At 37.7% G+C, this 114,608-nt stretch overlaps 1 protein-coding gene across 2 annotated transcripts; it reads left to right on the forward strand.

Moving 5' to 3' along the window:
• Window positions 1–11,581: 11,581 nt before the first annotated feature.
• LOC129746367 (protein yellow) lies at window positions 11,582–103,369 on the forward strand. 2 transcript variants are annotated; one of them, XM_055739995.1, is made up of 4 exons: window positions 11,582–12,205; window positions 49,576–50,473; window positions 51,103–51,491; window positions 100,944–103,369. In XM_055739995.1, the coding sequence occupies exons 3-4, from the start codon at window positions 51,215–51,217 to the stop codon at window positions 102,059–102,061; spliced, it is 1,395 nt and encodes a 464-aa protein (XP_055595970.1). In that variant the 5' UTR covers window positions 11,582–12,205; window positions 49,576–50,473; window positions 51,103–51,214; the 3' UTR covers window positions 102,062–103,369. The 2 variants fall into 2 exon arrangements, with proteins under 2 accessions (XP_055595970.1, XP_055595969.1); XM_055739994.1 differs by having other exon boundaries at window positions 51,153–51,491.
• The last annotated feature ends 11,239 nt before the right edge of the window (window positions 103,370–114,608 follow it).

The following is a 114,608-nucleotide window of genomic DNA, read 5'->3' on the forward strand; positions in this document are numbered from 1 at the left end:
TCGATCATGAAGAGTAAATGGAAAAAAATCACCTCGAACAGAAATCTAACGCTAGTCTTTTGATTACCTCTCCGACACCTTACCAATAGGCTAAATCGTCGGATGAAAACTAGTCAAGGTGTGGCGCTATAAATCAATTTTAATTCGCTGCTAGATTCTACGGCAGAAAATGCTCATTATGCCTCGATAATATGGTGCTCTATATGCCCCTAGCCAACAAATTTAAGTAAAAACGTGTTTTAAAATTGATAAAAGTGAAAAATCAAAAATTTTATGATGGTAAAAATTGATAAACAATGTGTACATCATGTTGCAGTGCGTACATTATAGATCAAGGTTATTCTAAGATCATAAGAGCTTATTTCGTGGGGCTCAAAAATTATAATATTTTCGTAACTTGAGAACCAAGCTAGTTTTTTTTAAATATCTCAGTAAAGATGATAAGGAGATTCCTTTTTTGTGAAAAATTAATACTATAGGAAGTACGAAACAAATCCTCATGAAAATTTGTTTAAGAAAATACGTACTTTCGTAGAAAAGCGTAGTGCTCATTATGCCCTGGGTGCTCGTTATGCCCTCATCTCCCCTATATGCTTTCTCACACTTAAAACGATCAAGCAGCCCATATTTTGTTGGAGAGCATTTCAATCACGCAGTCATCCGATCTCATTCTCGCTAGGAGAAATTTGCATTAGCTTCTCAGTAACTGGTTGAGAAATCAACGATCGCAATTCATTTCACTGATCACACGTAGCACTGGTTAAGTGTTTTCAAAGTCTCACACCAACAGTGCTCTGTCAGTAGAAGAGTGATCATTCGTTAGAGAAAAAATTTCTTCTCGCTCTCTCAGCAGCAGAAGATAAATTGCTCATTAAAAATTAACTCAGAATTATTCGGAGAAAAAGTTCCCTGTCTCCTTCTGATCAAGATGAGATAAATGAAGCCTGCCACTGACCAAGGTTGCCGAAAAAAATTCTGTGTTTTTGACAAAAAAAAATCTCGAATTCTGTGATTTGAACCTAAAATTCTGTGACGCTTTTTTATGAAGTTCATAGGGAAATCATATCAAACATCAACAAAATGGAAATTTCCTACAGTTTTAACTGAAAAATATCAATTTACATACCTTGTTTTCATATTTTCATAAATTATAGTCAGAAACAAAAAGCCGAAAATGACAAAAAAATTATAATGTTGGAATTCTGTACCAAATTTAGAAATTCTGTGAATTCTGTGAAAATTTTAAAAATTCTGTGATCTGTGACACAGATTCTGTGACGAAATTTTGCTTAAAATTCTGTGATAATACAGATTTTTCTGTGATTTCGGCAACCTTGCCACTGACCATACTGACTGGACACTCGATTTCGTTTATTGGATAATTTTTCCAACAGTACGCAATATCGATTCCAGAGTGCGCATCGATCGATTTGAAGAAATGCTATCCCAGTTAGAAACTGCCACCCAACTTTCGAAAAAAAAATAAGCAATTCAGACGATAAAATCGGGCTAAACAGGTACATTTTACCTACATTTGTATCGGAAAAATGGTAGGTTTGCCACCTACCGTCGGTATTGCGAACCTGCTAAAATTGACGAAAAAAATTAGCCAGAAAATGATCGAATTTTTGTTCAGTCAGTTCTAGTTGGTTCCATTTTGGTTTAAAAACATTCTCAAATGCTTCATTCACGAAATTATTTAATTCAACAGCAATATTTCTGGCAATATCTACCTTTTCTACGCAGTGTCCGTTTTACCCGACCATTTTGGGAAAGTTTAATTTGCAAGCATGTTTTAGATTGCTTTGGAAACAGTCTTGCTGAAAGAAATTTTCTGATGCCAATGATTAATGCAATAAATAGCAAACAACATAAACTGCTCATCTGCACGAAAAAAGCGATGAAAAAAGCAATATCAGATTTTCTATTGCGATTCTACCTTAGGGTGTCCGTCTTACCCGTCTTTTACCCTAAGAGAGTCCCATTTCCCCTTTCTATTTCTCCATTGGATGGAGGAGTGAGTACTTAGTATTGATATTAATATTTATTCTAATCAAATACCCTTTGATGCCAAATTTGGTTTCATTTGCTCAATCTATTCTCAAGTTATGCTAAAAATTGGCATGGGAGCCCCATTTCCTCATTCATTTCACACAATCATTTCTCGTATTCTGGAAGATGAGAGGTGTCTCAAATAACCATAAAAATATTTCTTGTATTTAAATATCCTTACATGCCAAATTTGATTGCATTTCTCGAGTTATGTAAAAATTGTAAGAGATCCCCTTTCCCCCTTCCTATCCCTCCATTGAAAACTCCCATGCCAAATTTAGTTTGTTTTGCATGATCAGGTTTCGAGTTATGAAGACTTGATACTTTATTTGAGAGACCCCCTCATCTTTTAAAGTGGGAGAGAGGAGTCCCAAACCATTATAGGAACCTTCTCCGACCTCAGAAGCTTCCATCTATCAAGTTTCCCGTAAACCGATTCGTTAGTTTTCATGTCTATAGGGAACAGACAGATAGAAATTCATTCATATATAAGGCTCTCAGAGGCATAAGTGACAAAATGGTCGATTTTGATGCCAAACGATTCTTCACATTTCAAACTAGATTTGATGATTTTTTTTCGGATTTTTAGAATGTTTTTACATTTACATAACATTTGTGGTAGAAAAATACAAATTCTCGAAAAATATACGGATATTTAAAAGCGTGTTTTCTCGAAATAAGCTTTAATGCACTTCTACCCCTTTAGCTCTTTTTTTTTATTAGTTGTTAACCCAGGTGGTACATCCATTTTACGGATTGCATTCCAAGGCACGGCGAGCCACCGCGTCCCCCCAGTTTGCTACTCTGGGTCCATGGGTGCAATTGGACGACTCATGATACAATGCTAAGGAACACTGTACCCCCTACGCCATAAAGTCCATCTGGGGCCACTCACCTTTGTTCCTACCTCGAACTGTTTGTCACACTTTGCTTCAATAGTGGAAGGTCAATTCGCGCTAGTGCGCTCCAAGACAATACTCGTTTCCGAATCCTCTATCAGCAATACCTCATTCTAACACAACTCGATGCGCAACCCCTCCTCTGACGAGTTAGGACACGACATCTCATCGTGTGAATGAGGGCCCCATGTAGCGCAACTACTAGCTTCGTGGAACTAGTCCAGGAAGTCCAGAAACACAAAGCGACTTGTCGACGACACTTTCTCTGTTCGAACACGCGGATCAGGGGAGGGGAGGGGGGGGGTGGGGGTGGGGTTGTTTCTAATCCTCCTAAGCCTCGTGTAGGACTCAGATCCTCCGAACTCGCAAGTAGTGTTGAATTAAGTCACCACTCAGCGCAACTACTCAATCTTCAAGTCGGGTGCTTTACTCCCCGAAGCGCAGATCGAGCTGTAGACCGCCCTCATCAGGTCGCACTCGCGGTTCGGGCGCATCAATTCCCTAAACGCGTGTCGAACCCTGACACCTCCGGCTTAAACTGTGCCTCTCTGACACTGACGTGTAAAACACTTCCCTAAGTGATCGGCCCACCATTGGCCACCACTTTGCGCATCTACTCGTTTTGCTAGTCGGGTCTATACCCACCGAAACGCAAAACGAGTTGGCGATCGCTCTCCCTCCGGTCACGTCCGCATTTCAGGGCCATGACCCCCCAAACGCGTGTTGCACCCTCACCCTCAAACCCGAGTACTGGTACCTAAGTACCCGAGTGCACCACTTCTCCCGCGCGGGTTTGGCGGACCCGTCGACGGCCTCTAGTGGGTTTAGTGATAGTTCTCTTGGCCGTACATCTGCAATACGCCGGACTTGCAGACACATTTCCGCCCTGGACCACGACGAGGTGAAACTACCAGCTCAGTACCGTTCATAATTGTATAGAAATCGGAAGCACGCGCAATGTCACTTCAACTTTGAACTTCCATAACTTTTTACTCTGATGATGTTTTTTGATCAATTTTTTGCGTTAGATAGATCAACTATCACACTATTTTATCACAAAATTTGAGCTTTTTGGAATTTGTGTGGCCTGAGAAACAGTAATTCTACGAAAATCGGACTTTTTGGACTTTTCTCATTCAAATTGCAATTTCTCTGAAACTACGCTACATTTTTTATTGAAACTTTGCAGAGTAAGTTCTACCGATGAGATCAAAAGTTACGCAAGGTGCAATATTTCAGGCATGGATCTAGAAATGCGATTTCTATAGAATTTTGGACGAATGTTTCCATAGGAAAATCATATTCTCTGTTTAACAACCACTAAATCTATTTCAACCAAAAAATCAAAACAATACCGCGAGATTCTGATTTCAAAACACAAATGGATCATTTATTCCATTTCTTCTTTTCTTCATTGGTTTTGCCAGACATTTTTTGTCTGATTGGTGGAGGAAACGATATTATTCTCATGAATCGTCGAAAATTCTATAGAAATCGTATTTGTAGGTTCATGCCTGAAATATTGCACCTCGCGTAACTTTTGATCTCATCGATAGAACTTTTCGAAAACTTCAGACATGCTAGCTTTATATTTCAACAATCACTGTGCAAAATTTCAATAAAAATTGCAACGTAGTTTCAGATATATTGCAGTTTGAGTGAAAAAAGTCGGTTCCCTCAAGGTTGTAACAGGAGATGAGTGAAAGCCATTCGTTTGGTTTTTTGGATTCGCTGCCTCGAATGTATATTGCTTCATGAACGCGGGCAATGTTGAGAGCGTACACACAAAATTTCTGAGGCCGGAATTTAGCAAAATTTTGCTCAAATTTGACCAGCTAGAAACTTAGCAATCAATTTAGCAATTTTTTTTACTAAAATTTCAGCAAACGAGAGAAAAAGTTAGCCGCCGCAATTTTTACTAAAATTTTTAGCAAAAACCGGAGAAAAAGATGGCTGGGACCCGTAATTTCATGTTTTGTTATTTTTTCTCTGGAAAATCAGGGGAATATTTGATTATTGAATAGAATACACAAATTACATTCACTTATAATTTAATTTTCACATTTTTTAAATTTTTTTCACACTTTTCGTTAAACGGAAGGTTCGATCCTGGGAACGCACCTACTGGCGAGCAAAATGCCATGCCATCTTCATCAAAGAAAGCACCGGGGTGTTTTCCGGATGCAGCTCGTTGAAATTCCAGTTGTGGTCCTTCTTCATTGCCGGACTGTTGCGGGTTTCGTGTTGCACTTTCAACCTGGTAGGAAAAAAAACAAACACACAAATTTCAAATTAAAATATTGGAGAATCAAAACACTTTAAGATTGGACCTTACCTGTAAGCATCCGGTGTCGATTTAGCTACCGTTTCTTCGTGAAGTTGCCCACCAACAAGAACCACCAGCAACGAACATCCGGAACCGCACTTAATCGCGACAGCTTTTTAATTTTCTCCCAACTGGCGCGGCGGCTGGAGTCTGTGAACATAGCGGCTGAAAAACCTTCGTTTTACTAAAATCAAGTAAAATGACCTTTTTCATTACTAAAATCAAGTAAATTTAGCTTTTTGCTAACTCAAAAGTAAAAAAATATTTTTGCTAACGGAAAGTAACAGTGAAATTTTGCTAAGTGGAGCCCCGAAAGTTTTGTGTGTATGCATCATCTGTTTTGTCGTTTTCGCTGCCTCAAAGCAACCTTTGCTTCTGAGTAAAGCGTTGAGCGAGAGATGGTTGATCCAAGGGGGGTATATAGAAGGTGATACGATCTCTCAAATTTCAGCATCAGCCATGTTGATTGCTTCGTTGCGTTTGTTTACTTTTAATCCATAGAAAAGTTGAGACCTTAGCTTGCCTTCTCTTTTCAGCACACTGCTAATTTGTAAACAAAGATAACGAGCATCACCCCACTTCACCGCGCACTCTACGCCTACTTACTGTAGAAGTCAGAGAACCTAGTAATGTAATGACCTTGGGTTGATCAACTCATGCTCAGCAAAATTCAATCACTGGGTAAAACGAACACTGTTCAGAAAAGGTACATTTTGCCGCAAAAATTGCTCTAAATGTATATATTTTTGTGAGTTAAGTATAGGAAAAAGTTTTTAAACCAAAATGGAACCAACTGGTTTGAGTCCAGAAGCGAAACAGTGTGGTTTCGGAATTCCTTATTTTATAGGCGTTTTCTTCATCGGAGATCCTGTTTTTACAGTTTTTTGGCCTGTTACAGATGTTGAGTGCCTTTCGACCAGCAATTGCTTTGCCAAGGTCTTCCGAAGGCATATGGAGGATCAAACCGATGAAAAATTTAAAATAGGTACCTGGAGAAACTTATGTGTCCGTTTTACCCGGCCTTGAGGTGTCCGACTTACCCGCCTTAGCAACTTTTTTTTTTTTTCAAAACGTTTGATGTTCAAGCCCTTTGACCGAAACTCGCTGATTTTCCTTCAGATGGTTAAAAAGACGCCTAATAAACACTCTTTCTTTGAAAACGGTTGACATTTTCAAAAATTTTGCGAGTTATGAACTATTTTATGAGCAGAGAAAATTAAATCAAATAATAGATCCTCAAAGTTTTTGTTTGTTCTGTTTACTATTATGGGACCTTGCCTGCTATAAATAAACAAAAGGGTTTCGAAAATGTTGATATAGTAAGGCGAACATATTCCCATCACTAGATTAGTGCCTAACATTGTAATTCTCGAAATATTGAAAGTTTCCGTCTTACCCGACTTTCCCCTACTTAGATTGAAATATCTCGGACTGCGTAACAGTAATTTGAAATCTCTGTTTTGCAGATTAAAGGTGAACAAATTTGTTATCGATCATCTGAACATCTTTTTTGCGCATCATCAACAGTATTGTTGATATTAGTGGCTTTATGAAAGATAAAAAATATAAAAAAATATTATTTTAGAGAAAATTTTTTTCGAGTGAAAGTTTTAGACTTGATGGTAACATTTAAAAAATCTGATATTCTATTGGCCATAAATGTGAATTCAAAACAAAGATTTCAAGTGGTTATTTTTCAAAATCGGTGGAAAATCGAAGAAGTTACGGTTACTTTACCATAACAGTTAACGAGCCTATAGTAAACAAAGAGACGAAATGTTACGATTGGAATTTTTGATTTTCTCTCAGTACCAATTCGATCGAGCAAAACCAAACAGTCTTAAAGGCAACCCTACAGCAGGTTACAAGCTCATTATTTTGAAAGGGATCAGATGGCGCCTCTTTGTTTACTATAGTCTCTTTAATAACAGTAATTTTTGCATTTTTGAATAATTTAACAAACTGCAGTATACTAATCATAGTAGAGGAAAAAATCGGGGCCTGGTCTGTTAATCTCTAAACCAAAATTTTCCATGTGCTTAATATATAAAATAGCTATTTAAGTTATCGTTCAGAAGTTTGGGATCACTCCGTAGTAGGGGAACATGCCCTATTATGCGCCACCTAAGCGAATCGCTGATTTTCTATGTATTCCACTTACAAATTGTGTTGAAAATGGGTGCGATCGTTTAAGAAAAGTGTTTTCTACAAATGCCTATGATATTTTATTACTCAAATTGCTATAGTTGCTTCAAAAACTTGATTTTTAAAAACCATATTCAAAGCCACAGAACAAAACTGTGTTGCAAATACGCGCCGCTGTGTATTCAATATGCGCCTAGCAGCCGAACACACCCGAAAGCAGCCGAAGACCAAAAACACACCAATACTTACCAGGGGTGTCAGGTGTCCTGATTCATCAGGATTTGTCCTGATTTTTGAGAGACCGTCCTGATTTTTCAAAAGCGCTTGAATTGTCCTGATTTTTGAAAAATGACCTTTAAAATGTCCTGATTTGTCCTGATTTCTAAAAAATATCCAAATCATAACTAAATTTATTGTAAAATGATGAGAACATCAAACAAATCTTAAATAAAATAGTTAAACCAGTTGAACCAATGAGATTCTTTGATTCAAATTACATTAAAATGAGGTTTTTCGATATTAACTGCAGGCCAGCCAAGGTCATTCTCGCTTCAGTTGCATAATTCGAGGCGTCTTCAGCACCTATATTTCGCCTTTAGTTAGGCAATCTAAGCAGAACTGCATTTTGTTTTCAGCAATTTGGGGTTGTCCTGAAAAATCCTGAAATTCTTCGCGGTGTCCTGATTTTTGACAAAACGACCTGGCACCTCTGATACTTACAGACACTTTGACTGAAAAGAAAATCAAAGTGGACTATTCAAAATTTTGAAAAAATGAAAAGTAGATTTTTAGGACTGAATTATCGCTCAAAATATGGTTTTAGACTTTTTGTTCATTTTCAATGAAAATTGGCCTTTTTGAAAAATTAATGCTATTTTCAGCCTACTACGATTGGCGCGCTATAACGAGCGCATGGGCCGTGATAGAACATACCCATAAAAAGCATACCTTTGCGCGTTCATTATGATTTTTTAGCATAAAATCATAGTTTAGATTCTCCTCTACCGATGTGTCAGAAAAAATTATCTTATTCGTTTTTCTCTGCTTGATGACACCTTATTGAAAGTGTTTTAAAATTTAGATCAAAATGATGAAAAACCTAAATTGTGAAATTATCACGACACAGGGGCATTTTAAGGAAAAATTCATACTTGCCACGACCAATCACAGCATTTAAAACAAATTGATAATATTTTGCAGGCTTCAAATGTTTCAGATTCTTCAAAACAAAGGTGGCGCGTATTAGCCACATGGTGCTTTATATAAACTTTTCCCCTATGGTGTAACGGCCAAAAGTTTGAGATCAGTCTTCTAAAACATGCATTTTTATTTCACGCGTATGTCTGTTATCAAACAACGTATTGTTTATCTGGTGTGCTGATTTAGAAGCTTATGAGTTGAACTTGCTTTATGGATATTTAGTTGAAATATTTTTGACGTTTTCTTTAAGCTGATCGATCCTTCTGTGTAAATTGCCTTGCTTTGTCAGCTGAGCAGCTTTGATAGAGACCCAAATATCGTTCAACGGCTCGGTAAAGCAGCTCCTAAAACCACTTGATCAACTTTTTCTTATCCTTACTTTTTTAATCGAAATGGCAGCTGGACTGGAGACTTTTATTTTTTGTTGCAGTTTTCATTTGTTGTTTTTTGAACAAAAATGGCAAGCATAAAGCCCGTTATAGGCATTGACATTCCCCCTCTGAGCTCGTGTAGGGCTTATTTGACGTTCTGTCCCACAGGAGGGCTTATTGGCTTGGGGGCCGGACATTCGGCCGAAGGGCGATAGGCCGAAAGATGTTAGGCCGAAGGTCGCTAGGCCGAATGGGTTAAAAGGCCGACGGATGTTCGGCCGAATAGGACAATAGGCCGAATGGGACATTAGGCCGAAGGTTATTTGGCCGAATATTATTTGGCCCGATGGTCATTTGGCCGAATGGTCACTAGGCCGAATGGTCGTTAGGCCGAATGGTCGTAAGGCCGAATAATCGTAAGGCCGAATGGTCATGAGGCCGAATGGTCATTAGGCCGAATGGTCATTTGACCGAATGGTCATTTGGGCGAATGGTCGTAAGGCCGAATGGTCATGAGGCCGAATGGTCATTTGGCCGAATGGTCATTTGGCCGAATGGTCATTTGGCCGAATTGTCGTAAGGCCGAATGGTCATGAGGCCGAATGGTCGTAAGGCCGAATGGTCGTAAGCCGAATGTTCGTAAGGCAGAATGGATTCTAAGCCGAAAGGTCGTTAGGCCTGAAATGAACTAGGCCGAATGGTCGTAACGGCGAATGGATGCTAGGCCGAATTTTACACTTGTCTGCATGCTAGGCCGAATGGTTGTGAGGCCGAATGGTCGTTAGGCCGAATGGCTGTTAGGCCGAATGGACGATAGGCCGAATGTTCATAAGGCCGAATGGTCACAAGGCCGAATGGTTATTAGACTGAATGGTCGCAAAGCCGAATGGACGATAGGCCGTGGTCGCAAAGCCGAATGGTCGAATGCGGCCTTGCATCCATTCGGCCAGATGACTATTCGGCCTATCTACTGATCGGCCTAACATGTAAGAAAGCGATAATATGTCTTATAGGCCTAGCATAAATTCGTCCCAACGACCATTCAGCCTAACAACCGTTCGACCTAGTGGCTATTCGGCCTACCGACCTTCTAGCATCCATTTGGCCTTACGACCATTCGGCCTATCGTCCATTCTGCCTTACGTCCATCCGGCCTAACTACCTTTCGGCCTAGCATCCATTCGGCCTTACGACCATTTGGCCCGACGATTATTCATTCTAATGACTATTCGGACTGACGATCTTTCGGCCCAGCATCCATTCGGCCTAATGACCATTCGGCCTAATGGCCATTCGGCCAAATGACCATTCGGCCTAGTGACTATTCGGCCTAACGACCATTTGGCCTAGTGACCATTCGGCCTAATGACCATTCGGCCTAACGACCATTCGGCCTAATGACCATTCGGCCTAATGGCCATTCGGCCTAATGGCCATTCGGCCTAACATCCATTCGGCCTAGCGACCATTCGGCCGAACATCCTTTCAGCCTTGCGTCCTTTCGGCCTAACAGCATTCGGCTGGATAACCGTTAGCCGAATAACCCATTCGGCATAGTGGCCTGTTCCTCCAGATAGCCCATTCGGCTTAACGGCCATCGGCTGAATGACCTTCGGCCGAATGGCTTTCGGCCTCATGACTTTCGGCCTCATGACTTTCGGCCTCATGACTTTCGGCCTCATGACTTTCGGCCGAATGACCCAGCCTCTATTGGCTTATGATAAAACTGTATACGGCTAATAAGCACTGAAGTGCTATTTTGGTGCCCAAATGCGGCTTATAACAATGCTTAATGGTTAACTGGGTAAAATCTTATGTTTTCGTGGCCAAAATACAGTAGAACCCGGTTATCCGAGGTACTGCTTTATCCAAGCCTCAATTTTCGTACAAAAGACATGTAAATTTGTGTTTTATCATGGCAATATATTGTTATGCTATTTAATCGACGGTTTTCGTCGAGTTTTAAGTCCTACTTACTAAAAAACGTCAACAATTGCATAAAAATTTACCGAGCTATGCGGCTGGATGGTATGCAAACCAGTGTCATTCCCCCGACTACCTCGGATAAGCAGAGTTCTACTGTATGAATTTATTAGCTGCGATACAAAAATTTGTAGATTACCTAGAATTTATAGTGAAGTAGATACCAAGCGATGCTGCAGCAAGAAGGAATGCTCCAAACCTCCAAAATGCAAATTGCAGACGATAATTTGGCTCACGAATTCTTCCATTTTGGCAAACGACTAGAGTGTTTGATCGAACCGGGTTAACAAAAAAAAAATGCAAACAATGGCCGATCGACGCGAAAGTGTGAAACCGCGTGCCACGGAATTATCATGATGTGTGAGGATCGAAACTAACTATTCGGTAGTTGGATGGACGAATGTGGATGATGAGGTGAGGCCACGGGAACGCCAAAGCAAAGCACTGTCGAACAGACTGCCGTGCCAGAAGCCAGGCCAGGCCGCCCAGGGGGTTGTGAAGGTGGGAACAAACATGTCTCTCTCTATACTTGCATACCAAACTATACCACGCAGCATACTTTCCATTCCAGTGACTTCATTTGTCGATGTTCGTTTGTCGCGAGCGGTTCGCCACCTGAAGACCTGCGCGCGATCTGGTCTCGTCGTGAGTGCACATTTTTGCGTATTACTAACATTATTTCATGCATCTGGTTCAGCAGCAGCATCGTGATCAACCGGTTGGGGGGTTGACCTGGCTCCATTCATCTTTACAATTTGCTACAGGTTCCAGTTTGGGCTCTTTTTGTGTTTGTCCCTGTTTGTTGTGAATCGAATGTTACACAAAAGTGAACCACTCACGCAATAAAAGTTAAAAAAGCGTCTCCCCAAATCACGATTCACGTTTCAATAGAAATTTAAAGTTTCAAAGTGTGTGCGACAACGCGTTGGGAGAGAAGAAAAACGTGTTAATTGTTGTAAATATCGTTAAGTGATGGCGTTAAAAGAGTTTCCCATTGAATGACCACCATCGGTAGCATAAAATATGTTTTGGAAGCACGATTTGAGCGCCTAACACAAACAGCACGACATATCAGCATGTTTGAGCAGTTGTTGGACAAAACTGTGTAACCATCCGTAGCCTGCAGCCGTTTTGTTCATGCTCAATTAAAAGCAATTTCACGTGTTCGGTGAAAAGACTTGCGATCGTTTGGTTGGACCATCCGAGTTTTTGAGGTTCGACTGGAAACGGTAAGAAAATGCATGAGCTCATCCAGAATCAGTTGTTTGGTTATATTGGACATTGCAAATTCATAAAAATTCATAAAATGGGAATTTCGAGCACAGATTCAAATTAGTTGACATTTTTTATTTGTTCGTTTAACAGTGAAGTGGAAAATGCAAATTGAAGCCACGCTATTTAATAAGCGATATTGGGGAGCCAATCATCAAATGAGGGAACAGACAATGGCCGGAAAAACGTGTTGCTTTTATGAATCTCTTTTTCGGAGAAAGAGTCAAACTTATCTGAATTTTACCAGCTGGATTCGGATCTGATTTGCTTTCGAAAAAATACAAAACAAAAAAAACCTTCTCTTACGGGGAAAACTACGTTTTACAATCAACTTAAAAAAAATCGTTACAAATGTTTAATTTTATCTACACGTCCTTAACTTCTTCGTGCTCGTGAATCCATTTAATGAAAATCGGCTTGAAATTGTTCGAGGTGTGTCCCATTTTAAGTCGATTTTGTATGGGGCCCCCTTTCATAAAAAGTGAGATTCTTGAAACTGTTATGCAAACCAAGGTGTGTATATATAGGAGATGTTACCGTATATCAAATTCCTCAACGAGCCTATATTAAACAAAGAGACGAAATGTCACGATTGGAATTTTTGATTTTCTGTCAGTGTCATTCCAATCGAGCAGAACCAAGTAGTCTTCAAAGCAATTCTAAAGCTGAATATATTGAAAGGGATCACTCCGACCGTCCGTTTATACGTGATGGTGTCACAAAGACAACGCCTCGATTTTTATATATTAAATTTGTGCATCATAAATCTAGCGTAATTTTGCTACAGCCTGGCTCTGTTTCACTGGATAGTATTATTATTGACATTGATTTTGTTATTTACCTTTAATGCATAGTAAAACCAAATTAATAAAAGGGCTATTGAAACTTTTTTGGTTGACTTAATTGCTATGTGTACGTTAATCAGAAAAAGGTCGCTTTTGTATGCAAATTCATTTGAATGTGTTAATTCCGTACCCTAAGTTGCAATGGGTTAACGGCTGCGGTGTTTGTGAAAATTATAGACCAAACCATCATTTTCCAGACAGTGTCGTTACACACAATCTTGTTAAACATGGGGTCATAATATGGCCTAAATTAGAAGAGGAGCTGGACATCTTTATTTAGTTTAAATTCAGCAGTAGGTTCAAAGATGTCTATTTTTTTCATGATCCATGTTGATAAGATGAATGGGAGTTGAAACACTTGCCCTCCCTTCCGCAGAACAATCGCAACATTAGGTAGTGAAAGTATCACAATTTACCATAATAAAAGTTGATACTTTCAATAGGGCATAAATTGGTTGGTTAGGTAGTTAGTTGGTTTAGTCTTATAGAATTAAAAATAGAGAAAACGGGCTAGAAGTGTTACGATGTTAGGTAAAGGTTATGGTATTCGCCTCCCCAATGCTCTAGTAAGTGTGTATTTGCGGTTTATGAATTTCGTTGGCTTATTCTTAAACCAAGCATTTTACAAGAACTAGAGGCTCATTGGATGGAAATGCTGTTGTTGAAGAATGTTATATTTCATTTGGTTAGACGTTTTTTTTGCTTTTTTATTTAATTATTCACTTTTAGCAGATCTTTACGTTTTTCGGTTAGGTTTGAAATTCATCTATGGCAGTATATAATAGAATGTACGGTTTTGAAGAATAACAATGAGTAGTTAGTCCAAATCACTGATATCGGGCATTTTACAATAGGCACACGGTATATTTTAATAGAACCCCTATGTAGACTTAGTATAGTTTGTCAGAGAGGCTGACCAGACTAAGTTATTAGGTTTTAGAAGAACAGCATTGTGCATTTCCAGTTATTTTGATAAGTAGACGATATCGATCAAGATATTAAAGCTAGATTATTACTGGTTTGAGCTAGGCTTCATATTATATATTGATAGATAAAATGAACTAATATCCTATTTTTCTTTTCTTTTTTTTCTTTTTTGCATTTCTTTTCATGTGACCTTTTGATGATGACGAACGAGCCTTCAAGCCAAATCCTCTCAACATTGGACCCCTAAGATGGTTTCGAATCCCAAGGATTTAATCAACACCTATAACAGAGTTCTATAACATGGTGAGAGCGTTCCATTTTATTTCATTGTTTCAAATTATATATAAATACTGTAGTTAGTTTCGTTGGGATTAATTGAGCGACCTATCTCAAACCGCCAACGTATTTCCTCCAACTGGTATCATGAGGGGTTAGTTCACCATCTTGTTCTGCTTTAAGTTCATATTCATCCGAAGTGGACTTAAGGAAGTGCAAGATGGTATAGCCAACGTCTCAAGATAGCTTACTATTCTAAGCTGCCTACTCTAAACTTTGATTTCCCTGACCCCTCTACCCACATTTCCTTTTCAACGTCAGCTTCTAACAGCTATTTAAACGCCAAAAAAAAAAATCATTTGAATGTGTAAATTCATAAATTTGTTTTGAGACACGAAAGCCACAACCGTGGTAAAATGTCTATAATAAATATAAAAAAAAAAAATAAATAAATTTGTTTTGCCTCAATTAGTATAAAATGGTGTGTTTTCAAGAAAAACTAGCTGACCCGGTGTGCTTTGCTACACCTTCCAAAAATGAATTATTGAAATTCAGTTTTTTTTCTTTTCATTAGCAACATTTCAAATAAAATTTCAACATAATTTATAAGCAAACGCTTTAAAAAGAGATATGTAACTAAAGTTTTGAATTTAAGTACAATGATGATTTAATAAGATTTTCCTCAAATTGATCTCTAAATTCGTTTTTAAAGATCTGAAACTTTTACTTTATAGAGTTTATAATGATGTCAAAATATATGTTTTAATGATATGGAGTTCCAGCCCTTCCCCTTTTCTAATGCAAGAATTGCTCACGAGCTAAAGGGTGATACGGTCAAAATTTGGTCAATATCAACTTGACGTATTTCTTTCAATTTTGCATTTTAAAAACCTGAACACCCCTCATTTTGAAAGTGTGTGTGTGTAGAATGTTGCTCCTATTTTGATTTTGGAATTCACTCTTCAGTTGTCAAAATGCCGTCCAAGGAAGAAGAGCAGCGTATCAAAATTTTGCTCGCGCATCGCGAAAATCCGAGCTACTCGCACGCAAAGCTGGCAAAATCGCTAAAAGTTGCCAAATCAACCGTTTCAAATGTAATTAAAGTGTTTGGGGAACATTTGTCGACAGCCAGGAAGTCTAAATCGGGGGGAAATCGAAAACCGGAAGCCGCTGAGACGACAAAGAGAGTTGCCGTTAGTTTCAAGCGAAACCCTAACCTCTCTCCGAGATGCCGCAAATAAGCTGGATGTATCGTCTACAACCGTGCATCGAGCCAAAAAACGAGCCGGACTATGGACTTACAAGAAGGTAGTGGCTCCTAATCGCGATGATAAACAAAATACGACGGCCAAAGCGCGATCCCGGAGGCTGTACACGACAACGCTGACGAAGTTTGACTGCGTGGTAATGGACGATGAAACCTACGTCACGGCCGACTCAAGCAGCTTCCGGGACAGGAGTTTTATACGGCAAAAGGAAGGGGAAAGGTAGCAGATATTTTCAAGCACATGAAACTGTCAAAGCTCGCGAAGAAATATCTGGTTTGGCAAGCCATCTGCACCTGTGGCTTGAAAAGCAGCATCTTCATAGCTTCCGGGGCTGTCAATCAAGAAATTTACGTGAAAGAGTGTTTAACACTAAACGTACCGGAGGCGGTCAAATGACGGTTTTTGAACTTTGAATGATGATTACACCTTATATAACTTTTTTCTCGCAAATTTAACGACAGGGCTATTTTTATTTTCAAAATGCAAGTATTTTTGCGTTTTTAAAATTTTTCTAAGTGTTGTGGTTTTCGAATAACGCATGTGGTATACCTATTCATACCGCGAGCGGTCAAATGACGGTTTACACTGCTTTCGCTAAAACTTTCTTGTTTCTCAACCGATTTCTTTAAAATTTATAGTTTTGAAAAGCCTATAATGTGACTCAAATATGTTTCTCAGACAATTTTCAGCTACAATCAATTATTTTAAAGTTATGTTAAGTCCAAGAAATTTTTTATGAAAAAACATGCTTCAGGAAAATTGCTATAAATCTGTTCATCAGTGCTCGAAAAAAATTTCACTTAGTGCATGAGAAACCTGAAGTTAGAAGCTATATGTTGCATATACGGATATTTTTATCAAATTTTTTTTTTTAAATCATGGCCACAAAAAAATGTAAAAAAGATGTGTAAAACCCGTACTTTTCAATCAATCAACCGCCAAAGCTGTTCCTGTTACAGTAGAAAAATTTCAAAAAATGAATTGAAAAGTTGACGTAATTTGTCACATTTTAGAATCTTTAGATTTTTTTAAAATACGACATACATAATTTGTGACGAATTTTCAAAGGTACCTGTTTTTCAAACATTTCATCAATCCGGTTTGTTGATACAATTCCTACACCTAAATCCAGCTTTGCACTGGATTTTGAGTATGTTATCGTAAGGTTTAGGCAAAAAAATATATGCAAAAGACAGAAAATTTCATACCGGTTCTAGTGATGTAACTGCATTGGCAGTGCAATGCTTAACAAAAATATGAAAATTTGAAAAGATTAAATTTAATTTGATTTATTAAATAAACGATTTAACCGATTTACACGTGTTTTCCCTTGACCAAATTTTGACCGTATCACCCTTTACTATGAAATCCTTTTTAGTATCTAAATGACGTAACATTTAGCTTTATTGGTCTGATAAGTTTTCAAATTAGACCAAATATAATATGAATAAAGACTTGCATGAAAACACGGACACGAATTGGAACGTTTTAACCCTTGCCCAACAAGGCAAGCTGGCTTAACTTGCAAGAGAAGCGCCTCAAGTTTGAAATTCTGGGACTGAGCGAAGTCCGTTAGCCTAATACTGGAGAACACAAGACACAGTCCGGGCAAGTACTGCTTTACTCTGGCATACGAGGAGAACACGCTAATCGGAAACGAGGAGTTGGTTTCCTGTTAAGCCCGCATGCCCATGCGGCTCTCATTAGATGTGAACCGATAAACGAAAGAATAATCGTAGCCAGATTTAGAAAACGGGTTCTTAAAGAAACTTCACATTGGTCCAGTGTTATGCGCCAACTGACGTAGATGATTTGCATGAGAAAGAGCATATTTACAGTCAATTGAATAGCGTCGTTGAGAAAATTCCGAAGGGTGACATTCAAATCCACTTAGGTGACTTCAACGCAAAAATTGGCTCCGACAATCAGCAGCTTTTTTTAAACGAACACATACACATACAGGAACTTGAGCGCATTATGGGGCGCTATGGTCTAGGACAGATAAGCGAAAATGGAGAGCTGTTTGTAGAATTTTGTGACAACAACAACATGGTGATCGGTGGATCGCTCTTCTCAGACATTGCATCTGACCATCACCTCGTCCTTGGCGAGATACGACTGAGAAGTGCGCGTGTCCAACGGCGAGAGGAGAAATTCGGGTGTCGATCAGGCTTGTAAGTGGTCACCATCGTTTGATTTTTTCGGAGACATCCACAACACATCGTTCGTGACAATCATGGAGAGCACAATCGTTTGATCGGAGAGCAAAAAAATGTCGAATGAAATTTTGATCTTCGTTGTGGTTAGTCGTTTGACTTTCATCGCTCTTCCACATTGTTCGACCAACACATCCAAACATCACCCGGCGCTGCAGAGTGGCGATTTTTTTTGCAACAGGAGGGAGTGAATAGAAAAGATTGCTCTTGCTTATTGAGTTTGTAAGTTCTGCTGCGTGAAAGAGATAGGCGATGTCGTAAACTGTCGGGAATTATGGTCGTTTGACCATCAAATTATCGCTCTCGTGTACCATGACACGAAATTTCGTTCGACAATCACACAAAGAAGAATGAATGTCGTTTCGTTTGATGGTAGTCGACTGTTCGGCAAGTGTTTGGTCGCATTCGTTTGATGGCACGAACAATGAAACTGGTAAAAGCAGGCTGTGCGACTGTCAGAGAAACTGTCGATGGTTTACAAGTCTGGTTTCGATACGACGCACACAGGGGTAAAATATGAAAAAGGCGATCAAAACTATTTTCCGCCGAAACTGTGCGTTTTAGACCTATAGTGTCTTCGAGACAAATGACCAACATTACAAGGGCTAAAAAATAAGTTTTTTGAAAACTTGATTAATCCACCTAGTAGTGAGTTAGAAAAACTAACTTTTTTAATATCCATTTTAGAGCTGTATTGTCTGAGAAAAGTTTTTAGCTTGTACCAATTCTAGCAACTTTGCTAAAGAAGTCATAGCTGTAACATTAATCGTTTCAAAGTTATGACAATTTTTAGAATAATAACACCAATTTTCAGTTTTTTCAACATATCTTTTTTGCGCGTGATTTTTCATATAAAATATGTTCTAGAGAGTTTTGAAGACAGAAAAGTTGTACACTTTTGCTGTATATATTGTATAGAAATTTTGAAGTTTAAAAGAGATATCTTAAAAATACTTAAAAAAAATAGTCATTTTGAACTGGTTTTATCTCCTGAGTTCGGACGAGTTTGGTTACATATTTTACAGTGTTGCAATTAGAAAAGTATCGCCTTTCAAACAATGTACAATTCAAAGTGGCCAATTGTGACCTGCATAGTGTAAATGTCAATAGAAGTGAGCCTAAAGTGAAGTTTTTATACTAATTTGAGCATATACTATTACTATTTGGCTGCAACATGTAGGATTCCTAACAGTAGGCCTACTTGAACCACTTGGACTTGAGATGGTAGATGGGCTCAAATTAGTATAAAAACTTCATTTTTATCTCACTTCTATTGACATTTACACAATGAGGATCAAAATTGGCCACTTTGAATTGTATATTGTTTGAAAGGCGATACTTTTCTGATTGCAAAACTGTAAAATATGTAACCAAACTCGTCCGAACTCAGCAGATATAACCAGTTCAAAATGACTGTTTTTGTTGAGTATTTTTAAGATATCTCGTTTAAACTTCAAAATTTTTATACAGTATATTCAGCAAAAGTGTACAACTTTTTTATCTTAAAAACTCTCTAGAACATATTTTATATGAAAAATCCCGCGCAAAAAAGTTATGTTGAAAAAACTGAAAATTGGTGTTATTTTTCTAAAAATTGTCATAACTTTGAAACGATTAATGTTACAGCTATGACTTCTTTAGCAAAGTTGCTAGAATTGGTACAAGCTAAAAACTTTTCTCAGACAATACAGCTCTAAAATGGATATTAAAAAAGTTAGTTTTTCTAACTCACTACTAGGTGGATTAATCAAGTTTTCAAAAAACTAATTTTTTAGCCCTTGTAATGTTGGTCATTTGTCTCGAAGACACTATAGGTCTAAAACGAACAGTTTCGGCAGAAAATAGTTTTGATCGCCTTTTTCATGTTTTACCCCTGTGTGCGACGTCCGCCGGTTGGAGAATCCAGAGGTGAAAAGGGCATACATTGAACAGCTAGAATCCCGAGCTTTGAAACTGCCGACGGACGGAACAGGCGAAGAACAGTAATGTGGAATCAAGAGTGCCTTTATCACGACGAGCCATGGTTTGTGGAAGAAGAATGTATGGATGTCGGATGAAACTTGGAGAATGGTCGATGATTGGAGAAAGCCGAAAGTCGGAATTGAGCAGGCAAAGGCAGAAAAGGCAGTAAAATGAGCTTGTAGACGAGACAAGAGAGCCTGGACAAAATCCCTAGCCGAAGAGGGAGAAAGAGCCGCTGCCAATGGAGATATCCGATTACTTCATAACACTTATCGCCGCCTTAGTGGCAAAAGGACTAATGCTAGAATGCAGTTAAAAAACCGAGCAGGTCAGTTATTGACCGATCAAACAGATCAGCTCAAACGATGGACTGATCTCTTCGAACAACTCTTCCGAGCCACGAATAGCGATGGCCAACAGAACCCACAGTTCGAAGCGCCAACAGTGAATCACATCAATGGCGTCAACTTGGAAGCGCCCTCGCTGGCTGAAATAAAAGCAGCAATCAAAGACATGACATCCAAAAAAGCACCTGGGATCGATTGCATCCCTGCTGAAATGTTGAAGCCGACCCTGTCTTGTCAGCATAAATGTTACATCTTCTTTCCGCTGACATGTGGGATACTGATCTCTGCAACATCTCTGCGCTCACGTCAGATATCTCTATGAGCAAAAATTCGAATCATTAGCTCAAACGTCAAATCCGTATTGCTTTACGGGTGCGAAACATGGTGCATATATGCGGTAACGACGCGAAAACTGAAAGTATTTGTAAACTGCTGCCTGCGGAATATCATCCGCGCTTGGTGGCCTGGCAACTGGATCTCAAATGAGGAACTTCATCGCCGGAGTCATCAGAGGGCCCTAGAAATTGAGATTCTGGATCGGAAGTGGAGATGGATTGAGCACACGATGCGAAAAGATGAGAGCGAGATTTGCAGAGAGGCGCTTGAATGGAATCCAGAAGGACATTGAAGAAGAAGCAGACCCAGAAATTCGTGGCGGCGAAGCCTAGCCGCTGAAATACGAACTGTCGACGAGAGTCTTGACCGGGACCAAGTGAAGGCGTTTGCTCCGGATCGTCAACAGTGGAGGTCTATGCGCCGGAGAATCGACGCAGGACCATTAAACAAATTATATTAGAATAAAAATTGAAAACGTGCTCTGGTATACAAATCATCTAACCCCGCTGTTGGTGGATGCCCCATTTAACGGGAAAATATAGTTCGAACAAACCCAAAAATAACTGCAATTGATATTTTTATGCATTCTGGCTTTTATGGCATCACAAATTTGTCAAAAACTAAAGATTTTCATATCTTTTCATAATTTTTTTTTCTTTACAAACATGTTTATTGCAAGTTACCTTTTTCTCTGTTTAAAGGTAAAAACAAATATTTTTGGTTCATGAGTATTTCTGAAGAAACTTTTTTCAAATACGTCAATGTGATGTCCCATCTACCTTAAAACTTTTAATGCCGTATGATTATTTTTGGACATAAGTTTTTTAGAAGCAATTGCAGTTGAAAAGTGTTGTATGTTACCCCAGTTGATGGTACTCGAATTGTCAATCCTTATAACTCTGTAGATTGAAATGTTATAATTAACAATTCTAGTTAACCCCCTAAAATTTAAATTTCCAGCGCAACTGATGACAAATTGGAAAAAATACTCTATCGTAAAGGTTGTCTCATTTGTTTCGAGAAATAAGAAATAAGAAGGATCCGAGTCTCAAGAGGCACTTTTTTCAAGGCTACAGATTTTGGCGCGACGCAAAATTCTCCTTTCTATGGGGGTTTCCGCTGATGACGCTTCAAGGCTTTCAATATATTCAAAAGAAGATAAGAAAAAAACTAGCTGAGGTACGTATTAGGTCATGACTTAAGTTTCGTATGAAATAAGGATATAATGTGTATTACAGTTGAACATAAATTTCTAAATGAAAGAGCAATAACGTCACAATCGAGAAACAAACACATGATTTTCTTGAAAACTATGTCAACAGTAGCTACAAATAAATTAAAAACCAATAGAACAACACTTCAACCTACTGTTACGTAATTCGTGACTGCAATTGCTGCGTGCCAAACAGGTTTCACCTCTTAAGCCAGGCAGGCCAAAGTCATTCAATGGCGTGCCCGTCTTGGCGGCTGCTTCGATCGGATCGGGTCGGTCGGCCGATTCAGAGATTGGCCTGGCGGCATTGCTCTCCTTTACGTGCTCGGTTCGACGATGATGATGCTGGAAGGCTGGCGGACGGGGAATTTGTGAAATTATGATCGTATGGAAAATACGCCAAGCCAGTTCCGAAGAAGCGGAGTCAACTTTTGGCACGCTTTATCTGGTGCACGTTTTTCTAGCAGATTAAAAACAAGCATTTGCTCAATTGATGTTTTTGTTATTAGGTACTGACAAATCATTAAACAACATATATTTTTTCACTTAAAAAGAACAAAGAGTTATTGATATGCAACGTTTAATTTTCTTTTAAAAGATATAAAATAACAGTATTGTTGTTTTCTTTTGAGTCATTTTACTCGAGTGAGCCATTTTGGTAGTCGAGTCGAGTCGAACCGAACTTCAGTCGAGTATTTCAACATGATAGCCGCTATTCGGGCTCTCAAATTAATTTGATCAGTTTCACTCGACTACCGTAATCAGTGCTGCAAATTTTCTTAAATCACGAATGATATTGACTGTGATTTTCTATCAGTGTAAAAAGCTTCAACTGAAATGAACGGAATAGAAAAGTCAACAAATATAAAAGCTTCTGATCGGCTCGGTCATCCTCGTGCTTACAGAAAGCTGTGTGAGTATAGGTGTGTTCAACAGAACTCAATCGAAATCAATTGAAATGGATTGACAGTTGATCAGCTGTTTTTCCAATTGACTTCGATCGATTTCTATCAGCCTGCTGAATGAACAGTCAGACACTAATACTGTATTTGTTTATGCCGAGTGTTGCACTGGTGCACCACTAGGTGCTGTCAAACTGTTTGTTTATTCGGACGGTGTTGCACTGGTTTTGACCTGGTGGAGTGCTGCTTAAGGACGGTGGCCCACCGATAATTTTGCCAGTGTTGCGAGACAGCGTGTGAGTGAGCGAGGTAGCAATACACTGGCGACGATTTGTGTTTGTTTTTATCGGGTACGGTGGAACACTCCACTAGTGGAGAAAACAAAAACAGTATAATACTAATGCGCTTAGTTTGTTTCCATTTTTAATTCGGCTGCGCGCTTCAAGCATTTGTCCACAAATTTTGCGGACAACAAACGCTGAGGCTGAGATGCGACGTCGTGATCGCGCAACCGGAATTCATCTAGACGATCGGGAACTTTTCTATGAAAAGAATGACGATGACGATTATGTTCACCTATAGCCAAGCGGCTGAGAAAGCTGCTGAAGGAATGGCAGAAAACTTGGTAGATACCAAGAGGAATACCATCAAGGAATGGGTTTCTATGTTGGGTACACGTACCGAAATCGCTAACCGATTTTAAAGCAAGGGTCAGTTTGTCTACCGCGATAAAGTCCGACGGATGTGAGAACAGAACAAATCGAGTTTTGTTGTTGCCTATTCAGATTTGGTGAACAACCAACATGTTCAGGCCTATTTTTTGCCAGAAACACATTTTCAAAAATTGGAAATTAATGATAAAATTGCCAGGGAAATGGCCTTGAGCATCTATCCCACATACAAACATAATATTAAATGTCATCATGATATTAAGAAATAAAATTCAGGGTATTAATTTAAAATTTATTTAGCATCTTACCATATTTGACAAACACTTTCACCACACTTTTTGATCAGTTGCTGCAGCAAGAAGAAGAAGAAGTTGCAAGCACACCGAGTGATGAGACCAACGCAGAAACACCGACACCGCACCGACGGATGCTCCAGCACCGCACCACCCAAGACGGACCACATCAACACGGACTCCCTGCAGCAACTGATTTTACTGACACCAGACTGCTAGCACTGCACCACCACCCCAGCACAGAACAACTGGCACAACACCACTGACACAGCACCACCGACGCTGCACCGGTTGACTCCACTGTAACTTGCACTGCACGACAGAAATTAAAAACAAATCGAAACAGCTGTTTTTGACAGTAAACAACTGCATGTGTGTTAGTGTAATAGAAATCGATAGAAACGAATCCTGCCTCTGAGCTTGATCGTTTTCGATTGGTTTCGATCGATTTCGATTGACTTCATTGAACGTCAATTGGATTCGTTTCGATCACAACATTGGCTGAGTGAATAACAATTTACCAATCGAAATCGATTGAAACCGATTTCAATTGGCTGTTGAACACGCTTTATGTCAGTCAGTCAGTAGAAAGCTCACTCGTAAACCCGAACTAACTTGTTTCATTCGACTGCCACGAAAGCGTCTTTCGCTTAGGCATTTCTGTCACTCATTGTATTCGATCAGTGACTGCAGCTTAAGCATTCAATCATTGTCGGCGAAAGTTGCTGATAATTTCAGCAAGCATTTGTTTTTGCCATTTTTGCAAATTGTGAATTGGGGTTCGAAAAAAAAACGCGACTTGCAAATCGCTAAGACTATACGATTATTAAATGGGGGGGACAGAAGGATGGATGAATATAAATTTCTTGAGGATCGAATTTATGGTAATTAATAATGACAAAAATATGACAAATGAAGTAAACATATGAGGCCCTCAGAATCAAAGGGGTGTAAGTGACAAAATAGACGATTTTCAGTTAATGATGCCAAACGATTCTTCATATTTCAAACTGTATTCGAATTTTATTCACACACTTTTACGTTCGGATGAAAAATACGAATTTAAGAAAAATATATGGAAAATGGCCAAACACCCTTTGGATCCAAGGACCTCATATGACGAAAGTCTCAAAAACATGACAAATGTGGTATAAAAGTGACAAAATTATGACAAAATGTGGTAAATATGTTGAAAACATGATAAAATTATGACAACAATATAAGCAAAATCTGACAAATATGACTAAAATTTGACAAAAAAATGACAACAATCTAACAATTATGACAAAATTATGCCATAAATATGACAAAAATTGACAATAAAATGACAAAACATAATAAAAATTAGACAAACATCCGACAAATGAGACAAAAATTTGACAAATGTGATAAAAATTTAAAAAAACCAAAAAAAAGCAAAATTTTTACAATACAATGACAAAACATGAAAACAAAACTACAAAATTATGACAAAATCTGATAATTCTGATATAAATTACAATAAATATGGCAATAAAATGACTAAAATTCGACAAACCTCTGTCAAAAATATGACTTATGTGATGTGTGGTATCCTGACGCACGATGTAAACTGCCCAAGTATAAACGATTATGAGAGCAAGCATAATCGAGAGAAGAGCTCAGTCTGGAGAGGACCGGCGAACGGTTCAGATCGGGATTATCACATGATGTAAATAAGACAACATTATGATATAAATCTTATTATTATGACAAAATTATCACAAAAAAATGACAATAAAATGAAAAATGTGGTAAAAAATTATAACAATATGAAATATACCACATTTGCAATATTTAATCACTTTGTCATATTTTTACATAGTTTTACGACATAGTCGGATTTTTATTTTTTTTATTTCAAAATTTTAAATACATAAATATGTCTGATTTTTATCTCAATTTTATGTCATGATTTTGTCAATTTAATGTCATATTTTACCTCGTTTGTCATAGTTTTGTTATATTTGTCATATTTTTGTCAATTGTTTACAACATTTGTCATTTTTTTTGCGATGATTTTGTCTTTTTCGTCATATTTTTGTTAAAATATTGTCATATTTTCGACAGAGTTGTGTTAGTAAATATTTTTCCATTGTATTGTAAATTTCAGTCCTATTTGTCAGATTTTTTTTTTGTCATAATTTTGTCACTGACTTTTACCACATTTGTCATGTTTTGTCATTTTATTGCCAACTTTTTGTCATAATTTTGTCATAGTTTTGTCCCCCACATTCGTCTACACGCTCCCTCGCCAGCGTTCGTCGCGACAACCCGAACAATCATTTCTAAACCTTCCCACTTCTTCACACCATTTGTAAAATACGTATTTTTTATCAGAATTCTTCAAAAATAGCGATCTCAGCAGTAATTATGAAATTTCCGCATGTCTAGCGAGTCGAAAAATCTTTGTCACCATGCAACTAAACTTAATGATAATAGAAGGAAGCTTTTTTCACTTTCAGTAATGTTCGCTTGAAACTGAAAATGAAGATTGGATAACCTCATGAACCTGCAAAGAGCCTGAATGTATACTGAGCACCGATGTTGCCGATTGGTGAATGAGTGTGCAGAGAGCTTTCAGGACTGAGCTTTCTGTTCATTCTCGTATGAATCTAGTTGGAATTAAACTGACCAATACACTGCAATAAAGTCAGCTGATAATTTCTCACTGACACTGAAAATTTGCAGCACTGACCGTAATACGACATTTCGTTCGACTCGACAGTGACTGGAGTCCAGTTGAGTTAATCGACTTGTTTTATGTAATAGGGCCCATAATTTAGAAAAACAAGCACTATTGTTGAAGTAAAACAATCATAACTCCATCATTTTTCAACCGATTATTAATAGCTTGGTCCTTTTGAATGGAAGTTTAAAAAGTCATTCAAGGTCCATAGAAATTAATTTTTTGGAAATGTAAAAATCTAGTACAAATCCTTCAAGAAAATTGGTTTGTTCTGAAAAAATGTGTTTGTTACCAATTTCTACTCTACAACAACTGTTAAATTCACATAAAAGTGGAGTTAAGATAATCGATAGCAAATTTATCGCCAAAAACCCATCAGAACAAATCAAGTTTTTCACTGAACAGACAGGAAAGTGCCTTGGTAAAGGGTGATACGGTCAAAATTTGGTCAATATCAACTTGACGTAAGGGAAAAGTTCATATAACGCCCCATGTGGCTAATACGCGCCACTCTCGTTTTGAAGAGTCTGAAACATTTTAATCCTGCAAAATATTACCAATTTGTTTTAAATGCTGTGATTGGTCATGGCAAGTATGATTTTTTCCTTAAAATGCCCCTGTGTCGTGATAATTTCACAATTTAGGTTTTTCTTCATTTCGATCTAAATTTTAAAACACTTTTAATAAGGTGTCACCAAGCAGAGAAGAACGAATAAGACAATATTTTCTGACACATCGATAGAGGAGAATCTAAATTATGATTTTATGCTAAAAAATCATACTAAACTCGCTGAGGTATGCTTTTCATAGGTATGTTCTATCACGGCCCATGCGCTCTTTATAACGCGCAAATCGTAGTAGGCTGAAAATAGCATTGATTTTTCAAAAAGGCCAATTTTCATTGAAAATGAACAAAAAGTCTAAAATCATATTTTGAGCGTTAATTCAGCCCAAAAAATCTATTTTTCATTTTTTGTTAAATTTCTATTAGTCCATTTTGATTTTCTTTTCAGTCAAAGTGTCTGTAAGTATTGGTGTGTTTTCGGTCTTCGGCTGCTCTCGGGTGTGTTCGGCTGCTAGGCGCGTATTGAATACACAGCGGCGCGTATTCGCAACACAGTTTTGTTCTGTGGCTTTGAATATGGTTTTTAAAAATCAAGCTTTTCAAGAAACTATAGCAATTTGAGTAATGAAAAATCATAGGAATTTGTAGAATACACTTTTCTTCAACGATTAAACCCATTTTTAACACAATTTGTACGTAGAATACATAGAAAATCAGCGATTCGGTTAGGTGGCGCATAATAGGGCATGTTCCCCTATTTCTTTCAATTTTGCATTTGAAAAACCTGAACACCCCTCTTTTTGAAGGTGTGTGTGTGTGTGTAGAATGTTGTTCCTATTTTGATTTTGGAATTCACTCTTCAGTTGTCAAAATGTCGTCCAAGGAAGAAGAGCAGCGTATCAAAATTTTGCTCGCGCATCGCGAATATCCGAGCTACTCGCACGGAAGCTGGCAAAATCACTAAAAGTTGCCAAATCAACCGTTACAGATGTAATTAAAGTGTTTGGGGCCAGGAAGTCTGGATCGGGGGGAAATCGAAAACCGGAAGCCGCTGAGACGACAAAGAGAGTTGCCGGTAGTTTCAAGCGAAACCCTAACCACTATCTCCGAGATGCCGCAAATAAGCTGGGTGTATCGTCTACAACCGTGCATCGAGCCAAAAAACGAGCCGGACTATCGACTTACAAGAAGGTAGCGACTCCAAATCGCGATGATAAACAAAATACGACAGTCAAAGCGCGATCCCGGAGGCTGTACACGACGATGCTGACGAAGTTTGTCTGCGTGGTAATGGACGACCAAACCTACGTCAAAGCCGACTACAAGCAGCTTCCGGGACAGGAGTTTTATACAGCAATCGGAAGGGGAAAGGTAGCAGATATTGTCAAGCACATGAAACTGTCAAAGTTCGCGAAGAAATATCTGGTTTGGCAAGTCATCTGTACCTGTGGCTTGAAAAGCAGCATTTTCATAGCTTCCGGGACTAACCAAGAAATTTACGTGAAAAAGTGTTTGAATAAACGTCTGCTGCCTTTCCTGAAGAAACACGGTTGTTCCGTACTGTTTTGGCCGGATTTGGCATCTTGCCATTACGGTAAAAAGGCCATGGAGTGGTACGCCGCCAACAACGTGCAGGTGGTTCCCAAGGACAAGAATCCTCCCAACACGCCAGAGCTCCGCCCAATTGAGAAATACTGGGCTATTGTCAAGCGGAACCTAAAGAAGAGTAAAAAAAACTGCTAAGGACGAGCAGCAGTTCAAGGCAAACTGGCTTTCTGCGGCGAATAATTTTAAGATGTTCTTACTAAAAAGGACATCACTTTTCACCGATAAGGCCGATAAATAAAGATTTCTATTGCAGCATAAGTTTGAAAGGAAAATTGTAATAAAAGATTATTCTTCAGTCATCCTTCATATATTTCTTGTAAGTCGGTGATGTGTAGAAAATATGCCAGTTTGTGATACGCAAAATTTGCAAATAATCTGAGTATTTACGGAAAATGTATGCTCCAACTTAAGATTGAAGTGTTTGCAATGGAACGAATAAAGAACTCTGCTTCAGACCTGCCGCATAAACGAGACTATCGGCTAAGCAGAAAAAAAACCTCTTAAGAGCAAAAAATCTTACTTGCTACCCTTCTGCTGCGTTGAAGGTGGTTTATCAGAGAGGCCTTAAGAGTTTTAGAGCATAAGGAAAACGAAATCGCACCGCAAATTGCTATTCACCGTTGTCGTCTCCATTTATTCATTCACTCACCCCGATAATCAAATTGTCTTCACTTTCAATGGACCCCAAAACTAACACAGCACTGCACTGGAAGAAATAAAAGTGAAACGTTTTGTCCATTGCTTCGGGAATAGAGCAGCTGCGATCCACATTGTTTGTTACAATTAAAATTAACGAAAATCAATAACAAACTAGGTTGGATAATTAATAAATCATGGTAAATTTTTCTACTGACTTCAAAAGTTCATCGACACTAAATCCCCTCTGTGCTAGATTTCATCCAATGAGATGAATTTTAAATAATCCTAAACCTGTCCCCATCACTGTAAGCTATTTTAAAGATGAAAAAGTGTAAAGTTCCACTCGTTCAGAACATTCAAATTGCGAACGACACGCTTTGCGAACGTGAGCCATTGTTAACTTCGCGCCCTTATCACGCGTGAGAAACTATTTAAACTAAGGAAAACAAAAAATGGAAATAGCAGAGATAGGAATATCATTTTACTATTTCACATCCGGTTGGAATTCTTCTGGCAAATGCTTCTGCAAAAAAAAAGATTTAAAGAATATAAGCGTTGAACAGGAAAAGTTTTAGGCACAAGGCCTAATGAAATCGAAACGACACTATCGAAGTGATTTGTAAATAAAACAGGTTTAATTATTCCTGTTTTGGGGTGCTACTTTTAGCAGTGCCTTTTCTTCGCATAAAGTCCTCTACCTATTTGTGTTTGGTGTTCAACAAACAAAGTGAAGTGATGAAGAGAGATGATGTCATCGTTTGGGATACGCAACTTTAAGGTGACAACAATGGCAACACCTGGTACCTCTAATGAATGAATGCAGATAAATGTTTGAGTTTGTTGATGTCTAGTTATTTAGGGCATGGTTAGGATATTTACCTATAAATACTTCGTTGCTCTTGTGTAATATTTGATGCAGTACACGAGCCTTGGCAAAAATTTTAAATTCAATTCCATTAGATGACGGTCATCGTGACTTATAGCTGACTATTAATCTGTTTGAATAATTAATTTTGCTAAGACATGTTTTTGCGATGGTATAAAAGGGTTCTATTGAGGTTGCCCTACAAAGTTGCTACGTTGTGTCGTTTGGCTGATTTTTTTTTATTATTTATGTAAATCCTGTTAAAGGTTCTTCCTCAGCAGAAAATGTTTATTTTTTTAAACTGTTCATCCTGAACAATAGGGTGGTCCAAAAAAAGCTATGTGTTCCGAAATCAAAACTTTAACACTAGAAGGACCGGCAAATTGAATATACCTATTCGGACCGCGACCAGTCAAAATGACTGGTAAAGGGAAAATTTTTTATATCGTAATATTTTTAACTTTTTTCTTTTGAAATTATTTTGTTATTTATTCGATATCATTTTTATTATAAACTGGACATATTTTTTCACCATGGGTGCACGGAATCACCTCATTTTCGCATAGTTGGCGAATGCGTGTATGTCATAAAATGAATATTTCAAATAATTATCAAAAAATTAAAACACATCATCAATTTAATTATAAAATCATGTTAGATGGATATAGGTATTGACCATGGGTGCACGGTTTCACTTCAATTTTGTTTTAGTAGATATTTTCTAGTATCCACCGCTCTGAAATTTTTCAACACGTTGCCTATAAATTATACCTGATATTGTAGGTTTTGAAGCATACTTTTTCTATAAGTAGAGCAATTCACCATGGGTGCACGGATTCACCGCCATTCATCCAAAATCAATTTTTTTGCATGCTAAAGGTAAAGAATAAAGACTTATAAAGATTCAAATGAAAAATTGTGTTATATACACGGTTATTCACTATGGGTGCACGGATTCACTGCGTTTTAATCAAATATTTGACTTTTTGCAAATTTGTAAAAAGCATTTTTACAAATCTTAACTAAACCAAAGTTGAAACCATGTCTTTCATGTTGAGACATAATGATTTAAATAACGATTTTTATTTTAAGTTCCGTTTTTTCATTCCCGGAAAAAAATATTTCAATTATATCTCGAAATAATAAATTTATTTATTTATTAGTAAAAAACAGGTTTTTGTAATCGTATATTTATCTGATAAGATCTGATAAACATCCAAGAAATTGGAAAACGGTTACCATGGACCGAGTGAATTTTAGGAATTATATGCATCAAGTTATGTCGTGCGACGGAAGCCAGTGAAAATAAAAATGATGAATCAACATTGTCAAATGTACACGTTGATTTGTTTTTCCTTCAAAGTTTTTTGATTGATCAATATTGCATTTCTAATACCTATCATATCTAACTCAAAAATATTTTGTGTTCTGAAGCAAGTTGAAAACTATTTATTTCTATATAATTTTCAACGGCAAATTTACAGCCAATCCGTGCACCCATGTTGAAATATCTTAGCGCCGATGTTTGTTTATAAGATAGGCTGGCGCGAGTCTGGTCTAGGTATGCCAGGCGTACTGGGTTCGATTCCCGGTATCGGCAGGAAAACACTTGGGTTCAAACCCTATAAGTTGCCGACAGGTAAGATGTGTTTCCTCTTATAATGAGAATGTTCAATCAGTTGCCCAGTTGGTCAGGTATATACACGGGTGCCGAAATACCTGTAAGTGAACTTTCATTGGAAGTTTGTCGAACCTAATAATCTAAGAATGCATGTGAATACATACTTGGGCAGAAACTGCGGTGAATCCGTGCACCCATGGTGGATAACCAACAGATAAAACATATTCCGTACACCCATGTTGAAATATCATTTAAATTATTCAGTTTCATAGCATGATGTCTTCAAATCTAAATAAATGAGTACACAATTCATAATTATGAAATGAATTTGCGGCTTTATCGGTGAGGGTTAAAGAGTTGAAATGAAAGACGGATAGAAGATCAGAAGAAAATTCTAAGGTGGTGAAAAGAGCGAAGAGCATTTGAAATAGAAGCTTGACCACATACTAAATTCTTTGTCCCACACCAATTAACTGTATTGAAGAAGTAGTACCCAATAGAGAAGGCACTACGTTTTTCGATACAGTTAATTATGGATGGTTCGACCGCCATGTGAGTGTGCACATGTGCCGAAACGGACAGTTTTCACCACCTTAGAATTTTCTTCTGATCTTCTATCCGTCTTTCATTTCAACTCTTTAACCCTCACCGATAAAGCCGCAAATTCATTTCATAAAACAAATTCACGGTGATTTCTCCTCTTAAACAATTCATAATTATTTTACTCATTCTAGTTTAGTATAAAACATATTTATCACCTAAAACTACTCGATTTCTCGAATGGACATGTATTAAATCTAACATAACTTTTACAAATCTTGATGAAATTTCGCCAAATTTTGACAGAAAGTTTGATTATAGTTGAGCAACAAAAAAAACGGACTAAAAAAATTGGGAATCAAGTGCTTGAAGCGCCACACAGCGGTCGATCCGAGAACTTTTTCTACAAATTTTCATGACTTCGCATCGAAAATCAATAATTTCTTAACGAATGACACACTCCTGCCCACCATAAATCAACTAAGGTTCATTGTCTTGAATGTAGATTGAAATGAAACCAAAAGCAAGCGAAAAAAATTTATCTTGTTTGAGTTATAGGGTTGTGAATTTTACCAGTCATTTTGACTGGTCACGGTCCGAGTGTCCATGGTGAAATTTTTCTCGCTTATTAAAAGAGCTAGTGAAATAAAATATACACAGTTTTGTAGAGATTCAAAATTCATGAAAAGTAGTAATTTTTGCGAATTTTTAGAGCGTAGTGTTTAAAAGATATTCAACAAGCAAAGTGTCCAACCAGTCATTTTGACTGGTGCGGTCTTTCTAGTGTTAAGGACAGTTGCCATTAATACGAATTGGGCGAACACGAAATTATTGCGACACATTCAACAGGGCATAACTTTTTTACCATTGGGTTTAAATCAACCAAATTTTGCATATTGAAATTCACGTTCCATTGAAGAGACAAAACAGAACGAGCAACAATCGACAACCATGGTGGAATCCTGCACTGCGTTATTTGAGGAATCGTGTTCGTAGAGCCCGAAAAGGTTTTCTGAAGCATAAAGATGACACCAGAAAAGAAATTCTTCGCGACTTAGAAGCTGAACACAACGCCATAAATAGCCAGTTATATCAACAGAATTGAAGAACAGGTAAAAAGTGATCCGATAAATTTCTGGAAATTTATGAAAGATCGTAAGAAATCGAATGAGGTTCCCAAACAGGTTCTGTTGGATGGAAAATTTGCAAAGTCTCCCCAAGAATCTGCTTGTTTGCTAATTTTCTCGAAAAAGCTATGGAAACTTGTTCACCTCCCATTAGGATATATTGACAGTTTTACACGAACACCACCTTAGCAGGAGGCCTCAGCCCTAACCTCAAACCATGGGAGAACAGAATCAATTTTTGAGAAGGGCGCACGATAAACGCGATTTTGCGGTACTAATATCGACAAATTCGCCCTGTGGAAAAGCGACACACAGATGCTCTTGTTTTGATTTTTTTGGGTGGTCAGGGCTGCCAAGTGCATTGATATTTGGAAAATGATTATATTTTAAATTGAATTTTTATTGAAAAACGTTTTCATGAGTACTGAGAATTTGCAACTTTCCCCTACACTCAGAAATAATAAAAATATAAAAATGATTTAGTTTTATTTATCCCGCAATTATTAGGCGAATAATTTTTTTGGGTCTTAAAAAATAAGTTTCGCGATATTATTTTTTATGCATTGGAAACATATTTCCTTGAGAAATAATTCTCTGCATAAAATTTAATGACGCGAAATATTTCAATCTGTCAGTTTTTACGGCTCATTTTGTTTACTATTGCATTGTTGTTGTTTTCTGGAATTTTCGCTACCTCACTTCATCGAATCGTCTCCGGTTCACGTGTTCCAGGAGCTGATTATGATCAACTAGTAATAGAAATTCCGGTGATTATTCTTCCGAAACAAACCAGTGAAAATATCACTTCATTCAGCATTGCCTTTGACGGTAGGTAGTACTAATTGATCTTATCTCTTGAGAAATGTGAAAATGTGTTTGCAATGAAGTCAGATACAGTAAAGATTTTATTTAACCTTCTATTTTTCTTTCGTTTAAGCAAAAGGATAAGATCAATCAGCAAACAAAAATCTACCATCCGGTAGAAACCTGCATGCCTACAAGCGTATCCACCTTTGCAACATGGGCCAGCATTGCTCCTATTGGGACAACACAGGAAAATGCCTAGGAGAATAGTGGTTTGTTTCGTTTCGATTGATCCGGAAACGATTCCCTTGTTGGAACGGTATGCGCGTCAAAATTTAAGATTATTTTAGGAAAAAATGTTTTATGAATAAGTGAAATTCCAAATTATATTATAAAATTAAATTAAATATATGTATTAAACAGTAAAGTTAAAAAATCTCAAAAAATTCTAATTTATTTCTCGTTATACCTCCAAAATAAATTCATTAGTTCAACCGTCGCCTTAAATTTCGTTTTGTTTATGACCACCAGATGTCACTGATGTCCATTCCTCAATGCATAAATTTTAATCGCAGAAAATATTTCTCAGTGAGAAATATCCCAGTAATTACTCCATGAGAAATATCCTTGTGCGTAAAGAGGAAGAAACGTGAAAATACCTAAAAAATAATTGTTTGATATTTTATTTATTTCTGAGTGTAGATTTCTATTAGAATATGAAATTAAACGCAACATTTATCTGAACTGAATAACAACTGTCTGTATCGCACACTTAAACGATGTAGCGAATTATGTGAAAATGTTATAAATAATCAGAGCATGCAGGCTATTATTTTCATAGTCAACATCAACGTGGCTTTTATTAATTTACTTTTTTTTTGTAACAGTGAATGATTTTGCATTCGTTTAGAAGTTGGAAACAACTCTTTTTACTTTACCGAGCAGTACATGAAAATATATTGCAGATGTTTTAAATTCACCTTGAAAATTCATTAGCGGAAGATGGCTTATCTTCATCAATTTTATTAGAGACGCCCCGTAATTAATTCAAACGATTAGCTGTTGTTAAAAATTTAATCAATTCAGAAATATTATAATTCGTTTAAAAAAAAAACAAATACTGATTTAGTAACGCGCCTAGCATCACTGGTGAGGCCGTCAGCTCATCAAAGTTTGAGGTTATGGCTGAGGCCAATTTTTCGCCAATACTGGCGCCCGTATATACCCTTATAGACCATGAATATTTGAATAGTTTGCTTGGTTATGAAATATTATTTCTCGGAAAACGAGGTCTACATGAAATTACGTTCCTTCGATGCATCCAAAAGAGCAGGTCCAGATGATATTCCGCCTTCGCTGTTGAAGAACTGTGCAATTTCACTTGTCTTGCCCATCAGCTTGCTTTTCAATCGCTCGTTGAAAGAAAGTTCGTTTCCGTCTCTTTGGAAATCAGCTTGCGTCACACCGATACACAAATCAGGAAACCTTAAAAATGTCGAGAACTTCAGAGGTATATCTATATTGAGTTGTATCCCGAAATTAATGCAAAGTTTGATGTACGAGAGAATCTATCAAAGTGTTCAACATGTTTTGTCACCTGATCAGCATGGTTTTGTAAAAAAAACGATCAACTTAGAGTAACCTGATGTGTTATTCTTTAACGTTGATAAATAAAATAGAGAAACGACAACAGTGCATGAACCTGTCTGTGATGGGTCTTCCTAGTTGGCTCACAAAATGGATAAGTTTGTATTTAGTGAATAGAACAGCTTACGTTAAAATAAGCACCGTTGTGTCCGAAGCTTTTCCAATATCCTCAGGTGTGCCACAAGGAAGTCATCTCGGCCCCTTATTGTTTGTTCTCCTTATAAACGACTTATGCTCTCTTATACACTCATCGAAATTGCTATATCTACGCTTCAGAACGATAACTTGTCCGATAGACCACTGATAAACTGATGTACAAGCTAAGCCTTGAAACGTATGTAAAGTTCCAACGACCGTTTTCAATCAATTTTATGTGTTTTGGTTGAGCCACCAGATGTCTCCAAGGACACCAGAGAGAACTGTCAAGAAGAAAGTGAAATGTAAACAAAACAAAATAACAAACTATTAGTCAGTTATGAATATGTCGAATAACTACACTAGTTTACAAAATTTTAAAAAAATCGTGAACTTGATTAACTGACCAACATTTTTAATGTAAAATCGGGCGCTGAATCCGAAAATGAAATTCAAAAAAATCTCAGTAGAACCATTTTTGAGTTATGCTCCAAATATGAAATTTCGAAAAAATAAAAAAAGTTCTTGTACTTAGATTAAAATATCTCGGACACATTAACAGTAATTGGAAATCCCTCTTTTGCATATTGAAGGTGAATAAGTTTTCTATCAATCATCTGAACACTGTTTTTGCGTTTGATCAACAGTTTTGCTGATATTAGTGACTTTATGAGAAAAAAAATATAAAAAACGCATTTTTTTAGAGAAAATTTTGTTTCAATGAAAGTTTTAGACTCGATGGTAGCATTTAAAAAATCTTATTTTCTTTTGCTCTTAAATGTCAATTTAAAACAAAGATTTCAAGTGGTTATTTATCAAAATCGGTTGAAAATTGAAGAAGTTATGGCTACTTTACCATAACTGAAATTTTTGGAGTTTTTAATAATTTAACGAACCGCAGTACACTTATCATAGTATAGGAAGAATGAAACATGATAAATCTCACTCGCTCCAAGTCAAAATTATTTATTAGCTTACCAGAAGGTCACATGCCAAGTTTCAGGAAGATCTGACCATAGGGAGGGGTTGCTTAAGTCTCAAACGTGAATAAAATTTTGAGGTATTTTGCTCGGAAGGAAGGAAAAATACTGGTTTTTCATCAATAACTTTTTTCATCACTAGCTGATTGTTTTTTATGGTTGATTTTCTTAAAGCCTAAGTTGAGACAAATATTTCACCCGAAGACTGTAACTCGATTGGATTTGAAACAGAAAAGTTATTGTAGTTCAAAGGCCGCAAATTTTGTTCAAAACGCAATGAGTACTTTTTACTCATTGCGTTTTATACGAAAATTTTCGACCAAAACACAATCTTTGAACCACAATAACTTTTCTGTTTCAAACCCAATCGAGTTACAGTCTTCGGGTGAAATATTTGTCTCAACTTAGGCTTCAAGAAAATCAACCATAAAAAACAGTCAGCTAGTGATGAAAAAAGTTATTGATGAAAAACCAGTATTTTTCGTTCCTTCCGGGCAAAATACCTCAAAATTTTATTCACGTTTGAGACTTAAGCAACCCCTACCTATGGTCAGATCTTCCTGAAACTTGGCATGTGACCTTCTGGTAAGCTAATAAATAATTTTGACTTGGAGCGAGTGAGATTTATCATGTTTCATTCTTCCTATACTATGATAAGTGTACTGCGGTTCGTTAAATTATTAAAAACTCCAAAAATTTCAGTTATGGTAAAGTAGCCATAACTTCTTCAATTTTCAACCGATTTTGATAAATAACCACTTGAAATCTTTGTTTTAAATTGACATTTAAGAGCAAAAGAAAATAAGATTTTTTAAATGCTACCATCGTGTCTAAAACTTTCGTTGAAACAAAATTTTCTCTAAAAAAATGCGTTTTTTATAATTTTTTTTTCTCATAAAGTCACTAATATCAGCAATACTGTTGGTCAAACGCAAAAACAGTGTTCAAATGATCGATAGAAAATTTATTCACCTTCAATATGCAAAAGAGGGATTTCCAATTACTGTTAATGCGTCCGAGATATTTTAATCTAAGTACAAGAACTTTTTTTATTTTTTCGAAATTTCATATTTGGAGCATAACTCAAAAACGGTTCTACTGAGATTTTTTTGAATTTCATTTTCGGATTCAGCGCCCGATTTCACATTGGAAATGACCTTCAGTTTACTGAGTTCAAAAATGCTGTAAACTAGTGCTATTAGACGAGTTTTGAGCAAATTGATGTTAAAGATTCGCAACACATTTATGATTTGCGTAATGGAAATTTTTAGCTTTAAGCTGTTTTTCTAATTGCTTCAAACTATATAGCATGAAGCACTAAATAGAAACAGATATGATACGAGAAAATGCTCGCTCAGAAAAGCCTAGAATCGGTATGTTTCATGAAATTGTTAATTTTTTTAACTCAACTGGAAAAAATAATTGGTTCATATGGCTTGTCCGAAGTTCTTATAGTTAGTTTTTTTAGTAAAAAAATGAAGATAAAAAGAAACAGGCAAATTTACCTAGCTGTGAATAAATTGAAGCCGTCCATTCTACTACGATGTTAATTTATCAATTTTTGAGATCATATACGATTGTGCTCTTCCAAGAATGAGATACTTCAATAGTTTATTCGGCTTGTTTAAATGATAGCATTCGAAACTTTGTATGTACTGGTTTCTGGAATATAATAATTCAAGCTTGTACATCTGTTTGTTATTTCGACAGTCTCTGAAGTGAAAAAAAATATGATGATGGTATTTTCCCCAGCTTAAAATTCTTCGTGGTTAATCTAATTGTATATAATAATTCGTCTTATTGTATTAAAATTTATTCATTTTTGAATTCAAATACCATTGCGTCCTTTCGAAAAATTGTTACATTTAAAAGAGCTATCTGGAAACAGTGCCATCTATTGCGCCGTTCAAAAGTTAGAAATCTAGCAATAGATGGCACTGTTTTTCGTCATTTTTTAACGGCTTCTTTTAAATAGAGCACTGAAAATTTTACACAAGTTTCTGAAGATTTTTTGTTCGAGCTTGTACATCTGTTCATCTGTGGTTAGACTCTTACGTACTGCAAAATGATATCGACACTTTGTTGAAATGGTGCAAGTAAATGCAGGAAAATGCAATACTATATCATTTACTAGAGCGCGAAATCCAATCTTATTCCACTATAGAATGGGTCAAACTACGCTTTAACGGAAAAGCGAGATAAAGGATCTAGGAGTCGTTTTTGTCTCTAAGCTGAAGTTCACAACGCACATTGGAGCAATCACAGCAAAGGCGTTTGCTACACTAGGATTGATACGTCGTAATACGAAAGATTTTACGGATATCTATTGTTTGAAAACGCTGTTCAACTTTCTTGTCCGGACCGTGTTTGAATACTGTGAATACCATGACGTCAATGCTAATCGCATCGAGCGAGTCCAGAAATGCTTTTTACGTTACGCACTTCGAACGCTACGTTGGAATGATCCAGTCAACTTACCGCCATACGTGCAGCGGTGCAGGCTTATTGGACTGCCGACTCTCGCTGAAAGAAGAATACTTCTACAACGTTTGTTTATTTATGATTTTCTGATGAGCAACATAGATAGCATAGAGTTGGTCGAAAAATAGCAGATCAGTGCGCCGTCGAGAACATTAAGCAATTACTATTTTCTAAAACTCCCAACTCGTCGTACACAATATGGCTTGAATAACCCTCTGGAAAATTCTTGTCGGCATTTTAATAACGTTTACCACCTTTTCGACTTTCATTTAAGTAAGTGTTCTTTTAGTTTTTTTCTATTAGTTGATCACTCAGGTGGTAAATCCTTTTTACGGATTGCAACCCAAGGCGCGGCGAGCCACCGTGTCCCCCCAGTTTGCTACTCTGGGTCCATGAGTGCAATTGGACGACTCATGATACTATGTACCCCTACTCCATGAAGTCCACCTGGGGCCTCTGGCCATATTTTCCATCCGGACCTGCAACAAAGGCTATACCCGTGATGGAAAGACCACACTCGCGCAAAGCGCTCCACGGCAATACTCGTTTTTAAACGTCCTACACCAGCAATCGTCATCCACTCTTTGTCACGATTCACGACTCCCGGGTCAACTATCCGTTCGCCGCTACTCGTGACTCGAGTCCCACATTTGGTCTCTTACCACAATTCGTGACGTCATAACCCGCCTCTCCTCGTGACTCGAGACCCTCTCACGCTCGTCCTTTGGACACAATTTGAGGCGTCTTTACCCGCCTCTCCTCGTGTCTTGAGGGCCCTCTTACAGTACGTCTCTTGACCCAATTCGAGACGAGAGCAACTCGCCTCTCCTCGGGTCTGGAGATATCCACTCATCCAACCATTTCTACGGCTCGACTCTTCGAGACTCATCCTGAGGCCCATCCACTGGGCGCCACATGTTACGGCACAAGGCCCCTCTGTCCGTCGTGAGTCGATCTTATCCGCTAATCGGGGCCAGGAACCTCCCCAAACGGCAGATCGATCAAAACCCGCTCAAACATTTGGTCGTCGGAGTCGCGACTACCCGATACACGTTACGACCCCTCCCTCTTGCAACTGAGCACTGGTACCAAGGTACCCAGTCGCACCACGTTTGTGCTACACTCGGCACGCAGCTCGTCGGCGGGCTGGCTGCACCAAGTGTGACGTGTAGTTCTCTCGTCCGTACGCCTTCAGGTGACAAGTCTGTAGACACGTTTCCACTCTGCACCACGGCACTGTGGTCCAAAAGGGCTAAAAGTGGAACTTTTTTCGTAGTGCCTCTGTCTTTTATCTTATCTCTTTAGTTTCTCCAAAACATTTGCTTCTTCAAACATGCTTCATAACTTGAAAGCATCAAAAGTTAGTTAAAGTCTACTATACAAAAATTGAAAATTCTAACTTTTTTATTTCAATAGATAGAGCTTTATGTTATACTACAAAGTTGTAGAATACGTAAAAATATGAAACTTTGTTGAATACATCAAAACTGTATCTCTTTTCAGAGCAGAGTTATAAAGGTTTTCTTTTGAAAGTTATTGTAAAGTTAGTTTTTTAAACTTAACTATAGTTAGATGAGAATCTACATGAATTAGATGTTCTGAACATTTGTTGGGGCATTCAAATCACACGTTTTGCACAAGATTTCAACATTCTACGACGTTTCCTAACCAACTTATTGCAATTTTAAGTTTTATTTTTACTCAACTTCACGAGCGTTTATTGCAAAAACGTGCAAGTGAATTTTTAAAACTAATAAACCACATTGAAGCTTGAACTAAGTGCAACAATTTGGTGTTGTTGTTATTTGTCTCCACGCGCTTATATTTGAACACAACAAACATTTATTTGATGTGTTTTAAGTGGCCAACAACCACGCATCTCGGTCGAATTAGCCAAAGATGGACAAATGAATACCTTAAGGACTTTTTGAGCTTGGAACCAAATTAATTTTTTGATCAGCAGTATAAGTACTACAGCTAAGTATTCGCGTTTATTTTATTTTCTTCTGCACCTAAAGTCTTCGTTCTCTCAAGGAACATTTATAAACATTCGTGAGTACATTCTTCACTTGTCTCCTAGGTTTCCGAATTGTCTTTTTTATTTCTAAAAGTAACTTATTTCATGAGTTTTATTTTTTTTCTGAACTATATTTTAAGTGAATAACAATATTTTTAAACTAATGATTGTTGCAAATTATAAAATTGAGGCTAGTTAGAAAATTATACTATAAAGTTTCAAATCATTAGCAAGTTCTTTGAAAAACCAAAATTGACTCCAAAACTTCGTATACAGTTTTGTTCAAATACATTTTTGAGAATATGATTTGTAGATTAGATCAGTTAAATATGCAATAAACCAATGAATTTGCAAATTTATATGTTTATCAGGGAAACAAGTAAGGAATTTATGATGAGTTTGTTGAATACATATATCCCCAACTTTTTTCTTAGAGCCATGAATTTTTGTTTATTTTTTCGTGCAAACAAATGGAAAACTTGCTCTAGTTTCAACTTTTTATATGTCATTATAAACTCAGTTAAATTTTCACCGATAAATTTGTATAGCTAAGCTGTTAAAGTTATGTTTAACACTTCACTTCAATTCAACCAAAAAGTTTGAGATTTGTCAAAAATGACTTTCATGATTTTTTAAATTTTATTTCATTTTACTGTATTTTGAGTTACGGGAAAAATGCTGTTATAATCATCATGATTTTCTTTAAGGTTCATCAGTACATTTGTTTGAAGAAATGATCAAAATTCAAATGGATTATATGGATACAATAGGCGAATCAGTTGAAAAATTGAAAAATTCACGAAGCCATTTATGAAGAAAGATAAATAAAAAATTAAACCCTTTCATTGAAAAAGTTATAGTATCCTTTTAAAATGGTACAAGTGGTACAAGGTAAGATATTAAAAATGTGCAACTTTTTTTTATTATATTTCAATAATGAAAATAGCCTAACTCTATTAATGGGGATGTTGGGGGGTTGGACAGGGCATCGAACGATCCGAAAACTGATATACAATGGATTGTGGGTTCAAGCCAACCGGAGTATCTCGGCAAATTTGGAATCTTGAGTAGGCTACTTTGGTACCTTTTCAAGATTCTTTATTTGTTTCGAACAGTTTGAAGGGAGTGAGATAAGCCAAACCTGTCCCAAGCCAGTGGTAATGGACCCCTTGGTTGTACTGCAATTATTATTGGTGAGTTAAGCATGAACAGTATTTGAATGTGCGTTCGAGACTTCCCGTACCGACTCGGGTCGAAAGACCTATCAGCCACTGGTGGGTTCAACTACATACATACATACATACATACATACATACATCTGTGCGACATAGTCGAACGTGATATAATAAATAAATTAAATTAATTAATGTTAAGCTTATACTTGAATTCTTAGGGTAAAAACTACAGGTTTATTTCTCAATAAATAAAGCTTCAAAATAGATTTGGGACTCAGATTCAAGTTTAAGATTCAAATAAAAATAATTACATTAAAATAATACTGAGATGGTGGAATGATGAAAAGATTGATTAAGAAATCAAAATTCTTGATCATAATTTAAAACGTTGACTAGCTTTGATGCAGGTTCAGATTCACGGATGGGATGATTCAGAGTTTGGTCACGTTGAGTGAACATCTCTTATGATCATTAGTTTTTTTTAAAGATTTGTTAAAGAATCGGTCAGGCTCACGTGTTTAAACGTCGAGATGTACATTTTGAAAACCAATACTCATCACATCCAATCAATTATCTTCGTCAACCAGTCACAAACTGTTCTTATCTATAATTTGTTACCCTAATTGGAAGGTGATCCCCATGCCTTAAAGAACGTTGAGCCGGCTGACAAATGTTCATAATTTTTGAACAATGAATCATCATGTGTCTATTTGAAATATTCCTCATAAGTATTGTCTGATTTACTTTACTACTCTAAAGTTTTTGATTACTCACGTTAACCTCATCAAACTTCGGCAATGAAGAAGCCTTCATTTCACGGTAAGTGCCAAACCATGTTGACATTCACAGCGCGAAGACTTCACCAGTTGGTTGGCTGGCTCGCGGACAAACCCTGCTGAACATTCCTTCACCTGTTTATCTAAATTCTGATCCATGATCCACACTGGCTGACGCTCGAGCCAGCCATCGGGGTGCCATTCTTCAATTCAAGTCAATATTGGGAAGCGTGACTAGTTGAATTTGTACCGTACACTTGTGAATTTCTGAGACTGAGGCATTTCGATTGCCTGCCAGGAATTATTACCACATGTAAGTGGGTCACGAGCAAGACAATCAATGAAGCAAGAAACAACACGTACGTTCTTAGGAGTGTCTTATTCAGGGATGCTTTCCTCCGTGGTGTTTTTACGGAGCCGGAGAATTTCAACACCGCAGTATTATTGTCATTAACTCTCCGGAGAGATTGTTAGTTTTTCACCACTCTCTATCTGCTATCGAAGTACTCGAGTGTCATATACACTAACTTAAACTCGCACCGCCACCAGATCCTCACATTGGAGCATAAATGTTTGCACCGTAGAGCTCCGTAGAGTGGCAAATTTCCTCACCGGCGAGAATCACCTGCGTTTTTTGTGACTTGGCTTTGCCGAACGTAAGGAAAGCAGGAAGTTGAAAGCAATGTTCCATAAGACAGTATCCATTCCTTAGCCATTCTTACGGGGCGTTCGTAAATTAATCGTTTTGAATGATGCATCTGTTGATCGATTTATTTTGGTAGATGTCAAAAAACCATCCAAAGCATTTGATTTACATTCAAAAAATCACTTCGACCAAAAACATCATTTTATTTCTACGAGTAGATAGCAGAATTTACGAACGCCCGGTATAATAAGCTTAAAAAAATTAGAAATATGATGAAATTGAAATCTGTTTAAAAAAAATCCATCGTTGCAACTGGAGACAATTGCCATCAAAGTGGAAAAATGTAATGTAAATATATTAAATTAACAATATTACACTTCAATAATACAAATACTCATTTTTAACATGGATCAACAAAAATCGAAGTTAAAACCCAACTTTTTTTCCATATTCTTTGCATTTTTTTAAATGATTCTTGTCACATAAAATTGAACAATTCAATCAATAAGAAATGTTCCAGATTGCCCGAATTTATCCGGGACAAAACTTGAAAAAAGTTACCGGGAATAATGCAATAAGTTCACTCGGCCCGAACTTTTCAGAAAATTGTAATAATTATAAAAAAGTTTTAACAAAATAAACATTTTTATTTATAGAAATCTTTAATAAGATTTGAAAGCAACAGATTTGGATTAGTAAAACATTTCTTCTTCAGATAAACAAACTGTTTCTTCATTGCTAGTCCTATTGGAACTGCCCCTTCAAGTATACTATCACTCGAAATACCCCTAAATGTAGACAATCACCTGCAATGTTTACGTGTTCAATAACTGGATCGATCGGTTTTCTCGGTGGTGTATGTGGTGAACATAAGAGCTTTCACTCTCACGCTCGTTGGTGTTGAATTCAATATAATCTCTCCGGTGGTGTTAGTTAAACATCTCCGTGGTGAAATGCAGAGAAACTCCGTGGGGAATCGAAAAACCCGCACCGCGGAGATTCTCCATAGAGAAAATGCATCCCTGGTCTTATTTGCAGAACATCATGGAGAAGGAAGGACGGATTCGAACAGTTTTAAAATTTATAATGTTTTAAAACATCTTTGTACATATTTTCATTCCGGAGCTTCTTAATAATGTCGTTTAATAACCCATCAAATCAGTGCAAAGCTGTGGAAAAATGGTAAAACTACACTATAATGCATGTCATGGCTCGTAATGTAGAACTCAAATAAAAAATAAACAGAATCAAAGCAATCGAAAGATTCCCTCTAATTCAACCACGGTACACCGTGGTATGCGAATCTTTCGATTGCTTTGATTTAGTAGAATTATTCAACCAAGTAGGCTCACAACACATAATAGAGTGAAAAAAAAGAATTTAAATTCAAGTTCATACGAAATTCATGTTTTTAGAGATTGTAGCTGTTTTTTTTTAATATGTCTTTATTTGTATCAAACCATCAGTACATTTATATTACATTGATACATTAAATTAGGTGTTCAATATCAATAATGAACTGTTCAGAGCCCTATAGATTACTAATCACTAAAATTTATTTATTCGACTTAAATTTGTTGAGCACTATTAAGTATTTAAATGTAGGAGAACATCCTGTAATGTCAAAAAAGTAGTAATAATAATAAACCCAAACCTAAAAACTATCCTAAAATTAAACTAATTGTAGAGAGAGCGAATCTCTGCGATGGAAGACTGCTTCGATGTTCCTCTGAAGTTAGAGATGATTTTGTTGGCCATCTCTTCGATCGATTCAATGCCCGCAATCCGATGACGATCTTCGGTGCTGTGCCAAGGTGGGAGCCGTAAAATCATTTTCAAAACCTTGTTCTGAATCCTCTGGATGGCTGTTTTCCTCGTCGCGCAGCAGCTAGATCGAATCTTAACTGCATACATTAACGCTTCAATGTGATATTTAAAAGTAAGATTCAGATCAAGTGTGAGTCCCAAGTACTTTACGTGATCAGACCATTCTAATGATTAAAAGTTATGGAATGATTTTCATTAGGTTTGAAAAATTGAACTCTCGGCTTATGGGGAAATAAAATAAATTGAGTTTTAGAAGCGTTAGGAGAAATTTTCCACATTTTCAAGTATTTCAAAAAGGAATTTAAATTTTGTTGCAATCTACTGCGTACCACCCGTAAATTTCGAACTTTGGCTGAAAGCAAAGTATCATCAGCAAATAATCTTCTACCTTTTCCTTCTGGTACATCAGAAAGATCAGAAGTAAAAATATTGTATAAAATTGGCCCAAGTATGCTGCCCTGAGGGACGCCAGCTCTAATTGGTGTCCTTTCAGAGCATGAATTTTGAAAGCTTACTTGCCAAGTTCGGCTAGTCAAGTAATGTTCTAGTGAGATATACAGCAAAAACAAATCGAACTAATTTAGCTACTAAACCTTTGTGAGAAACCCTGTTAAAAGCTTTTTCACTATCTAGAAGAGCAACACCAGTTGAATAACCTTCAGATTTGCCAGCGTTAATCATATAAGTTACACTCAAAATTTGATGTGTAGTAGAATGTCCATGACGAAAACCAAATTGTTCATCAGGGAAAATAGAATTCTGATTAATGTGAAACATCATTCTATTCAAAATAACTCTCTCAAATAGTTTACTTAAAGAAGGGAGCAAACTAATTGGTCGATAGCTTGAAGGCTCTGAAGCACTTTTTCCAGGTTTCAAAATTGGAGTTACTTTGGCATTTTTCCATTTATTGGGAAAATAAGCCAAGTGAAAACATTTATTGAAGATTTTAACTAAAAAAATTTAAAGCGCTTTCAGGCTACTTTTTAATAAGAATATAGAAAATCCCATCTTCTCCCGGGGCTTTCATATTTTTAAAATTTTTTGAAAATCAATTAGAGTTCATCAATATTTGTCTCACATGAACTTTCAAAAACATTTTGCTTAGAAAGAATATCATCAAATTCTAGAAAAATTTACGCATCAATTAGACTTACATCGTTTAAATTAAAATCATGAGCAGACTCAAATTGTTGGGCTAATTTTTGAGCTTTTTCTGCGTTAATTAAAAGAAGTTTATCTCCGTCTTTCAAAGTAAGAGTTGGCTTTTGGGGCTATTTCAGAATTTTAGTTAATTTCCAAAATGGCTTTGAGTAAGGTTTTATGTACTCTACTGCTTTTGCAAAATTTTCATTACGAATGAAATTTAAACGACGTTTGATATTTTTTTGAAGGTCGCAATAAATAAATTTTAAAAAAGGATCCCTAGTTCGTTGAATGTTGCGTCTACGAATGTTTTTCAGTCGTATTAAAAACTGAAGTTCATTATCAATTAAAGGTTGATTAAATTTATGTTTAATTTTGGGTATTCATCTTGGATAGCCAGCAAAGATCTGGCGTTCCAATTCATAATATTTAAACATCTATTTGGATCCATGAGGGAATCGTAAAGTCATGATAGTTTTGTTACCATAATTGAAAGAAGTTTGGAAAGCTTCAAACATTTAATTTGCTTTCAACATAAGTTGCATAAATTCGATTAAATTTTGATGCAAAAAGTTTTAAATTTTCCTCCTTCCTCATTTTTTCTCACCCAAATCAACAATTGTTAGGATCAGAAAATGAAGAAGAAAAAAAGGTATTTGTAACTCGGGGATTTTCCCAAACCTTCGTATGTACGTTGAGACTCGGGTTTTCCTCATAAGTTATATCCTAAACAGGCAACCCATTTTCAACCACCTCTGAGAAAGTTAAACAACGAGTCTGTGGTGCTGAATCAGCACAGGTAACATTAAAATCACTTCGAGCGTGATTCCAATGTAGGTTGAGGCTGACCGCGAACAGGCAGATTGTTTGCCGGCCTGTCGTGTGAAGACGAAAAGGAGGAAGGAGGCGAAGAATCTTTTCTGACAACTTTGGGATTTTTCCTAGAAGAAATAATTTTTGCCCTAACGGGACAGTCTGTGGAATTGGAGGAGTGATAACCTGCACAATTCGCACACTTGAAAAATTCTGATTGTGATTTATCACCACCAAAAAGGCATTAAGATTTTTCATGATCGAATGAACCGCAAAGCATGCATCTGGCATTCATTTTACATTTTTTAGTGCCGTGACAAAAAGCTTGACAACGACGACATTGAGTTATATTTTGAAGAATATTTGTTGAAGATTTTCGAAAAGGTTCAAATTTTACTCGACAACGACACATAAGACGAGCCTTTTCAAGAATTTGCAAATTATTAACCTGATCCTTTTTAAAATGAATCAAATAAAGCTCAGGAGCAAAACCAACACTTCTGGTATTGTTCGTAATGGTTCTTTTCTCCATTTAAATAACTTGAATCGGAGAAAAACCTAACAAAGAATTCAATTCGGTTGTGATTTCATCCGGTGTCTGATCGCCGGTGAGACTACGAAGAACAACTTTGAAGGAACGATCACTTTTGGTGTCATATGTAAAAGATGGGTGTTTTTATTTATTCAAATAATTTTAAATTTTTTGAAAATCATTAAAAGATTCCGCCAATATTCGAACAGTTCCCCTTCGACCGATCTTAAAAGAAATCCTCACATCCTTGACGGAAGTAACGATTTCTTTCCGAAAGGCATTGAAGTCAGAAATCGTCACCGTAATTGGTGGAACCATTTCATTTTTAAGAGTATAAGAAGAAGAAGGTTTATTATTACTCTTATCAGAATTAAATATGGATATTTCCTTATCACCGATGTTATGAAGGACATCGAATGAATTGGAAATTTCAACTTTTTTGGCAGATGGACCTGAATTAGATTCGGCAATCCTTTTTCATCCGACTTTAAAGCCGGCTGATGACTTTCTCATGCAGGCAGGAAAAGAGAAAATAATGAATAAAAGAAAATGAAAATAATTTTAACACTGAAAACAGGTAAGAAAATAAAATAAATAATGTAAAATGTTCCTGCAGGTACAGAGCAAAGATACGATGCTGCGGCGTACGTGTTGACGGTTCAACGGTAGATGGAAGTGAGATTCCAAAGAATGTTATTACTTATTGTTTGGTTGATTCGATTTGATTGTATATGAAAAGTAGATTGTTAAATTATTTTAAAAAAAATACGGGAACTTTGTTGTCACCCTGTACATTCTTTAGAAAACTAATGACCCAAACCAAAACTACTCCAGACAGTTTCGCCTACGGCTCAGAAGCATGTTCTCATTGGAATCTAGTCAAAATTACTATCCTCTTTAAATGGACAGCAACGAATCTCAGCCGGAATAAAATAAAATGTGCATTTCATCGAGTTTTATGTCGTATGAAAAAACCCCTGAAATGCAACAACGATCGTTTCAATGCAATTCTAAAATGTCTGCAGCACTGTAATTGGCTCAGAAAAAGTAATTGTTCTCAATGCCTTTCGGTGTTGCTGGTTATTTTATGTCGAACCAAGCTCAATGGAATGTTCCAAAATTAGATTGCTTGCAGCAAAGTAATGGAAACTGCCAATTAATATAAGTAAAAGAGGGGGAAAAATAAGGAGAATGTTCCATCGATTCCGTGCCTTTTGACCGAACAGCCTTATTAGTAATCAATGTCCAATCTCTAACCCAACCCAAACATCTGATCTGTGACTTTATCGGGCGGCATATCGTTTATATGCGAGTACTCGCATACACTAGTTGTGTGTGCTAGCGTTCAACAACAAAAAAAAGCGGTTAACCTTATACCTACTTTTTGTTCCTTTCTTCCTTTCAATCTTTTTTTTTGCAGCACTAGCGAGCAACACAGTCCAAAAACAACCGTGATCCGCTCTAAGAACCGACCGACCCAGAGAGAGACCTATCCTCCCCGAGGTGCCACGCGCCACCCAGTGTCAGGTTCCTGGCCAGCACTAGTCCACAATTGCTTAGTAACTGGCAGCGGCGGCGGCGTTAGCTCAGCGCAAGGGAAATCCAAGCAACGCTTCGACTCAACCAACGACTCAGACGACACGGCTATGTTGCTGAATTCTATCTAGCCAACGATCTACCCACAATATCTGCGCGGTGAGTCAGTCGGCCATTCAGTCAACCGAAAGCTGCCAATCGATCTGCACCTCGACGCCAAATCACGAGACAAGGCGAGACGCTCGCTTGATCGGTTTACTGCCAAAGGGGCCTCTGATTCAGACCACATTGCCGGCGGGGTGATTCCCTCTAAGTCGACGCCCAGGACGCGTCATCGTAGTTTCGTCCGGCTGCAGGAAGGCGTCGTCTGAATCGAATTGATCGCGCACAGGGTTGCAGTTTGCTCTCGCAAGTTGTCCGGTGCACATCGCCTCAATCTGATCGTCTGCTGTCTGGGTTTATGTTATTTCCCGTGTAGCCCGACGATCTCATTAGAGATCGCACAGATTTGGATACCTGTGTGATCGATCACGATTCTCCGAAACTTCTTCTGTGTCTCGCGATCGCATTGTGGGAACCGTGGAAAAAAGTGCATTTTACGTAAAGGCAATTAGTGAACTCCGATCAGTTTGTGGTCAAGTTGGAATTCGGCATACAGGCTAAGAGGCTGAGGCTGCTAAAGATCGCCAAGCCAGGCCGGCCCGCCGTACCGATCGTTGTAGTTGAGTGTGGTGGATGTTTGAATATTGGTTCTCGGTACATAATATGTGCGGTTTTATGTGGTAAGTGGGCAAAGTGGTGACCTAATGTATGTACATGTGAGCTACGGGTCATTCGTTCGACAGCCCCTCAATCTCCTTACACGACCGAAAGCCTTGTAGAGTTAAGTGTTTAGACTAAGGTTGCCAGAATTTTTTCCGCTCCCATCCGGGCCTAGCAATTCCGGGCATTTTTTCAAAAAAACCTGGCAAAATCCGGGCATAGATTTCAATTTTTCAAATCCAAAAACCGGGCAAAAACCGGGCAAAATTTAGGTGTTATTATATATAAAAGCAAAGAAAAAATGCAAAAAATATGAAATTTATATTTTTTTAATGTAATTGCAGACTTCAAAAAACTTTTTGGAACACTTAAATATTTAATAAGTAAATCAGCGAAATTATTTGAAACAACCGTTGAAAATTTCCATACCGTTCATCGATTTTGCTGAAACTTTCTCAAAAACTTTGATTTTTTTTGGTTTCTTTGTGAAAATTATGAAAAAATCCGGGCAATATCCGGACTTTTTTCAAGATATCCGGGCAGCCGGGCCGGACCGGACTTTCTCGAAATTTTGCATCAAATATCCGGGCAAACCCGGATAAAACCGGGCAATCTGGCAAGCTTAGTTTAGACCCCTTAAAATTGTCAGTAAAAAACGGTGACTAACGTTAAGCATATTCCAATCCATTCGACTGGAAGCCCCTAGCAAAAACCAAAAAAAAAATACAACCCCAAAACGAGTTCCTCAATAGACCGCAAAAATGGATGTGTTAGGCTTCAATCTAGTCGGGCTGCTGCTGACATTGCTGGCAGTTTCGGTGACCGGCAATGACAACCTGCGAGTGGCCTACCAGTGGAACCAGATCGACTTTGAGTTTCCGAGTGAAGCGGACCGGGCCGAGGCCATCCGGTCCGGCAAGTATGTACCTGAAAACGTGATCCCTGTCGGGCTGGAGGTGTACAAGAAGCGCCTGTTCCTGACGCTGCCCCGGTGGAAGACCGGAATTCCGGCTTCGCTGGCGTATATCAATATCAATGGTATGTAGAAGGGGAATTCCTGCACCAGTTGATTTCCAAATCTTTTTATTAAGATAACTATTCTTACACGAAATATCACATGTGTCTGTAACCTACAGGCTGTAAGGACTGAAAAATACTTTCGCTTCCACATCTGTTATGACATTATCATTTCAAAATTTAACCATATGGCAGTTGCCAGAAGCTATTGAATATGTACGGTAGATGCATAAACAGTTAGAGTTTTCAACAAATTTAGCCATTGCCGAAATGTTCTCAAGACAACGTACTTTGTCCAGACCTTTGAACGATTATTTTCTTTTGCAAATCGGGGTCTTAGACATTTTCCCTCAGTTGCTTTTTAATGTTTCAGTTAAATTTCATCTTCGGTAAAATTTAGCACAAATTGTATCGATTTTTTTTTCGCTTCTGATCAAAAAACGATTGGCTCATTTCGTACCTTAACACACCGGGGCATCGGATGCAAACGGATCTCACCATAGTTCAACTTTCACATGTCCTAGAAAAATATGTATATCTTCAAAAATTAGCAATTGTCGTTCGTTGCATCACTAAAAGAGTTTTCAACAAATTCTCGTTAAAAGTGAAAAATTAAAAAAAAATGATAAAAATCAACGGTACTTTTGTGAAAAAATATCTAAGTTTACACTTGTCCCGTTTAAGGGGGAAAGTGCAAACGCAATGCTTTTTCCATACTAATTGACAGATGCATCAGAGTATCGATCCTGAAATGAATTTAATACATGTTCCGGTATGTTTCATTAACTTTTTTTTGAAATTTTTGATGATTTCCTGTATAATTATTACTTTTTGGGACTCCGTGTTTGCTGACTGTTGTTTTCAGCAAAAGACCTTCATTTACCAAGACATCACGGAATTTTGAACTGCTTCAGATACAACACTTTGGATACCCCTTCTGACCATTCTAATATAATGTTGAACCATTTTTGAGATGAATTTTCTGATATGGCTGGATGTTACATGGCTTAAAGGTGCCTTTGCACTTAACCTGGTAGTGTCGTTTGTACTTGCCCCGCAGTGTGGGTTGACAAGAGTGAATATTATTTTCATAACTTTCAGAGTGAAATTATGAAAAAATTTCATAAATTGTCTGCTTTCACTTGAATATCAGTCCCAAACACTCATCTTTCTACGAAAAATCGGATTTGAATGCCCTTTTTGTAGCCAAAGCATGCAATACAAAATAACAAAAACACACTTTACATGTCTATTTGGTGGGGGAACTTTGATCAACATGAAATTTTTGCAGATAATCATCAATAAGGCCGGAGTAAATTTCAAATCCTTCTTTTGTGACTCGGAGTTGGAACACCGCGAAGGGGGGGACAATAAAAAATAATGCGAAAAACAAATAAATTGGAATAAATTGCACGAAATCTTGTATGCAACCAAATTGCATACTATATTATTGCATAAAACCTATAAATCAAGTATTTTTTTATCGAAATGTTTAAAATCAAGAATACAAAATGTGAATTAACTTCCTTCTTCCAAAATTTGGTTCTTGGTCTTGTAATCTCTCAGATATTTGAATTTTTCTTTGAAATTTACTTGAAATAGTTAAAACTTTATTTATTTCCCCCCTTCGGGATTTTGGAAATTTCGAAGGGGGGGGGGGGGGGGGGGGCGACAAAAGAAGAAATTGATATTTGTTCCAGTCTAACTAAGTTAAAAGTAAATATATTGAAAACTGTTTACTACGTTTGCAAGCCCTTAAATTGAGTTACAAATAAGCTAAATTTGGTTTTTATCAGAAGATTTTTGAAATTACTTAAAATGTAATTTTAAAATCCTTAAATATCTGATTTTTCGAAGGCTCATAAACGAACATCTCTCCTGATCAAATGTATGCAGTTAAAGGGTGTTCACGATGAAATTGCCACACTATGTAATTGTTCTAACTTTTTAAACGTTGGATAGAATTTAATGAAAATTTGGGTGGATTTAGTTCATAGTGCATTGTTTACATCCAGCAAGTTTTAAAGTCCTGCGATAAAAACTCGCGGAAATGGAGTCAAAAGAACAGGTCGTGCGTGATAAAATCTAGTGCATTCATCACAAAAACAAGGATCTCTCGCATCGTTCCATCGCTAAAACGTTGAGAATCGCGAATTCCACGGTGTCGCGAGTGATTAAGCGGTTCGAGGAACGATTGACCACCGATCGGAAGCCCAGAAGTGAAGGAAAAAGTATTCCGTACAGCACCAAAAATCACAACCGCATAGTTGGGGCCTTCAACCGAAACCCGAACGCCTGCTTTCGAGATATGGCTAAGAAACTGCACCTAAGCCGAAGTTTTGTTCAGTACAAAAGGGCCCTAATCGCGACGAGCAACAGAACAAGTTTGCCAAAACCCGTGTCAGGAAGTTCTACCTCAACATGCTGACGAAAGTTGAATGCTGCATCATGGACGACAAAACATATGTGAAGGCCGACTTCAAACAGATTCCCGGCTACCTGTTTTTCACGGCCAAGGATAAGTTCAGCGTTCCGGAGCATGTCCGCACTCATAAGATGTCCAAATTTGCGAATAAATTCCTGGTTTGGCAAGCTATCTGCACGTGTGGGAAGCGGAGTGCACCTTTCGTGACCCAGGACACGATGAAAGGACAAACGTACATGAAAGAGTGACTCCAGAAGCGGCTGCTTCCTCTCCTGAAGGCCCACAACGTCCCAACAATCTTCTGGCCGGATTTGGCCTCATGCCACTACTCCTAGGACGTGCTGAAGTGGTATGCGGACAATAAGGTCAATTTTGTGCCGAAAATGTTCAACTCTTCCAACACTCCGAAGCTCCCCATCGAGAAGTACTGGGCGATTTTCAAGCAGCACTTTCTCAAACGACCTAAGGTAGACAGTCGAGGAACTGAAGGAATATGGGTTTGGGGGAACATGCCCTATTATGCACCACCTAAGCGAATCGCTGGATTTCTATGTATTCTACGTACAAATTGTGTCAAAAATGGGTGTAATCGTTGAAGAAAAGTGTTTTCTACAAATGCCAATGATTTTTTATTACTCAAATTGCTAGAATTGCTTCAAAAACTTGATTTTTAAAAACCATATTCCAAGCCACAGAACAAAACTGTGTTGCAAATACGCGCCGCTGTGTATTCAATACGCGCATAGCAGCCGAACACACCCGAGAGCAGCCGAAGACCGAAAACACACCAATACTTACAGACAATTTGACTGAAAAGAAAATCAAAATGGACTAATCAAAATAAAAAAAAGGAAAATATGTTTTTGGGCTGAATTAACGCTTAGAATATGGTTTTAGACTTTTTGTTAATTTTCAATGAAAATTGGCCTTTTTGAAAAATTAGTGCTATTTTCAGCCTACTACGATTGGCGCGTTATAACGAGCGCATGGGCCGTGATAGAACATACCCATAAAAAGCATACCTTAGCGAGTTTAGTATGTTTTTTTAGCATAAAATCATAGTTTAGATTCTCCTCTATCGACGTGTCAGAAAATATTGTCTTATTCGTTTTTCTATGCCTGGTGACACCTTATTGAAAGTGTTTTAAAATTTAGATCGAAATGAAGAAAAACTTAAATTGTGAAATTATCACGACACAGGGCATGTTAAGGAAAAAATCATACTTGCCATGGCCAATCACAGCATTTAAAACAAACTGGTAATATTATGCAGGCTTAATATGTTTCAGATTCCTCAAAACAAGGGTGGCGCGTATTAGCCACATGGGGCGTTATATGAACTTTTCCCCTACATGCAAATAACGGTTGATTCACAGGTTGTGCAGAATCTTAAGGCCGGGATAAAGGCAATGTGCGGGCATTTGCGTAGGGACTGTAAATAAAATATGAGTAAAATGGTAAAATAAAGTTTGATAATTATTTTTTAATCCCTAAAAATTTGATAGCAATCGAATAAAAACTCGAATTTTGCGAATCAATTTTGTGTGTGGCAATTTTTCTTAGAATCATTTTCCAAGAGTAAGCCAGTCTAGGACAAAAGGCTAGAATCCCTATCAGATGGTAAAGTTTGAAAGAAAAAATTAAAGGAAAATAGTGCGAGGGCCTAGAGAATTGAATTTTTGTAGATAAAATATTATAATCAATGTTAAAAATTTAGCCCCTTAATTTATGCAGCATCATAGTCCATCTTTCGATTTTAATTGTTGTTCGGCTTTAACACATAGACTGTCTTAGTTTATCAATTACTAGCATTTGTAAATATTATAAAGGTGTTTTGTATTCTTTGTGATCAAGTAAACTCGTTGAAACCGTCAAAATAGAGACTGATCAATGTAACCCCAAAGCATCAAATTCTAGAAAAAAATTAAATCGATTTTTAAATCAAATTTTATTTTTTAGTCTAATAAATTTCTGCAACCATTTTTAACGTTCATAGGAGCCCAGTACTGGTTTTAAAAACATAAAACATGCCACATTCCTCTTAACAGAAAAAATAATCGAGAAATATCGAAAAAAAAGTTATGAATCTTACCCCGTTTCACGGTACTTCAATTTAATGAACCATTAACCTTAAAACTTTCTTCAGTTGACAGTACCAGAATAATATTGTGTTTCCATCGAAAACTCACATCGTGTTACTAAAAGTAAACCAATAGGTACTTAAGGGTGATACGGTCAAAATTTGGTCAATATCAACTTTCAATCTTTCAATTTAGCATTTAAAAAACCTGAACATCCCTCATTTTGAAGGTGTATGTGTGAGTGTGTGTGTGTGTGTGTGTGTGTGTGTGTGTGTGTGTGTGTGTGTGTGTGTGTGTGTGTGTGTGTGTGTGTGTGTGTGTGTGTGTGTGTGTGTGTGTGTGTGTGTGTGTGTGTGTGTGTGTGTGTGTGTGTGTGTGTGTGTGTGTGTGTGTGTGTGTGTGTGTGTGTGTGTGTGTGTGTGTGTGTGTGTGTGTGTGTGTGTGTGTGTGTGTGTGTGTGTGTGTGTGTGTGTGTGTGTGTGTGTGTGTGTGTGTGTGTGTGTGTGTGTGTGTGTGTGTGTGTGTGTGTGTGTGTGTGTGTGTGTGTGTGTGTGTGTGTGTGTGTGTGTGTGTGTGTGTGTGTGTGTGTGTGTGTGTGTGTGTGTGTGTGTGTGTGTGTGTGTGTGTGTGTGTGTGTGTGTGTGTGTGTGTGTGTGTGGGTGTAGAATGTTGCTCCTCCTTTTATTTTGGAATTCTCTCTCCAGTTGTAAAAATGCCGTGTTTGAAAACGTTTGTCGACAACCAGGAAGTCTTGATCGGGGGGAAATCGAAAACCGGAAGCCGCTGAGACGACAAATAGAGTTGCTGGTAGTTTCAAGCGAAACCCTAACCTCTCTCTCCGAGATGCCGCAAATAAGCTGGGTGTATCGTCTACAACCGTGCATCGAGCCAAAAAACGAACCGGACTATCGACTTACAAGAAGGTAGTGACTCCAAATCGCGATGATGAACCAAATACGACGGCCAATCTCGGAGGCTATACACGACGATGCTGACGAAGTTTGACTGCGTGGTAATGGACGACGAAACCTTCGTCAAAGCCGACTACAAGCAGCTTCCGGGACAGGAGTTTTATACGTCAAAAGGACCCTTCCTTCCTCCTTCCAACCAAGGTAGCAAACATGGTTGTCCATTTCTCCCCGAGCGGCTTGAAAAATGCAACTCAGTGAACTTTTCGTTCTGAAACACTTGCCCTGCTCTGTTAGGACGCCGGGCTTATACCCAATCAAAGAGCAGAGAACGCTTCGCCAGGGTGAGAGCAAGAGAAAAAAATCATCACAATAAGCAGCCCTAAAACAACTCAGTAGGCTTGGTTCTTTCCCAACAAGAAAAGGAAGAAGAAGAATCAATATTGATTCGTGCCTTTTTGCTGCCTTCGTGCCGTTTGCCTACTGTGGTAGGAAGAGAAGGAAAAAAATGCACTTCAGTTGTGTGTTTCGGGATTTCTCCTGCTCACACAGTAGTGTTGCTATTGGGGCACCGGTTTTGCTCGGCTTTTGGCTTCGGCTGTACTCGGAAACGAGTGTAGAGCATTTCGGAATGAAGTGTGGTGCTCTACAAATCGTAGAAGATAACGGTGCGATTTACACAGCGCACTGTTGAATTTGAGAAGTGCGGACCAACCATGGTAGCAGATATTTTCAAGCACATGAAACTGTCAAAGTTGGCGATGAAATATCTGGTTTGGCAAGCCATCTGTACACCCAAAATTCAGCCTCTGTGCCAATGGCGTGTAGTCAATTTCATAGCATCATTGGTACAAGAAGATAACGCGACCGGCACTGATTCGATTTGCGCCCACCGGCATTAACCTCCCAGCGCAACCGAATTGCGTATGTCTGAATGAAACAAAATAAAAACGTTTTCGCGTCCCTCCCCATCGCATCACAAGCCGAAGAAGGATGGAAATAAATACCGGCCAACACCAGGCAGCCAGCGAACCGAGCACTGTACGTGTGAATGTAGCAAAAGCAACAACAAAAACATCCTTCTAATTCAATCGACCGGCAAACACGGCTAAGCTGTGCGTGTGTATGTAGCAAAAGCAACAACAAAAACATTCCTTCAATTCACCGGCAAACAACACCGGCCAAGCTGCCCGGCTTTAGCAGCTGTGTATATGTAGCGTGTGTATGTAATAGCAGGCAGTAAGCAAAGCACAGTTCTCATTCAATGGGTTTCCCGTTCCTTCACTCCCGTTCCCTTTCCCGTTTCCATCTTAAGACAAAGGAATGCATTGAAAGGAGGCCAAACGCCGGGAAGCCGCCGTTGTACGTTTTTTTAGTGATTGATCGGTAACAGAAAGCCTATGACAAATATACCTCGTCCTGCATGAAGCTCGAATAGTACACTGGTTAGAATGTCAGACTGGCAAGACGATACAATTGGTGATTTGAGTTCGATTCTCACTACAGCGCTGTGGTTTTAATTTTTATTTTCTTGTTTCTGTGATGCATTATCCAATAGGAAGGAAATCCCATAAAATGTTTTTCTTGTTTCGCTTGAATGTAGTGGTCATCATTTTAGTTGGGAGCCGAGTCCTTATGCCAGTTAGGGTTTTTCAAACATACCGTCTTCGGCACAGTGCACATTTCAGCGCATTATCGGCACAGAGATTTGCTAAATAGGCATTGGATTTTTGCAACCTCTTCTATGGGTGTACCTGTGGCTTGAAAAGCAGCATTTTCATAGCTTCCGGGACTGCCAACCAAGAAATTTACGTGAAAGAGTGGCATCATGCCGTTACGGTTAAAAGGCCATGGAGTGGTACGCCGCCAACAACATGCAGGTGGTTCCCAAGGACAAGAAACCTCGCAACACGCCAGAGCTCCGCCCAATTGAGAAATACTGGACTATTGTCAAGCGGAACCTAAAGAAGACCAAAAAACCTGCTAAGGACGAGCACCAGTTCAAGGCAAACTGGCTTTCTGCGGCTAAGAAGGTGGAAAAGGTGGCTGTACAAAATCTGATAGCAGGGGTTAAGCGTAAGGCCCGGCAATTCGAATTTAGAAAAGCGGAAGCCTAACTGAATATTTTTCCTGAATTTTATACTAATTAAACTTGAAAAATAAATTTAATTTGATGTTTTAAATAAACGATTTCACCGATTTACACGCGTTTTCCCTTGACCAAATTTTGACCGTATCACCCTTTATACTAAAGACGAAATATTTGATGTTTCGAACCAAAATCGATAGCTTGAAGTCTAAGGAAATCATGGCAGTCAATTTTGTACGCATTTCTATCCAGAATAAGAATTAGGACATGAGAGTTTATTTTTGTTGTTTCCAAATTTTCTCATGGCGCTCAGCTCGGTCTGATCGAAGCCCGGCCAAATATAGTTAAGTTTTGTGCAATTTCTTAGTCCGTTCACTACTCTTTCCCCCCATTCTTTTCTGCAAATCTCACCTTTAATTGCGGTTCCTGTACCTCTAGATTTGAAATCGTTGTTCACACGTTTGTTGATTGGTTCATTTTGTACAAAATTGAAGCCCATACATTTAAGTAAATAACTTAGGATTTGATTAAGCTTGTTCAGTGAAAATTCACTTAGTAGCGCTACAAGCGACCAATTAACGTAACATGTTAAGTTCGTTTCTAACCAGATCAAACCGATCGACCTGCCCTGAACGGTTTCCTTTGAACTACACTGACTTAGGTAATTGCTTTGTGCGCATCACGATGAGATTCCGATAGCAGTTAGTACCTCTAGGTGTATCGCGTGCAATTAATAATAGCCCTTTGTTTGTGATACTGATGAGTTATTGCGTAATCGGAAAACTGCTGCTGTTATCAATCAATCAACCGAAGAAATGTGTTTTATGCTAATGGTATGTAGGTACTCCAAAGCGAAACAGTATTATCTCCTGAAGCATTGTTATTTTCAATAGGATATTGTACCCTAAAGCTGGCACTTAAACTGAAAATAAATGCTCTCCGATTTATACATTTCAAGTGACTTCACAGGATCGGCTTAGTATTCTTCGGTCCTTTTCAGCAAAAGTTCAATCCGCATTCGCTTCAGAGTGCCAATTTGGAACTTTTGAAAGTTTGACCTATTACCACAGAGAACAGACATCGAGCCCCGAACAAAAATGTGTTGAAAACGTGTGTGAGAATACCAACCTAAGTTTCAAACCAAATTCGTAAGTGGACTAACATCCATAAGATGTCGCTACCAGTACAATTATTTTTCCATTTTTTCGACACGCTTAGAAATTAAAATTCATAGCTTATCTCAAATGAGGCCATTGCTATATATGAGAGTAACACAACTTTTTGTGTAATAAATTTTAAGAACATTTTGATTAAAAAAAATGCAAATCATATTTCAATCACATTTTAATCGCTGTCATATGTCCCAGCATATGCCCCATATTGTTCAATCAATAATGACGCTGAATTGAAAGTTGAATTCCAAGTTTTAAAGTATGTCTGTCAGTAAATAGTTTTCTAGAACAGAGAATGTTATGTTAAATGTTATAATTGTTAATTATGGGTCGGTATTCCGGTTGATGTTATCTTGTAACTCATGTGTACCTTAGTTATTATTTATTCATTTCTACTGATTACTAACCCTGAGTTACAAGTCCTCAGTTATCGATCCCAGGTAACATCAACCAGAATATAGAGCCATAATTTACAATTATAACAATTATATTATGTTCACATTTTCTGTTCTAGTAAACTGTTAACTGATAGTAAAATCCCAACACATACTTTAATACTTGGAATTCAACTTTCAATTCAGCGCCAAAATTGTTTGATTGGTACATATGACAGCGTTCAAGTGTGATTGAAATATGATTTGCATTTTTTTTTTAAATCATGATGTTTTAAAATTTATTACACCAAAATTTGTGTTACTGTCATACATTGCACTGGCCTCATTTGAGATAAGCTATGAGTATTAATTTCTAAGCGTGTCGAAAAAATGAAAATAAAAATAGGTGTACCGGTAGCGACATCTTATGGATGTTAGTCCACTTATGAATTGGGTTTGAAACTTAGGTTGGTATTCAAACACACGTGTTGAGCTCCAGCTCGAACTCTGTTCTCTGTGCTATTACCTCAACACCTTTTTTGAGGGGCGAAAACCCTAATGTCATTTTGACACTCTTCGCTAATAAGGCTATGATCATTTAGCATCCGGGCAGTTACAAACGTGTTTATTTTTAAAACTATTCATTTGATCGAAAAGCTTACTATGGAGGAAATGAAGGTGTTAATATGACATTTAATGTAAAAATATAAAAAAAATTATTTATCAATAATTTCAAGAAATACAGTAACTTTTTCATAAAATCTCTTTTTTATCTTTGCACAGTTTTTTCAGTCATGAATAGATTTATTTTTTTTATCTCACAAGTAAAACCTTTTGCAAAATCACGATATTTTACACAAACTCACCTGGAAAAAGCAATTAGAATCTGGTTGGAACCTTTTCATGAGTAGGCATCTCAAAGAATTTGATTTCTTAAATCCGGTTTCAACATAAATTTTGTTGTCCATCAGAACACATCTGTCATATTGCGTAAAAACCGGATGCACAGATTGCAATCTTTGGAACTGATCATTATTAGTTATTTACTTGGTGTCTACTAGTCAGGCAATACTTTTTGGCTGCCGGAAATGGATTTTTTGCATTATTTAAGTCTGCATTCAGTTATTTATCTCCAATAACCATAGACTTTCTACCATATTTAAGATCAAGGGTTGGTTTGAACTTCGTGTGGATTTTAGAGTGACTCCTTATACTTCTTAACCATTTGGTTCGACAAAAAAAAAACAGAAAAAACCAACAGTTCATGAGCTTTCAAGTCAACAATGAAGAATTTTCAAGGCGCAAAATGAGTAAAAGGAGCAAATTTGTGCAAAATTATTTTTACCATGTCTTTTTGCATCGTAAATATCTCAAACACACATTAACTTAAAAATCTATCAAAAATAGGCAAAATAGTCCTTTTTATAACCAACACAACGCTACTAAATTTTTGCATATCCGATCTCTATCAACGTAGCTATCACCGAAATAAAGTGCCCGGATACTAAATGATCATAGCCTTAGAAGTCGCTATATCAAAACCACCTTTTAAAATCGTCTCCATCACTTTTTTTAAATCTAAACTTGACAAAATGGGTCAGTTTACGCCAACTTCTTAATCCACTACATATTCCAAATTTCTCTAGTGCGACTAAAATAACATTTCTGAAGCATGTTTTTTGAATTTTCACTTAGATTTTGAATAACATGCAAAGTATTGAAAAGGAATATTGTTTAAAAAAAATCACATTATAATTATTTACAGGGTTTCGACACTTTAAATTTTTGTTCAGACCGGTTCAGAAACATGAACGATACAACGATTATAGTTAGGAATTTCGAATTGTTCTCCGAGAACTTCTACAGGTAACAAAAATCTGGGAACGATGAAGGTTAAAAACGACGACGATTCATTTCGATGCTGCTTTGTATTGAGATTTAGGACCATTCACTGAACATGTGAGAACTTGAATTAAACCTAAACATTAATTGGAACATGCGAGCTCGTTAATTTTGGAATAGCTCAGATGCAGTTTGAGGTGAATTACCTCAAAACTTTCAAGTTCTGCTGAAGTTCTGTGAATGGTTCCCAACCAAATGTGAACCCAGTATGGGTACAGTTCATTCCGTACTTCACTCGATGGTGTCGACAAACCAGTGGCCTTGATTGACACTTAACCTTTTCTCATTCATCCGAGAACGGTGTGCGGCTGAAAACCGGTTGATTGATTGAGTATTTGTTTTGGGAAAATTACAATCGAATCGATTGAAAGCTACTAGGTATTTGAATGGGATAGAATTTGACTGTGGATGAAACAGGAAGGTATGGTGGGTGAGCGTGGCGGTTGATATCTGATTCCGGAACTAAACGGACAACAATGCTTCCGTAGTGTTTTTATTCTCTCACTCCCCGCTGTATTTCGTTTGAAATGTTGTTGCACTTTATTGCTGCTTGAAGCGCAACAAACGTTAGAACATGGCAGCAAAGTTGAAACAACCGGAACTATGTTCCTACTAAAGGCAGAGTAGCGCACCCTGCTGAATTATGTACTACCTACATATTGCTGAAGAGCGCTTGGAAAAAAAGTTATTAATTTTAATTTTTATCTAGTAACAAAAAGGTACTGAAGTAATACGCATTCTTTGCAAGAACAATGGAAGCGAAAGAGAAACAGTCTTTCGAATTCAATCAACTTTATCAGTAGAACTTGATTTACAGTTTAAAAGGAATAAGGTAAGCTCCATATATTGAAATTCCATTTGCATTGCATGCGAACAAACTCTCGCGTTTTTTAATTTAAAATTTCAAATCAAACCTCCAAGGCAATTTTTCTCGGGGGGCCTGTGATTCCTTTTTTTTCAAATGCTATTCCAGAGAATACAAAACATTTTAAACGTGTAAGAAAACTGGAGATGAGTTCAGTATACTTCCTTCAAATACACCCAAAATTCAGCCTCTGTGCCAATGGCTTGTAGTCAATTACATAGCATCATTGGTACAAGAAGATAACGCGACCGGTGCTGATTCGATTTGCTCCCACCGGCATTAATCTCCCAAGTTAAACGAATTGCGTATGTCTGAAAGAAACAAAATAAAAACGCTTTCACGTCCCTCCCTATCGCATCACAAGACGAAGAAGGATGGAAATAAATACCGGCCAACACCAGGCAGCCAGCGAACCGAGCGCTGTGCGTGTGAATGTAGCAAAAGCAACAACAAAAACATCCTTCTAATTCAATCTCCCCAATCAACCGGCAAACGACCACTACCAAGCTGTGCATGTGTATGCAGTAAAAGCAACAAAAAAAACATGGCTTCAATTCAATCTACCGGCAAACAACCACGGCTAAGTTGTGCGTGTGTATGTAGCAAAAGCAACAACAAAAACATTCCTTCAATTTACCGGCAAACAACCATGGGCCAAGCTGCCCGGCTTTAGCAGCTGTGTATATGTAGCGTGTGTATGTAATAGCAGGCAGTAAGCAAAGCACAGTTCTCATTCAATGGGTTTCCCTTTGCCTTCACTCCCGTTCCTTTTCCCGTTACCATTGCAAGACAAAGGACTACCTTGAAAGACGGCCAAACGCCGGGAGCCACCGTTTGATTTTTTGAGATTGTTCGGTGGCAGAAACCCTATGACAAATATCCCTCATCCTGCATGAAGCTCAAATAGTTCACTGGTTAGGATGACGGACTGGAAAGACGATATAGTCGGCGATTTGAGTTCGACTTCTCCCTACGGGCGCTGTAGTTTATATTTTTATTTTCTTGTTTCTGGGATGAATTATCCAATAGGAAGGAAATCCCATAAAATGTTTTTCTTGTTTCGCTTCAATGTAGTGGTCATGCATCATTTTAGTTGGGAGCCGAGTCCTTATGCCAGTTACGGTTTTTCAAACATATCATCTTCGGCACAGTGCACATTTCAGCGCATTATCGGCACAGAGATTTGCTAAATAGGCATTGGATTTTTGCAACCTCTTCTATGGGTGTAGCCATGTTGTCTGTCTGCGTAAAAGATAGTTTCTGGTATCTTCAAATAAAATTTGTTAATTTATCACGTGCAAACATTGCGGAAAAGTTTAGAAATTTCTCAAAAATGAAAGCTCTAATTTGAGCGGCAAAATTTAATTTTTATTTTTTCAATACCCTCATCACCAACTAAAGTTTTCTAATTTAGGAAAATGTCCGGATAGATATTTTAAATGTTTTTGATTTTATCATTGATCGACTGATTTGTGCTTTATCGAGAAATATTTACCTAATAACAATTGCAGGGTGGCCACTCATTCGGGAAAGCCGGGATTTAAAATCCATTGGGAAAAAGTCGGGAAATCCTCCAAGAGACCGGGAGTTTTTGGCTCCGCTGTTCAGTATGCATATATTTCAGTGCTTTCGATGCTCCTTAGTTACTGAAAAATTATGAAACTAACACTTAAACCATATTATTTAAAAAAAATTAAACTCAAAGCTTCGAGCAACTCAAAAACGATAAATTGTTTACTTCAGTCCAGTCCGACAAAAGACTGGTAGAAATATGCTATTTTTTCGATTGAATTTCTTTGAGGTTTTTAATACGTCAAATCCCGTTTAACTGGCATCCTCTTTTTTCTTTAAGTAAGGGAATGTCTGAAAATTCTGAACATCATCTAATGAAGCATCTAATTGAAACTACAAGTTACATACATGTAATAATAACATTAAAAATTGGAACTCCGGAAGATATCTGCAGACTGCATATGAAGTGAAGTCAGAGATTCGTCGTTTATTTTAGAGAGATTTGTTGAATTGTTGAATCTTTAAATAATAAAACAAAAAAAAAAGTTTGTGAACTAGCTTTCAACAAATGCGTAGTCTAGTTACGAGTTTTAGGGCTTATTTTCTAATGTTTGTTAGAATTTAACATATAGGGTCTTTAGTGAACTTCCTAACGAATATTTGGATAGGCTTGATCAGGCCAAACTAAGCCCCATCATCATGAGAAAATTTTGAAACAAGAAAATTTGAATCTCATTTCCAAAACTGAAAAAGCAACTCACAGAAAAAACATCTGAGCTTTACATTTCATGAAAAATTTAATTTCATGTTAAATTCGGTCAAATGTGAATCGAAGCAAACGAAAGATTCTTTTTAATTCAACCACGGTAAATGAAATGTTCAGATACCGGTATTTCTATAGCAACTTACTATCTTCTTCAGTGAGCGTTTTCGGTCAACTGTGTTGTATATTATAACGCAGCCCTGAAAAAAATCATGCGTTTCCTCATTCGGGTAAATTTGTTGTAGTTTTACTAGACTTTTGTACGAAACGATGTTTGCAATCAAAAACGTTCCAGTCACGCACGTTTGTGTTATTGTTTGCAAATTTTTATTAGTATAAAAAAGTGAAACAATATTCTCAATTTGTGTTGCAAAATTTTAGCGCAATAACGCGTTATTTTGCAATTTATTTTTGGAATAAAGTATAAACCAGGAATGATAACTGTCCGAATGTCATTTGACATTTTCCTGAAGCCTAGAGCGATATTCATCAGTACACCCATAGAAGAGGTTGCAGAAATCCAATGCCTATTTAGCAAATCTCTGTGCCGATAATGCGCTGAAATGTGCACTGTGCCGAAGATGATATGTTTGAAAAACCGTAACTGGCATAAGGACTCGACTTCCAACTAAAATGATGCATGACCACTACATTGAAGCGAAACAAGAAAAACATTTTATGGGATTTCTTTCCTTTTGGATAATTCACCCCAGAAACAAGAAAAAAAATACTGCGCCCGGAGGGAGAGTTGAACTCAAATCACCAATTATATCGTCTTGCCAGTCCGACATCTTAACCAATGTACTATTTGAGCTTCATGCAGGACAATGGATATTTGTCATAGGCTTTCTGACACCGAACAATCACAAAAAAATCGCACAACGGTGGCTTCCCGGCGTTTGGCCGCCTTTCAAGGTAGTCCTTTGTCTTGCGATGGAAACGGCAAAGGGAACGGGAGTGAAGGAACGGGAAACCCATTGAATGAGAACTGTGCTTTGCTTACTGCCTGCTATTACATACACACGCTACATATACACAGCTTCTAAAGCCGGGCAGCTTGGCCGTTGGTTGTTTGCCGGTGAGTTGAAGGAATGTTTTTGTTGTTGCTTTTGCTACATACACACGCACAGCTTAGCCGTGGTTGTTTGCCGGTAGATTGAATTGAAGCAATGTTTTTTTTGTTGCTTTTACTGCATACACACGCACAGCTTGGTCTTGGTAGTTTGCCGGTGGATTGAAGGGATTGAATTAGAAGGATGTTTTTGTTGTTGCTTTTGCTATCCTTCTTCGTCTTGTGATGCGATAGGGAGGGACGTGAAAGCGTTTTTATTTTGTTTCTTTCAGACATACGCAATTCGGTTAACTTGTGAGATTAATGCCGGTGGGAGCAAATCGAATCAGCACCGGTCGCGTTATCTTCTTGTACCGATGATGCTATGTAATTGACTACACGCCATTGGCACAGAGGCTGAATTTTGGGTGTACGAAAACGACTGTCGCAGTCATGTCCTTTATGGATTTTGTGAATGTCATCGGTAAGAAATTCCCTCGAGAAATGGTCAAATAACATTTGGGATGAATGTCACAACTTGCATCGAGATTGTGATCAGAACTGCAAATTATCAGTGTCAGACAGGCAATGTCAGCCGACTTTGATACTGCTTAGTATGTCTATGTCATGCAATACTGCTTTTTGGTCAGCGACATAAGCTTACAATGTCATGACCAAATTGAATGATCGACATCATGCTTGCTGTGACTTTTTTCTTCTTAAAGCCTAAAACTACATTTTTTTAACTGTTGCGCAACTTCTAACGTAAAATCCATCCCAACTCCGTCAGAAAATGAAATAGAAAGTTGATCGTATGTGTGGGTCGAGTGGAGTTCAAAAATGTCATTCAATATTGACATTGCTGCCTGACTGACATTGTAGCTAGGTCATTCAACTGGTAGACGACTTTGATATTCTTTCGATAAAATTGACTACTAGACGTTGGTCAGATGGAACGATATTGACTGATATCTAGCAGTCTTGATTGTGATAGTCATGGAAAAAAAATGTTACGATAAGCTGATGAAAGTCGGTCGTTGCATCGATGACATTCATATTGGCCAGTGTTCGGCATCGCTAATTGAAAAATTAGCGGCGCTAATTAAATCGCTAACTCATTCAAATTTAGCAATCGCTAATTAAAACCGCTAAATGAGCAGAAAAAGTTATCGCTTCAAGCTTAAAGCGCTAATCGCTAACTGTTGGTTGCATCTCAATTCGTTTGCTTAAATACTTTACAAACATAGTGCAGATTGTTTATTGTGTCTTGTCTGTTGAAAAATCTTTAACCAGGTTACACTTTTTTTTTCAAACTTTCAAAATAGTGATGCAAAATTCGCATGATAGGAGCATTGCCAAACGTGTATCTAAAAAACTAAATGAAATAACCTAGAAAGCACATTTCAACAAATCACCGCATGTGGACGACCATGCTAAAGTCATGTAAAATATTGATCAAGTAGGCCGTTTACTGTACTTTTGCAAGAAAAAAAAACAGTATCTAAAAATTGACCTTCTAGCTTTGAATTATATAAATGATGTTTAAAATAGTTTAATACTGTTTAACAATATTTATTGAATTGTTTGTCTGAGAATGTTGAGAAAAGAAGTACTTAAAGAGAAAAAAAAGTTAATCTGTGTGAGGCACTTCTGCTCTAAGACCATTCAAAGTGACCATTTTCACTTGGAGCGCATATTGGTGTAAGAATGATGCCCGATGTCTCGATGATTTACTTGTCAAATGACAAAAAGTCTACTTCTATCAGTAAAAATTTGTGAATTTAAACAAGTAAATGGAAGTTAGCGTTCTTCAGTTAGCGGAACCAAAAAATAGCAGAACTTTTTGATTCGCTAGTTCAATCTAAATTTAGCGACCAAATTAAACCGCTAACAAAAAGTTATCGGACTAACTAGCGATTAGCGGATTAGCGTTTTTGTGCCGAACACTGATATTGGCAAATGTTATGGCGACATTTAACATTTTGAATGTCACAGAATATAATCGTAACATTCACAAGAATCTCAATGAAATGTTATTATAATGAATGTCGCGACAGTCAAAACGGTTCCTTGCTGACTTTGCCATGTGAGCTGGCCAATCTGGCCGGTTCCGGAATCCGAAAAATCAAAATGATCAGATTTCAACTTGCGACACATGAATAGAAAGATTGGCCGTGGCCAGGACCAGATGTCCCCGAACCACTTTTCCTATCAAATCCCATCATGTACTGGCCAGGAGCTTTCTATTCATGTGTCGCATGTTAAAATCTGATCATTTTGATTTTTCGGATTCCGGAACCGGCCAGATTGGCCGTGGCCAATGAATGTCATGACTGTCAAAACCATGACATTTTTTAAATTTTTCCATGATAGTCACGGAATCCAAAATTCAAAAATGTCATTCCGACAGTCAGAGGACCAACAGAATCTTCGACTGTCAAAAATGTTATCGGGATGAATAATTCTATGACATTTTTCTGAGCGACTGTCATTGCAAAACTGAATGTCATTTTCTCCAGTCGTTTAACATTTTTTTTGGATGACCGTCAATGTCATTGAGACATATCCGAATGTCATTGGAAAATGTTATGCGACTGTCACGATTCCGACTGTCTTTTGGATGACATTCTCATTCCTGGTATAAACTTTTTAAAAATATCAGGTTCATAGGTTTTTATTCAAGTGAATCGTTTTGAATTCTTCAATATCCATACAAACAAATGTCAAGTTTCATTACCCCTTCCTCACATTCCATCATTTTGCAAAGGACATTTCAATGTACAACGAACAAATAACAAGTAATATTGTTCAAAAAACATTCTGGATAAACTTAGTGCTACCTACCATATTTGAACGAAATAGAAAATTGTTTTCAAAATCATTCATCCAAAAAGTATTAACGAAACTAAAAAGAATATTATACACCCTGTAGCAAACAAACACCGAAGGCCGACCGAGAAGCAGCAAGTTCGATTTGATGCGCCAAGAAAATGCTGTTTCAAACCTGGAGCTCGTGAATTTCAAGTAAACATAGGGGAGATAAGGGCATAACGAGCACCCAGGGCATAATAAGCACTCCTTTTTTCTACAAAAGTACGTATTTTCTTAAACAAATTTTCATGAGGATTTGTTTCGTACTACCTAAAGTATTAATTTTTCATCAAAAAAGAAATATCCTTTTCATCTTTACAGAAATATTAAATAATAATCAGCTAGGTTCTCAAGTGATGAAAATATTATAATTTTTGAGCACCACCAAATAAGCTTTTATGACCTTTAAATCATCTTGATCTGAAATGTACGCACTGCAACATGATTTACACATTGTTTCTCAATTTTCACCATCATAAAATTTTGATTTTTCACTTTAATCAATTTTAAAACATGTTTTTACTTAAATTTGTTGGCTCGGGGCGTACAGAGCACAATTAATCAGGGCAAGATGAGCGTTTTCTGCCGTAGAATCTAGCAGCGAATTCAACCCGATGAAGTCAACTGAATAATAGAGCTACAGCTTGACTTGTTTCATCTGTCGATTTAGCCTATTGGTAAGGTGTCGGAGAGGTAATCAATAGACTCGACTCAATAGACTTATTTTTACATTATACGGCTAGTAGCATCATCCGTCAAACAAAACACCAGAAACGTAATGTATGAGCATGTGTTAATTCTATGAATTTTTCAAACAGACCTAGATTATATTGTTATTGCTTTGTTTGATGAATCTACGCCTCACCGTTTAGTGAAAAATGTATCGATCATGAATGATAAATTAAAAAAAAATCACAGTTTCTGTCAAATGATGAAGCGTTGCAGTCTTTCTGAGGCAGCATTTTTATACAGAAAATTCAACCATTGGTCTTTAGCTACAATAGAAATCAGACAGGAAACGAACCTGACAATTATTTTCCACTGAAGAAGGCTACAACAAATAGCCGAAACGTTTGGACAGTAGTAAATAACAATCGTTTTGATTACAAAAATCGACTGAAAAGCCGTTAATCTATCAATATTACAAAAAAATCACCTTAACCATGAATCGAACTCGAGTCTACTGATTACCTCTCAGACACCTTACCAATAGGCCAAATCCTCAGATGAAACAAGTCAAGCTGTAGCTCTATTATTCAGTTGATTTCATCGAGTCGAATTCGCTGCTAGATTCTCCGGCAGAAAACGCTCATCTTGCCCCGATTAATGGTGCTTATACTGCCCCAGGGCGTTCTCATTATGCCCCTACAGTGACTGGTTTTCAGATTTCGGCAAAAAAATTTAAAATGCATTTTTAAACGTTTTTATCTACTTTTTCAAGTTTCACCCAACTAGGCATTAGACTATTGGAGTGTCTGAACACGAAACAACGATGTAATTCACATATTATAGCTATGGTTAAATAAGCGATTTCCCTAAGGTGGCCATTATGCCCTTATCTCCCCTACCGTTTGCACAGTGGTCCAAAATGCGAAAAACGTGATCGTTGCTTATAACTTTTTAGGTCACATTTTAGCTTATTGATGTCTTCGGAGAAGTTTGTCAGTAAAATCTGCTCTATAACAAAAATTTATTACTTTTCTGATTAATCCCCCTACAAGTGAGATAAAATTTCGAACTTCTCTGTTATAGGTTTTAGCTCTTTGATGTCTTCGACAAACTTGTTTAAAAACAAACTTTCCACAACTTTGTCTCAGATGTCAAGTTTCGTAAATAATTATTCTCAGAGATATCGGCCAAATAAGAAACTTAGACTCTAAAAATCAGTTTATTAATAATAACTTTTTTCAGTTAATTTTAAGTTTAATAACGTGGTCCACAAAGTTGTTTGTCTTACTAAAATACACCACTTTGTTAAACATTTCAAGTTTTTAAAATGTGATACTGCAGAGCTATGTTAAAAAGATTACTGAAAATAGGGCTTTTTCACGCCTTATTTTACATACACCGGGCAACCTCGGGCAGCCCGCTTTAGATGCAAAATGAAGTCTAAGATTTCGTCTACAAGATGCAGGTACAACCGTCTGTATACACTTGTATCCAAGCGAGATACATCAATTTTACTTTTCCATGTTTGCATTAAAAACAAAGATTTCTATGAAACTATAGCGCATTCTACCACGTGTGTTTTCTTCTAACTTTTCCTTGCGCGATGTCAGAAGCGAAGGTTTGGAAGCGCATTTGTATTATCAGCATCAGGCTATTGTGTGTTCAATTGCAATAGATATCCTCTACAAGCTGGCAGCAGTGTGTAGACTCGCTTCGGAAAGAATCATTCGGCTGATTTTTTCCAAGTTTAACTTGTTGTGTGCAGGTTGATTTTATCTTCGTTCCAATCATGACGTGATTGCACACAAAACGAAGAGAACAGTTCCGAATTGATGTTTTCCATGCCTCGCAGGAATAAAATCACACCAACGAAACAACAGAACGAAGCTAACCTTACACGAATGCTCACGAGCGATCGTTGCCCGACGGACCGAGTTAACATTCCCCGCACCCTTCTCTCGCTCGTTTTCCGTTCCCTTGTATCTATCAATTTTAGCCACGCCCCCATGCGTTGTCCGATTGATGTGTTCCGAACGAAAACGATTTTTTTTCAATTCGCAGAACTGTTCGTTTGCTCCGCTGATGTTTCCCCCGATTGCTGTTTACTCCTGCCGAGTTTACCCGAAGCTTACTTCTTGATGCTTTCCGAGTTGAACTTTAGATAGCATCATTGCAGATTGAGTTTAACGAAATAAAATCGTTCTACAAAGAAGGCAAAGTGCGAGTATGTAGACTCGCGATTTTAACATCTCTGCAAGCTGGAGATGCTAATAATACAAATGCGCTTCCAAACCTTCGCTCTTTAATTCCTTGCACATTGGAAAAATGTTAATTTTGTGGCCTTGTGAAACTTTTCAAAATCCTTTGAAGGCGATGTTGAGCATTTAAAAGAACAAGTATCACAAAATAAAATTGAGGCTAAAATTGGTTTTTTAAAGAATATTTCATATCAGCAATAACATTTGTAATGACATTAACGATATATTTTTCAGAGTCAAAGTGACTATTAACTAAGTAAAGGATACCAGATTTTAGGTTTTTTTGCTTATTAACACCTATCACATGGCTACCAGCTTGTTGATGTGGTAAATAAGTATTTGATGGATGGATTTTGAAGTTAAAATGATTGGTTTAAAATTCTGAACTTGTTTCGTTACACTTCATAAAGAAAATCCATTCTAAAGACGAGTTAGGGGTTTTGAGTGTCTAGATTTGAGTTTAAATACAAAAGGTTTGTGGAAATGTAACTAGGAATCTATAGTGAAAAATTAGTTCTTATTTGGGAATGTCATATAGTTTTGAAGAATGAAATGTCTAAGGCCTAGAGTGATATCGGACATTCTTTTAAGGATTAATTATTTTTTCTTTAATACGGTAAATTTATTTCCTAAAAATTTTACATGGAAAAAAACCTCCATAAAGGGGGGGGGGGGGAGGGGGGTGGGGTTAAACGTCTTAACCTCTCCCCCTCCCATTCGCACGGCCTTGATACTGAACTATAAAAAAAGAATTAATTCTCATTTATAGCCATTTTAACAAAGGAAAAAGAATAGTTTTCCAAAGGTTGTTGCGAATTTTCTTTTCCATCTGAAGCAAGTTTAAATATGCCGCAAATACAATTAAAACATTTAGATACCTACCTTTGAATGTTAAAATCGGACGAAATTTATGGAGCAAGCACAATGACTAATATATGACTAATTATGACAAATACTATCTCTAAAGTTTCAAAGCCGGCCGGCTGAACGCCCCTCTGAACATATCTGTAGCTGATTTTTGTTTTGTTTCCCCAGCCACTCCAAACTCCTCGGGAAGCTTTTGGAGCTGCTTTAATCGTGGGAACAAATTAATTCGATTTGGTTCGCCTGTTAGAGGCACTTTTTCTCAGCAGCCGTTCGAGACTGTTGAAATGTGCAGCTATCCGAAAATATCAACTTTACAGCCCGGTGAATGTTGCCAGAGGTGTTACAGACTTTTTTTTTACTATGATAGAATAATTATTGAAACGAAGGTTACGAAATTAAGTTATTTTACAGCAAGATTACTTCATATAATTGAGACATTTGAGAAGCATATAAAAATTTGATAATTTTTGAGATTATCGTGTTACCCGCCTCTGGAATTCTCAGCAACCGTAAAAAGCGTCACTGAGTGGATTGTTAGTATTGTTACTTCTATGACTACTTACGAGCTAATTCAGATAGATGAAGCAGTCAACTGTCCGCGTAATGTGCATGGTGGTGTCTTGTTTATGGGCAAGCACGGAAGTAACCGGAACAAGTCATTGAACTATGAACTATAAACATTTACTCTCCCGGTGGCCCTTTTGCTGAGATGTTTTCACGAAGTTAGTATAAAGACGTAAAGTTCCATAATAATGCAATCATTTCATAACGTGACATTGTCGAACAGACCCCTTTGTGCTACTGACAACTTCATCAAACATCGCACGGATTGAGGACACCTGAGAGTGTAACTGAGATTGGTATGCATCTTGATAAGCTTCGAAACGTAATCTGCGACATTTAATTTCAATCGTTATTGGCGCTGAAGCCGCAAAGTGAGCATTTATAGACTTTACCTTCAGCAGACATTTGACCAGCAAAGCAAGCAATAATGATTGTGTATTCAGTCGTTTTGGTTTGCGTCGCGAGTCGCGATGTTTCTGATCTAGTCGACACGCATCGCGCCATCATGATTGAATTCTCCCACGTCCCAGGCGCGGAACTCGAAGGTCAAACGCCAGGTTGAAGCCGGCGCGCCGCAAATGTCATCATCTTCTTCGGGAACTATGAAACCTGGTCGTTTTGTGCTGACGTTAGTAGAATAGAAACAACTTGAAGCTATAAGTTGTTCTATGTATTCCATTCATAATTCGCAAAGGACATCCGAAATCAAGTGGGTTGTCTTCAGAGGTTATTTTGCTGGTTAGCTTTTCGTCCACAATCATATTTTTGTTTTTTGTTTGTACATACCTAATAAAAAAAACACCGCTTATCACAAATTCTATCTTTTTAGTTCTTGTGAAGATTAACTTTATAACTGCAAGCTTTTCTATCTTTTCATTGCTTAAAGTTCATCAAAATGACTTTTATTCTTACACAGTAAATTTTGGCCTCAATTTCCAGCAAAAAAAATTGCTGGAAACGTTCAGCAATCCAAAATTTTGCTGGAAACCAGCAATCGGTTTTCCAATTGCTGAATTTTTCAGCATTCGGTTGTAGTCTTGTCATTTTTGCTGAAAAATCAGCTATCGGTTTTCAAATTGCTGGACTTTCCAGCAATTGATCTAGTTTGCTGGAAAATCAGCAATCGAGATGTCAAATTGGAGTCTGTTTGTTTTCGTACGCTGAAGCAAGGTGAGACTCTATTTTAAGAATTTTGGTCGGATTAATATAATTATTTTTATTTTCCTCTATATTCTAGCAACCAGGCATCGAGTCAAGGGTGAGTTTTTATTGGACAGGTAGATATTCCATAAAAGATACTAATCAAAACTTTTTTTTTTAAAGGTGGCAGATGATCAACACTTTAGCACAAAGCTGCCAACCCAGAGCCGATGTTAGAAAATTAAAAAAAATGCTGTTTCTCGATATGAATAAATCCCTTATTGAAAACATGGGAGAAAAAATTTGTTTTATTGCTAAATATATGCACAGCCAATATTTTCAATTTAATTTTGAATTGAAATATAAATTTGATACTAAATACGGCTGGTTGTTTTGAAAGAAAAAGCTGGTTTCCAGCAATCTGGATTGCTGATTTTCCAGCAATTTGAATTGCTGAAAACCAGGATTAACATTTGCTGTGTTTTTCAGCAATTCAAATTGCTGGAAATTTTGCTGGAAAGTCAGCGGGACAAAAGCCAGCAAAATTTTGCTCGTTTCCAGCAAAAAAAAAATGCTGTGTAGGTACGGAAAGATAATTCAAATCTGTGTGGTACCTGTATTTGTTTATGGTTAACTGGTAAACCAGTCTGCGCAGTCTGGTGATAATTATCAGCTTCTCGTTATCTCTCTCATACACACTCATTTTCCAAAAACTTTATTGAAAACGGTCAATTCCAAAATTGGGGCAGAACGCGCGCAAGACCACGTGTTTCACGTTAAATTTTTGCTTGCTGTGAACTTGCTGAAATACTGAACATCTAAACATATTCATAAATTGCATAAATACAACAACGACCTGGTTCTAGTCAAAAAGATGCACCAATTCTTACTAAACATTTACTGCCATATTTGCCGGAATACCAGCCAAATTTTGAATTTCGTTGCCTACGCAGGCCTACGCGGCCCTCATTAGATGGGAACCGATAAACGAAAGAATAATCGCAACCAGATTTAGAACACGGGTTAGAAACCTTACAATGGTCCAGTGTTATGCGCCAACTGACGTTGCCGATTTGCAGGAGAAAGAGCAGTTTTACAGTCAACTGAACAGCGTGGTAGAGAGAATTCCGAAGGGTGACATTCAAATCCATTTGGGCGACTTCAACGCAAAGATTGGCTCCGACAATCAAGACCTTGAGCGCATCATGGGGCGCCATGGCCTAGGACAGATGAGCGAAAACGGAGAGCTGTTTGTAGAATTTTGTGGCAACAATAACATGGTGATCGGTGGATCGCTCTTCCCCCATCGACCAGCACATAAGGTCACTTGGGTATCCCGAGATGGCCGAACAGAAAATCAAATTGACCACATCTGCATCAGCCGAAAATGGAGAAGGAGCCTTCTTGATGTCCGCAACAAACGAAGCGCAGACATTGCATCTGACCATCACCTCGTCCTTGGCGAGATACGACTGAGAGTTGCGCGTGTCCAACGGCGCGAGGAGAAAGTCGGGTGTCGATACGACGTCCGCCGGTTGGAGAATCCAGAGGTGAAAAGGGCATACGTTGAACAGCTAGAATCCCGAGCCTCGGAGCTGCCGACAGACGGAACAGTCGAAGAACAGTGGTGTGGAATCAAGAATGCCTTTATCACGACGAGCCATGGTACTCTCGGTAAAGTTTGTGGAAGAAGAAGTGAATGGATGTCGGATGAAACTTGGAGGATGGTCGATGATCGGAGAAAGGCGAAAGTCGGAATTGAGCAGGCATGTACTGGGTCAGCCAAAGCAGCCGCCCGGTTACGATATGCGGAGCTGGAAAAGGCAGTTAAACGAGCTTGTACACGAGACAAGAGAGCCTGGACAAACTCCCTAGCCGAAGAGGGGGAAAGAGCCGCCGCCAATGGAGATATCCGATTACTTTATGACATTTCTCGCCGCCTCAGTGGTGCAAGGACTAATGCAAGAATGCCGCTGAAAGACCGAGCAGGTCAGTTATTGACCGATCGAACAGATCAGCTCAAACGATGGACTGAGCACTTCGAACAACTCTTCCGAGTCACGAATAGCGATGGCCAACAGAACCCGCAGCTTGAAGCGCCAACAGTAAGTCGCATAAATGGCGTCAACTCGGAAGCGCCTTCGCTGACTGAAATAGAAGCGGCAATCAAAAACATGAAATCCAACAAAGCACCTGGGATCGATTGCATCCCTGCTGAAATGCTGAAAGCCGACCCTGCCCTGTCAGCACAAATGTTGCACCGTCTTTTCGCTGACATCTGGGACACTGCAACATTCCCGGCCGACTGGATGCAGGGTATCCTCGTAAAGGTCCCGAAGAAAGGAGACCTGACAGAGTGTGGTAACTGGCGAGGCATAACGTTGATCTGTACAACCCTCAAAGTACTCTGCAAAGTGATCCTGAACAGGATCCAGGAGAAAATCGACGCTACACTCCGACGGCAACAAGCTGGATTCCGATCCGGACGATCATGTGTGGACCACATCACAACGCTACGAATCATACTGGAACAAATCAACGAATTCCAGGACTCTCTTCTGCTGGTGTTCGTTGATTTCGAAAAAGCATTCGACCGACTTAACCATGAAAACATCTGGGCGGCTCTAAGGCGACGAGGGGTCCCAGAGAAACTAGTCCATCTCATCGAAGCACAATACGAGGCATTTTCGTGCAAGGTTTTGCACGATGGTGTCTTGTCCGAACCAATCCCGGTAACTGCTGGAGTGAGACAAGGATGTATCTTATCACCGCTACTTTTCCTCATCGTAATGGATGAGATTCTGACTGGATCGATTGACTGTGCACCGAACCGAGGATTGCCGTGGAATCCTTCAACAATGGAGCAACTGAACGACCTTGACCTGGCAGACGATATTGTTTTGCTCGCCCAAACACAACAAGACATTCAGAGCAAACTCGACGACCTCACCGAAAGTTCCAAGGCAGCAGGTCTCAAAGTCAATGTCGGAAAGACCAAGTCGATGGAGATCAACACAGGAAATCCCTCCAGTTTCATGGTAGCTGGGCAACAAGTTGAGAAAGTGGAGTGTTTCCAGTATCTTGGTAGCCAGATTACGCCTGATGGTGGTACCAGAAAAGACATCGAAACCCGGATCAGAAAGGCCCGATTTGCGTTTGCGAGTCTCCGAAACATCTGGCGGTCACGCCAGATCTCTCTACGAACAAAAATCCGAATCTTCAACTCAAACGTCAAATCCGTATTGCTGTACGGGTGCGAAACTTGGTGCACATATGCGGTGACGACGCGAAAACTGCAAGTATTTGTAAACCGCTGCCTGCGGAATATCATCCGCGCTTGGTGGCCTGGCAACTGGATCTCGAATGAGGAACTACATCGCCGGTGTCATCAAAGGGCGCTAGAAATCGAGATTCGGGAACGTAAGTGGAGATGGATCGAGCACACGCTGCGAAAAGATGAAAACGAGATTTGCAGAGAGGCGCTAGACTGGAATCCAGAAGGACATCGAAGAAGAGGCAGACCCAGAAACTCGTGGCGGCGAAGCCTAGCCGCTGAAATCCGAACTGTCGACGATAATCTTGACTGGGACCAGGTGAAGACGCTGGCTCCGGATCGTCAACAGTGGAGGTCTTTTACCACGGCCCTATGCACCGGAGGATCGGCGCGGGATCATTAAGTAAGTAAGTAAGTTGCCTACTTGTGGGCGTTTTACCCATAACAATTTCGGAAAGAGTCTTTCAAAGAGCGAAATTTTCAATACATTTCGAAATAACAAGTGATTCTTCAATTAATATAGAACTAGCTGACCCGGAGTGCTTTGCTACACCTTCCAAAAATAAATGTAATTTGTAAAATTTTAGATTTTTGTAAGCATTTTTTTTTAAATCAAACCTCATTATAGGTCAGAACCAACAACTTTGAAATAAGAGCTGCAGCTGGAGTTCCGAATTGCGATTCGAAGATGGTATATATTATTCACTGAAACTTGATCTCTAAATTTGTTTTTCAAGATCTAAAATTTGAACTCTGTTTATAAAGCTTCATAATGACTTAAATAATGTCAAAATTTATGGATTTTCCACCTTTTTTTTTTCTCAAAGTGGGAAGTTACGAACTTCCATAAAAACATTTGTCACATCTTTTATTGAGTTATGCCAAATATCCGTACGCAAAAAAGCTCTTTATCTTAAACTTACATGGGAATTCCTTCATCTTTTCCAATTTTGTCCCCCACTGCCTGAAGAAGGTAGGCTGATTTACCTGGCTCGAGTTTACATAAATTTCTAATTGAAAGAAAAAGATTCGCATATTAGAATTTATTGCATATTGTACTTTATGGAGGTAGAATTTTGAAAACCGTTCAGCGTGAATCGGGACAGTTTTTTTTAGTATATTCCTAATATTCTGTATTATGAGCACTTTCAGCTGATTAGCTTTAGATGGTGTATTTTTTGGAGTTGAAAAAATAAGCTATAGAAATTTGAAAAAAAAGATGAAAAGGATTTTTAAAAACTATTTTCAAACAGCTTTTTTCAACATCCTCGCCCTTCGAAGCAGTTTGAATATCTATCCTTTTTGCGCCAGAATTATGTTAAAAAAATGTTTCGCCATATGCCAACATTACAGCTTGAAGTTTTCCCAAACAGCACTTGACATGGTATGAAAATTTTCGATTTTATACAGTGCAAATTTCTTTTTTTTCAATAAATGTATTCAAGCAAAAAATATAAATATTTAAAAAAAAATATCAGCTGCATCACTAAATAAATTTTTAGCGTTTTTTTATTTTCTCTTTGAAAGTCAAATAAGGTACACAGGGGTAAGTGGGGACGGTTTTTCGTATAGTTCAACTTTAAAAAATCATTAAAAAATCAGCAGTGGATCAATTTTTATAAAATCGCATTCAATGTGATGCAGAACATGTTGTTTACAAATGCTGAAGAGATGAGCTTGATAGATGAAAAATGGAAAAACTTATCACGTGAATTGTTATGGACTGCTATGCTGGTGTCTTCACTTACTCCGCTTCATGGGGTAAGTGGGGACGGTAGATTTTCCCTTTGATTTTTCAGGAAATTTTCAACAAATTTATGTTTTCTTGGTTGAATATGTTACTTTATTGTTCGAACCGTCCAAAATTTTGAAAAAAGTTCATGGTAGTGATAATTGTGTGTAATTTATATTGCAACACACGAGATCCGATTTTATCGAAAATATATGCTTATTCCAGAAACACAAGTACTTTTCCTAGGGCTTGTGATATAGCTCAGTTGGCAAGTCTGTTGTCTCCTGAGCCGATGTCCGCGAGTTCGAGCCCAAGAGTAAACATCGAACACAGTTGTACCGGATAAGTTTTTCAATAACGATCCGCCAACTGCAACGTTGATAAAGTCGCGAATGCCATAAAGATGGTAAAACGACTATAATCGAAACAAAAAAAAAAAAAAAAAACAAGTACTTTTCCTATCTTTTCATGATCTGAATGCTAAATAAAGCTAAAATGTATTGAAAATTGAAAAAATATCTAAACATCAAGTATTATAAAGCCGTCCCCACTTACCCCAGGTAGGGTTTGGAGACAACATTTTAGATTTTTGAAAATAAACTCTTTTTTCTCATTTTTTAATCGTCGTTTCTTTTCCTAACTGGTTGTTTCTAATGTAAGGATTGTTTCAATGTAGAGTTTTTCGTCAAGAGCCAGCTAGTTTACGAGAAATTTGCGATTGAAAAAGATGCACATTAACTTCAAATCGTAGTTAAAAATAGAAAATTAACGAAAAGGCATCGTAAACATCCGTTAATGTCGGAACCGTATCTTTTTTACAGTTATTGGATAGATTACAAGTAAATTTAACATTCTGCATTAAAAGTTTGAATAAATAGTTGACAGTATTGTTTTAATAGCCACCGTCCCCACTTACCCCAGTGTACCTTATTCAAAATTGTTGGCAAAAACAAATTTCTAAGTTAACATTTGTCCCGTATGTTGGGGCAAGTGGAAATGCAAAACTAATTTTCAGATGCGTCAGAGTATTGGCTTTAAAATGGATTTTATACGTATTTCTGTTTGTTTGTTTTGTCAAGTTTCATGGATATATCTGCATTATTCCACTTTAGTTTCAACATTCGGAATACCCCTCCTGGTCTTTCCAACATATTGAATCATTTTGAAGATGAATTTCTTGAAAGTTCGAAGTTTGCCCTTGCCGAAGTTGACAGGAGGGAATATTGTTTTTAACACTTCAAGGGTATAATAAAAAATTCTCATAAACAGTTTGCTTCCAGTTGAATATCAGTTCTAAAGTCTTACTTTTCAAAAAAGAAGCGGATCAAAAGTCTGTTTTATGCAGCCATGTAACACAAAAACACTTTTCATGTTAAGTACGTAATGCAGAAAAAAATTTCTGCAATCAGTACTTTATGCGTCATGACATCACAAATATATCGAAAACTTAAAATTTTCGATTGTTTTCATTAGATTTTTCATTAAAAAAAAGTTTGTTACAGCTTACCCCTATTTCATAGGAGGATGAAAATCGCATGTTTTTGTAAAATTAAAAATAACTGGTGAAACCAATAATTTTTTGACTACGTCAATTCGATGATCCATCAATCTTAAAACTTTTGATGTACAAGTTTGAGTGTACAGTTAAATTATCAGGATATCGAACAAATCTGTAATAAAATCTCTAATCGATAATAATGATCCGTTCAGATGATATTTAAATGGTGTTTTTCTATATAAAATGCAGGTCAGCCAAGATTCTGCTCGCCTTAGTGCATAAATTAAGGCTTCTTCAGTATACGTATTTTGCCTTTTTCTATGCAATTCAAACAAAATTTTCAAATTTTTGACCCTGCGTCCAGATATTTCTCAGACACAGATTTTGCCCTGATTCTTGCTCAGAATACACCGATTTTACAGACTTTTAAAATTGAATTTAGAAATCAATATAGAAGTAGCGATCATATTTGCATCAGTTTCGGTTTTTACATTCGATTTTGGCAACATTCCCGAACATTTTGTGTTGCCAAAATCTAACGGTTTTTTTTTTCTTAAACTTTTATCTCTTATTTTTACAAAATTACAATTTTTTTATCATTAACGTTATTTTTAGTCAATTTGCGACCATTTTTAATTCATTTTTTATTACTTTTTATAATGTCTTCGATGCATTTTGAACTATTCTTGTTTGGTTTAAAATAGTTGTTTTTTAGGTCATTTTAGCTGTTTTTGTCATTCTTCATCATTTTCAATTGTTTTTTTTGTCATTTTTAGTCTTTTGTTTGAATTAGTTTTTAATTTTTTTTTAACTTTTCACCATTCTGTCAGATTCGAGTACCGTAAACTGAGGGAACTTTGATCACTTTTTTCATTAATTTTTAAATATTTTGGAAGGGGTTGTTTTTTCGTAATACCTAAAAGCTTTAAAACCCTTACTGAGGTGAGAAGTATTAAACATGATCATTGATTGCAGTAAATTAAAACGACATTGGTGGTTATAATTAAATGTTTGTTACAAAACCAGATTTCGAATTTTGGGATAATTTTGATCACACTGGATTTTACGTATCTCAACATCTTTAAATTTATTGTTTTGATGCCATTAAGTACAGAAGACTCAAAACATCGATAACAGTATTTTTTTTTTGGACTCAATTGAATTTTTCAACGTTTTCTTTCAAAAACAGATATAATCGAAAGATGGACAATGTTGTTGCATACATTTAGGGGCAAAAAATATAAACATTTTTCAATATTTTTTGGACTCAAAAACAAAAAAAAATTTACCTTCATGCAATTCCCTAAGTCTTCGTACTGCTCCCATGTTCTTTTTTTCTTCAAACATAACCATTTGATAGGGTTTTTAGCCATTTTTTCTATACGGGCTTTTTCATGGAAAATGACCGTTTTTTTTTCAATATCCTGAACTTATCATCAAATGACCATAAAAATAACACTTGAACTTAACCTTAACCAAGAAAAAAGTTGAACTTTCACATTTAACAACCCATTTGCTCCTAAATGTTTAGATTTGATCAGGAGAAATGTTTGTTTGTAAGCCTTCAAAAAACCAGATATTTCATGATATTAATATTATATTTTAAGTAATATAAAAAATCTCCTAATAACAACCAAATTTAGCTTATTTGTAACTCAATTTACAGGCTTTCAAACGTAGTAAACAGTTTTCAGATATTTTAACTTTATACTTAGTTAATGATGATTATCTGACAAAATTTCATGTTGATCAAAGTTACCCCGCTGATCAAAGTAACCCCAGTTTACGGTACTTTATAAATTGTTTAAAAAACTTTTGTTGTTTTGGTTGTATTTTATCATCATTTCAGAACGTAAAAACTTATATATGGTGCTTGTTTGAATTATATTGGTCCTGTTATAGAGAAAACTAAAAGGTAATGTCGCTTTCGATTTTGAAACATGTGCCAAAATCGTATGTTGCCAAAATTGAATGTTGCCGAACGGGGTCTGTACTTCTTAACTCGAGAGCAACCAAACATTTTATCTAACGACCCCCCTTCACCTTCCCCCGCTCACACGCATCGCTAAAGACTAGTTATGCACGGTAGAGTTGCCAGGTGTCCTGATTTTTCAGGATTTTCCCGATTTTAGAGAGATCGTCCTGATTTTTCAAAGACGCTTGGGTTGTGTTAATTTTGTGTCTTAATATAGCCTAACCCATTTAACCGGTGATAATCTATGGTTCGCATTCGCATTCGCATTCGCATAAACAGTCGCCTAAAACTTCGGTTGGTGCTACTCAGCAACTCTCCGTTTTATGAAAATACAGTTTTGAAATTTTACCATCTTCCCTTCTGAGATGATGTTAAACTTTCTGATCTATAATTTCGAAAGAAGCTAAAGTCTTTCAATTCGTTGCCTCAGATTATAAAATCTCTTAAACTGAAAAACCAGCCTCCACAGAATGTTGAAGGTGCCCTGGCCGAACCCTGCGGACTGTGAGAGGAAAGGGAAGGGTATATAAGTCGCTTTAAGTGACTCACGTTTACTTTAATGGTAGATGCAGAGATCTCTACGATCCACCCATAAACGTGGGGAGGTTTTAGACAGGTACAGTTGGGAAAAGTAAACCCTGGGAGATGCTAGGCCAGCATTGCGGGGGATGATTTGGTTCTACACCTCCTGATGTTTCCTACTGAATCTCCTAACTCTAACAGTGAAGCTTGGGAACAAAAATCACATATAATTAAAAAATAATTTAAATTTCGTCAAATGCAAAAATATTTATAAAAAAGTATTGCAAAATCCTTACTTTTTACTTTAGCGATCTTATAAAATTTCAAGACTAGTTTGTTGATCGAACATTCTACAGGTATATTCGATAAATGATATTTTTTAAATGTACAGTACATTAACAAAATTGTATTTGGAGTTTGGTAGTTATAATTTATGTTTCATTCGCTGTCTATATGAAAATTCATTGCACAATTTTCTATCTAGCCTCAATATATATTAATTATTTTCAGCAGTAAACGAGATAATATTTAAAAAAAATGCATTAAAGAAGAATTAAGAAAAAATCGTGAAATAAGTTACATTTAGAAATAAAAAAAGATCCTTAAACGTTTTAATCGAATTTATGAAAACTCAACTGATATTCTGACAATTATTCTAACAGTTTAGCTCCCTCAGAAACAAATTACGCGGTATTATTTGAACGGAAATTATGATTACATCAGGAAGTTGACCTTAGGAAAAGCTTCAATATGCAATTGTTCATTTAACTATTTAGAACTTCTTAGGATTGAGATGATGAGCGAGCTTGTTTCAAATTATGCGTGCCAATTTCAAACCAAGAAGTTAAAATTAAAGCGAATACTTAGCTTTAGGATTTCTGCTGTTGAACAACGAATGGGTGTATCGCTTGAATAAATTCTGCTGAGAAGGGACCGCTATCCACTGGATTATTAATTCCGTTTGAATGACTGCACCCTAGGAACAGCTGGCTGACTCTGGAGAATCCTCCGACACTACTGTTTGTTCGATTTCGGGTCTTTTTCACTGGCTTGATTTGATATATCTTGATATTTATGTAAAAAATTGATGTATTAAAATTTCACTTTTTATATAATCAAAAATTCAGAGCTTGGAAAAACACGTCTTTCATCAGTCGATGACTACTTCGATCAGCCAACCGGTGATAATTTATGGTTCCGATAATATTCGAGTAATGTTTTTCGATATTAATGTCAGCCATGATTCCGCACGCCTATTAGCATAAATTAAGGCATTATCAGTACCTGTATTTCGCCTATATTCATGCAATATAAGCAGAGATGCATGTTATTTCTATCAATTTAGTGGTGTCCTGAAAAATTTTGAATTTTCATATCGCCGTGTTCCGGTTTTTGTGGGTAACCTTTTCCTATATGTTTGATGGACCCGAATTCGATAAATCGCGAAAGTTTTTAAAAGTTCAATAAGACCTATACTTTAATTAACATGTTCTGATCTTCGACTAAATCTCGCAAAATTGATAGGTGAAAACTTGTTTTTAGCAATATTGCTCCTTTTAACGGCTCAGTCCTTTCTAAATTATTCCATGAATGGAATTACATGAAAAAGGCCCAAGATCAGGATCAGACAGGATCTATAATCGAGAATAATGAAATGTTTCGACTCCAATTGGTGATCAACAGAACGACCGACCGGCGGCGGCGGATGCAAATTAATTCCTGGAGACATAAAGTCCGGAAATACCTTACACAAATTCACCGCACCTCTCACAGAACAACATGACTTTGACCGGCTGCGCTCCCATAAAAAGCCCACTGCCACAGTTTGACCATTTGCTGCGTGGTAAATTAAACGACTGTGGCTAACCGGTAGACCTTAGAGCTTACCGATCGACAACTTCATGGTTCACTTTTGGTGCAGTTTCATTGTTTTTTTTTTTCATTCATCTCATTCATCATCATAGGTAAATGTAGGTATAAGCTCGACTGAATACCGGAGACTTGTAAGGTCCGTTAAGCGAGTAACTGAGCTGCGCCTAGCCGATTCTGCCAAAGGATTTAATGTTCAATTGGCGTGCTATCGAAAACAAACTATCAATAGGGTATCTATACCAATGGCTCGAACAGTTGTTACAATTGGCAGATTGAAACAGATGAGAACTACAGTTAAAAAAATCCAAACGGCTGTGAAGCACCCCATCGAAAAGGTGTGAATTATCGGTAAACCGAGCATGGCGAATGCAAATGATGGAGCCATGCAGTGATCCAATTCTTGATGGTGGTAAATTAACAGCGGGCGGCCACAGCTGGGAACCTTCTCATACGCCTCATACCTAATAGGTGCCGCAGCCCTTCGATGGAATCGATAAATCGGTATTGATTACAGACATATCTATGTATGTTTATTGGCGAATGTGGTTTCTTGTAGTTCATAAAACTGGCGTCGATCCAAGGACCGGCCACTTGTGCGATTTGACGAATGTTGTATCAGAGTAATTTACAAATCCATGAATGTTTACTAATTAGATAATTTTCATTCCAATCAATAGCGAATAAATAATTTGACAATTTATAAGTAGAAGGGTTGTTTACACGAACAATTGAATGGTTTTTCACGCTGGGCCAAACGTCAGTCGATAGAATACAAAAATAATAAGTATTGAAAATGTAACTTACTAGGATATTAAATTACTAGGTCAAGGAATCAACTTTGACGGGAAACATGTGGGATAATTAATAATTAAGTAAATTATTATCTTCTGTCTAGTTCTAGTACCCTTTTGAATAAAGCAATGGTATACGTCGCCTTATGTTTTACAAATTACGTCCATTTGGATGGCTAATTTGCTGACGTCCTTTGGGGAAGAATACAGGGATTTGTCAAAGGTATGAGAGGAAAGGGAAAGGGAAACTAGGCCGGGAGTGTGTTAATATTTAGGGATTTCAAAAGATAGAAAAATAAGCTATATTATCCCACAGTGGTCCAGAAGGGCCAAAGTTGGAACATTTGTCCTAGTACAGTTCCCCCACAATCATGGGTCACACACAATTATTAGTCACCGATCATTTGAACTGCTGATATCTTCTGAACTAAAAGAAACGTGCAGGGTTGTTTCGGCTTTTTTCTGATGAATCGCAGCATCTGGACCATCGTGCGTAGCATCGATTCGAAGCTGCCAATATTTTCGAAGATGCTGAATCGCTCGTTGACCACGCTCACCAATGCCTTCAGTTCTGGGATGTCCTCGATTTCGATGTTTGGCTTGTCGTCAGATAACCATGTAGCCTCGATGTTCTGCAGGAAGCACGGCCCGTGCCACCATTTATCGAAGTCGACAATCTCGTTCGGCATGACTCCTCGTGACAGGGCATCGGCTGGGTTCTCCTTCGTGCCAATGTGCCGCCACAAAGCTGGACTGGTCGTTTTTTGGATGTAATCTACTCGGTTAGAAACATATGTTTTGAGCTTAGTAGATGGTGTTTGGATCCAAGTTAATACTACCATGGAATCACTCCAAAGAATTATTTGATCAAAGGTAATTTCAAAAGATCGTTTCACATTTTCAATTATTTGAGCTAAAACAAGAGCGCCGCATAACTCGAGTCTTGGAATTGTTAACTGTTCCTCCTCTGTTTTTCGAATTGGAGCTATACGCAATTTTGAGCAAAGGAGCTGAACCGACACTTTATCTTCGCAATCGACCGATCTTACGTACGCGCAGGCTCCGTAGCCCGATTTCGAAGCGTCGGAGAAGCCATGTAATTCAATGGACTTCAATTGGTTGTTAGGGAGCACACACCTTGGGACTTGGATTTGGTCTACTTGTTGGATTTGAGAGCGAAATTTTAGCCACTTGTTTTTCAACCCTTCGTCTACAACGTCGTCCTAGCCATATCCGCTTTTCCATGCCTCCTGAACAATCAACTTGGCTGTCAGAATCACAGGGCCGATCAGTCCGATCGGGTCATACAGCTTTGCCACGTCTGACAGAATTTCACGCTTCGTACATCCGCAAGTCTTGAATTCGATGGATGAGAAATCAAGGACAAAGAGATCAGTGTTAGGCTGCCAGGTTAGCCCAAGTGTCTTTGTTGATTTGTCGTTCGAGAAAATTACCTTTTGTTCTTGATTTTCGCTGGGAACAGCATCCAGGATTTTGCTGTCGTTGGAGCACCATTTATGCAGAACCATCCCTCCGGAACAACACATTTCGATTAGTTCAGTTTGCAGAGTCCTTGCTTCGTCCGTGCTGTCCGCACCGGCCAATGCATCGTCCATATAGAAGTCAGTAGTACCACGAGCCGCAGCATAAGGAAAACGATCTTTCTCATCTTGGCAGAGTTGTAGAAGACATCTAGTAGCGCTGAAGGGAGCACAGGCCATGCCGTACGTGAGGGTTGTCAACTGATACACAGATATTTCACTATCAGGACTCGATCGCCACAGAATTTTTTGGAACCGTTGATCATCTTGGTGCATCTTTATCTACGGTACATTTTTGAAATATCAGCTGACATAGCGACTCGATGTTTTCGAAACCTCAAAATAATATCTGCCGAATTCTGTTGAATGGTTGGGCCGACCAAAAGATTATCATTCAGGGACTGACCGTTCGAAGTTTTTGAGGACGCATTGAAAACGACACGTAATTTGGTGGTGCTACTAGATGGTCGGAGGACAGGGTGGTGGGGAAGGAAGTACTGGTCTGGACCGTCAACCACTGTATCGATAGTTCCGATTTTTATCATATGGCCCATGGATAAATATTCGGTCATAAACGCTTTGTAGTCATCATACAATGTGGGGTTCTTGAGTAAGCGATATTCCATAGCAAGAAATCTTTGGTGAGCTAGATTTAAAGAATTGCCCAATGTAGCTCCCTTTCGAAACGGTAGTCTAGTCATATATGTACCATCAGCTGTTCTTTCGACCGTGTCACAAAAATGAGTTTCGGCTAATGCTTCCTCAGAGACTGCATCTGATGGTTGGAGTTCCTCAACTTCCCAAAATATTTTAAGTTTATCATGCAACTCTTCATTCGTCATACAATGCAGAAACAATCATTAGTTTCGGTAAACTCGCCCTGTCGCTCAATTATTCCACCAACTACCCAGCCGAACTTGGTTTCACGGAACGAAAACTTTCCATCCAAAAACTTTTGCCTTCCAGAAAACATTTCCCAGTACAATTCCATACCGAGAAGCATATCGATTCGCCCTGGTATGTTGAAAGAGGGGTCAGAGGGAATCACACCGTCAGGTAATTTCCAAGAAGACGTTTCAAAGGGTTGTAGAGGAAGATTCGCAGTGACGTTGTCTGCTTCAAGGAACTCGATAAATCTTGCGTAGTCACAGTGCCTGGACATAACAAAGGCTCGCACAATACGACGAATTTTTGAATGTTGGTGACACACTCCACTTAGTTCCATGTTAGTTGATCTAGACTTCAAGCTCAGCTTTTTGGCGCAGTCTTTAGTGATGATGTTGGCCATAGATGCACCATCTAACAAGGCACGACATTCAAACCGTTCGCCGTAAGAATTTTCAATCACGACGGTTGCAGTGTAAAGCAAAACCTGTTTGGATGTCACGGTTGCATGAGTCAATGAGGGGTTGGACGACGAGTTCTGGGTACTTTGAACTGAACGATTGGTTTGACCAGACGAGGTTGGGGCAGACCGGTAATTTTGACCATCAGGATTAGGAGGTTTCGGCTGATTATCGCGACCACGAGAGTTGGAATCATATTTCATATCGGGTTTCGGTTGGGAGAATGCAAGGTGCAGCAATGTGTGATGTCTGTCTGAGCATCGACGACAAGAGGAGCTAGGGCAGTCCGCCAAAAAATGCTTATTGCTCAGACAGTTGATGCATAAACGAAGTTCTTTCACCTTGCGTATACGTTCAGGGACGGAAAAGCCTCGAAACTTAAAACATTCGCTCAAAAAATGACTTCCACTGCAGAGAAAACATTTGTTCCGCTTTGGTTCTAGGCTCATAGCAGCATTTGACACAGGATCACGAGATGTATGCCGCAACCTTTGCGCCTGCGAGACTTGGGGACGAGGATTTCTTTCACCAGCTGACGCCTTTCCACACTCAAGACTTTCCAAAATTCTGCACCTGTCTTGGAGGAATGTAATTAAAGCTGTCCAGCTGGGGTAAGTCGAGTCTGTTTGTTGCATCTCAAAAGCCTTACGAGTTTCACGATCCAAACGACTGGTTACCAGGTGAACCAAAAAGACATCCGACGTTTTATCAAGGGAGAAGCCCAAAGCAGCAAGGGCTCGAATATGCTTCAGCACTCCATTCAAAAGCTCGCGCAGTGCCAAGGAGGATTCGTAATCAATCGATCTGATGCGGAATAATTCAGAGATATGTTTTTCGACTAACAATTTTTCGTTTTGGTAGCGATCCATCAGGGCTTTCCAAAGGGATTGAAAGGAGGGACGAACGGAGATAGTACAGCCTTTGAAAATCGTTTAAATGATCGTTGCGTTTAATTAAACTGGTGAACTGGTCCTTGAAGTAAAGCCAGTTCTCGCAATTACCGTCGAAAAGTGGAAGGGAAATTTCAGGCAATTTTATTGTGCTTTTATTGGGGGTTTCGGAAGAAGAAGGAACACTAAGTGGCTTTTTTTCATCTTCTTTATAGTGCAAAAGCTTCTTCTTAACTTGAATTCGCACTTCACGAACAATATCGTGGATGGTTTCAACTTGCATCTCAATATCTGGCACTTCTTCTTCTTTAACTAGACCAAAAAGTTTCAATTGATCGGACCGAAAATTGTCGTAGAGTTCAATAGAAGATTCAAGAATGTCTTCCAAGAGAATTTTTTCACCGGTCGCCACATCGAAATTTTCAACGACCAAAAGCATCCTTTTCAATTGCGTTTCGATGGAGGAGAGGGACCGGGTGAGAGAGGTAACTTGTTGCTTGGTAGAGGAACTCATTTTAACCGATCAATTGCTCACGACTTTTCTCAAAATTTAATCGAAATTTTTCGATTTACGATACGATTTACTCAACCGACGCGATCCGCGAAACGAACGTAGCTCAACAATTGCTCGAGATGCTATTTATTTAATTTGGGGGGAAAATGCTCAAATTGAAACGATCTTACCTTGTGGCGCTCGTCCAGCAAGACGCTTTACTCGACAGCGAACAAAGGCTGGAGTTAGAAAATGGCGTCCTTCCAATTGTTTCGCTTCTGTTCGGAAAAAGAAATAATCCTCAAAGCAGCGTCTTAAGTTTTTAGCAGCTTGAAGCTAAAATAGATTTTATTTGTGAGTATTTTAAACTTTAAACAATATTCAATAAATCTTACATTTAGTTTCCTTCTACTCGGGCACTCACTTTATCTTATGTGGAGATATGGATCAGGAAACGAACGACTATTTTCGATTATTTAGTCTCGAAACCTTTGTTATCAAATTTAGTATTAGTTAGGCAATTTAATTAACATTTTGAAGGTTACTTACGATACAATATTGTAACTAGCTATAGTTGATTGTAACGATCGAAGATCCGCAATTTCACTTTGCAGGTTAGATTCACTTGAAGTGACCTATTCGAAATAATATAAGTTAAGGGAACGTTCTTCGAGTAATACACTTTCACACTTACGATTTGCCTTGCAGAATATACAATTTTATGATAGTAAATCACTTCCTGCCTTTTAATCGCTTCCTTTTAATCACTCGATAAACTTAAATATTTGTAAACAGCCCTTTGCTACGCACGCTATCTCAAATCGATAAACTTTTTGCCGGTCTTTTTTTTCTATTTTGTTTCCCCGTTCTTGTTTACCTATTTCTGCAGCGCTTTCCGACAAGCCGCCGAGTCGCGCAGTTTTTACACGCTCAACAGTCCCCCACCCGTAAACCTGGTCCGGATGCAGTCTCTGGAGCCACCGGATCAGCGTTACCAACAGTATCAGAAGTTGCATGATGAGCGGCACTCTCTGGACCCATCGTCTGGACTCTGTCAGCAATCTCTAGTACCGCCAGATTCGCCGTTCCACGTCGAAAAACACCACCAGTTGTGCGTACCAAAGCTTGACGGACTCTTCCGTCACCAGAAACGATCGGCTCCTCGATGACTCCTCGAACCCATGCTTTGCGTCGACTGCCTTCGACCACGTATACGAGATCCCCTTTCTTTAGAGGATTTGTTTCGGAGAACCACTTGGACCGTTGGTTGACTGTCGGCACGTACTCTCTAATCCACCGCTTCCATAACTCGTCGGACAGCTGCTGCGATCTCTTGTAAGCATCCCGAAGTGCTTCTGCAGGATGCGTAGGTTGAATGACTTCATGCGGCTCGTTGGGATCTGAACCTCGCAGGAAGACATTTGGACAAAGTGCACCCATCACTGAGTCCGTGGTTACAAGAGTTAGGGGCCGGCTGTTGATCATGTCCTCAGTTTCAGCAAGCGTAGTCAGGAGGATTTCGTCGTTCAATCGACGCCCGTCGTCCAAAGCGGCCATGACTTGCTTCACCGAGCGCACCATCCTTTCCCACGTCCCTCCCATGTGGGGTGTTCCAGGTGGGATGAAGTGCCAACTCGTGATAGCAGTCGTAAATTCATCGGCACAAACAGCATCAATTTCTCGTACCCGTTGGATTATCTCCTTACTCGCACCTCGGAAGTTCGTCCCGTTGTCTGTGAAGTATTCGGAGGCTGGACCTCGGCGGCTGATGAAACGGCGAATCGCCATGATGCATGATTGCGCGGTAAGACTGTGGACTACTTCCAAATGCACCGCTCTAACAACCATGCACGTGAACACCGCTACCCAGCGTTTTTCTCTGCGGCGGCCGACGACGACTTCAACAGGACCCAGGTAATCAATGCCCACGAAGTTAAATGGACGTTTAAATGGAGTTAATCTTTGTACTGGAAGTGCAGCCATTCGTGGATTCTTCGGCAGACATTTTCGGACCTTACACCACACGCAGCTTCGTTCGGTTCGTCTTATCAAATTGGTAAGACCACTAATCAGAAAACGTTGCTTGATTTCATTCTTCACCGTCTCTCGAAATCCATGCCCAAACCTTTCATGGTATTGTTGAATTAAAAGATCCGTAACGTAGTGAGATCTTGGTAGAATTATCGGAAAGCGAAGATCGAAAGGGAGGAACTCTGCCTTTTCAGAACGACCTTCCATCCTCAACACACCATCGGCGTCGATCAAGGGCACAAGCTTGTAGAGAGGGCTGGACTTTTCTAGTGGAAACCAATTTTGAAAAGGTAATTCTGCATTCTTCTTCAATATCTTGATTTCGTCGCTGTACGACTCGCTCTGAGCCAATCTGAAGAGAGTATTTTCGGCACATCGATGCTCGTCTTGCCGCAACGGAACCACTACAAAGGGAATTTCAACCTTGATGAGCTTTTTAAGCTTTGGAGTCGAAAGGACTGCTTCGATGGATTTGCCAGCTGCTCTGCGCCGGCAGTTGGAGATGAATCGGAAAATGCACGCCACGGTGCGAACTGCAACGTTCCACTTCGAAAATCTAGTCACGTCGATAAAGCAACTTGGAAGCTCCACACCGTGAAAAAGGTGTATTGCCTTGATTTCCGTTCGTGTATTTGCAGCGGGAAGAGTCTGTTGAGGCCATTCCGTCGGCTGCTGGTACAGAAACTCCGGGCCACGAAACCATGAACCTTCGCTCGAAAGATCCGGAAGACGACCCCATTTGGTGAGCGAATCTGCTACATTTAGCTTGGTTGGAACGTAGCGCCAGTCTGTCAGCTTGGAGAGACTCAGAATTTCTCCGATACGGAAGCCGACGAACGGTTGATAACGACGTTGGTCGGATTGAATCCAGGAGAGAACAGTTCAAGAATCACTCCAGCAGAAAATTTGATGAATAGGAAGGGAATGGTTGTTCTTAACGGTGTGACTCAGGTGCGCTCCCAAGACTGCTGCTTTCAGTTCAAGCCGTGGAATGGAAAGAAGTTTTATCGGTGCTACTTTCGATCGAGCCATCACCAACGAACATTTTACAGTATTTTCCACACAAATCCGTAGATACGCGACGCTTCCGTACGCATTCTCCCCGGCATCACTGAAGATATGTAGCTGTATTTGGCCAAATCGGTCAGAAGGTGTCGATCCAAAGTTGCATCTTGGAATCCGAACACCCTCGACCAGAGAAAACATTGCGACCCACTGTCGCCACTTATCCAGGCACTCTCCGTCGATACGCTGGTCCCAGTCGCAACCCGCTCGCCACAGGTCTTGCATGAGCATCTTTCCCAACACCGTAAATGGAGCCAACAGGCCGATTGGATCGAACAGCGACATGACCGTGCTCAGGACTCCCCTTTTCTTTGGTGGTTCTGCCTCTGTAGCCGCTACGTTTGTGGGCACCGCAAAGGAAAACACGTCGTTCTGTGTGTCCCACATGATGCCGAGAACTCGTTCGTAATCCGTCACCTTGTCTTGGTTCAAATGGATTGACTCTCTGGAGCCACCACCCACTCCCAAACTTCGAAGAACAGCTGTAGAATTAGACGTCCAGTTGGTGATCTCGAATCCACCTTTCGAGTGGATCCAACGTACCTCTCTGGTTCGCTCGATGGCTTCCTCTTCGGTGTCGAAGCTGTCGTAGTAGTCATCGACATAATGGCGGTGAACGATGGCCTGTGCTGCTGCTGGATAGCGAGTGGAAAACTGCTGGGCATTCAGGTTCTTGACGTATTCGCCGAGCATGGAGAACTGGCAGCGCCGAAGGCGGCCACGTCCATGACGAAAACGGTAGGATGATCGTCTTCCGGGAACCGGAAAAGAAACCTTTGCGCCTGCTTATCTGCCTCTCTAATCCTGAGCTGATGGTACATCTCTTTGATGTCACCTCCCACTGCAACTCGTCGCTCTCGAAACTTGCTGATGACCGCCGGAAGTGATGCCAATAGATCGGGGCCTTTGAGCAGGAAAGAATTGAGTGAAACACCTTGCGATTTGGCCGCCGCGTCCCACACCAAACGTACCTTATGCGGTTTCTTAGGATTCAGCACGACATTAAGAGGAAGATACCACACGGAAGAAGGATTGGTACTTTTCAGCTCTTCTGCCGTGGCCTTATGACAGTAGCCTTTGGTCAGGTAGTATTCAATCTGCTGGTTCACGTTCTGCTTCATATGCGGCTCTCGTTGAAAACGTCGTTCCAGGCTCTTCAGTCGGTTTAGCGCCATCGGATAGCTATCTGGAAAAACAGGCTCCTGCTTCCAAAGTAGCCCCGTTTCGAAGCGGTCTCCTACTCGGACAGTTGTCGATTCCAGGGTCTCACGGGCCCTCCGGATCTCCTCCGATTCTATGGGGTTGCCTTGTGCTATCTGAAGCTCTTCCTGAGCGTACTGCTCCGCCATCAGATCGTGAAGCTGACGATTGTTCAAGCTTTGAACAAGATGATGGTTCAAATAGTGATTCTGCTGCTGCTCCAGTCTCGAATCAGGACCGTAGATTGCCCAACCCAACGCTGAACGTACGGCTATCGGTTCTCCTGGTGCACCAACCTTGGACTCCAGAGGAGCGAATAGATGAAGGTTGTCGAGGCCGATAAGTACTCTGGGAACTTCCATTTTGGTACTCGACAAAGGAACTCCATCTAAGTGGTGATATTTATCTACGATACTTCTGTAACAGGCCCTATGTAGAGGCAGCTTCAATTCTCCGACAGTGTGGGCAGACGACATCATGAACTTTCTACGAGAATCCACGGCAGATACCAGCAGGTCGATTTTCCTCGAACTATCTTCATTCCGCTTAACATTTCCTGTCCACACGATGACCAGGGGTTCCGGAGTTCCCTCGACGCCCAACGAATCTGCTAGAGAGCTCTCAACAAGTGTTGTTGAAGCTCCTTCGTCCAGGAACGCCAAGGTTTGAACCGCCTTTCCTCCATGATGCAAAGTAATCGGTATCATTCTGAAGATTACTGACCGATCGACATTGTAATGTGGGTTGCACTCCGCTACGGTAACGTTAACTGCTTCCTCGTGCCTGTGCAGCAGCGTGTGGTGATTTCCTTTGCAGCTCCGTATCTCGCACCGTACTTTGAAGGTGCACTTCATCTTCCCATGGTCACACAGACAAATGTTGCACAGCTTGAGTCTATCAACCAACCTTTGACGATCCGGTAATGAAAGTGACGCAAAATCGTCACAGAACCTTAGTTTGTGGTCTGTGCGATTGCACATCGGGCAGGGCTTTCTCGTTCTCGCCGGCATCGTATTCTGCACGACCGGAAACACTTTAGTGTCGTGGGCATTCACGCGCTCCTTCCTTTTGTACATTCGCCGTCCTTCCGCAACCGCAGTGTTCTGCTCTCCGTTGAAGTCAGCCACCTCAGAAACTTCCGACACGATTCCCTTCATGAAATCAGCAAACATACGAAGAGGAAGATCAGTCCTACCTCTCTTAAAGCGTACCCAATCCAATTGATAATCGGATGGCAGCTTATCGACGAGTTCCGCTACCAGCATGGGGTTGCTCAAGTGGTCGTGTAGCTTGGCCGCAACAAGGTGATCACACAACTGCTTTACCGTGATCCCGAAGTACAGGAACGACTCTAACTTGTCCACTCGAGGGGCTTGTACCTTCCGTACTTTCGCCATCAGTGACTTCAACAGCTTTTCCGGATTACCGAACAGTTGACGCAGATCTTCGATGACCTCAGGCACCGACTCAGGCATGAGCAACCGGCTTTGAACTGCTTCCTTGGCTAGTCCTTGAAGGCTGTCTTGAAGTCTCTTCAAATTGTCGGTATTTGTGTACCCACACGCCTCCGTGGTGTATTCGAAGCAGCTGATGAATTGGGGCCACACCTCTGGCTCGCCTCGAAAAGTAGGAAGATGTTTGGACGCAGCTTGTCGTGCAGCCAACTGTTCTTTAGTCGGCCCTGAACTTACACTACAAGCTCGTCCTAACGTGTTACGTTCTAACAACTTCCTAATCAAAGCCTGTTCAAGCTTTTCTAGCTCAGACTCTTCTGGTTCGGATGCTTCCGGCTCCTGTTGCGATCCATTTGCCTTCAAATAATGCTCCAACAGCTCTTTGAAACGATGGTCGGTATCCACATTCTTCTTCTTCTCCGCTTGAGCCTCGCCTTTCGATGACGTCGCCAATGGTTCGTGTTTGCGTTGGCGTCCCATCCCGCTCTGTTCCGAATCTGTCTCGCCATGCCGTTCCACCAACGCGTTACGCACAGTGAGAGGGAAACTCCTTGGCGCTGCTGCCGGCTTCTTGGGGTAAGCTCCGCGGGGATCTTCTTGCGTCTCTACCCACGCCTTCGTCTTCGCGGAACCAACATCCGGATCGCTGTCCTCTTCTTCGCTCTCAAACTCCTGACTCAGATCGGCTTTCATTTTCCGGAACTGGTCGCGCATCTGCTTCTGCCGGATCAAGAAGTCCTTGTGGTCCGCCAACTGCTGTTCCAGTTGCAGCTTCTCCTGGCGAAGTTTCTCCTCCTGCATCTTTTGTTGCAGTGCACGCCTTTTCTCGTTCACCGATCTCTCCAATTCCAAGCGTCTGTCGTGCAGCATTTTTTCCTCCTGCAGTTGCTGCTCGATCGCAGCCGATTCTTGTTCGAGAAGGCTCAGAGATTCTTGAATCGATGGCCGACCTTCTCGAAGCTCCGTTCCGACATCGCTTTTCGCACTTCCCGTCCGTTTGGAAACGTTCTTTTTAATTGGTTTCCTTATTTTGGGAACGTGCAACAAGTTACTGCATTTCGTGCAGTTCCATGGCACACTCTTCACTGCATCGGTAACTCCCGCGCATTGATAGTGGCTCCAAAAGTTACACATGTCGCATTGGACCATGTCATCTTCACTATCAACTGCCTCGCAATACATGCAGTTGTGATTGTTGACCGATTTCTCCACATTCTTGAGCGTATCATTCGCCGGATCCGACATCTCAAGGTTATGTCCGGAAGATTGTAAATCTTCAAGTGTTCGGAAAAAGAAATAATCCTCAAAGCAGCGTCTTAAGTTTTTAGCAGCTTGAAGCTAAAATAGATTTTATTTGTGAGTATTTTAAACTTTAAACAATATTCAATAAATCTTACATTTAGTTTCCTTCTACTCGGGCACTCACTTTATCTTATGTGGAGATATGGATCAGGAAACGAACGACTATTTTCGATTATTTAGTCTCGAAACCTTTGTTATCAAATTTAGTATTAGTTAGGCAATTTAATTAACATTTTGAAGGTTACTTACGATACAATATTGTAACTAGCTATAGTTGATTGTAACGATCGAAGATCCGCAATTTCACTTTGCAGGTTAGATTCACTTGAAGTGACCTATTCGAAATAATATAAGTTAAGGGAACGTTCTTCGAGTAATACACTTTCACACTTACGATTTGCCTTGCAGAATATACAATTTTATGATAGTAAATCACTTCCTGCCTTTTAATCGCTTCCTTTTAATCACTCGATAAACTTAAATATTTGTAAACAGCCCTTTGCTACGCACGCTATCTCAAATCGATAAACTTTTTGCCGGTCTTTTTTTTCTATTTTGTTTCCCCGTTCTTGTTTACCTATTTCTGCAGCGCTTTCCGACAAGCCGCCGAGTCGCGCAGTTTTTACACGCTCAACAGCTTCAATTGTTAGCGATAGCGTCCTCCTTTTGTTCAGGTGGCGTCCCCTCAACTAAAATGGCGAATTTTATCCGACCCACCGATGCCTGTTCTCCAGTCCGGATTCTAGTTCTGCAGCGTTCCGCCGTAATATCACTGATTTTATGATCACTAATTAATCACTGATAGTCCAGTCCTTTGTTTTTCGTTTCTTTTTAATTTCACTTTTTTCTACACTTATCGACTTTTCGCCGATTTTGCAGTCCACAAATGTAGCAGCGCACTTTTTCCGTCCGGTCAATAAAAGAACGCACACTTTTTCTGGCGGTTCAATGTCCGTGAAGTCCAACAAAACTTTCGATTTCTTATCACAAACTGTCCGCTTTTGTTACAACAACACTAACTGTCCGTTCATTGACCTCTCAAAACTGTCCAGTAAATGCAGTCCAGCAAGCACAAATTTTCTTCCCAGCTACTGGGTTTGCACTCAACAAAATGGAGTAGCGCGCCGCTACTTTTGTTCGCACACAAAGCACTCTTTGCAAACGTTTCGATGACGCTCGATTTTCGCTCGAAAAAATTATCACCGAATCCGCTTAAACTTTTCACTTTCCGATTTTATCCGTAGGTACACCGATTAACAATTCTATCCGGTTCGAAGGACCACTTTATGTTCGGGTATTTCTGGACCGAAAAGAAATTAAACACGCAAACTAAAATTTTGGATTCGTCCGCCGTTTATTCTTCGATAGTTGAAAGTGAACTAACTGCGCAGTTGCCGGGACCCGGCTTTATCTACCTTCTTCGTCGTCATTCCATACGCGGGTGCGTATGTGTTGGTGTTGTCGGTTCGATACGCACGGTACCGCTGTCAAGTGATGATTTCGGTTCGCTATAATTTGTCGTCCGTAAATGCCTCAACACTATTAATGTTAAATACAAAAAGAACATTTTATAATTGAACTAAATAAATTAGATTTGGTGGACATTATTCTTTCGAGCTGGAATATTTGTCGCTTGCCTACTTTCAGGTGCCAGCTAAGCTTAAGGTGGAATGCGTTCACATCCACCTTTGCTTTTCCTGAGTGTTCTTGATGTGGTGGTGTGGGGCAAGACGCTCAACTGGTAACACATTTTAAGAAAATTCAGACACTAGAGGCTGCCCCTCTTTCAGAAATCTTCAGAAAAGACTCTTTTTAAAACTGTCATGACATTATCATAGAATTTTATTTGTTTTTTATCCATTTTTTCTCCCAATCATGAAGCGCTTTTTCATCCAGGCGAAAAAGCAAGTTAAAATTTGAGCTTTTTTTTCTTGTTTCGCAAATTGTAGCTTTAAGAGTCCGAAATTCTAGGCAAAAATTTTAAATGAGGTAGAAAATGCTTCAACAGTCGCACAACGATTTTTGTAATTTTTCTACTGTATATTTGGTTGTTTTAAATGGTTCATGTTTCATTACACAGAAAATTTTTGCCTCGATTTCCAGCAAAAAAAATTTCTGGGAACGTTCAGCAATCCAAATTTTTGCTGGAAACCAGCAATCGGTTTTCTAATTGCTGGAATTTTCAGCATTCGGTTGTGTTCTTGTCATTTTTGCTGGAAAATCAGCAATCGGTTTTCAAATTGCTGGACTTTCCAGCAATTGATCTAGTTTGCTGGAAAATCAGCAATCGAGTTGTCAAATTAGAATCTATTTGTTTTCGTACGCTGAAGCAAGGGAGATTCTATTTACGAATTTTTGTTAGATTAAATAATATAATTATTTTTATTTTCCTCTATATTCTAGCAACCCGACATCAAGTTAAGGGTGAGTTTTATTGGACTGGTAGATATTTCATAAAAGATACTAATCTAAGCTGTTTTTACAGGTGCCGGATGATCAACACTTTGGCACAACGCTGCCACCCAAGTGCCGATGTTAGAAAGTTGACAAGAAAATTGTGTTTCTGGAAATAAATAAATCCCTTTTTGAAAAAGCGGAGAAAATAATTGTTTTTATTGCTAATCATATGCACAGCCAATAATCAAAATATAATTTTGAATTGAAATTAAATATAAATTTGATACTATAAATACAGCCGGTTGTGTTGAAAGAAATTGCTGGTTTCCAGCAATCTGGTTTGCTGATTTTCCAGCAACTTGAATTGCTGGAAACCAGCGTTGACGTTTGCTGTTTTTTCCAGCGATTTAAATTGCTGGAAATTTTGATGGAAAGTCGGCGGGACAAAAACCAGCAAAATTTTGCTGGTTACCAGGCAAAAAAAATTTGCTGTGTACCTAGTGTTCAATATCCTGTACCTGTTAAATTACTAGTGGCTCTACCCCTAATTATGTGTTTTTCTTTCTGTTTTATTTACAGAAACGGATTCCCAGTCACCCAAATTGCGACCGTACCCTAGTTGGAGCGCTCACCGGCAGATGGTGGACGAGGAAGGTCCCGAGATAGTGTCTCCCTTCCGGTTGAGGGCCGATCGTTGCGGTCGCCTCTGGGTTCTGGACACCGGTGTAGATGATCTTCTCGGCGAAGCCAAGTCCGTTGCCCCAACTTCACTGCTGGTGTACGATCTTCACAACGACAATTTGCTGCGACGATACAAATTCCCCAAGGACCACATCAAGGAGAGTTCCTTCTATGCCAACATTGCCGTCGAAGATTCCGATTGCGAGGACACTTTCGCGTATGCTGCTGATCTTGGAGCACCGGGATTGGTAGTTTATTCCTGGAAGCTGCAGGAATCGTGGAGAGTTCAGCATCACTTCTTCCATCCAGATCCGCTGGCCGGAAACTACACGATTAATGGCATATCGTTCCAATGGGATGATGGACTTTTCGGGATGGCTCTTTCGAGGCCTCAAAACGATAGCTTTTCGATGATGTTTTTCCACCCATTGAGCTCGACCAACGAGTTCGCTGTTTCAACCAGAGTGCTGAGGAACCAAACGTTGGCAACATCGGACAAAATCTATCGAGATTTCAAGAACCTCGGTTCCAGAGGTCCAAACGGTCAGGCAGGTGTTGCTTTCCTCGATCAGAAGACGGGAGTGATTTTCTATGCTCTTCCAAACTTGAATGCCGTTGCCTGTTGGAAGACCTCGAATCGGGCTTACACGATCAAATCGCTGGGACGAGTTTACATGAGCGCAATCGATATGGTTTTCCCCAACGATGTAAAGGTTGATGATGAGAGCAACTTGTGGGTGTTGTCCGATCGATTACACCGGTACATGTACAGCAAGCTGGATCCGAAGGAAGTGAATTTCCGTATCTTGACCGCCACTGTTAAGGATGCCATCGAAAATACCGCCTGCGATACCAAGATTAAGCCCCTCACAGATATCATCACTAATCTGGGTGACATTCTGCGACCTGCAATGACAACAGTAGCCCCCAAGGGAAAATCAGACGCTGGTCAAGCGATCGTTTCCTATACGTTAATCGCGCTTTCTCTACTGATCAGTCAACGCGCTGTGCTGTAGATATCATGTATAACAGATTGGAGGTGCTCAATTGTTGTATATAAGTTTTAATCATTCCTTACGGATAAGCCGAACCCGAATTTTAAGCTGAAGTAGAGCAAGATATCAACTGTTTTAAACAGTTTTTTAAATGAATGCTTCAGACAGTTTAATCAAACGTTGTATTTGAATCGTGAAAGCGATTTTCTTTAATATTCCTTCTTGTATGTATAACAAATTTTATTCATTGTTGTTAGAATTTAGACAACAACCTATATAAATTAAATATTCATTACCCTGAAAGAACACATAAAGGAACTTTTGCATATTTGATAAACCTACTTTAAAATGAAATTTTTATCCTATTTTACAGTTATTTGACATTGTTCAACAGATCGATGAATGAGCAGCCATTCTATAAAAAATGTCCTAACAAACGATTTTTAAAATTTTCTTGACCTTAGTAAACAAGCGTTGTCGCATGAAATGATAAAACGAAAATAGTTGATAATCCCATTTTTTTTTTTTTAATTTGAAATTATTGCGGATAACTTCTGATGTGAAAGTCTATGTCGCTGTTATGTATGTACTCTATTTTATCGAACTAAGTAGTTTTTTTTCTTAAATTCATCATGAATAGCTCAACGATATTTGTTCAGTAAACAACAATAAACTTTAATGATTGTTTAAATGTTTTCACAATATTCGAAAATTTGCAGACGTTGTTTATTAACAATTTTAATGATTTTACAATAAGAAGAAATACAAATTATCCCAGAAGAACAAACATTCCAGAAAACAGTTTCAAAACAGAGCAGTCAGAGTCAGATAGATCTAAGCTTTCAGGTTCTTAATCATTGTTACTTACTATAGGTAGAAAGAAGCCGCTAGTTCATTAATGAAATTATTTGTAAATTTTGTAAATTATTTTAGCTTTACACTTTTTAGGTTACGTATTGTATAAAATAGCATAGAAGCTCAACTTTCGACAAAGATACGGATTTGATGGATTCGAAATTGAGAACAAATAAAAAATCTGGTGTCTTTTTGAAGTTGATGATTTTATAAAAGTGCTGAAGAGAAACAATAGTATAATTATTTTTGAATATATTAAAAAACACATTTGACATAAAGAATACAGTTTCTAGAAGGATGCATTTGAATGTACTTAATAGCATATTTGTGATTCATACAAATATTTTAACACATATTACTACAGCTTTTAAGCGCTAAATCAAACATCAGAGATGCATTTCGAGTGACCCGTTGTGAACCCAGTGACCCCCAGAAATTTGATGTAAAACATTCAATAAAATTGATCCACGAAAATTTGCGTTTTTGTTCTTTTATTTTCCAAAACTTGTGTGTGTGCCGTTAAGACCTCGCCCAATAAAAAGTCGTGTTAGGAGAATGGAGAAAAACTAACCTGTGTCAAAAATTCTAGTGTTTGCGCGTTGCAAAAGTGGTCGAAAAATGTGCATTGTTCATGCTTTAAAAACAAAGTCCGATACAAAATATATTCAAATCTGTTTTATCATATTTATGGAAACACATTTTGGCCTTGCTTTATGTTTTATTAAAACATTTTAATAATACTATTGAAAATTATTGAAATGCATGACCAAGTTTGAAAAAAAAAGTCAGTCCTTACAATTTAAACAGCTGTAACCTCCCACTCCCTGAACCAAATTTCAAAAAAAAACTTTGTATTGTACATTTTTTATACTAAAAATTTAACAAATTTTGGCAACAAATTATAATTTGCTCTCATACGCTGAAATTCATCGTAAGCAAATGGTTATGAAGTTTATTTTTCATGATGATCAAATTAAAAAAAAAACTTGTGAACTTTTTTGCAATTTTACCCTAAACTGGGGGAACTTTAACTAAGTCTTGAGTTAAAATATCTGAAATTTGAAAGCCTATAAATTGAGTTCAAATAGGCTAAATTTGGTTTGTAGTTGGAGATTTTTTTATATTACCCAAAATGTAGTTTAGAAGTTTTAAACATCTGTTTTTTTTTCGAAGACTCACTCTCCTGATAAAATGATAGTATTTAGAAGCAAATGGGTTGTTTTATATGCATGTTTACTTTTCTTTTCCTTTGTATAGGTAAAGTTTTATAGTTATTTTTATGGTCAGTCTATGATAATTTTAGGATATTGAAAAAAACGGACACTTTCTATGAGAAAGCATGTATATGCAGAAAAAATGGCTATAAACCCTTTAAAATTGCTAAGTTTCAATAAAAAAAAACATAAGAACAGTTGGAGGACCTAGGGAATTGCATGAAGATAAAATTTCAGTTGTTTTTTATGCCAAAAAATATTGAGAAATGTTTATAATTATTGCCCCTAAATGTATGCAGCAACATTGTCCATCTTTTGAGTATAATTGTTTTTGAACGAAAACGTTGACAAATTCAATTGAGTCCAAACAAAAAACTACTTTTTATGATGCTTAAACAATAATGTTAAAGATGTTAAGATACGTTAAAACCATAGTGATCATATTTACCCCGAAACATGAAATCTGGTTTTGTAACAAACAATTAATTATATCCACTAATTTCGTTTGAATTTTCTGTTATCAATGATCGTGATTTATACTCCTTACGTCAATAAGTTTTTTAAAACTTTTTGGTGTTACAAAAAAGCAACCTCCAAAATATTCGAAAATGAACTAAAAAGGGATCAAAGTTCCCCTAGTTTTCGGTAGTTTTAAAAAGTAAATTATAAAGAAAGAGGAAAATAGTTTTTTTCATCATGTAGGTACCTACATGATTCCAAATTTTTAAATTATTTTAAATTATGATGAAAAATCATTAAATGAAGGTTAGTTCTGTTAGTTAATACTATTCTTTAGTGAAGAGTGTAATCAATTGCAATTGAGATAGCCAAGGATTCAGAAGGTATCAAACCTTATACAGGATTTTAATTTAAAATGTCAATTTTATTGTGTGGTTGAGCTGAAAGCTGAGCAGTATCGGTGACACAGTTGGTGTAGAACTTGCAATCCAGTAGTGTTGGTCAAAAATCTGAAAAGATTTTTCGGCTGTTTAGCATGATAGATTGCCTTGTGACCTTTAAAATAAAGGCAAACTGATTTTGGAAGATTTTTGCGTCCTGAAAACGATTTTTTGTCAGATTTTTTTCTATCACATCTAATTTTCTTGCGTTTAGTAATGTTAAAACTTATCAGTTTAGAGAGAAATCGATCAATGATAACTGATCAATAATGTTCCCGATAAGAGCTGTTAAAAAATAAATTTGCATTCAGTGACCATTAATAAGTCAAAATCAGTTTTCAAATTATTTGCACCTTGGAAGATGTGAATTTTGTTTCCTTGTGTTATAATTGTTAATGTAGATTTTGGGTTCTGAAGATGAATATAAATCTCTATCGCAAAACACCAACTGCTTCATATTGAAACATCTTTTATGAATGCTTTTTATTCCCTTTTGGCTCTAAAAACTCATAAGGAACGCAAAAGTTATAAAACGCAATATCTTCTTTTGATTTATTGTTGCTGGAATCTTTTGTGGTTTAACGCATTAGCTTGATTTAGAAATCATGAATTTTTTTCTTTAAATTTAAATTCTCTCTATGAATATTTTATGATTGATTTCTGCTTGGCAGTACTTGCATTTTTTACGGTCATCAATAAAATAAATGTTTGATGTGATAGAATGAAATCGGATCTAAAATTTAAATTTTTGCTTTTGAATTTCATAATATATTATAAATTTTATATATTATACATAGGTTGTGAATTTGAAGTTCCCTAATTCAAATTTGAATGATTAAAAATTGAGGGTGAAAAAAACTCGTGAAAGAGAATCTTTACTGTGATTCAGAACCTCAATTCTTATTTTGCAATCTAGTCATGAATTCCTTGTAAACGCTAGTGAAAATAGCGCTGCTTTAGATTTTCAAATGAGTTTAGCATAGGACAGCTGACATGACTTTGCAGAGTTTAAAAATTCTCAATAAACCAATTGTAAATAAACTAAAAAAAATACAGAATCTATAATTCAAATTGATATTTAAATTTCAGATACGTATTAGCTTTTTATTTTTATAGTGGAGTTTTATTAAAATGTTTTATGGTGATTCAGAATTGATAATTTTCCTTCAATCTTATGTATGTATGTATGTATGTATGGTTCCCCCATCGGTAGCAAGGTCCAGCCTATGTCTGTGTGGCTTGGCCTTCGAATTGACTTCTAGGGCTTCCACGGCCGATGGTTCGTCGAGAGGAGGCATCCAACCCTCAGAAACTTACAATGGTTGGCACTCCACTCCGCTTGTAATAGTTTCCTCAGGTTATCCCCAGATGCCTTCCCTCTAGTTCCCAATCCCCAATATGCAAATGTATATAAGATATATATATTCAATATAATAAATTAAGTATAAATAAAATAAAAATTACCTGATACCTGCAAAAGAAATGATATTATGTTTATATTTCAAAATAATGTTTAACTTGAAGAACAGTAAAATTATTGTAAAAAATATTTTTAGGAAAAAAGTTTAAATTTATAGCTATAACGTTTGATAGTAGCTTCCAGTATAATGAAACATAAAAAAGTTTTCAAAGTATCTACACTTTTTTGTCTTTTTGAAAACAGCTTCAAATTTTCGATTATATAAAAAAGGGTATCAAAAGTTTTTTTTTTTTTTTGAGTCTACAATATCAAAAATATTTTTTTCTTTAGAATAGGAGGTTTTCCTATAAAGAGAAAATTTGGAGCATCGACATGACTGATAATTATTGATGAAACGTTTATTTAACCTAAAAAACATTATAATTTTCATCACTGGTTGGATATGTCCATAAGCAATATTAACAAATACATATTCAATTTGAAAAATTTTATGGGTCTTGGCAAGTAAAATTCAAACTTGAGCTTGATCTTAGCAAGATAAGGTTTTAAAAGAATTGAATGATAATTTTACTTATTTTCTCATTGCGCTGAAGCTATAGAAGGGAAATGATAAAATATTAAAAGCGGTAGAGAAACTAAATATAAAGAAATTCTTTAATATTTTGAAAATATGGAATGATAAAATATTGCTTGATATTTTTGATGCAAGAAGTCGAAAACTAAACAAAGCTAAGGAATTTGTTCAACCAATTATTTTACTATGTAATGCGAGCAGTAAAAAATCAAACATAGCTAAAAAGTTTATTCAATAAACTATTTTGTCAGATAATATAAATTATGTCACATCTCCTCTTTTAATTTTTTTTCTATGAAAATAGAAACAAAATAAAAAGAATGATTTTAAAATTTAAGTGAGTTAAATAAGTTGAATTAAAATATTGTTGTAGCTGAAAAGTTAATGGAATTTTATAAAAATATCCAGAAAGCAGATGTATCAAACTATGATCTCAATATTTTCCAAATTCATTTGAAACGCTGATATTTTTCATCAACGTTGAAGATAATGACGATTATTAATCTAAAAAATAATTAAATTAGGTACATTACATAGATATTTTTTCTTTGGATTGATAAAATCCTATAGTTTTAATTAAAGAATTATTACTTAAGTTCATGAGCTATTACTTGGGTATCAAGACATCCCTCTTTGGAACCAATAAAATTGAGAAATGTTATTGAATGATTGATTTTATTCCCATGGACAAAAATCTTCAAAATAGCGTTGAACTGCTGAAAGGAAGCATATTTAATATTGTTAATAATATAAGTATAATGTGTTCAATGAAAAACAATCCAAAATCTTATGAATCCATTTGTACTATTGATTTCAAATTAGAGACATTATGGAAATAACATTGTTGGACTTAGCTGATATTTGTGTGGTTTTCTCAATAACCGTTGGATCCTTAAAATAAAACAAAAATCACAGCAGGCTGTGTAATCTTGTTTTGCCGCTTGCTTGCAACTGCTCGAAACACGGTTGGTTTTCGAGCAGCTCTCAGTTGTTTTTCTTGCTCCCGTCGTACCGTACCACTTTGATGGCGCGGTATCTGGTGTTACGCCTCCCACATACGCACTTTTTCGCCACAAGCCCTGTTGGCCTTTTTCACTTCACCTCAAAACTTTCACACTCTCTGAACTTCATTTCACTTGCCCTTTCATCACACCCATTTCAAAATGGGAAACATTTGAACCGCCTCAAAACACTTTTGGCTTCATTACCAATTTGAATGTAATCGAATCGTATGCCGAAAAGGAATACTTTGAATATGATTCATTATCAATATTAAATCCAAAACTTATCTCCAAAATTATGTTAAATGTCATTAACTACCAAAATTGCTCCTAAATATTTTGCTCATACATACAAAGTAAACTAATCTAAAATTTAAAAAAAAAAATCCAATAAAGATACTTCCCAGTCAGTTTATTTTCAGTAGCTTTTCATTTGTTTGCAAGTCGTCTATGAAATTGTCTTTCCAAAACGAAATACCATTTTCAGCGAATCGAAACTTATTTTAGCGAACCATTAGAAAACCGTTCAGACTCAGACATTACACTCAATGAACTGTTTTTTACTCTAAACTCTACTATTGCGTACTTTTCTTCGATAATATATTTAAACGAGACAACGCACACAGGGGTAAATGCACCTTATAAGCGATCAAAATTATTTGCGGACAAACGGTAAACGATAGACATTTGATGTCTTCGCAACATTTTTATATTTTTTAATGATCTATCAAATTCTTGAAATAAAAAAGTGATTTTTCTACCTGGAAGGGAGATAAAAAAATTATTTCTTGAAATAATTAGTTTAGAGACTTGATGTCTTCACAAAAGTTGTAGATCTTATTATTTTAAGCAACTTTGTTGAAGACATCATAAAGATCGCATGAAAGTCATAAAAGTTACGAGCATTTTAAAAATAACGAGAATTTTAACAAGTAATTTTGAGTTTTTATTTAATATCTTTTTTAGTATACGATTTACAAACTTGGTATATTCGAGAAAGTTGTTCAAATTGTTAAAACACACAATTTTGTAGAACATTTCAAATACATATTTCAACTAAGAAAGGAGATATACTACAAAATATCCAAAATAATGCCATTTTTCAGTAAGTTATAACCTTAAGAGTTCGGACGAGTTCGTATAATTTTTTGAGTGGATTTTGTTGGTCAAGTTATTGGCTTTCCATTGATATATAAATTAAACATTAGTTTTGAATAGATTTTTTACAAACAAGCGATCAAAAATGAGCTTTTTTCTTTAGAAACACTTAAAATTCGAAGAAAAAAAAACCCTCAATTTTTCCTGTTTTTAGAGGAAAAAGCTCATTTTTGATTGCTTGTTTGTAAAAAATCTATTCAAAACTAATGTTTAATTTATATATCAATGGAAAACCAATAACTTGACCAACAAAATCCACTCAAAAAATTACACGAACTCGTCCGAACTCTTAAGGTTATAACTTACTGAAAAATGGCATTATTTTGAATATTTTGTAGTATATCTCCTTTCTTAGTTGAAATATGTATTTGAAATGTTCTACAAAATTGTGTGTTTTAACAATTTGAACAACTTTCTCGAATATACCAAGTTTGTAAATCGTATACTAAAAAAGATATTAAATAAAAACTCAAAATTACTTGTTAAAATTCTCGTTATTTTTAAAATGCTCGTAACTTTTATGATTTTCATGCGATCTTTATGATGTCTTAAACAAAGTTGCTTAAAATAATAAGATCTACAACTTTTGTGAAGACATCAAGTCTCTAAACTAATTATTTCAAGAAATAATTTTTTTATCTCCCTTCCGGGTAGAAAAATCACTTTTTTATTTCAAGAATTTGATAGATCATTAAAAAATATAAAAATGTTGCGAAGACATCAAATGTCTATCGTTTACCCTTTGTCCGCAAATAATTTTGATCGCTTATAAGATGCATTTACCCCTGTGTGCAACGTTTCGATTATTGTAGTGAAAAGCTTCAATGAATCGTGTATATACTAGTACCATCTGGTTGTGGAATAAATATTAGTTTATTTAAAAAGCTCATTTCACTCGCGCCATGGGTCAACGTCAACGCTACCTTAGCTCATCAGTGTTTCCAAAACTTTTGAAAAATGAAGTGAATACAATAGTTAATAAAATAAGATAATGGGACCAATTTTGTAAAAACCTTTTTTTTTTGTACGTTTAATTACACATTCCAATACAAGTTATCATTTTTGAAGAAGTAAATATTTCCAAAAAGTTTTCTATCGTATTGTAGTGGTTGCTCCTGTGAATTCATCATACATAATACATGCGATAACACCGTTTCAAACCTTTCTATTGATGAAACAGTTATAACGAGTTATTCAATTATTACGACTTAAATATAAAAACAAACACATGCAAAATCTTTTCATCTTTTCTAGAAATTGATGATCTTTTGAAGTTAAATTGACAATTTTGTTTGGGCTTTGCAAAATTAACGACTGGAAATATCTTAATATCCCATCTTCCGGCTAGTATCCATTTTTTAAAGTAATGTGCAACCTAAAATATTAGGGATTGAGTAACGGTGGCAATAGCGAAAGCGCTCACATTTAAAACATGCACAAGCACCATCTGGTGGTGAGTTTCAGGCCTTTTCCGAATAGTCCTTTTCTCGCGTGCTGTCAATGGAATTAGCACACCATCACTACGAATAATTCACGCATTAATTTTTGCTATTTCATTCCGTCCGTATTCGTAAATTTAACAAATTTTGAAGCCATTTCACTATTACGCACTTCAAGCACCAAATAGTTCAATAAGTTCTCAAATAATTGAAAAAAAAAAGAATACTTAGCTAAGGACTTCCGAGCGAAACAGCATACTGGGAATCATTGATTGATGATTTCGATTTCCAATTGGAAAAACACTATTTGTCATCACCCAAGCTTTTCATGATGGCTTTTGAACTTTTATGCCACTTCGAGAGCTTTATCTTTGTTTCACGGTTACAAAGCTTCTGATGCCCGAACGCAACATTTTAGACCGGTGGTAAGTACAAGAATCAAACTTTTTCTTTTTGATATTGTATTTCTTTTCTGTTTTCAGGTCCGAGCTATTTTGTTTTCCTCAAACAACACACAACCTCATGGGTTTTCCACCAACACTCAACAACACATCAAAAGAGTCACACCCTGCGCGTTCGAATCACTATATTGAACACAATTATTCTGTAAATTACACCTAAAATACATGAATTTATCACAGCGGTCCGCGTAAACAAGCACCATTCAACAAGGTTGCCAGAACTCTGATAATTTTCCTTCAATCTTATATATAAAAATAAGGCGTTTTCTTTGTAACATCATCACGTATGAATGGTCGGTCGGAATCATGTGAAATTTGGTATCCGAGGGTTTATTTGGTCAGAGATGGTTTGTATAATAGTTTCAAGAATCTCACTTTTTACGAAAGGGGGGTCCCCATACAAAATTATCTCTTTTTCACATCTACATATATATATATATATATATATATATATATATATATATATATATATATATATATATATATATATACATATATATATATATATATATATATATATATATATATATATATATATATATATATATATATATATATATATATATATATATATATATATATATATATATATATATATATATATATATATATATATATATATATATATATATATATATATATATATATATATATATATATATATATAAATGAATTTCTGTCTGTCTGTCTGTCTTTCTGTCTGTTCCCTATAGGCTCGAAAACTACTGAACAGATTTGCGTGAAACTTGGCAGGTGGGGGTATTGGAGGCCGGGAAAGGTTCCTATTATGGGGGGGGGAGGTACCTCCCAAACAAAAGACAATTTTTTTCATAACTCGGGAACCAATCAAGTAAATGGTATCAAATTTGGCATATGGTGGTATTTGGGTACGAGGAATGTTTCTACGAATATTTCGTACCCCTCCCTCCTCTCAGTGGGGTGAAAGGAAGAGGGGAGGGGGTCTACCTTACAATTTTTCATATATCTCGAAAACTAATCAAGATATTGGAACCAAATTTGGCATGTAAAGGTATTTGGATACGAAAAATATTTCAATGATTATTTGAGACTCCTCCCTCCTTCCAATAGAAAGGCGGAGGGGGTCTCTTTTTAATTTTTTTACATAAACCAAAATATTATAATGCAAATGGATCCAAACTTGACATATGAGGGTATTTGGATACGAAAAATATTTCTATGATTATTTGAGACCCCTCCCTCTTTCCAGTGAGGAGATATAAAGGGAGAGGGGGCCTCTTTTATAATTGTTTACATAACTCAAAAACTAATTAAGCAAATGTAAACGTGTATGATTGTTTGATACCCCTTCTTACTTCCAGCGGGGAGAAATGAAGGAGGGAGGGAGATTTCATACAATTTTTACTGCATAACTCGAGAACTACAACAGCAAATGGAACCAAATCTGGCATGGAACGATATTTAGGTACGAGAAATGCTTCTATGAATATTTGGTATCCCTCACTCCTTAAATGAGGATAATGAAAACGGGAAGGAGAGGTCTCTCTTACAATTTTCAGTATAACTGGAGAGCTGATCGAGCAAATGGAAACATATTTGGCATGTGAGGGTATTTGGATAAAAGAAATGTTACTATTATAAATGGAAGCCCCACCTTTTTTCAGCGGAATGATATAATGGGGCAAATGAGGCTTTTTTACATAACTCGAGAATTAATCGAGCAAATAAAACCAACTTTGGTTTCATAAAGTAGGTATTTGAGTACAAAAAATACTTTTATGAATATGGTTCTCAATTTTTCCTAACGAAGCAAATAAATGGAAACAAATATGGGATGCAAAGGTACTTGGTGACGAGATATGTTTCTACGATTGTTATAGAAAAAGAAAAGAAAATATGAAAAAGGAAGAAAGTAAAGCCTTAAAACTTATCAACCAATGGAACTATTTTTGATATGAGAGGATTTTTGGAAACGAAAAAAATGGGTATAATTATTAAAGATCACGACCTCTATTCAGCAGGGGGTGAAGGGAGAACAGGGGAGGGGGGCTCTCCGATTAGTTTTTTACCATAAATCAGAAAATATTAAGCAAAAACAACCAAATTTTATAAGTTAGATTGTTTGCGTACGGTTAATTTGAGACCCCCCTAATAATCAGATCTTTAACACAAATTTATAGAGTAAGATTCAGAATATAAGTTTAAGTTATTTTTGTGTTGCAATTTGAAACTCCAGCTGCAGCTCTCATTTTATAGTGGTTGCTTATGAATTATGTTATAATTTGATTTAAAACAATGCCAATAAAACAATAAAAATTTTAATAATTTTTGAAAATATCATTTGATTTTGAAAGGTGTAGCAAAGCACACCGGGTCAGCTAGTTTAGAATATTTTGTGAAACCTAATAGGGAACTTTCCGCTGCCCAAAACTTTATCAAAAATGAGTTTCATGCGGCATCAACACTTGTTGCATATTACGATTGAATTTGATTTGGGAAATATTGGTCACTTAAAGACAAAAAGAAAAATTATAAAGTTAGACTACCAATTGAAGTCATACGTTTCTTAAACGCCTATTGGAAAACTGACCACTCCGATGGAGAATTTTACTACAATTTTAGTTTTTAACTATAAACGCAATGCAACAATTGAAGGCCAAAAGTCTTTTTTTCACTTCTGAGAACGACCATGATCTGTTAATATATTTAACATGATAGAAACTTCTGAAAATTAAAGCAAATTGCAAATCACATGATGTCGTACCTACATATGGTCGGGGTTCGACCGAAACTAAACGCCATGAACTTGATTTCGAGATAATTGGGTTCAAAGTTCACATCTCTACTAATCGGTACCATTTCATAGGATATCTAATTTAATTATTTTATCAACGAATTTAGATTTTTTAAGGTCATACTGATTGATTAATGGTACCCAGTTTAGAAGAAAATTGGATTTTAATAACGATATGTTTGTTCTCAGTTCCCTCTGGTCGATCCAAAATATTAAAATATCTGCCATGCTTAAGGTTGCCAGATTGCCCGGTTTTATCCGGGTTTGCTCGGATTTTTTAGTTACAGGCCGGCCCAGCCCGTTTGCCCGAATTTCATCAAAAAATGCCCGGATTTTTTCACTTTATTTGGCAAAACTAAACAAAAAAAAACAACAACAAACACCTCCAAAACGAAATTTTTCGAGCAAAGTTTTTAAAAAAAATTTCATGAAAGGTGTTTTGGAAGCCAAAATACGGTTCAAAATGATGAATTTTTTTTTCATGTTTTTTTCTTGATTTTTGTTGATTAATTTCTGAGTTTTGACAAAATTTGCCCGGATATTGCCATGCTATATCATTTGAATGGGCAATTTGTTCTAAACTTAGGAGTACTAATAGGCGCTTTATAGGCAGCGGCAGCACCCAACGAATGATGCCCGAAAAATTGCATTTTTCATTGAGCCAGAGTGAACCGTGCCATACAAATTTCCCACTGTACAAATGAGAAGAATTTTAGATTTCAATTTACCAGTTGTGTTTTAAACAATGGTAAGCAATATAAATTTGCTTTTCAG

This window comes from Uranotaenia lowii, chromosome 2 (assembly GCF_029784155.1).
Source record: "Uranotaenia lowii strain MFRU-FL chromosome 2, ASM2978415v1, whole genome shotgun sequence".
In the NCBI taxonomy this organism is placed as follows: domain Eukaryota; kingdom Metazoa; phylum Arthropoda; class Insecta; order Diptera; family Culicidae; genus Uranotaenia; species Uranotaenia lowii.

Bases quoted from the DNA above. Each gene is read 5' to 3' on its own strand.
- LOC129746367 (XM_055739995.1), top strand. From the start codon at position 51,215: ATGGATGTGTTAGGCTTCAATCTAGTCGGGCTGCTGCTGACATTGCTG. The intron at 51,492-100,943 runs GTATGTAGAAGG...TTTTATTTACAG, and splicing joins GGCGTATATCAATATCAATG to AAACGGATTCCCAGTCACCC.